Consider the following 141,489-nt stretch of genomic DNA (forward strand, 5'->3'; position numbering starts at 1 on the left):
GCTTTGTGTCAGAGCAGGCACAATTTGTCAGGTTCTTGGGGTGCGCCTACATTTTCTGAACCCTTTTTGAAGCTATTTCTGCATTTGATTTGACAGCCTAAAGCCCACAGAAGAGAAGAACGTAGCTGGTTTGTAGGCACGCAGCCCTCACGTTTAACTTGGACATCATAGCCTGCTCATAAACCCCAAGTAACAGCAGTTTTGAAAGCCCTCTGCAGTATTGATTTATAATTTTCTGCAGCATCAGCATCACTTTAAAGAACAAGGGATTTTGTAATGCAGTTGTAAATTATTCCTGTAAGTACTTTAAGTGCCTCATGGGAGGGCACGTTCGTTCACGATGCTTTGTAATTTATTTCTTCTCCTGTTTTTCAGCTGTGCAATAAAACATTTGTGAATATCCAGGAATGAGGATCCATCCAGGAACGAGGATCCTTAGAGATGGCATTGACATGTACCAGGCTTACTTGAAAACCCTTGTATGATCTGCAGGAAGGAGAAAAGGAAGGTAGGAATAAGTATGAGAGTTTCCTGAAACCTATGTGGCAAGTTACAAGCTCCTGACAAGTTATAAACATGGTCATTTTGCTTCTTGAATCCTCTCCCGGGGGTCCCCACTGGGGACTTTGTGGAATGGACTGTCTTTGCTAAGTACTGCTGGTGGTGGGACTCTTAGCTTGGGTTTTATTATGCAGTGTCATTCTCTGTGGATGCAATCAGTTGTATTTTAGAACTACACTGGTTTACCATTGGTTCTAAGAGTGGCTTTGTCCAGGTCTAACCTTGGATGTCTCAGCCAAACACAATTTATGTTATCTTCAGCAGAGCCACATTTTGACTCTCAAGAGTGTTGTTTTACCCTCTTTCTGTCTAAGTCCTTGGTAGGCTGTTTGATGTTTAGCTGGTAGCCTCAGATCCTAAAGGGTTCCAAAAGCAGCTGTCCCAAAGTGTGAAGTTTCAGGTGTAACTCAGAGAAGACTTCAATGGCCAAATGTAGGCAAGGGGTGAAAAGCCTCAGTTGGCTCTTGCTGGTGTGAGCAGAGTTATGTCATCCCAGATACTTTTTGAGTAAATAAGTGGCTTTGTTGTACATTATTTGAAAGAAGCCCAACATGAAATTTACTCTGTTGACTTCACTGACCTCAAAAACTCTCATAGCCAGTTAATCTGGCTCATTGCCCTGTTCTGTGTGGATTTGTTATGGGGATGTAGACGCTGGTTGAAATCTTACAAAGGTAAATTTTTCTCTAGTGGGAAGGTCAAGAGATTGCTGTTCAGTACATAGACGGAGAAATAGTCTTTATTTCTGGCTCCATGTTGGGATTTCCAGCTCAGTGCTCTTCCAGGCGTGCTCATGGAATGCCAGCAAATCCTTGTAGGTGAGGCAGGGCACGATGGTCCTTTGACAAAACAATCCTGAGGGGCTGAGATTCCATCAGCGTGCCCCCATCTGCTCAGATTGGCTGACACAGAACTAACAGTGGTTGTATGGCTCAGGGCATGAAGTAAATACCCGTCACGTTGATCTCTGGAGCAAAGGAATTGTTTGTGGCGTCTTGACCTGCCCTGAACTCCTGGGCAATCACAAAGGATTATTGATAGTTACAGCCCAAACGCAGTGAGCAGTACCTTTTGCTCTGTGCAAACACACTGTGCACGCTTGTGAGACCAATTAGGAGTCCCAGGAACTGCCCTAAATTCACTCTTGTTTTGCTTCTGACCTCCTGGCATGTCCTCACTCACACAAGAAGTTGTTCTGGAGCGCCTGGTCACGGGCATCAGGTGTTTGCCCCACTGTGGCCAGCTGTCCCTGCTACCCAGCCACTTGTCTGTGCTAATAAATACTTCATGCCCAAGTCCTGAAGAACGGACCAAAATGCCTTGATGAACCTGGAAAGCCCCGAAAGCGTGTGTAACCTCTGTTTTGCAAGCCCAGTCACCCCTGATGTGCGGGCCTCTTGCCTGGAACAATTATCTGCTCAGTGAAGATCTTGCAGATCGCTTGGAAGTGCCTTTTGCCCTCCCTTTCATCCATCTGGCCATTAATGGGTTGTTGGGGGCTGAAGAGGATTTAGCCTGACCAGCAGAGGTTGAAGCTGGCCTGGTGGCAGTCCTGCTGCTCCCAGCCCTGGCTCTGTGCAATAATCCACACATTCCCCTGCCTTGCTCCCTGAGCCAGCTGTGGGTGTGTCCCGATTACACCGCCGGGCTTGACATCAGCGTCCTGACTCATCACTGCAGCTTGGCTGCAAAACCAAGGGTATCTTTTTCTTCTTTAAGAGTGTGATTGAGTCCTCCTGTTTCTGTGCAAAAACCTGGAGCAGCTGCCTCCATTCTCCCCTGGCTGGACTGTGTTTCTCAGGATACAGGAGGGATGCCAACGAAGCAATGTCTCTCCTGGGAGAGAGTTGGATGGATCGTGTTAGTGGAGCTCCAGCAGAAAGCTTCACTCACGAAGGGTGTGGGGAGTAGCAGCTGATCTAGACCAAATGATGACTTAACCTTGCCTGAAAATTAAGACGTTGTTCCTTCAATTTCTGTACTGCTGGAAAACTGAAATATTTTCATGAAACCCAACTTTTTTTTCGTGAGAAAACCTTCTTTCTATCCAAAGCCTGCCTGTTGGAACGCTCCCCACCAGCTCTATTGGTGGGCTGGGGAGTTTTCCAGGACTAGCCTGAAGTTTCCATCAGGCATCATAAGGCATTGTTGGGGTTTTGTTTGTTTGTTTGTTTGTTTGCTTTTTAAGGCAGCCAAGCAACATAACTGCTGGCAAGAACTTTAGTACCTGATTCATCCTTATAAGATGCTCTGTAAAGCAAGAAGGCATGGTCCAGAGCTATCTGCAACTTGCTTTTAAAACTGAATTTTCTCTAATACCACAAGCAAGACTTAATAAATGGCTCAAGTGTTTGTCTCAATTTAGGTGCTTAATTTGTTCTCAATTTGTTTCAGATGAGGCATGTTGCATTTATCCCATGACCCTGTAAACACAATTTCTCTTGCCATCCCGTAAGTAGCCCCTCACTCCTTTCAAACCTTATTTTTGTTCACCTTCCTGGTCTCCAGTTTTAAATAAATATATTAAACTCAGAGGAGTGTGGTTCTCTGCTTCCCACTCTCCTGGTTTCCTTGAGGTCAGCAAGGGCTGCACCAATTTACGCTGATAGTTTTGATGTCAGCTCCACATTTCTTTCTGGCCTTTCATTTGAAAGCTATTCTGGGGGAGAACAAATTTTTGGCTATTTAGAGAGTGGAAAGGAGCCTCAGGGAATGTCCTTTTTCTCAGTGCCAGTAATATCATGACTGGAAAACAGTTCCTTTCTTTTTCCTTTCTGCCTTGGTGCAGCTGAAAGGTGCTGGAGAAGACCCTGGAAAGGGAAGGTCGTGCAGAGGGAGGAGAGGATGGGACATCCTTTCTGCAAAGGGAGGAGCAGGGTGGCCTCTGGCTATCCAGTACATGATGTAACTCCACCCATCAGATCCTGGAAATGACTTCAGATTGGCTTAAGGATGGAAGACCACCAAGGAATGACATTTTACTTGGATTTTTAAAGTTCTAGGCAGAGTCTCTGCCCCGGGTCTGGTCGGTAACTGAGCTCGTAACTTTGGCTTCCACTGCTTTGCTGGGGTTCATTTGTGTGCTTTGAAATGTGACTATTCATGAGGCAGTACCGGCGTTTTTTCCACCCCCTTCTCCTGAGTGACTTCCCTTCCTTGCTATTCTTGTCCTGCTTCAGGCTTAATTACACCAGTCAGGAGAGATAGAGTTGAAATAGCCACAGCTTTAAGTTGAAGACTGTTTGCTGCATTATAAAAAAGGCTTAATTCCCTCTCCATCAAGCTTAGGATATTAAACCCCATGATTCTCCCTCTTTTCTAATTAGTTTTATTGGTGTGAGCTGCCATGCTGTGCTCAGATACTGTGACTGCAATGCACTTGATACCTGAGCAAAGAAGGGGCAGGTAATGGATAAAAGACTGTGCAGGTCTTCCTCCTCACTGGGACCTCTCCTGAGTGCTAGAAAATCTCCAGGATTGCTTTTCCTCATGTTTCTTGCTGTTCTAGGCGGAAACGACTTTTAAAAAAGGAGCATTAAGATGCTCCTGAAAACACATGTCTCAGGGAAAAGAGGAGTTGAGACGGTGAGCTACTGTGATGATGGATGTTTTTTGTGAAGGGAAGATGTGCCCGTTCAAAAATACTTGTGCTTCCATGTGTATATTCCATAGACTTGCCTCGGCAGAGCAAATCCTCGCTGCACTGCAGGTTAGGTGGGAAGTGACTGGGCAACCACCTGCAAAGTCACTGTGGGGCGACTGCTCTGTGCCTCTTTTCTGTCATTCCTGATCTGCAGGAGAGAGAGTCGTGTGAAGAACTTCCCAGCACTAGAAAGTTTCTGTGAGCTGGCATTGCTTGGCTGTGAATATTCATGTGCAACTTGTTTCTGGAGCAAAAACGTGAGCAGGGCTGTGGTGCTGCGAATTGCAAGTGAAAGTGTTGATTTTCACACAGTTGTAAAAGAAATACCACTTTGTGAAGATTTTGCTTGAGTCAGAGGTGAAGTTCCTGTCAGCTTTAAAGGGTGCAGATCTGAAATGCTGAGTTTGAATATTGAGACCCTCTTAAAATACTTTGTTTCATCGGAAAGATTCCCAGGCTCTCTCAGCATGTTACTTTGTCAAACTCACCTTTTTTTCCCCGAGAGAAGTTGGAGCCTGACTTATTATTCAGCTTTCTATTGCAGCTTTGTTTAGTGGAGTTTATACATTCTTAGATCAAACATTATACAATCTGACCAGGAATCATGCAATCGCAGTGGGAGATGGGAAGGAACAGCATAATTTATTCTATAAACAAAGGCATCATCTACATTAAAGTACAAGTTGGTTAATAAAATGGGTTTTAACGCAATAGAAAAAATAAATATGCAGCTTTCCCTGAGCTGTGTTTAGAAATAGTTGCACTCAAATGAGGAATGTGGCACTCGTGTTCCCACAGAGGCTACCTTCATCTCCTGAAAGCAGCTACCCTGCTCCATCTTGTCTGGGAAGACTAGAGGGATTTGACCAGACCCCATTTGTAAAATGGAGTGGGTAATGAATGCCAGTAGAAGGACTACACTGCATTTAATATTTCCTCTGAGATGAACCAGCTGCTCTAGGCTGGGATCATGCGCAAGCTCATGCTGAGGAGAACTCTGAGGATACTGAGAATGGGCATAAAAAGGTGATGTCAAAAGGATAGTAGGTCTTCTTGTTATCTACAGCTTGTTCTGGAGGATACCTGTGTCAGACCCTTGTAGGACAGCTTTACTGGTAAAGTTGTGACTTTGGCAAAATTTCCAAATTACTGTGTTTTGGCTGCTGGGTGGACAGAGGATCCTCCCAAGTCTTTGCTGGACAACCAGAAGCTGAAAAATTTACTGAGTGAGATATGTGTTATGGGTAGAGGCTGGTGAGTCAAGCTGCTGCTTCTGGATCTCAGGAGGAGGAGAGTTGGGGGAGATTGTCCCCTTTTTTCTGAGGATGTATTGCAGTGTGGGCAGGGAGCTACCTGCACTACAGACCCGGGAAGTATCAGCTGGATTAAAACTTGCTTTATCCAAGAAATGTTATAAAAGCTCCTAGCAGAGGAGAAAGGCTAACTTCAGGGAAGGTCGTGGTACAACTCCCCTTAGCATGAGCCAGGAGAAGATTTCATCCTGGAGCTGCAGTGAGTACAACCAGCATTTCTCCTGGAGCATAAACCAGGAGTTATTGCTCACATGTGCACACAGGAGTGCTCAGAGCCTGGCCACTGAGACCTTTCCTTGGGGATCCATATAAAATACCTCTCACAAAAGCTGCCCTGTGCCTGAGCAGAGGAATTCCTGCTCGTGACGTTAAAAATGGTAAAAAAAAAAAAAGAAGGACCCACCACCCCTTTTTTCACACACACACAGTCACACACCTCTTATCTTCCTGCCAGTGTGGCGGAGATCTCAGCACGGCTAAAAGCACACACCGTATGGGACACTAAAATTGCTGCCTGGGAAGTGCTTTCAGTCCCTGCTCTGAACACTGCCAATGCAAAAAAATGTCCCCTTTGTCATGGTGGTGAATGAATTTTCTTGTTCCCCTTTCTGCTTGGATTTATGTTAACCCTGGCTTTCAGCCGAGTTTGATCTGCTCACTTTATTGTATTGCAAACAGTAGTCAATAGCTCTTCAGCTCGAGATCGCCTGGATTTATTTTCAGGTCAAGTCAGCTCTCCTTGACCCAAGTCTGAACCAAAATACATTCCCAGAAGATTCCCCCATGGGATATGGGATCCAAAGACAGAGTGACATTGTGACGAGTTCAGGGTTCGGGCTCAGTACAACAGAGCCCCTGTTGGTGCAGGGAAGGTACCGAGCAATCCTTCTTATTTCAGAGCTGGGTCCTCTCCTGGGGCAACTTACAGCAGATTTTGTCACCCATCAGTCACTTCTCTTCATGAGCAATGTCGTACCATAAAACCATGGAATGGTTTGGGTTGGAAGGGACAGTAAAGCTCATCTCACTCCACCCCCCTTCCCTGGGCAGGGACATCTTCCACCAGACCAGGTTGCTCCCGTTGCATTCCTGGTGTTTGTGGCCTGAAGGGGAGCCAGTCCTAGCTCCTTATGGATGTGTTTGCGTGGCTCTAACACGCCTGCATGGAATTTGCTACCCAGGCTTTAAGCAACTGATGAGATGGTCTGCATTTGTTTTCATTATTTTTATTTTAAGGAAAAGTGTGATCTCTTTTGGGGACTGCCTGGCACAGAGGCGGAACCAACTGATACTACATCGTGAAGTGAAAAACACAGCTTTGAGGACTTGTGGCTAAAATGGAATGAACTCATGGATTTATCCTGGATGATAAATCTTCCTTCAAAAGAAGGCAGCCTTCTGTTTGGTACAATAGACTGTTTATTTCTTCTATGGAAAAAAAAAAAAGAAAAGAAGTGGTGTAATCAGATAGAATTAGCTTTCCAGGGGCCCTGGGCAAAAGCTAAAGCTCAGACTGCCTCCTTCTTCTGCTCACATTGGATTATACGAGTAGTCTAAGACCTCTCTGCCTTCCTACAGCGTTGGGCTATGAGCTGCTGCCAGTGTGCCTTGAATATCAATCCAGTGTTAAACTTCCCAGCAACAAGGGTTTCCACAGAAATTAAGTGTCCAAGTGTTTGGCTGGTATAAACTGCTTGTTTCAGCTGGGAACCTGACCCAGGTATGGAAAAAAAAATACAGCCTTATTAGTGTTTTTTATCTCGACCAGGTATTGGATACACATGGCAAATACACAACTAAGGTACAGCTGGCTTAGTGTTGCATTAAGAGTCTGTGGGGTGTGTGCGCTGACTTTGTTGTTTGGGCTGTTCGTGGTTAATGTTTTCTCAGCCCTTTTTCATTTTATCTAGACATTTAATTCCCAGGGAATAGCCCCGTGTGCAGTTCTGTGATGCCCCAAATTTCACACCTCATTGGAGTGTTCGGGCAAGCTGTCAGCGACATAGCTGGGCAAAGGGAAGGAGGGAAGCGGGAAGTCCGCAGGAGTTTGCACGGGGACAATGCAGTTGGCGTGATAAGCAAATCCCATCTTTTCTGATGGGTCAAGTGGATTATCTGTGCCTGAGCTGGCTGAGAGGGTGATGTGGTCAAAGGGGCATGAATTGTTTTAGGGCCCAGGAGCTGCTCAGCAGTCGCTGTTATCTCGTGCAGAAACCTTAAACTGATTTTTCCCCTTGTTCCACTGGAATAAAATTCTTTGGATTGTAGTTACCACAGAGGAAGGACAAGGACATGAGCAGTTGCTGTACAGTAAGTTATGTTTGCTGAACCCCTTCCTGTAGCTGTTGTGAGAGTTTTTGTCACGATCCACAGGTTCCTCCTGAGGGAACAGGAGGCAACAGGGCTCCTCAGGGACCTGTGCTTAGGGTGAGTGTCTGGAGAATGTGCGTGGTGGGCAGGAGTCTCATCCCAGTGCCCTCTGTGCCTAGAGCCAAGCTAGAGGAGTTCAAACCTACGTCCCACGTGGGGCTGTGCTGACCACCCTGTTACAGGTACGGAGGGACAAAGGGAGGAGGCATGTGCCTGCTTCAAAGGAACACAACATTTGTGGGGTCAGGAGAGAGGTGGGAAGCCAAAGATGGAGTGGGACCAATATGTGTGGAAGGGGGCCATGAGACCAGTCCCACACTTTGACTTTATTTACTTAACATTTTCAAGGAGTTACTGCTAAATGGGGGTGACTGTCATTCTCAGCTCCCATGCTCGGGCTTAGCTCCAGGAACTCCAGTCCAGCTCTGCTGACTGTCAGCAGCTGGAACTTGGGCCCTGTGTTTAATGTCCCTTCCTCGGTGCTCATGCAGTCGGTTTTCCTTGCCAAGATTATATTTATTTTCCTTCCTAAAGGACTGCTCTAAACATCATACTTTAAAACAATATACCTTTCTCCCCCACAGAGAACAATATGATATGCCACCGTTGAATTAATATGTCCATGAAAAGTGAATATAATCTCCCCAGTAGATCCCCTTTCCAAAAGATTTATGATTTAATGAATTTTTTATTTCTTACCAGCCTGTAATATTCAGTCATTTTACACCTAGCAGGACTCTTTCCCATGGAAGCAAGGGAAGGTAGGGGGGGATCCCCTCACCCTAATTCCAACTCCTTTCTTTCCTCTCTGTCCCTGGCGTGCCACTTGTCACCAGTGCAGGTTTTCCTGCCATAGCATGGCTTCTGTCAAAACCTGCCCTTGCCACGTTAATGTCACCCTGCTAGTTTGAGACTGTGCTGTGCAAAGAGGAGAAATTTATGGATAGTGTTTATGTAAAAATCAGTGCCTCTGAAAAGTGTTCTCTGCTGGCTCCTTGGCTGCTTCAGGCAGGATTCTGGCTCAGGGTTTGGTTTCATACTCCTCATGGTCACACTCCAGCACGCCCTCTAATAAATGGCAGTAATGCCAATTATGAAGCAGCAAATAACATCCATAGGTAACACCTTTATTTAGTGGAAAGGGTAAGAGGGAAATGAACGGTGAAGGAGAGAGAGCCATCTCCAGTAGTTATTAAAACAGGGGTAATATTCCTAATTGCACCACAACTAATTTCTCTAAAAGCTCTCATCACATTGAAAATAGTAAATCAAATGCTCTGCCACCCTCTCCTCAGGGATCCTACTGGGTTGCTTGGCTTTGGGAAAGCTTACTGGGATTGACAGAAAATGCCCTACCATGCAGGTGGATAAGATCTTACACTCTTCTCCTGTTGCATCCCCCCTCCATCCCTGGAGGTGTCCAAGGAATGACTGGACATGGCACTCAGAGCTCTGGGCTGGGTGACAAGGAGGGGATCGGGCACAGGTTGGATTCGATGGTCTTGAAGGTCTTTTCCAACCTCTGTAATTCTGTGATTCTGTCTTTGGATGGAAAAAGCCAGAGAATGGTTAAAATCCTGGGTGGCCCAGCTGTCAGAGGCCACGTGAAGCTCCGTGTGCTTTGTGTTGTCTCCCTGAATCAGGGCTGTTCACCGTCACTTGTCAGCAGGCGAGTGCTGACGGCCCCGGGGTTGGGCAGTGCTGGAACACACGGATCTCTCCCCCCGGCAGCTCTTTGCAGGGCTTTCAGCGTGTGCTGCCTCAAACCACAGATGCTGGAGCCCAAAAATCTTCCCCTTCACTTTGGTCCTTATTGTTGTGGTGGAGAAGGTAAAAATGCAGCTTTGGAGCTGCAGTGTAGATGGAAACCAGCCCCCTGAGGGCTTTCTGCAGTAAAAATATCATATCTCATGAACCTTTAAACTAACAGGTGGGTGGTGAGGAGGAGGAGGAGGAGGAGGGGAAGTCCTGTACTGTGATTTCTCTTTGATTGTTTAGTTAGTGATTTAGGCTGGGATAGGGGAAGCAGGAGCCTTGCCCTAGGATGGGTCGTGGTTGCCCTGGTAGCCTCTCCCTGCACTTCTCTTCCTTTTTACTCCGCTTTTAAGAGGTCAGCTTCTTTCTGCCTCAGTTTCCCTAGCACTGGCTTTCCCACCCCCTTCCTTCAGTTTGGGGAACCTCTGGCTCTCTCCATCCTTGCCCAGAGGAGGACACTGGTGAAGCAGCCTACGAGCACAGGTCCCTTCCCTGTGCTGCCTCAAGTGCAGTGCAGGGGAGGCTGCTTCTCCCTGCTCTCTTCCCGTGGTTTCCTCATCGTGCATCTCTTCCAAACCGGATGGGCTGGAGCTGGACAGGACACCAGCCCTGTGGCTTTCCTGATGGCTGCTGACACTGCTCTAGGCATGGTCTGGCACTAAATGACTCGATTGTTCTCTGTTGGCAGGGGAAGTGGAGCTGGGCAGTACCGCAGTCGCTGTCTGCTGGAAACTTGCTGCTCGTTTCCCTTCTGCTGTGATTTCAGAGGTGACTCCTGATGCAGTCATCTATTTATTCCTTTTGTTAGCGTGGTGGCTTGTTCCTCCATCCATCATCCAACCGATGTGGTGAGGAACGTGACTGGGAGAGGACAGAGAACGAGATGTCTCGAAAGAGGGAGGAAGCAGTGCTGTGTTTTCACGCGGCGGCCCGCTGGCGCTGGCTCCAAGGACTGCAGGAAGCTCTTTTTTACCTTTGTACACTTCATGGATCACAGCCTGATTTCCTCCAGGGCTCTCCCTGGCTCTGTCAGGCGATGTGGGTGTTTGCACTCCTGGCTGGAGCGTTCTCTGCGTGAGTGCGGTGCCGCTCCCGCCTCGCTGCTGCCGCACGCAAACGCTCTCCTGTGCGATGGGGAAACCTCTCCCTTTGTCCCGTTTGGATATTTGCTGTGCGATCGAAAAGCTCCCCCACCCAACACATATGGCACTTTGCCTTATTGGCTTTTTCTCTCACCCCCCAAAAAACACATCTTTCTAGCACTCGAAGCTGCCAACTTGCATTTTTTTATTTTTTAAACTCTCTGTTGACTTGAGTAGGCAGGGCTGGGTGTCAACTTCCATCTGCCTCCCAGCTGGAAAGGGAAGCCTTAAGAGAAAATGAGGATGCTTGCAGTCTGCATTCCCAATGTCAACAGGGAGAAGCTGTGGAGATTGTGGGAAATGACTGATTTCTTTTTTCTCTCCCCCTCCCATTAGTAAAAGTTTGTGCTTTTGGAGCATAAAAGAATGTATTGCTGTAGTTCAGGCCGTTAAACAAAATATGAATGTAAAACAAAGCATTAAATAATGATCTGGCTTTCAGTGCTGTGTTTTGCCTAGCACTCAGTGCCTCCTCTCCTGCCGTACCTATCTCTGAGAGTCAGAGCTCGCTCTTAGGTGTGTTTATCTGCAGTGCTGAGCGCAGTGGAGCCTTGACCTTATGCAGGGCCCCCCATGGTCTGGGGAAAGCAGAAACTTGTTGTGGAAAGACCGCAAGACAAACCTAATGAGGTTTGTGAACATAATTAGGTTCCCTGCTGCCCTGTGAAGGTGGCCAGTCCCTCCCCATCATGTTGCCACAGACTCCTGTGTAGCAGGTGAAAGCTGCAGAACTTTGCTTTCCCTATTTCCTGAATCATAAAAAGGGTTGCGTTGGAAGGGCCCTTACAGAGATCATCTTGTTCCACCCTCTGCCATGGGCAGGGACACCTTCCACCAGCCCAGGTTGCTCCGAGCCCCGTCCAACCTGGCCTTGGACACTTCCAGGGATCCAGGGGCAGCCACAGCTTCTCTGGCAACCTGTGCCAGGGTCCCTCCACCCTCACAGGAAAAATTTCCTTCCCAATATCCCATCTAACCCTGCCCTCTGGCAGTTTGAAGCCATTCCTCCTTGTCCTAGCACTCCAGGCCCTTTAGGCACTGGAAGGGACTCTAAGGTCTCCCTGAAGCCCTTTTTTCTCCAGGCTGAACACCCCTGGCTCTCCTATTCCAGTGAGTGGTGGATCACCTGGACAGCTGCATCTACAAGAGTTGTTGGCTACAGGACTATCTGCAATCACATCTTTGGGGACACCTGCTTGGATTGGCAGCAGATCCCAATGAATCATGGCAAGACCCTCTGCTGATCTCATCTGAGGTGCCCAGCTCTGCTTGCTCTGTTCTGGGGAGGTGGTTTTGTATCATTCAGTTTTGTCATGCCTGAACACCGAGCAAAATCTGCCTGTCACAATGGAAAGGGAACAGGCCCTGGCTGTCCTGTGTGAGGAACATGCTCCCCATGAAAAGATTGCTGAAGGGAGGAACCCAGAGAGGACAGCGAGGGCTCTGCCCTTGACAAAATGCAGGTGAGGGAAGGTTGCCAGTGACTCCTGGACACCCAGCAGCTTTGTGGTTGCAGGTGCTGGCTGGTATTTTTAGAGAGCTGTGGAAGACATTGGACTACTTGGTGTTATTTTCTGGCACACCAGCTAAGGAAAAACCACTCCACTTGCTTTTTTGGCTGAGTGACTGGAGTTCTGCTGGAGTAACTTTATTTTTTTTTTTTTTCCCTAGGATTTTCAGAGCCTGATTTAGCCAAGTGCTTCAGTACAATGCTTATTTTTAAACATAATCCTGTCGTTGTCTGAACTCATCATACTTCAATCCCACCAAATCCATGGACTTGGGTGAGCGCTTGGAATTTAAGCAGATGCTGAAACACTTTGCTCACTGACAGCTGTGAAGTTTGGAGGACCTCATCCAAGAAGAATGGGGGTCAGGAAGGGAGATGAGGTACCTTACATCACACTCTCTCCATTTTGAAATGGTGGGAGACTTGTCCCTCTGTTCTCCTCGTTCCCTGGCACCCAAACCCCCGGCAGTGTGTGAGCCAGAGGATGGGATGGTCCTGGTGGCTTCTGTGGCCATGCTGCAGGGTGGCACTTGGAGCTTGTGGCAGCCCAGATCTCGGTGGGGACAGAGGCACCACCAAAGGCCCACCAGTCAGGCCTCTCCTCCGCATGTCTCTGTGCCACATGCTCCCCAGGACACCCCAGTGCAGTGCCAGCTGGGAGCTGTCGGAGGTCTCTGGGGACGCGTGGGACTGAGCTGGGAGGAGCACCAGGCATGCTTGGAGCTGCAGGAGTGCAATATCTACAGCTTAATCTTCTCTTTCCTGGCAGAAAAGCTGAAGCTGATTGTGCTGTCACTTCTGCAAGTGTAAGTGTGATGTGTTTGATTCTGTTCTTCGATGGGGGCAGAATTAAGGAATTGTGAGCTGAGAAAAAGAGTACATTTAAAATATCAATGTCTTTTTTTTCCCCCCAGAATTAAGACTGCTCTGCTTGCAGCTGGGAGTCCTTTTAACCTGCACCCTCACTCTTTTTACATGGGTCTCTTCCACCACAGAGTAAAATGTCTTGTTTTTCTGCATTCCTGACTTGGTTTAAGCTTGATAGCTTGTGCTGGACATTTTTGTGGGAAAACATGTTTTCTTTTTAAGCATGCATTTTTCAGCAGGTTTAATCATATAATCATAGGATGGTTTGGGTTGGAAGAGACCTCAAAGATCATCTGGTTTCACCCCCTGCCATGGGCAGGGACACCTTCCACCAGCCCAGGTTGCTCCAAGCCCTGTCCAACCTGGCCTTGGACACTTCCAGGGATGGGGCAGCCACAGCTTCTCTGGGCACCCTGTGCCAGGGCCTCCCCACCCTCACAGGGAAGGATTATTTTCTGATATCTAATTTAAACCTACTCTCTTTAAGTTTGAAGCCTTTCCCCTTCTCCTGTTTGTTGCCTGGGGAAATAGGATTAAGCATTTTTGGGGAAACAAAATACATGCTTTCTGGGGGTGTTGAAGCCCCCAGGTTGGAAGGGCTAAAATTTAGAATCACAGAATCATAGAATCATAGAATCGATTGGGTTGGAAAAGACCTCCGAGATCATCGAGTCCAGCCCTTGGTCCAAATCCAGTCCATTTACTAGATCATGGCACTCAGTGCCATGTCCAATCTGCAGTTAAAAATCTCCAGGGATGGTGAATCCACCACCTCTCTGGGCAGCCCATTCCAATGCCTGATTACTCTCTCTGTAAAGAATTTTCTCCTGATATCCAACTTAAATTTCCCCTGGCGGAGCTTAAGCCCGTGCCCCCTTGTCCTATTGCTGAGTGCCTGAGAGAAGAGACCAACCCCCACCTGGCTAGAACTTCCCTTCAGGTAGTTATAGACGGTGATGAGGTCACCTCTGAGCCTCCTCTTCTCCAGGCTAAACAACCCCAGCTCCCTCAGCCTCTCCCCATAGGACTTGTGCTCCAGTCCCTTCACCAGCCTCGTTGCTCTTCTCTGGACCCGCTCCAGCACCTCAATATCCTTTCTGAACTGAGGGGCCCAGAACTGAACACAATACTCAAGGTGTGGCCTCACCAGCGCTGAGTACAGGGGAAGGATCACTTCCCTGCTCCTGCTGGCCACGCTATTTTTGATACAGGACGAGATCCCATTGGCCTTCTTGGCCACCTGGGCACACTGTTGGCTCATGTTGAGCCTCCTGTCAATTAGTACCCCCAGGTCCCTCTCTGCCTGGCTGCTTTCCAGCCACTCTGTGCCCAGCCTGTAGCGCTGCAGGGGGTTGTTGTGGCCAAAGTGCAGGACCCGGCACTTGGCTTTATTGAACTTCATCCCATTGGAATCAGCCCATCTCTCCAGTCTATCCAGATCCCTCTGCAGAGCCCTCCTGCCTTCCAGCAGGTCGACACTCCCTCCCAATTTGGTGTCATCAGCAAATTTGCTGATGATGGACTCAATAATTTAGCCCTATTAACTTCCAAAAAGCAGTGGTTGAAATGTGTTAGCTAAGCTGTATCCCCTGGCTGGGCAGTGGCTCAGCAGTGCCAAGGTGATTTAGGCTCTGGGAACTCTACATGTTGGTGTGGGCTCCAGCGGCAGGGTTTGGGCAGGGTGACCCTGCTCCAGGTCACCTGGTGTTTTCAGAGCAGCCTGGAGGTACGTGCAGATCCAGGGATCAGCAGGTCGGCAGGTTGATAGTCCTCTAATCCCAGCATCTTCTCTGGGATGAAGGACAGACAGACCAACCCCCTGCTCTCCCATGGGCTGTGTTACCCCCCTGCCTTCCCTGTGTTCAGCAGCAGTGTGAAGGAAGGGATTTTCAGTTTTAGTCAGTGACTCTCTGGCCTCTTGTCACTTTTCCTTGGCATTAGTTTTCCTTGCCTTTGGGGAGGGAGCAGAGGTGAGGATCTGCTGCCTCCCCTTGCCTGGTCTGCTCAGTATTTACAGTGGCAAGGGGAAAACAAATCAAACCAGAAACCTGCTTTTCTTTTTTTTTTCTCTTACATATTTTCTCTCCACTCTGTCCTTCTCTTTTTCTCAGCTTTTTCGCTTTTTTTTTCTCTCACCCTTTCCTCTATTTTTTTCCTCCTTCTTTTCTCCCCTTCTCTCTTCATTCATCTTCCCCCTCCCCCCTTTTTAACTCTGGGTTTTTTTCCTCCTCTTCCCGCCCCCCCGCCCCTTTTCTCCCCTTCTTTCTTTTCTCCTCTTCTTCCTTTTCTCCCTTTTCTGCCCTCCTCTCTTCCATCATCTTTTCCTCTTCCATCATCTTTTCCCCTTCCCCCCTTTTTCCTCGGTATTTTGCTACTCCTTTCTCCCTCTCTTTCCCTCTCTTTCCCTCTCTTTCCCTCTCTTTCCCTCTCTTTCCCTCTCTTTCCCTCTCTTTCCCTCTCTTTCCCTCTTTTTCTTTCCTTTTCTTTTCGTGGCTTCTGTTTCTCTTTTTTTCCTCGCTTCCCTCCCTCCTTTCCTCTCTCTCTTTCCCCCTCTTCTCCCCGCCTTCTCTCCCTCCCTGTCCCGTGTCACCCCTCGCTGTCCGCACCCCTCGCTCCCGTTCCAGAGCCCCCGCACGCTCCGCGCCGCCACCCTGCCAGGGCCGGCTGTGTTCGGAGCCGGGGCCGTGCCGTGCCGTGCCGGGTGTGTTCGGAGCCGGGGCCGTGCCGTGCCGTGCCGGGTGTGTTCGGAGCCGGGGCCGTGCCGTGCCGTGCCGGGTGTGTTCGGAGCCGGGGCCGTGCCGTGCCGTGCCGGCTGTGTTCGGAGCCGGGGCCGGGTGTGTTCGGAGCCGGCGGAGCCGCCCCCGTGGGCGGGCCCCTCGGTGCGGCCATAAAGGGTGGGCGCGGGTGCCCCGCTCAGTCGCTCCGCCAGCGCTCCTCCGGCACGGGAGGTAAGAGAGGGGCGGCCCTGCCGAGCCCCGCACGGGATGCGGGAGGTGTGGGGGGGTCGCCCCGCGGGTGTCCTGGTCCCCAGCTGGTCCCCAGCCCGGCCCAGGTGTCCTGGCCGCCGCAGCCGCGCTCCCACTGTCCAAGCCCCCGCAGCCTCCCCGGCTGTGTCCCGCACCCCCCGGCTGTGTCCCGCATCCCTCGGCTCGCACTGCGTGGCGGGAGCCTCCTCTTCTCGCCCCCCACCTGGGTTCCCCGTGGCGGGAGGGTCCGGGGGACCGGCAGGAGCTCCGCTCTCCCGCTGGGTACCCCCGGGTGCCCAGGTGTGACCCCGCAGCTCCATCGGACGCTGCTTTCCCCCACCGTTAGTGTTTGTTTTTCCAGCTCGGAACTGCAGAAGAGTTTAAATGTGCTGGGCTCAGTCTTGCATAGCCCCTGGAGGGCATTGGGTGTCCTTTTGTGGAGGCCACGCAGCCTGGAGAAGGGGCTGTGCTGCCCATGCTGGAGAGCCAGGCTGGTCCTTTGACGTGGGAACGGTGAAGGTGTGTGGGTGGCAACCCGCCCAGCCATCCTGACTGTTCCTGGCATAGCTCGTTTCCTTCTCCACTCAGGAAGGGCAAAACCAAGTTTGCCTGCACCCCTGAGCAGCTGAGAAGCAGGTCTGAGTGCAGGCAGAACCAGGCTGTGGGATACTCTGGGTGGCAGACGGGGTGCTGAGAAGTTCCCTAAATTGTTGAGGGCTTGGACACTGCCACACAGTGCTGGGCTGCCCTCCTGGGCAGGGATGCTTGTGCCTGTTTCTTTTTCCCAGCCTGCAGCAAGTCCTGTGCAGGAGGTGGGATGAGGAGTGTGCTGTCCCAGGACAGCTCTGGGTGTCTGGAGCAGGATTTCATGTGTGTCTCCTTTCCTTTGTGTCATAACTCCTGCCAGCTCCAGTGGCTGGACAGAGCACTCATGCCTGCCGGGTGAAGGGTTGATGGCCTGCAAGAGTTTTGCAGTGCTGTGGACAGAAAATGCAGCCCCAACTGCCTTCACCAGCCTTTTGGATACTGTGCTGTCTGTAGAGAGCGCTGAAGGTATTTTTTTAGGAACACAGAGTGGCTTTATTGAGTTTGTCTAGTGGGTTCCCCCCTACACCTCCCAGCTAATCTGGGTGGGAGTCAGAGCTCAGGTTACAGCAGCTAATCCCAGACTACAGCCCCGCTGGTAGGGCTGTAATCTCCGGGCAGAGCCGTCCTGCCCAGCAGGGCTGGGAGCCCGGGAGGCCGGGCGGTGTCAGGTTTTTATGGCCGCACTGGGGATGCGAAGCGCGGGCGGCCCCGGACAGATGGATGCACAGACAGATGGATGCACGTGCGTGCAGCAGCCCTGCTCTTGGACAGGAGACAGGCTGGGGTTTGGGCTGAGCATCGTTTGTGTTTGGTGGGATCCCCAGTGTGGCTCTGAGTGAGCAGCTGGGCTGGTGGTGCTCCCTCTCCTTCGCTGGTGGCCGTGGTGTCCCCAGTGTGATGTAAACCCTGGCTTCAGGGGCTTTCTGCTGCCCTGTTGGTGCCTCTGTCAGAATCTGACACCCCACAGCCAAGTCTGAGTTTTTTCTCCCTGAGGGATGTGCTGGAGGCTTGGCAGTGGATGGTCACAGCTCTGTCCTGGAGGTTGTTTTGAGCTGTGGTCCTGAGATGTGGAATGAGCCTGCTCCCCTTGTTGGACCGTGTACCTTCCCAGAATAAGTTCAGGCCCATCTGTGCTACTTCTGTGGGGTGTTATGGGAGTAGCTCAGTGTTCCTCCTGCTCTGCTTGCTTTGCTGCTCCCAAATACCAGCAGGAACTGGTGATCTGTGCCATGGAACTTGGGAGTTTTCTGGCTTTTAGGGAGTTTCCTTTAGTTGCTGCAGGTTTTTGAGATACAGGGACTTGGGGATGGTGCTGCTTCTCCCTGTGTGTGAGAGGCTTGGAAAGGATTTGTGCTGGGGACACAGTGGTAGCAGTGGGACCCTGGGTGAGGTCTGGCAGGAGACCCATCCCTCTTTCCCACTGGCAGCCCTGGGATGAAGCAAGTATCCAGGAGAGCTGTGCCTGGGCAGTGCACATCCCAGCTGCCTGCACCGAAAGGATGGTACAGGCAGCTTGAGGGAGGCCTGTGTCTCTTGGGGGGGAGCATCAGCTCTTCTGCCCTGCATAAGCATGGGTTAAATGGTTCTCTGCTTTCCTGAGGTGGAGCTGGAGGATCGTCTGTCCCAGCCTAGAGAGCTACCACTGTTGCAGCTCCCTCTTTAACCAGTGTTTTAGCAAAATCCATGTTTAATTTGGTTTGAATCTCAGCTCTGTCTTTCATCAGACCAGCAGGATGAAAGCCATAGGAAAGGTCTCCTCGTGGGGCCAATTTGGGCCTGTTTGTAGAGAGATTTGATCTCCCCTGAATGTGTGCATGGCCCCCCTCATTGTTAGTGCCACCGGCTTCCCCTCTGCTGGGACAATAGTGCCTCGAGTCCTATCTCCCTCCTTATCTCTCTTCTCTTCCTAGCCTGTATCCCTGGCAGGCAGGGAGGGCGGGACCTTTGGGAAGAGCTAATTATGCAGATGGAGGAGCGAGAGGTGCTGTGTCAACCAACATCCCTTTTCTGGGAAAGGGGACAAGAAGAGGGAGCCTGTCCCAGCTCTTCCCTGCTTGCTCTCCCCTCCATGCTCCTGTAGGCCCCACCAGGAGGTGCTGTGGTGGGATCAAGGATGTTGCTCTCTGGCCCCTCAGCCATGCTGGAGCAGCATCAGTGGGTAGCTCACCTTGCTGGGGCTGCGGGTGCGGGAAGAGCAAGGTGACCATTGTTTGGGATGCTGGAAGTGTCCATGGTGGAGGCTGTGGGTGCGCTGGCTGACCTGATCCTCCACCTCAAGTGAAGTCATGAGGGATCAAGGTGGGATCCATCCTTTGTAAACCCATCTCTCCATCTTTACTTCATTGTGTTCAAAGCCAGAGCCTGCAGAAAGGACACTCCAAAGCTCGCTTGACTGGAGCATGGTGGTCACGAGCCAAGTCAGCTGGCTGTTGCTGGTGGGGGGGTACTGTGGGCCCTGTGAGGTGGGAGGGTCCCAGTGGCAGGGACAGCATTTTTTAAGCTACCCCAAAAGCACAACAGCAATTAGGAGCTCTGCTTTAGATTTTGCCTAAGCCATGAGAGTCTGCTGGGTCCCTTCCTTCTGCTGGTGAGGAAGTTAACAAGGAACCCCTTGCTTTCCACTGCAGGTAAAAGAAAGTGCAAAAAAGGCAAGGAAAGTAGATGTAGAAAAGCAAAAGGGTGGGGAAGAGGCAGTTGTGGAGCCAACTGTGATGGGGGAGTGTCTTTAAATCAAAGCACTCTTCTAAAAAGAAAACTTAAGCCCAGCAGATCTACTCAGCAGTCAAGTTCTGACTTTTTTTTCTTTTCTCAAAGCTATGTAATAATCATTAAATGCAGGGGATACTTTGTAAAATAGAACTCAAGAGAAGGGGGGAGGATGGAGCAGAATTTAAATTTAAAATAGGATAGAGATACAAAGCCCCTTAGTTTGCCATTTCGTCTTAATGCAACTGGAGCTGGGCTTGACAAGATGCTGCCCAGAGCCTGTGGTAAATGTTTTACGGTACCGTGTATCAGCCAGATCAATTCTACTATGCTTGAGGGAGTGCAGATAAAATGGCTTAAAGATTCCCCTGCTGAAAGCGATAGTATCATCATTTATGCTGCAGAAGACAGATTTAGTTGCCTGACATTTATTTGGCCGTGGTGTACTTTGCGGATTTCACACCCGGGGACGATAGCCAACCTGATGATGTCAGATATGAGCTGCAAGAAAAGGAAAAAAAGGAAAGAAAAAGACACACAAAAAAATAGTGCTGTTCCTCTTTGGTCAGCCCGGGTGAGTTTTACTCCACGGGGCTCTTCAGTGGACAAGAGTAGGATGTTACTGAAATGGTATGTCCTGTGCGTGCTTTGTGGTACGAAATGGCGGCAGAAATACCTGTTAACTGATGTGATTTCTTTCAATCCTGTCTGGCCTGTAGGTCACTCGAACTCCAAACTGAGCGAACATGAGCGCGCTTGATTTGACATCCATCCTTGATTTCCTGGAAACAGCCAACCTGACGGAGATCAACTGGACGTGCAGCAACGGCGACTGCATCACGGTGGATGCGACAACATGCCCTGGCACGCTCAACAAAAGCGCCCTGCTCTACACCTTGTCCTTCTTCTACATTTTCATCTTTGTCATAGGGCTGGTGGCCAACTCGGTTGTGGTGTGGGTCAACCTCCAAGCCAAAATGACTGGCTATGAAACCCACCTCTACATCTTCAATTTGGCCATCGCCGATCTGTGCGTCGTCATCACCCTCCCTGTGTGGGTCGTCTCCCTTGTCCAGCATAACCAGTGGCACATGGGAGAAATCACGTGCAAGATAACTCACCTTATATTTTCCATCAACTTGTACAGCAGCATCTTCTTCCTGGCTTGCATGAGTGTGGACCGCTACCTGTCTGTGGCCTATTTCACCAACTCCAGCAATCGCAAGAAGAAGATAATCCGTCGCTGCATCTGCATCCTGGTTTGGCTCCTGGCCTTCTCCGCATCTCTCCCAGACACCTATTACCTCAAGACGGTCTCTTCCAGCAATGAAACCTACTGCCGTCCCGTCTATCCGGAGGAGAGCTTCAAAGAGTGGCTGATTGGCATGGAGCTCATCTCTGTCGTGCTGGGCTTTCTTATCCCCTTTCCCATCATTGCTGTCTTTTATTTCCTCCTTGCCAAGACCATCTCTGCCTCCAGTGACCAAGAGCGGAAGAGCAACGGGAAGATCATCTTCTCCTACGTGGTGGTGTTTCTCGTCTGCTGGCTGCCCTACCACGTGGCTGTCCTGCTTGACATCTTCTACAGCCTTCATTTCATCCCCTTTAGCTGTCACATGGAGAACTTCCTGTACGCCACTCTCCACATCACTCAGTGTTTCTCTCTAGTCCATTGCTGCGTCAACCCCATCCTGTACAGCTTCATCAACCGCAACTACCGATACGAGCTCATGAAAGCCTTTATTTTCAAGTACTCTGCCAAAACAGGTCTCACTAAACTCATCGACGCTTCCAGGGTGTCGGAAGCGGAATACTCTGCTCTGGAGCAAAATGCCAAATGACTGCAACCCCATGAAGAAACCTTCCTGACTCTCTGACCTGGTGTTTCCTTGTGTGTTGTGGTTTGTTGTTTATTTTTTAACTCCCTCCTTTCCATGTGCTTGTTATGAACGGGGCATGAATTCCAGCCTACAAAAGAGAGAGCAAAGTGTAATTTAAGAGTAGAATCAGTTGCAAAGTGGAAGTGGTACCAAAATTAAAACCTTTCCTCCTCCTAGCCCAGTCTGGACTTCTCAACAACGCTATGCAAATGGAAGTGACTTCCTAGCAGACAAAGCCATTGTGTACCACAAATAACACATATTTCCAGGATAAGCTTTTCCTTCCACGTGTAGATTCCCTCTTGTCTCCTTGTATGTGTTTTTATATATAGTGTGTTGTATTTAAAAGCTCGAGACTTTATTTTCTGGCTCTTGGTGTACCTTATACAATTGTATTTGAAAGTGAAATATATTTTTATCATGTATTTGAAGTATATTGCTGATGAGTGTATCCAGAGTGCTGTAGTCTGAGTGTTAGATTGCCGTTTGGTTTCAAGAGGATGATGATAACCAGAATGGAAATGGTCTCTTAGGTGCATCCTCCCTGGCTGACACACTTTATCGACCGTAGCTTTATGTGGTGTCATACCCACATGTCTGGAGCATGAAATGTATGTAGTGTAATATAGCTACCATCATGTTAAAATTAACAGTATTGTCAGAGTCATTAACTCCTGTGCCCCTGCTTCACCAAGCTGTGTCCTGCACAGAATGAATGATCTTACTGCTGAGAGTTGTCTCTATTTGTAAGTTATTTTTGTAAAATAAAGATCTGCAAAAAAAAAAAAAGCTATGCCTGCCAGTGGTTTGACTTGCCATGCTCCTCCTCCTCAGGAAAAAAAAAAAAAAGGCAAAAAGAAGAAATCCCAAGGCCACCCTCTGTCCTTTGGTGCAGGAGCAGACAGGTCAGTCGGTGTTTTCCTGGTGTTTGTTGGCAGTGGCCAAAACCACTGATGGAGGAGTGCGAGACGGCACCGGTGTGTGGTGACTGGGGAGGGGGTGGGAGGAGCAGATCTGTGGAGGGCTGTGCTGTTGGAAAAGGTAAAACTGATGGATTTATAAGGTGAAAACCGTTGGGAGTGATGAAAAGCTGTGTTTTTCTAGCTTAGGAATAAACATGTGGAGGAAAACTAAGCAAGCGTGCAGATGGAGCAGATATTTGGACTAATCCAGGTTCAGTGCTCCGTGGGTTTTGCTTGTGATGGAATTGGGGGGTTAGTGGTCCTGACAGCACTAAATCCCTTTTAATCTCCTCTTCCATTTGTTATGGTTTGCATGGGCAGGATGCAGCCGCTGTGGGACCCGTGAAGTGGAGCTTTAGGCCAGCGAAGCACTCGAGTCGTGGCTGTCTCAGGACAAGGTATTTAATGTCAACTCGATGATGTCTCCTAGCCGTCGCTGGGGTGTGTGTTTTACAGCTCCAGCACAGCGCTAACTGTGCTTAAATTCCTGTTAAATCCAAGCATGCCCTCCTCTCTCTGTGATCCCAACTGCCAAAATATCTTGACTGTGTTTTTGTTTCTTTCTCTGTGTTCCGTTACTGCCTCCTTGAAGGTCAGGCTGTAAAAATAGATGTTTACCAGCGCTGCCAAATCTGCCATCCCCTCCTTGTACTGGTGTTGCTAAGAAAGCACTGGTCCATCTCCAGATGGGAAGAAATCCCAAAAGAGAGAGGATTTCTGATGGCAGAGAAGGGCAGCTGGTGTAGCTGTGACAACGGAATGCCAATGTAGCTTTCTGTGCTGATGCTTCTTTTAAGCAGTGGATGTTTTGAGCTTCCTGTGAGCCTTTCTTGAGGTACTGCTGAACTGCAAGGAAAGTGCTCCCTCATGCTGACAGATAAAATTGGTTAATGCTGAGAAATTAATTTCCTGCTTTAGCTGGGCATTGTTTCCCATGCCTCAGCATCGCTCTGTGTTCTCTCCAAAGGTGCTGGATACGGCTCTGGCACCCCCCCCCATCCACCTATGGGGTCTTGCTCAGTTTGGAGCAGCAGAACTATTTCAGATCAGGTTCCCTCTCAGACATTGTGTTGTTTTCACGTGGTGCTGTAGCTGGTTTGGATTGGCAGAAACTCATGGATATTTTTTTTCTCTCTGCGGTTTGGTATTCACAGCAGTGTCAGCCCTGGAGATACCCTGGGTGGTGCTGAGTGCTGGGGAGATCCTGCAGACCTGCTGCAGAGACCAGACTGATAAAGTCTCCAGGCCTCTTGGTGAGGTGGATCGTGATGGGACAGTGCCTTTTTGCAAAAGCAGGGTCAGACAGAGAGCAGGTAAAGGTCAGGACCTTGACCAACAGCTGTATCCTGCACACACAGGTCCTTTCCAGCTCCTCAGAAGGAAAGACCTGAGGCTGAGCACCCACCATGTTTCCTTGGCCCTTGAAAGGACAAGAGGAGCTGGAAGGCAGCACCCCCACACACCAGCAGCACTGGGCTGTGGAAGGGGGAACAAGGTCCTCTCCAGGGATCAGCACTGGTGGGTGGCCCCGAGGTGGCCATGGCCTGTGATAAGGGTGGTAATGGGCAGAGGGTGGGAGATGGGTGGAGTGCAGAACAGTGCAGGGGGACAGAAGGATGGAGTTTGTCGCTGTTGCATATTTCTTATTAGGACTTTGTTTTCGTGCAAAAAGTTCCCCAAAATCAAACTGTAGCAGAGGTATAATAGGAAAAAACATGTCTGTGTTCTAGGAAGCTTTCCTCATGGCTTCGTGTGATGCAATACCCCAGATGGTGTTTGTACTGAGACCAAAAAAGTGAATATGGACCCCTTGGAGTCTGATATGAGGGAATTTGTCAGCAGATAACAGGTGAGTGACAATGGGAGTTTGCAGATAGATGTACTTGGAGTGACTGATGTGATGGCAGCTGTCACCTTGTCCCAACTCTGGAAATTGGGGTGTTCAGGAAGAATTCAGGAGGAATTTCTTCATGGGAAGGGCAGTTGAGCATTGGAAGGGGCTGCCCAGGGAGGTGGTGGAGTCCCCATCCCTGGAGGTGTCCAAGGAACGACTGGACGTAGCACTTAATGCTCTGGGCTGGGTGACAAGGTGGGGATTGGGCACAGGTTGGACTTGGTGACCTTGGAGGTGCTTTCCAACCTCCATGATTCTGTGTTATGAAGGGTCCCTGCTTTTCCTGCTGTGGCTTTGTGGCTGCCTGTGCCCGGGGATCTCCTTTGTTCCTCTGGCAGCTACAGTTGTATGTGGGGGTTCAGGTCTTGCCTTTGCCAGGAGCTCAAATTCACTGTTAAGGCTTGGGTGGAAAATAAGTAAAACTCAAACATAAGCCACGTTGGAGCGAGTCCTCCTGCTTAACTCTTGGGCTTTCTGGCTGAAAGCGTCTCCACGAGCCTGAGACAGGCACTGAGCAAATAAAAATATATCTGCTCTGTGAGAAAGGGTTTATTTCTTTTCTTACATAGAAAGTGCAGACCTGCTTTATTGTTACTTAAACACAGATTTCCTTTTATGAGCCATAAACGACATTCAGGTGTAGTACAGTGACTTTAAATCAGCTCCTCTGGCAACCATCTAGGTAATGTACTGTAAGGAACACCCAACTGCCCTCTTTCTCCTTGTGCTAATTCATCGTTTCAGTGCTGCTGACTTTAGATACTTGCCTTTCATGAGTTCACTGAGCATAAAAGCCAGTTAAAGTTCCTAAGAAGCACGAAATAACTCAGCTGTGAGCAATATTGAAGCACGTGGGGGCGGTGGCGCTGCCAAAGCCAACTCTTTATTCTGTTTCAGAGAGTTTCTGGATGAGGAGAGTTGAGCTGGTACTTTAAAGGTGATGGGGTGTGGGCTGAGCAGGGCATGATGTGATGGGGGTGGGTTTTGGGAGGAAAGGATGTGTACAAGCCCAGGGTTTGCTTCAGCCTCCCTGCTCCGTTATGGTGTGTGGCTGAAGAGCATCCGAGCCAGAGTCTGCTCTGACTTACAGCCCGGATTTACAGTGGGATAATGCTGCTGATTTAAAAGGAGCTATCTGGATTTATAGGGCTTTTTATAAGTAGGATCAGGAATTTTAGCCATAATCCTGTGCAAATGTCTGGGTGTGAGTGGCGACGTGCACATCTGCATCACTAATGCAGTGTAATACCCACATCCAGCCCAAATGAAGGATGTAATAACAGCAGCACAACAGACAATAACAGTGAGTTTGCTTTCACAGAAGTACGTGCATTAAAGGGTTATAATGTGATTCAAACCAGGCTCACAAAGATCCTGGGGTGGATAATCCAGCCGTAACTCTAAAACATGTGGCTGACTTTGTAGCACCCACTGTCACCAGAAAAATCCATCTCCTTCCACTTTGGTAGTTGCTGTTTGAAAACAATTCATTTTTTTTCATGTAAGTCTCCATCTATTTGTTTTTCTGGCATCATGTGGAATACGTGCAAGGCCCTTGCTAAAGCTCTGTATCCTGGAACTGTGAAAACTTCATAGGGCCAAAGAGACACCAACATCCCAGTGATGTGAGTCCAGGGAGGCCACTCAGTCCTAAAATCTTGAGCAGGATGGCACTGGAGTGGGCATCACAGTAAGGCTTTTTTAGTTATTTACCTTACCAGGCAGGTCAATATCTTTACAGGGAAGCACTGGGAAACCAACCAGACTCTCAGCAGATGATGCTTCTTGACATCAGCTGGTTTGAAGCCAACTCTGATGATGGATGTTGCCTCTTGCCTTTAGGTTAACAGGGGAAAAATCCCAACCCCCTCTCATGTTTGCTCTCTGTACAGTGCTATTTCCAGACTAAAGAAAAAGAGTTAAATTACATTTTAACAGAACAATACCTACAACAGCAAAGGTCAGGAAACTTTTACATAAGGTCACCCTATCGATTGCAACAGTGAAAGGAGAGACATCAAATACTTTGCCATGAAAGGCTGAAAAGAAGTAAATTCAGCATGATATATTGAAACCCAAGTCTCTTTCATATGGGGCAGAGCCTCTGACATAGCAGGTTTACTGTTCAAGCTGAGATATGTTGCCTTGCCAACATATATTCTGAGTTACCCAAGCAGATTTAATGTTTTTGCAGTAGTGACTTTTCCCTTTTTTGGAGGGGACACTTTTCTTTTTCTTTAAAAAAAAAAAAATTGTTGCAGAAGATTTCAAACCTACCTAGGAAATGACCTTAATCAATTTAGTTCCACCGATGAGTATGAAAACTCAGATCTTTCTTTTTGCTTTCTCTAAACATTGTCTTGCTTGCATTGGGCAGGGTGACCGAGTCACAGCTTGAGAGAAAAGAGCATTTTGTTTGTTGTTTTGTTGTGGTTTTTTTTTTACCCATCCAAGTGGCAGCTCTGTTTTGTCCAAAAGGATTGACGTGACTGACAAGTGTTTTGAATTTCTAAGCTCTGAGGTCTCCAAATGCATGAAAAGCGAATGACACACACATAAAAATGTAAATCTTTGGAAAACAAGCACCAACTACAGACAAAAAAAATAACAATTCTGCAAAAGGGTGACAGACGCTGCATTCATTCTGGGTTTTTTTTCCCCCTCCCTTTTTCTTTTTAATAAGCCAGTGTTTCTGGGCCACCTACAGGCACATTTGCGTCTCCTGCAGCGGGGAATTGGGATGAACAATGAGCCCAAGTCATGGGCAGGGTGGGTCTCTCTGCAGCTCGGGGTCACAGCTCCCATCACCACCAGCTCTCCAAGATCTGTTCCCATCAGCTCCATGTCCGTCGGGTGGTGCCGTGGGTTTTAGTGCAGTGGGCACATGGCATCTGGAATGTCCTTGTTGTTCAGAGCTTGGGCTGTGGGAGTCCCAGGAGAGTGAAACCACTGAGCTGGGCTGTGTCTCACCTCCCAGCCCTGCTGAAGCTGGATAAAGGTGGGCTTTGAGATGGGAGAGCCCTGCTAGTCCCATCACTTTCCACAGGTTGGTGAGGGGTCCCAGACTGGATTAAGGCATCCTCTGGGATGTCCTCAAACAGGCTGCATTGGTTTAGGTCTGTGGGGTGTTGTTACCATAGATTCACATGTTGTGAATCATAGAATCTCCTGAGCTGGAAGGGACCCACAAGAATCATTGAGTCCAACTCCTGGCCCTGCCCAGGACACTCCAACAATCCCTCCCTGTCCCTGAGGGTGTTGTCCAAACGCTCCTGGAGCTCTGGCAGCCTTGGGGCCGTGCCCAATGCCCTGGGGGGCCTGTTCAGTGCCTCACCACCCTCTGGGGCAAAACTTTTTCCTGATATCCAACCTAACCCTCCCTTGACTCAGCTTCATGGTATTCCCTTGGGTCATATCCCTGGTCACCAGTGATCAGGTGTGAGAAGGAAGGAAAGGCTTCTCCCTTCCTCCAGGCATGCCATTGCAACCTTGTTGTCCCTTGCTGTCCTGGGTGACGACTGTTCAGCTCAGGATTACCCATGACAGCCCCATAAACTTCCTCTGGAGAGCATTTTAATAATTTTTGCTTCCTTTCACCAAGGGCTGGTTAAATACCTGAGACCATACCAGCTGAATGCAGGATGTGTTTTCATGGAGCAGCCCATGAGCCCCCCTGTCTCCTGGCTCTCTTTTTCCTCATGGCCTCACTCTAAAACCAAAGCAGGATGAAAGACACAGGAATCCTGTGCCGTGTGGGAGATGCTGAGCCCTTGACTATGTCAGAGCTCTTGTCTCTAACCCAGCCAACTCCTTCCAGGGCCCGGCTTCACTTTCAAGGCTGTGCCGTTGCTTTGGTGGGTGGTGGTTTTACAAAGAGGATGGTGATGGGGAGAGGGCTTTTCTTCTCATTTCCCGTCCCATCTGGGTGGTGAATGCGGGGTTTTTGGTCGAGGGGTTTGGAGGAGCGAGGGGGGCAGTCAGTCGGAAACGCCGACCGGCGCCACTTCCTCTTGGTTCAGCTCCACCAGTTCCCCATAGCTGCTTCCATGGGAAGCTGCCTGGATGAGGAGAATCCATACCTTCCCTCTGCAGTCGATCAATGAAATGCTGGAGTGTTTTGGATTCCTCTTTCCAGGAGAGAATAGTCCTCATTGTACGCCTGGAGAATAAAATAGCAAAGGGAGGGAGGGAGGGAGGCTCTTTCCTGTGCACGCTCTGACTCTCCTGGCTGAGAGGCAGCTTTGCTCACTCACATTTGAGTTTGGCAGTACTTGGGACTTTCTAAACCTTGCCTGAGTTGTGTCTGTCTGCAGAGTGCATGCCAGGTATGCTTTGCTCAATCCGATTATGGGATGAGGGTGTTGGAGGCTAGGAGATCCCTGGGAAAGGATGAGAAGTGGGTGTTTAGTGAAAGAAGCATCAGCAGCCCTGATAGTTTGCTATCATGAGCTGTTCTCTGGGCACCGTCTCAGCCCCATCACTCCTTTGCAACTGGTGATCTCTTGGTCCTGCTTCTGCAAAAGATACTTCAAGATGAAAGCCTGGATTTCAGGTTGAAAACTCTCAGACAGGTGAATATCCTGAGTGTCTGAGAGGGATGACTACTTGGCTCAGCCCCTGAATGTCTGAATGCAAACTTGAAGCACATCAAACTTTCTCCAGGCAGTGGGGGTTTCACACTTAGAAAAGCTTTCTGAGGTTTCCAGCGTTTGCTGCTTCTAGTCACGCTGGAATTCAAAAGTGCAAAGGCCCTTGGAAATGATTAATAAAGAACAAAAACCAGACTGTGAGACAGGTTCAGCTCCACAATGACCCTGAAATCATAGGCTTGCAGTAGTCTCATGCTTTGTTTAGGTAGATTTGCTCTTGTAGAGCTGGAAATTTTTCAAGCTGTATTCAAGCCCAGGTGCTGCTTGTATAAGGGTTGAGAATGTCTCCAGGTGTAAAATTCCCAGTGTCTGTTGGCATCAGTGTGTTATATTCATTTATGTGTCTGGAAAGTCTGGTCCAGGCAGTTTGGTGGAATTAAATGGGATTTGCTTGCACGGTGGGTAAGTGCTTCTGTACACGTAGCCTTCTCCCCACGGTTTGCCATAGATCTTGTTGACAACCTCTTTACCTCATGGTGGTGACAAGGTCCCAGACACCTCTCAGCCTGGATTTCTTCATACGAGGTTTCTTGACTCCCCTCTGCTCTGTGGGACCAGCAGTTCGTTGCCTGTGGTGTGTTGGACCTGGGAGGTGTCTGTGGAAGGGGAGGCTGCTTCCCATTTGCTCCAAGGAAAATCTCCACAGGCAAAGGCCCTTTTGGAGATGGTATTGGCCCAAAGAGGGATTGTTGTCACACACACTGTGAAAGGAAGCAAATGCTTAGGATGAGGAGTCAGGTTTAGCAGGTCCTTCTCTTTGGTGATGCATCTTGGGATCTGCTTCCATATGGTGAGTGTTATTCCAGCTCAGCCGTGGCTCCTGGGAATAATGGGACATCCCATGCATCAGCAACTCATTGTCCCCATCCTGCCCACTCCTGTGCCCGTGGCTGATACCCAGGGAAAGAAATTTTGGCCTGGCTGGAGCTGGTGGGGTGTCACTAATTCTGACTTGTAAGGTCAGACTGTGGGGCCTTCAAGGGGTCCATGAGCTCTCTCGAGGCTTGTCATGTCTTTATGCTGTTTGTACTATATATATGTATATGCTGTATTTATGTATATTTATGTTAATATTAAGCTGGGGGTGTATAATGTGGTAACGCACAGCACCAGAAATATTATCTGGGATCTCACAAATCCCTTCTTTCCTGGGGTAAGTGGCCAACCCTTCCCACTCTCCAAGGCATTTGATTACACCCACTGTGCTTAGGAGCTAAAGTGTCTGAGCTTGCAGGGTGATGGAAAAGGGAACTCCAAATGAACTGCAAGTGGCCAGGTTTGTGTTACACACGTAGGACCTTCCTGCAGGGAGTCTTCCGAAGCTGATTTAACCACCTTCCCCCTTCCATTGACAGCTAAAGTTGTGCATTAGAGGAAGACACTAGGACAGAATGATTACAAACAAGACTCTGAGGTAACCCATCATCCCATGCCTTGTAGGAGAAGGATGGAGACAACTGATGTGGGAAGAGCAAAGCTGTTGACTGTTTCCAGGACCTGTGATTCACAGGTAAAGAGGGTTTTTTTCCCCCTTTGCTGCACTAAGATGTAAGTTAAGATGCCATCTTAATCAGAAACGCATCCAGTTCTGATTTTGAGTCAGCTGAGGTGTTGTTGGGGCTTTTTCGTAGTGTGCAGCCTCTCTGTTTGCTCTTGTTGTTCATTTGCAAGGGCTGAACATGAGAACTTGGATTTGGGAGAGCTGAGAAGCCTATGTTGAACTGAAAGGCTGTTTTTAGCAGCATCATCTGCTTGATGACCAGCACTGTATTCATCAGGATAGATAAAACTCACCCAAGGTGTTTTGCTTGACTGTACTCTTCCTCTGCCTCCTGGGGTCTTCTTGACCTCCTCCTGCAAACCTGGAGCTGGGAAACTTGTGTTTCCACCAGTTCCAGGAGCCTTATCTCTGCCTTGCAGCCGGGAGCAGGACCCTGTCCTATCTGTGGTGCTGCAGACACGGCTCCACACGAGCTGGCACCTGAAATCCCAACAGGCAGCACCAAGTTCTCTGCTCATCTTTGCCATGTCCCTTCCTGTCGAGGATCATTTCTCTGGGCCCCTGGATGAACGTGACGAGGGATGACACTTTGTAAAAGCCATTTTGTCGCTGATAAGTGTTCCAGGGCAGCTCCCTGCCTTATTCTCTGGTGGTCCTGCTGCCTGCAGCATTCCCACAACCTCGTCGAGGTTTGTCGGAAGCAATATCTCTCGTTAGATTATCCAATAGATTTGGGAAAAAACAGGCAAGCCACTCTTCAGGCTAAAAGCATATCTGTTTTTCCCCAGTTGTGTCAGTGCTGGTTTTTCCAGCTGATAAAAGCCATGTGCTGTGCTCCCTGTGCTATCAAACGCTGTGAGACGTTGCAGGAGTTCTGGGCCCGCTGTTGGCAGCAAACCTTGTTCTGGTGGAGCCCAGTTCCTACTCCCCTCTGTCTGAAAGCCCCTTGGGAGGTGATCCCTGCTCAGGTGGGAGCTTCCCAGCTGCTTACAAAGATGTGAAGGTCTCTTCTCTTGTCTGTCATCCCTGAAAACACATTCTCCAGGCAGCTCCTGAGAGCCAGAGTTGCCCACGGCCCCCTTACAATCCATGTTTGACAGACTGAACCAGCTGGTTAAGAAACTCCTCCAAGATAACACCAGGGCTATTTGTTTTATAGTCCAATCCAGTGACATTTTATTAGCTCACCAGCAGTAGCCAGTTGTTTTTTTGCAAGTCTAATACAGGTTACTAATATATCATGTGATAAAATTATGGGTTTTTCTCTAGTGCCAGACACTTGGAAGCATCTGGTTAGATAGAGAAGTACCTGGCATGGATAAATCATTGATTAAAAAGCTTGTAATTTTTTTTTAACTACTTTTATTTTATGTTTCCTCGTGTGTGCTCCCACCTCCTGAGGCATCTCCCCAGCTGGCTGGGGAGGAGTGACTGTCACTGAAAGCCCAATCCAGAGGATGCTCTGCTGGAAAGACAAGAAAGTGGTGGGAATGCTCTGAAGTCAGTTTTATACCTCGTTTACAGGGGTCTGCCTTTAAAAGCAAAAAATAGGTTTCCTTTACTTACTTGGCAGAGGAAACATTTTGCACAGGGCTCTTGTCAGAGCATCTGTTCCCCTCATTTACAAAGCAGCTGTTTAAGCTGTGCTTTGTAAGTGTGTAGTGTGGCATATTACTCATCTAGTAATTCCCTGCTCCATCTAAGAATAGGATGGGATGTCCTCTCAGTTCCACATACCTTTGCCTGTGGGGATTGGAGTTTTCCAGCTGAGCTGTCTGCCTTGGACCAAGTTCTTCTGGAGAAGTACCAGCTCAGAGTGGGACAGTCAGTTCTGAGAATAAAACTGTGGAAAACCAAATCATTTTTCCACCTTGAAGCAAGCCTGGCTCTTGTGGAAAAGGCAAGGGGAAAAGAAGGGAAACTGTCAGAGCTTTTCAGTTAATTCCCTGAATATGCCTCTACATGGACCATGTTTTACCTTTCCAGTGTCTTCCTCTGAGCTGTCCTTGCCTTTTTGCAAGCCTGAGGGCTTTGGCCACAAAGAGATCAGTGGCCTGTCATTGGGGGAACCTTATCTCCATTTGGTGGCTTCCAGGAGGAAGTGCTGAACTGGCTGGAAGCGTGATGAGTTTGTAGTTCATGCTTTTATCATGTTTAAGGCCATTTTTTTTTCTTTTTAGAGACAGACCATATCCCAGAATGGAGGAAGTTATAGGGTTTCTAGAATATGTTAAGATCTGTATGAACTAATCCCACTGGGGTATGCCTGGGGCTCACCTAAAATCATCATGGAGTGCTGTGTCTGGTTCTGTGCACTCATGGAAGAGACACCAATGGACTGGAGCGTGTGCAGGGAAGGGAACGGAGCTGGGAAGGGGCTGGAGCAGCAGGAGCAGCTGAGGGAGCTGGGGGGGCTCAGCCTGGAGAAAAGGAGGCTCAGGGGGGACCTTCTGGCTCTGCAAGTCCCTGACAGGAGGGGGGAGCTGGGGTGGTCGGGCTCTGCTCCCAGGGAACAAGGGACAGGAGGAGAGGGAACGGCCTCAAGTTGTGCCAGGGAGGTTCATGTTGGACGTCAGGAGGAACTGTTGTGTTTTCCAGCCTCTGGGAGCAGCAGTGGGGGGATGGAAACAGCCTGGGTGCAGGGAGCTGGCATTTTACCCTCCAGGGTAGCCCTGCAAGTGAAGATATTCGAAGTTAAATGCAAAAAATAATCATGTTTACAGTGAACTGGAGCCCCAGCACTTGTCTGTTGGCTGATGGGCAATTAAACTCTCCCAACAGGTTTTCTGCCCAGACATGATAAGACAGGAGGGTGTGAGTGAGGTATTATGGACAGTTTCTGGATGCATCTTGTCCTCGGGGTTTACTCTGGGGGCTGATGCAAGGGGACATCTCCCGTGGAACACCCTTTATGTTCATTTCACAACCGATTTGCTTCGAACAAATGCAGACATGTGTGATCTGCATGAGAAAAGCTCGCGGGGGGGGGGGGGGGGGGGGACAGGCTCGGGGGTGGGCAGAGGGTGGCTGGGTGGGCTCGGGAAGGCCACCTTGGTGGCAGCCCAGCCTCCAGGGAGAGCAGCAGAGGCAGCTGACTGACTCCCAGAGCAGATTTGGTACCTGAGGGTGGAAAACTCGCTGGATGAGCAGGTCAGCAAAATCTGTCTGAGCTGTTTTCCGCAGGGCTTGGTCTCAGAATTTATGTACCTCGGAGCAAAGAACGGCCAAAGCTTGTGGAGGGCATCGTTATCACTAATCATGCAAAGCAAAACTGAGCTTCTGCAGTGCTGCCCTTCCAGGGACAAGGGCAGGGGTGGTGTTTTGGCGATGCAGAGGATGCCAGGGCTGGGAGAAAATTCCTGAGGCTTGTTGGCATAGGTGTAAGAAGGCAAAGAAAATTCCTGGGGCTTACAGAGGCACTGTAGGGAGAGATGTTTTTGACTGCTGCCTTTCAGAGGAGACAGAGAGAGGGCAGGGGCTCTGGCCGCTCTCCCCAGTTCTGCTGTTCTATCCCTTCTCATCCCAGACTGGGAGAGGTTGGTACCCCGGCTGCCATTGCCTCTGGCAACCTGTTGCCCTTGGCAACTCCCCTGCCCGGGGGCTTGTGCCCTTCTAACCAGCCTTTGGTCACAGCAGTGTAAAAGGGAGGGGTTCTGCTGGGGTTACTTCTATTTGAACTGACATTTCCCAGTTCCCTCCTCTCTTAATTAGTCCATTCCCTGCTTCTCTTCAATCCTGCTGGAAATCTTTCTGTGCAAGGGCATTACACAGCAGAGTATTTAGCCCAAGTAGATTAGGGAAAGGCAGGAAAAGCTTCTGATTGTGCTGTATCTGTAGCATAGGTGTTAAAGATGTATTTGTGAGCCAGTCAGAGAAGAATGCTGAGGAAATCCTGTTTGGGTTAATCTTGTTTAATTTTATAATAAAAAACAGATGGCTGGCCATCTGGAGCTTCTTGCAATCAAATATCTCACAATTAACAGTAATTTACTTGCCCTGAGACTTCCATGATCTTCATGTGCTTTTTTTTTCCCCCCTTCAACCTGTCTGTGTGGTCCCTTCCCAGGGTAGTGCTGAGTGTAAGCTGCCTGGGGAAAGGCATGATGGAGGGGCTCCCTGGAGGCATCTGCTTTCCTCCTGGATTTTCCACTTACACCCCCAAAACTGCAGCTTAGGCAACCGTACCTTGTGCTTTTCTGACCCTGTAGGAGCCACTCAGAGTAAGCAAAGTGAAGGACTGTACATACCTACAGATGGGTCATGGCAAGATATGTAAGGCAGCACTTAAGGGGAACATACAAATTAGATCTACTCTTTTTACCAGGCTGTGGGAATTCTTCAGAGCTCAAAATGATTCTAATCTGAAGTGGGTTTGCTCCAGCAGTTTAAGTTATTGGATGTAATTAAATGAGATGCAGGTGATCTCAGCACTAGGACAGCTTTCTGAGGGAATTATCAGCAAAATGGGATGGAGAGTGAAACCCATGGGGCACCTTTTTCTGTGCATTCTTATCTCCAGGAGGTTGAGAGACCCTCAGGATTCATTATTTCCAGAGGTGACACTGGCAATGGAGACTGGCCTCTTCAATAACTTCAGGTCTCTTTTGATTATGTCCTTCCCAACCAGCCATGTATTTGAATAGCATCAATAGTGAATGTGAATAAATGAATTCCAGATGAGGGATCTGCATGCCGGTAGGTAAGAGCTCTCCCAGGCATTCCTGGGTGATTGCTGGCTGTTTACTATCCTAATATTTTTTTGCTAGCAGATTAAGAAAAATAACTGAGCTCTTCCCCTCCTCCTCCTCCACAAAATCGCTGGCTTTGCATGCACTCAGGGAATCAGGTCATGGAGCTAAAGGATATATTCAGATACCAGGGGATGTTGGACTGCAGCTATGCTCCATCCTCCAAGTTATTTAAATGGAGAGGAGCCTTCTGAAGGGCAAGAGCTCATTTTAACAGGGTTCCCAAAGGGATGTCAGGGTATTGGTGGGATTGATGGAGCGAGCAGGGGTAGGGTTTCACGCTGCCCCAGCCACCAAATGATCAGATCTCAGAGGTGCAGCTCAAGAGTGGATCCAACATCCATCCTGAGCAGCTCACCAGCCAGCAAGTTGGAAAAAAGGGCAGTTGGAAAAACAGAGTAATTAGTGGAATGGCAGGAATATGCAGGTCAGTAAAATGATTGTTATTATTAGTGGTTATTATTACAGCAGTGGGAAGGTACTGCATATGCTGATCTGGGACCTGCGTACGTAGAATTGTTCATGAACATTTCTAGGCAAGTGCTGCTCACCTCTCAGAACACATTCTGGAACCTCTGCACCCTGTTTCCTCCCTTTTCTTTTTCCTCTTTTCCTGGTGGGAGCAGGGCAGACTCTTTTGCCCTTTGATGCTGGTTTTCCCCTGCCTGATGCAGCCTTTGTCTGCAGTGACTTTTTCAGAGAAGGATAAGAATTGATGGGGCTTGGAGCAACCTGGTCTGATGGAAGGTGTTCCTGCCCATGGCAGGGGAGTGGAACAAGAAGGTCTTTCAGGCCCCTTCCTCCCCAAGCCATTCCATGATTCTGTGATCCAGTGATTAGGACCTGTCTGTCAGGTGACCCCATGGGAATCTTTTCTGTGCTACTGGGCACGTCACTGAGGATGTGATTACAAGCTTTGCTCCAAACTCTGCCTCAATTCAGGTTTTCCCACCCACCCACCCAGTTATATGGAGTGGATGGAGGCCCTGGGGCTGAGTGGGATTGCTCCCACATGAACGTTTCCATCCTTGTTCCTGCCACTGGCATGGCACAGGCACCCCCCCATGGGTGATGCTTGGCGTGTTTGCTGCCCAAGGGGTGTGTGGACCATGAGACTCCCTCCATCCTACTCTTTCCCGTGCCCCTTGGACACTTGGAGTGGTTCACCCTGCAGGACTCATTGCTCCATTGCTGCCACCTACCAGGCTGTAGGAAGCCTGGATGCCCAGCACAGCTGTGACACTGCTCTGAAGGGTCCGTGCCATCCCTGCCGGGCAGAGGAAAACCAAGAGGCACTGGGGACAAATAGATGCTGATGAATCAGCCATGCCAAGAAGTGAACCTTGTTCTTGAGGAGAGCTGGATCTTGCCAGCACAATAGCTGGATTACAAAGCCATTTCCTCCAATTACCTTCTCTGTCAAATCTCTGTGTTGTCTGGCACTAGGAAAGCTTGGATTCAAATTCATTGTGAATTGGGGCGACGACACCAGAGATTTCTAAATTAATATCCTGCCAAGAGGAATTGAGCTTGTTTTTTCCAGTCATGTCAGTTCTGATTCCTTTGCTTGTCAGAGAAAACTTGGGCATGCCATCTGGTTTCAAGGGCACGGAGTAAGGAATCATAGGTTGCTCAGCCCAGCATGTTGAGTTTGCTGTGCAACAGCTGCAGGGAGCTTCGAGGGGGGAAAGAAAAATTAAGTAAAAGGGCTTTGTGGGCCCTTCTTGGCACCTGGCAAAGGGCAGAGGGGGAGACCAGAGGCACGGGAAAAAGAGGGCATGACCTCTTCCTTGGAACAGTGGGAATGTGCACAGCAGAGTGGACTTGAATGAATTACTGCCCTCTTCACGTCTTCCCAGTAGACAGTCACGAGCCATTCTGGATGCATTAACCATGGACTGCTTGCTCCACAGGCTGCATTAAATACATTCAACTGAGTGCCAAAGAACTCCTCGGCACCACAAAACCCGTGGACCTTAAAATTTCCAGGAAAGGAGCAGCAACTGTGCCACTGAGCTGGGGCCTAGTGTCTGTCTTACCCTAAACTCATGGTTTTACAGGTCAGTATGGCCCTGGGATGGAGGCCTCCACAGCTGAGGATGGGAATGCTGTGAGCCTGGAAGGTAAGCTGTGGAGGGGCAGGGGCAATTGGGAGGGGCTGCATGTCCTTGTCCTGTTGCAGACAGGCTGGGACAGCCTTCAGAAAAAGAGGCGTGCAGGTGGTAGGGAAGGGTTGTGCAGTGGCAGGGAACAGCTTGGTGCCTGGCGCATCTCCTTCTGTAAGGAGCAGATTTGGAGAGATGTTTTGTGTCCCTCCTTTCAGCTGTCAGTGGGCAGAGGAGCCTCCTGGGGTGCCCCAGAGCTGAGCCCCCACAGCCGGTGCCGCTGGGGCTGCACAGCTCCTTTGTCAGGGCACCAGACGTGTTCACTGGGCCCCCAGCCAGCGGGTCACCTCTCTGCAGAGGCCCCGTCAGCCCTGGGTGCCAGCATTCCCACCCAGCCCTTGGGAAGGAGCCACCTGCTTCCCCTGGGCATCCCTGCCACCAGCTGCAGCTGCCAGCCTGGGGACCGGGGCCGCGTCCCTCCCCTCCCGGCCCCTTCCAGCTGCAGGAACAGGGCTTGGGGCATGCAGTGCTGTCGGTGCCAACTGCCAGCTGGGAAGGGGGAGGCTGCTGCTGTGCCAGCAGCGAATTTGGAGATGCTTCCAGACTTCCCCCCTCCGTGAGCTGTTTGTACAAACCGTCTGCCTGAGCCGGGGTTTGTGGGGAGCGCACGGAAGGAGGAGCTGGGAAGGCACAGCAATGGGTGTATCCCTCTTCCCTTCATATTATCCCCACATCCTGCCTGTGGCTGCCTGCGCTGCTCGCAGCAGGATGGAGAGATGGGCTCTCCGGATGTGCCGGCAGCTGCAGAGGTGTTGGTGGTCAGTGCTGGGGGCTGTGTGAACACCCCATTTATCACCCCCACACACCAGCAGCCGCTCCTTATCTCTCTTCCCAGCTGGCATGGTCCATGCCAAGGCTGGAGCTGGAGAAATCGGTCTCTCTGTCACCCTCTTCTGAGCTGGTGGGTTGTGCTCTCCCTGCCACTGGTGCTGGTGCCTGCCTTGCTGTGCCCGGGCAGACGCTGGGGTGTTTTTGGGGGCTGTGCTGGGAAATGCTGCTCGTGGCTCCTTTGGCGAGGGGCTGCTGGGGGCTCTCTCAGCCACGGCTTTATAAATTCAAACAGATGTGTTTTAGAAAACCCCAGCTTTGAGACGTGCTCTCTGTTTAAGTGGTTTCGGAAGAAATTTGCACTTCAGTGGATGTGCGGAAAAATGGTGTTTTCAAAGCAAAAATGAAATGAAAACCAGCCTTCCCCCTCCCTCCCCCAGTGAAACACTATTTGCAAAGTGGGGCCTCTGTTTTGAGGTATTTGAAGCACACAGACATCCTTCTTCTTGCTTCCTCCGCTTTGCTGTTCTTTTCTTTGCTTCTATTTCCCGTATTTTCTTTATGTCCCAAGTCCATTCTCAGAGAGCTCACCCTCCCCTTGTCACTTGGAGGGTGTAGGGTGTCAGGAGAGAGCTGCTGAAGGGTTGTCTAGTGTATTAAATCCCTATATATTCCATTTTTTTTGGATAAAAAGTGCTCAGAACTGAAATTCTCTGTAGAAACTCTCTTGTTTTTACACACATCAGGCTTTATAATTTATACTTGCTTCCCTGAGGCTGTGCCTGTGAGCAGCTGCCTTGGGTCCTGCCTGTGCACAGGAAGGAGAGTGGATGGATTCCCAGGAGCTGCCGGTTTACCTGTGGATGGGGAGCCTGTTTGCACTGGCAGCTTGATAAATTCCTCACATCCTGCTGCATATCCTTCCCTCTCTGGCTGGGGGGATGACGGGGGGCCTTTTCTGGATGGAGTGACAGGACAAGGGGGATGGATTCAAAATGCCAGAGGGAAGGGTTGGATGGGATACTGGGAGGAATATTTTATGCTGAAGGTGGGGAGGCCCTGGCACAGGTTGCCCAGAGGAGCTGTGGCTGCCCCATCCCTGGAAGTGTCCAAGGCCAGGTTTGGAGCAACCCGGTCTCATGGAAGGTGTCCCTGCCCATGGAATGAACTGAGCTTTAAGGTCTCTTCCAACCCAAGCCATTCCATGGTCCTGTGCCCAGAGGGCAGATTTAAGGCAGAGAGGTTGTGTTGTGTAAACCTGTGTGTGTGTCAGCTTGGCTGTGGTGTCCTGAGCATGGAGACCTCTGAGGGGGGATCCACTGGGTGACGGAGGCTGTGGAGAGTGATGGTGTCAGTCCAGAGAGGGGCAAAGGCCCCCTGGATGCTGGTGGGGCTGGGATTTGGAGGGATGGTGCTGGATATGGGGGAGGACAGACCCGGCACTGCGGATCGGTGGCAGCGAGACCCTGAGTCTGTGCATTGTCCAAGGAGCTGCTCATGTGGTCTCAGTCGAGCCAAAATACTCTTTCAGAAAGAGAACGGGCCAGATGTCTCATTATTGCTGCTCACAATGCTGCCCTCCCAACCCAGCGATCCATCAGGGGCTCGGCACAGCCCCACAGAAAGGTCCCTGACACGTTCTTACAGCAGGGCCAGGTTCTCACCACTTGTGTGCATTTGTGCCCCTTGACAAATGGCTGCCGGGCTCCGGTTTTGTTCCGAGTGGCGCTGGTGTCAAGCACAGGGCTCCTATTCAAGTGCCCACCAACGGTGGCCCACAACTCACCGCTTCCTCTCCTTCTCTTGCTTTGTTTCCCCATGACAGTCACTCGGGAAGTTTTTTGCAGTCTCACTGGGTATTTTTAAAGGCAGTTTTCAAGGGGCAAAGGAGCGCCTCTATAGCAAGGACTGTAAAAATGCCTTGGGAGTACACGAGGTGAGGAATTCCTGCTTGCGTGGCTGCGTTGCTCACACGACATTTAATTGCCTTTTTCTTTTTTTAGGCAATTTTTCCAACAAGTTGATTTATGGAATTGGCTGGCAAAGCCTTGAATACATTGAGAAATACAACTTCTACAATGGACCAACACATCCTTAAGGAATGAATGGTTCCTCTTTAAACTGGGAACTGTGCTCCTGGCTGCTCTGAGCACCTTGGGAACGGAGGAGGATTAGGACCAGGCTGTGAACTGTGGTGTTTGTCCTGCTGTGTAAACCTGTACTGGTAAGATGTTGGCTTTAAACTGCATTCTAAGTTATGTGTGTGCCCAAAATTGCCTATAGAAAGTGCCCCAGAGGAGTCATGGTCTGTACAGAGACACAGCACAAGGATGTCCCAGCCTGCAGAAACTGGCAGTGTGAGCTCACAGGCTGCTGGTAAAACCCAGGCAGGCCAGTCCATGCAACCCTGGGTGCCAGTGTGATGTTTCTGTCCAGATCTTCTGGTTATGAAAAGTTTGGTTTTATAAATAAGGAGCCCTTTGTATTCTCCAGACAGTGACTTTCTGCCATATTTTCTCACTGCAGTTCCCCTCTGACTTCAGTGAGTATTTTGTGCGCTCAGAGAGCATTTTCCATCCCTTGAGCCTGAAAGGGAAGAGGATTTATGGAATGGGGAGCTCGAGGCACCAACTCAGCAAATACCAGAGTGTGTATGTAAGTGCTGGCAGGTTGGAGATGGAAGTACACAAGTGGTCTTGATCATCTTAAGCCACTCTGTTGCTGGGTCCAAGGGCTGAGCTGGGAGCAGGTAGCGCAGTTTGCACATTGACATTTTCAGCTGCCTTGTCTGAGGAGAGCTTTCCCTCTGCCCTGATCTTGCATCTTCTTCCAGTTAGCCTGCCTAACAGACTTACAGCTACCCGGCTCCACATCATGTTGCCAGTGCAGCAGGTTCAATTATCTTCTTATGGTCTTAATCTCCATTCTCTTCAATTTTGGCAGGTACATGATGATGTCTGTGACCCATTAGTGTTTCTCTCTCTTTCTGACCTGTTGTTGTCCCCCCTAATGCTATTGTTATGGAGGTTTTTGGTGGCTCTTCCTATGTCTTACACTTTCAGTAAAGATCAGCTTTCACTCCAGCCTTCAAAGTCGTCCCTTGCTTTTTTCTAGCCAGGTAAAGCCTGGGGGGTCCTGTGGCAGATAATGTGAGCGTCTCGACTGGTAATTATAAAGCCAGGATCTGTAATTAACTTTTCTATGAAACTCTCAACCCCAAGGTGTGCCTTTATCCCTCTATTAATTAGCACAGGGAAGGGACGCTCCTGTCTAGAGGCAGAAGACAAAAATAGGAGCAGGGGCGAAATAGAACTGGTTCCTTTGAATGATAAATATTGTTCCCTTTATGCCTTAAATGAGAGTTTGGCTAAAACTAGGGGGGGTTTAACTCTTGGAAAAACTGACTTAAACAGAATTGGAGGAAATAGTCCTGGATTAGGCACCAGAAACCTCTTCCAGCAAATTTCTCTCATTCGAAGGTAAGCTCAGCTCAGTTGATACCTGTGTATTCTTGGTAAAGGTTTGTTCAGCCTGTTTCTGGGACTGTTGAAATGTTCTGGTTTTGCAGACATGAGGCTTGGGAGGACACTTGGGTTTGTGTGTTAACCCCCGTGAGCTGTGGCTTTGGGAACAGACCACATATTGCCAGAGCTGTTAACATGTCACTATTTGCATACTATTTTTTTTTTAATATTAGCAATTTGGAAACAGTTTAAAAACTCTTCCATGGAAAAGACTGTCTGAGAATAGAGTTTTTTTCACAAACCTTCATGAGGAATTGATTATGCAGTCCTGTGTACTGGAAGGAGAACTTGATGTACCTCCATATAAATCTACAAGCAGCAGGAGTTGTTCTGCCAGATTTGAAGCAAAGAGAAGAGTCTCCCAGGGGAGAGGGTAATAGCCAACAAAAGCAGGTAGTGTCTGGCAAATCTTACTAATACTGGGGATTCAAAACTGGCCAAGCTGGAGAGCACAGCAGTAGGATACCTGTAGGATGCCTGCCTGAGGACTGTGCAGCTTTGCCAAAGAAAGTTGAACTAGGTAGTTGAAGTGTTTGTTGGTTGGCTGGACTAACTTAAAAACGAAAAAAAAACAAAACCAAAAACTATTTCAGTTGAGCCCACTGAAGGTTTTTGGGGGACTCTTGGGAGAAACACCATCTGCACAAATGATGGCAGCTGAGTGTTCCCCCTCTGATCTGCACTCATGGCCAGTAAGGGCTGCACTGTGATTGCATTTCCAAGCCTCCTATGTTTCCCAGTAGGAAGCTGACGGGAGAGCACCGTGCTGTAACACTGAGCTTCTCTGGAGGCATTGGGGTGGAAGTGTGTTAAGACATGATTTAAATTCACCACCAGGCCCAGACATTCCTTCCAGGAGGTCTAAGCGTGCCTGTGTGTCTTGGCTCTGCAGGTTCTGAGCTGCCGTGGGCCTTCTGACTCGTGGGGTTCCTGGAGGCAGGCAGCCTCCCCAATGGGGGTGATAATTGTGTTTGGGGTTTGTTTTGCTCATTGCACAATTCCTTGGAATAACTAACGCCTTTCACCTTTTCCTCTGCATCCCACTCGGTGACTCAGGACGAAGGCATCTGACTCAGAGCAGTGTGTTTGCTGGGCTGTTTTGTTCTTTTCCAGATGTGCAGGAGCTCTGGGACGATAGCTGGAATGGGGATGAGTGTTATGAGTGGTGCTGGTGCTCAGCTCCAGTTCTCCCAGGAGGTGGAAGGGAGTGAGGCTTTGGCATCATACAGAGGATCCTCATTTTCCATCCAGTTACGGCTGATGACACCCCTTTGGATCTGGGGCATGTGGGAGCTGTTTTATCTTGGCAAGTGTTTCAGGTGAAACCACCACTGAGGTGGTGTGCCCAGGTGGCCAAGAAGGCCCAGGGCACTTCAGCTGTGCCAGCCATGGTGTGTCAGAGGACCAGGGCAGTGCCCACCCCTGTGCTGGGCACAGCTGAGGCCCCTCGAGGGCTGGGCCCAGTTCTGGGCTGTCATGGAAGAGACACTGAGGGGCTGGAGCGTGTCCAGGGAAGGGAACGGAGCTGGGAAGGGGCTGGAGCAGCAGGAGCAGCTGAGGGAGCTGGGGGGGCTCAGCCTGGAGAAAAGGAGGCTCAGGGGGGACCTTCTGGCTCTGCAAGTCCCTGACAGGAGGGGGGAGCTGGGGGTGTCGGGCTCTGCTCCCAGGGAACAAGGGACAGGACAAGAAGGAAAGGCCTCGAGTTGTGCCAGAGGAAGTTTAGGTTGGATATTGGGAACAATTCCTTCATGGAAGGATTGTCCAGCCTTGGCATGGCTGCCCAGGGCAGTGGTGGAGTCCCCATCCTTGGAGGTGTTTAAAAGCCATGTGGATGTGGCACTTTGTGGCATGGTTTAGTGGTGGCCTTTGCAGTGCTGGGGGAATGGTTGACTCAAATATCTTAGAGGGCTTTTCCATCCTTAACAGTTCTATGACTGTGAAAGCAGTGGCTTCAGGGTACTCTCTACAAGATGCAGTGGTTCAGCACAGATCCTCCCTGGAGACAGCCTCACGAAATGAGGGTCCAAAACAGGGAATTGTCCAGGCCTCCCTACTTACCTCCCACCTCTACTCAATCTGGTTGATCGTGGAGCCATTAGGGTGGCTTAAAGTTCTACCTCTTCATTACCCACCATCATCCCTGTCTCCTTGCAAGGAGTGTCCAGGGTCAAGCCATGCAGATTTCCAGAGCCAAAGCAAAGCAAACCAAACTCTTAAATTCTTCTAACTCTTGAAAGGCCCTCAGATGCTGTGATATGGGGCCCAGAAATGCTTGGGTTATTAGCTGCTAATAACCATGGAGGGCTGCCAGCACTGGGAACGGCTTGTGCTGTTGTCACAGCACAGGGGACAGCTGAGCAGTGCCTTCCTGGAGGTGTTCCTGAAGAGCCTGATGGGCTCAGACCAGGGGGGTTTAGTGTTGGGAGGGACCTTGAAGTTCATCAGCTTGAGACTGTTTCCTCTTGTCCTGTCTCTTGTTCCCTGGGAGAAGAGCCTGACCCCCACCTGGCTACAACCTCATGTCAGGGGGGAAGAAACTTCTTTAGGTGACACCTCTGTATTTACCTGAAGAGAACCAAAGCATTAAGAAGTGTGAAGGGCTTCTTAGACTGGCCAGCATTTCTAGCTCATGTTATCAGTCCATCTGTACAGAAGCCCTCATCCAAGGCTAGACAAGGCTGAATGCAAATAGTGAGGATATATTTGTGTGCTGTGACATAACTACAGCACCAGGCTCTGATTCATGTGCTAAGTTGGTACTTCTCCGTGCTATAAGTTGTGCATTACATCCTTAATTAACTATTAGGAGAGCTTTAGACATTGCATACATTTAGTTCATGAACTGCTACCCCTGTTCATCACCCACAAAACTGATAATTTTGCGACCCTTGCCTTTCTTAGGACTTGGGATGTCATCAAATTATGGGGCATCCTAGACATCTCTAAAATGTGTGTCTTAATTTATTCCAGCCTTGAGGATATTCTTAGGCTGTTTTGCTGATAAACTCTTCAGAGGATGTGCATGAACCCTCATCCCCCACTCCCACCACTTCTAAACCTTGGCTTGGTCAAGGTTGCTTGTCCAACATTCCACTGTCACGAGCCTTGAGCTGAATCAATGTCCCTTATCCTTCTGTGGAGGATGGTAATGACTTTGCAGCCCATGTACTCCTAAATGTTCCTCACATGACAAACTAGCCACTGAAGTCTGGAGGGAGTCTCCTTAATGTTTGTATTTATAGGCCCAAATGAGTATGGCCCTGTGGAGATCCTTGCCTCCTGCAATGATTCCAGCTCCAGCCTGTGTGTTCCTTGTCAGTCTAGGCTTGGAAGGGATCTTAAAGCTCATCTCATTCCACCCCCTGCCATGGGCAGGGACACCTTCCACTAGCCCAGGTTGCTCTAAGCCGTGTCCAACCTGGCCTTGGACACTTCCAGGGATCCAGGGGCAGCCCCAGCTTCTCTGGGCAACCTGTGCAAGTTGAGTCAGGATCTTAGGTTTAAAGGAGGCTTAAATTTTAACTCACTCCCAGTCCAGGTTAGAGGCTTTCCTGTGTAATGGTGAATGTGGGGGAACTAAAGGCAAGATCCTGATTGCTTCATGCACGACATATAAATCTATCCTGGATAAAAGTAGTGCTCAAAATCATCTGATGAGGTTGTCAGGGCAGGTCACCAAACAAAAGGTGACACAGACTGTCTTTTGTCTCAAGTCACAGTCTCAAGGGCTTAAGCAAAGCCTTTCAGACAAGGTCAAGGACAACGATTTGAGGAATTTGCAGTGGAGGATCACACATTTGTTGCTATCTTGATTGAATTATGCTGTGTGCATGATGAACTCACATAAAATTCATGTTCTCCCCTTCCCTCAGTGCTTTATTAGGTGTTTTAACTGTTTTATAGCCTTTTCTGCACATTGTCTTAGATGTGCTTAACATCAGGAACTGTGGCTTCCTTTGTACAATAGTTGGTGGTGGGTTTTGACCAGCATAATCTTGGCAAAAGTCTTCTCCTTTGGGAAATGCATCAGCCTAGGCCGTGAATGGGCCAGAAAAAGCTGATGACATTGCTTTGCCCAGAGGCTGCTGCAGCAGAGGAAGTCTAATCAAAGGCTTTAACAGGCTTTGCATCAAGTCTCCAACAAGGCTGTCCTAAGGAGGCAGTGTCGACATACGGCTGTTTCCTGCACAATCAGCCTGACCCAGAGCAGGGATCACAAGGTTTGTCACTCAGAGGGCTCTAATCAGTCCTTCTGGCCTCTTAGCTGGGACTCAACCCATAAGCTCTTTGATTACAGTGGATACCAAAGACCCACGTAAGGCCTGGACAACTCCTTTTATTTATTTTAAGCATTGCTTTGAGTGTGAGGTTGGCCAAAGTAGTGCTGGTGGTGGAAGAGCAAAGAACTTAAGCCTCTCCACATGAAATGTTGCTTCATTTTCCAGCTACTTCCTACTCAAGGAAATATTGTTTGCAGATGGTACAGTTACAAAACAGTCATAAACCACCCCATTATTATCCAGATGGATTTATTACTGCAGAGAAATCTTTGCTATCTCATTTTGGGAATGAGGTTTGCTCTCCGCACTGACATACGGAATGATTCTGCTCAAAATCCATCCAGTGGCAAGATGTAAATACTCAACATCTGTAACCCTGACAGATGGGTTTGCTGTTGTTTTCTTTAAATCCCAACTTGGGCTAGGCAAGGTGGACAGAAATGCCTGGTCAGATATGGAGAGACTTCATTCCTTTCAGGAAAAGCAGTTGCCGTGGCAGAGAGCAGCTTTGGTGTGAGGTATGTCACCTCTGTCCCATCACACCTCTGGGAGATGGAATTTCAGAAGGAAGGGAAGGTGAGTTGCTGCACATCCCTGCCTGTGGCTTCTTTGCTCACCTGCTGGCACGAGTTGGTTCATCTGCTGCCTAGAGCAGCTGATGGAGGAAAATCCCAGAGGTAACTGAGGAATTTGGAAGAAATAATAGAGGATATGGATGTAATACCATGAGACAGACCAGAGCTACCTGGAAATCCTGGGAAAGAGCCCCTCCATCTCATAGTGTGGCCGTGCCTGAATGATGCCAGCACCTGGCTGTGGCTTCCCTTGAGGCCATCTCTGAAGACACTCATTTCTGGGCTCCCATCAGCCTGCTTCAAAAGCTGGGCTGGGTCCAAAACGTGACTCTATATTGAAGCCAGCTGGGTCATGTCTCACAGGTGAGATGAATTTCTTCCTGGCCACTGTAGTGGAGGAAACCAAAATTATCCCAGAGAACATTGACTCCAAAAGGGCAATCCACTTCTTTCCACCCAGAGCAGGGGTCAGGCAAGCAGCAGTAATACAGGATTAGAGCTCCAGGCTGGGTCCTGTGTCTCCAGCAGGTTATTTCTAAACCTCCCAGGTCTTCCTGCCCTGGTTATGCTCTCATACATTTCCAAACTTTCTCAGCTGGCAGCAGAGCATTTGAAACAGCATCCATGGAAATTATGGTCTTGCTTTGCTGCCCACACTTGGATGACAGCTGGCTCTGGCTGGAGCTTACCCATTGCTCTTTAAGTCTAGTGGCCTGCATTTAACCATATTTCGCTTATCAAAATTAGGTGAAACATAACTCTTTCCACAAACACTCACTGGTTTTGTTAAGACCTGCTCAGCGATTTCATCTTTTCCTTTAATTCAGCTTTTCAATTAATTTTTTTTTTTTTTTTTTAGAGAATACTGCCTGGTTATTTATGTGTGCACAGACCATATTTGTGTGGGTTTGGTGCTGATCAGCTGCGTGTGTGTTTACAATAGCCCTTGTGTTATCCCAGCCGGCAGCCTGAAAACACTTCCAAATTATTCCACATCAGAAGCGAAGAGGGTTTGGATAGACTCCTAGGGGAAAGTCTTGAAATGGTGCCCAAACCTCAGTCCCAGTGCTGTAAGTCAGGCACGTGGCTGATATTTTATCCACCCCAGCTTGGACTTTGACAGGCTGTTTTGTTTGTGGAGGAAACGGGAACTTGGGAGCAATTTTAATCAGAGATTTCTTGGAGATGGGCTTCCTCCTTTCCTTCATCCTGTTCTGCCCTCTCTTGACACAAGTGCCTGCACTCTGCCCGTGTTCTCTAAGAAATGATGGAAAATAAGGGCACAGAAGCCCGAGGGCCGGGCTGGACTGAAACAAACCCCTGGGTGGAGGGGGCCTGACCTGGCTCGTGCCTTTGGAGAGGTGCTGGGTTTGTGTACAAAACACTCGGGTGACTGTACGTGGATGAGCACCAGGAGTTTAGGGGCACTAGGATTTGGTGTTTGCTGCTAACCTCAAAGCAGGCTGGGAAGTTCAGACCTAAATGGTGCTGTAATAAAAACCTAGAAATAGTCCAGAAAATCCTAAACCAGTTTGGGTTTGAAGGGACCTTAAAGACCATCTCTTTCCAACCCCCTGCCAAGGGCAGGAACCACCTTCCACTAGACCAGGTTGCTCAGTGTGGAAAAAAAAGGAGTATTGTCTCAAAACCAAACTCCTACAATGTGAGTTCAGTTCTAGAATTCTTTGCTTTTTAGCTGAACTAAATATGACATTGTTTTCCAAATATATTGGCATTACTGTGGCTTGGAAACTCAATAACTGAGCCAGCTCTGGTCTTGGACCTTGAGTTACTCATATAATAGTACACTTTACTATTGGAGTAAAGATCACTTTTTAAAAATGTAATTTAAAACTGGCACGCACATTGATTTAGGAATGCAAAATGATTTTGTTATTATCTCATCTCAAAACCTTTTCCTTGATCATCTGCAACTCTGAATTGCAAAATGTATTACAGAAACACAGCTGTTGTGTCTTATAATGTGAGGTAAGACATTCCATGGCGGTTGTTTGTCTCAAATTTACAAATCCAGAGCAATGTAGCTGCCCCATCCCTGGAAGTGTCCAAGGCCAGGTTGGACGGGACTTGGAGCAACCTGGGCTATTGGAAGGTGTCCCTGCCCGTGGTAGGGGGTGGCACTGGATGGGCTTTAAGGTCCCTTCCAACCCAAACCAGTCTGGGATTCTGTGACAAGAGATGTCTCTCTCTCACAGAGTTTGGTAACTCCTTGAGTTGAACACCTTACAGAGGTTATGCTCTGAGACTGAGAGAAGGACCTAAACTTCTTCTCCTTAAGGTGGTGCAGCAGTTCAGAGATCAAAAATGCATGATGGTGATCCAAATCTTTGACTCCAGGATTTGGAGCTTTCAGCTTTCAGCTTCAGAGCTTTCCTCTGCAACTTTATAAGAGAAATTCAGGGATCTGGTAACACTGAGTGACCTTACAGAGAAGAGCAATAATCGCTCTGGAACCTGGGCCACTCCATTCCCTCATTAGGACAAGGAAGCTTTTATCTCTCCTGCAGTAATGATGCATTTTTAAAGCGTTTCACACCTACTTTCAATCTCAGTAAAGACCATGAAACTTCTTTGGCTGTGGCCACACGGTATCTGTTGTTAAACAGACTGTTAAAATTAATCAACCCAGGTTAAGCAGCCAAAATTACTACTTGCCATCTCTGGCCCGAGTCTGCTCCCTCAGAGACAGCCCCGTAAGAGGCTGAACGCTGATTAAAAGCTTCTCTGCCAAGTGCAGTCCGAAACATTTTGGCAAGAACTGCCTGTACAAAGCACAGAAAAAAATGTACAGGATGTAAAAGGCTCAGTGTGTCAGCCTGCTTGAATCCAAACCATCCCCTGCCACAAACCCCTGCGTTAGCAAACATCCCATCTGCCTGATGAAAGCTTCTGTACCCTGGCCCCAAATTTCCGTGCTCCATCCCCAGGGTTGTTATGTCGTGAGTTCATTATTGCTGCTGGCTGTAATTCACACTCCAATCCACAGTGATATCAGCAAAAGACATTTTTTAAAAAAAGTAAAAATTAGTAATAGCCTTGATTTTCCTCAGAGTACAGACTGGAGGCTTAAACTCTTCTTTGGAGGAAGTCCTGCTGCATCCAGGGCAGGAAGGAAACTCAGTCCACATGCCCTCACATGCACTTGTTGGCAGTGAAGGGCAGAAGGACGAGGAGCTTGTGAACACTGGGCTACTTAAACAGAAGCATCTGGACCACTTCTAGAAGATCTGTTGGACCCCTGGGCAGGCTGGATCCTTGAGTCAAAGGGTGCTGCCTTGTGCCAGCTGAGTGTGAGGAGGTTTAGATTGGATATTAGGGAAAATTTCTTCAGGGAAAGGGTGTTCAGGCATTGGCACAAGCTGCCCAGGGCAGTGGTGGAGTCACTGTCCCTGGAAGTGTTGAAAAAGTGTGTGGGTGTGGCAGTTGAGAACATGGTGGTGGTGCTGGGTTGATGTTGGACCTGATGATCACAAAGGTCTTTCCCAGCCTTAACAATTCCATGATTCTATGCACAGTCTCTTTCCTCCTCTCCTTTCTCCTCATCTTCCCTCTCCCACTCTCTGAAAACACGTCAGCAAGTCTGAAGGCAGCAGTCACGCTCATCCACAGTGATGGAATTTAATCTCCTGGTAATTAGGGATGGAAAATCACAACATTGGCAACGTTTTCACTTGAACAGAAGGGCATTCCTGCCAAGACTTGGTTTGTCTTGGAGTAAGAAAAGTGCAGTCAGGATCATAGGATGCTGAGCTGGGAATCTGGGGGGCCAGATCCCATGGTTGGAGAAGGTGGTTACAGTGCCACTGACTTCAGCAGAGCTCTGGTTAGTGTCAGCTGGGATCCTGAGGAGCTCTGCTGGGCAGAGACTTGCCTTTCAAAACACAGCAGATGATGTCTAAAACCTGTTTAATATCATGTACAGTTCCCCTGCGCTGGCTCTGGGTAGTCTGGCCCCTCAGCCCAAATGATGTCTGGTGTCAGCAGTTGCTTTTGACTGTTTTGTGGTTTTCTTAAAGGCAAATAACTTCCATGCAGGGCTAATGGAGGAGCTCCCATCTCAGCTGCTGGATGTGTGCCGAAGAAATAGAGTGAAACACGGAAGTGGTCACAGACTATAGACCTGCACCTATACAAGACTTGGAATTTTGCATCTGTAGTGATTTTCTTCTTTTTTTCCAAAGAATCACAGAATCAGCTGGGTTGGAAAAGACCTCTGAGATCATCAAGTCCAACCCCCCGTGGTTCCCAGCCCATGGCACTGATGCCACATCCAGTCTCACCTTAAACACCTCCAGGGACGGTGACTCCACCCCTCCCTGGGCAGCCCATTCCAAGGTCTGATCGCTCTCTCCATAAAAAATTTCTTCCTGATATCCAACCTAAACTTCCCCTGCAGAGCTTAAGACTGAGCCCTCTTGTCCTTTTTTTTCCCCCACAGTAAGAACTTGTCCAGAGGCTGGACTGAGAGGGCTGTGAAGCCACCAGCCCTGGCTGCTCCTGCCACCAGCTCTGCCCGGCCCCAGCGCTCTCACCAGCTCACCCAGCAGAGGGGATCGAAGGGACCCAACGCCAAAACCCAGGAGAGTTCTTCACTGGGACCTGCCCTGGAGTAATTTATGTGGGTAGGTGATGATTTGTGCTGCAAACACTGCATTGGAATAGGGCCCGCGAGCGACGGTGCCCCTGGGGCGCTGTGGCTGGAGAGGTGCAGGGCTTGCTCTGCTTTGGGCTGTGTCCCCTTGTTTAGCTGCATCTGGGCAACTTGTGGGCCAGTTTTGCAATTTGGAGTTGCCCCTGACCTGAGAACTTATCTGTTTGCCTGGGTTTGTCTGTCAGCTCCAGTAACCACTGGGAAGGGCGCTGCAGATGTGCAGCAACCCTCTGGCTCTCCAAGGGGAGTCTCCATCCTTTGACTGGAATTCTTTGGCTTGGAAAACTAATTTGAAAAATCCATTCGAGTGCATTGTGTGGAGTCATCCTAAATAAAATGGGGCTGGCTTGGCGTGAAGGTGAGAGATGAGTTTCACATGGGGCTTTGCCTCCTTTCCACTGCTCTGGTGTTGCTGTCCTGGCTGTGAAGCTGCTGTGGTTGTGGGGGAAAGGCTTTAAGGAAAAGTGAGGGAAAAAACCAGGGGGGAAAAAAAGGAAAAGGATGGAAGCTGTTCTTCTGTACGTGTCACCTGGTAGAAGAGCGTGGAAAACCTTTCCCCTGACAGCCAGTATGGACCCCACTTTCAGAAAAATATCTCTCTGTTCAGCAAATTTGGACAAGGGCCTGGAGTGACAGGATAAGGAGGAATGGCTTTCCACTGCCAGGGGGCAGGATTAGATGGGATATTGGGAAGAAATCCTTCCCTGTGAGGGTAGGGAGGCCCTGGCACAGGTTACCCAGAGAAGCTGTGGCTACCCCATCTCTCGAAGTGTCCAAGGCCAGGTTGGACGGGGCTTGGAGCAACCTGGGCTAGTGGAAGGTGTCCCTGCCCATGGCAGGGTTTTGGAACAAGATAAGCTTTAAGTTCCCTTCCAACCCAGGCTGTTCGGGGATTCTAAACTCCCTGAGAGCCTATTCTAACTTGTCTGATCTGTTTGATCTCAGGACATCTGAAGGCTCAGTTTTTCCCTACCATCATCTTTTGGCAGGAAAAAGCAGTGTTGGAGCCCAAGGAGACCTCTCTGTGGTGGGGCCATCCAGCAGGTCCCTGCAGCTGGAGCCAGGGCAGCATTTGGTTCTCTGACCACTTGGCATTGCCCTCCCCAAACCCAGGGCTCATTGTTGGCTGTGCAGGGGGACTGGGGGACTCCCAGAGCCCGCATGCCAACCCAGAGGGCCTGGCCAGCAATTCCTGGCAGTCTCCAAGGCTGATTTCCATTTCTTTTGGTCCCACCAGCCCACCTTAACGAGCAGTTCTGCCTCGCCTTTGATTTCTTTCCAGGATGCCCGATTTTGGGAGGTTGCAAAGAGACAGAAAGTCTGTAAAGTTTACTAAAGAGGAAAACATTGAATAAAAACCCAAACCAGTGCATTTTCTTTGGTGCTCTGGAAATGCTCCCAGTGTTCCCTGGTGAGAACAAGCGAGGGTGGGTTCACAAACCCTGTGGCACCTGATGCCATGTTCCCTTCTAACTCCTGATTTTACTAACACAACTTCAGTCCAGGCTGAATATCCCAGCAGAGCTATTGCCTTATAAATAGAGAGGTAATTCATATGTTCCAGCTCTCTGCAGCTGAATTTAGGGAATTATTGAGCAGAGGCTCTGCTCTGCAGTCCCACGGCACGGCTGTGACCCACACTTGGGTAACTCCCAAAGGAGGAAGAGGTAAATAGAGACAGAACAGGTGCTTGGTAACAGATATCCTGATTTTCCAGATAAATGCCAGTCCTCTCTTTGTCTTCCAAGTTCTGTCTCACTATTTTATATACTTCAGAGCTCACTTTGCTGGTTGCATGTCATTACATCTATTTTATGGTGTTGTTTTTATCTGTTAAAAATAGGGGGTTTTAAAAGCAAATTTTCCTTTGCTCAACTTCACCTTATAAAAGAACTTGTTGCCAAGTGTTTGAAACTTTGTGTCAATCACCAGTATTTTCTACATATGAAATGGAGAATAATTTGAATTCAAATGTGGCTTCAAAACTTAGAGTTTGGGGTTTTTCCACCAGGGTTTGAAATAGATATAATTTTAAGAGTCTCTTTTGTATGTATCAACGTCAAAATTAATTTTAACTACAGTTATTTTTTTCTTTAAGTAGAAAGTTGAAATTATTGATAATGAGACTTTTGGACAACTTGACTTGAAAAGCCGATGCTTTGAAAGCTGTGAAATAATTGAGAAATGCTGTCAATTTTTTTTCAGATGCTTAGTTAAAAAATAATCGTGATTCTGGAAGGAGCTTATTTATCCGTACTTCACATCATTTTTTTCCACTAGAGCATTGTATTGCCAGTGGTGATGGAAACCCATCCCAGAGCTCTTTTCCTGGACCTTGTTCCATACAGGACTTGCTTCTGGAAGTACTGTCACATGTAAGCAAAGCCCATGGCTCTTATAACTCACTTGGCATGAGCCAGCCTTGCATTTCCTAAGCAGGCTTATCCCATACTAGTTTCAAAGCTGAAAGGCAAACAAAGAGGATTAGACCAAACTAGTTCCAGAGCACATGTTGTACATACTAATGTCTTGTTGAAACAGGAGAAGGCTGAAAAAAAGACTGCCCCTGCTTTAATGAGGATGCAGGCTTGCTTCCTGAATCCCTGCCTGCTGTGCCAATCAGATAGAGGGGATTCTGCATCACTAAAGGAGCCAAGCTAATGAGATTAGGGTTTATCACTTCAAAAAATAAAACTGTACCACTGGAAGAATAAGATTTTACAGGAATTGTGCTAAAGCCTCAGTATGGTGGCTGGGCTCTCCTCCTGAGGTCGTTTAGGGGAAAGCACTGAGCCTTGCAAGTGTTTCCACATAGATGGCTCTGCATCTCCACGCAAAAAAAGCCTTGAGGCACTTTATTTCCTGAGTTTCATCTCAGCTAAGCAGTAGCCTGAGCAAAGTTGGTCACATTTCAAATGTGCCATGTCACAGCTCTGGTTTTGACCCAGCTGCCTTCGCTGTGCCTGCTGTGCGACAGGAAATGGACAATCCTTGGGATTGTCCCCTAATGCTGCCACCTCAGTGTGCTGCCAGACGTGGGGCAGCAGGAACAGGCCTGCTGCAAGCAGAGGAGAAAACCTCTGGAGCAGCAGAGGGAAGAAAACCTTCCCAGTGTTCATCTTTCAGAGGAAAACCTCTCCAGAAGTGCTCCTGACTGAGGAGCTGTAAGAGCAGCTGTGGCATCCCCACCTCTGTACCTCTGTCATCTCCCACCCTCCAGGCAGGGGCTGCCCCACTGTGTGGCAGCAGCACTGGGACCCCGGGCTGGTTTAAGGGATAGGAAGTGCTTTTCCAGCTTTGTGTCTGTTTTCTGGTGGGTTTTAAAAGTAGTTTTACAGTGGTGGCACTTCTATCTTTGTCCCTTGTAAAATCCCTTGCTATGCAGAGCAAACAGTGCTGCTGGAGAGAGAGAGGTATCCTGGAATCATGGAATATCCTGAACTAGAAGGGACCCACAGGGACCATCAAGTCCAACTCCTGGCCCTGCCCAGGACACCCCAACACTCTCACTCTGTCCCTGAGGGTGTTGTCCAAACCCTCCTGGAGCTCTGGCAGCCTTGGGGCCGTGACCAAACCCTGGGGAGCCTGGTCAGTGCCAACCACCCTCTGGGGGAAGAACCTGATATCCAGCCTAAATCCCCCCTGACCCAGCTCCAGGCATTCCCTCGGGTCCTGTCACTGCTCACAGAGAGCAGAGGTCAGTGCTGCTCCTCGTGAGGTAGCAGAGGGGCTGCCTCAGCAGCCCTGAAACTCCTGTCCCAGTGGGGAACAGCACGTGTCAGCCTGAGGAGCCTCCATACTGGGCTTCATGTGGGAGGATATAGCCCTCTGGGCTTGGTTTCCCTGTTGGCAGGCTAAAGGTCTGGCTTATGGGTTGGGGTTACAGCAGGAAGCTGAACTTAACCTTTTGCACCTTTCAGCCCTTCTCTCCCTTGTTATGCTTTTCACCAGCAGGAAAAACATTTGCAAGAGGGCATCGGGCAAAAGGTGGATTGTCTGAGCTCTGACTCAGGCCATGGAAACTAGGCTGGCTCTCAGGACCACCAAAGTCAGGAGTCCCACCCTCTCCCCTGGCTCTGCTGCGCTGGCTCCTCGCTGGGCCTCAAGGACATGTGGGTTGCAGTGAAGTTCCTGACATTTATGGACTTTTGACTCAGTTAGTTTTGGAAAAAGTCAGCTATGCCTTGGCATCCTGCCTAATCACTGCCCCTGGAGCATGGGTAATTCACTCTCTTTGGGGAATTCAGGGGCTTCCCCCTCATCCAATTTTTCCCTGCAGAGCTAATGGTGGTGCCAGTTTTCCATTAGGAAGCCAATAGTAATCCCCCCTTCTTGCTTTGTCCAAACAAACATGGTGTGCCACATTCCTCCTGTCTGCTGTTCTGGTGGAGAAGTCCCAGGAAAGCCGAAGTGTGACGTGAAAAGAAGCAAGACAGGAGAGAGGGGAAAGGCTGGAGGGTCTTGTGCTTGGGGAAGAGCATGATGGTTCTGGGGCAAATACCTTGTGGTGTCAGTCCTGCTGCTCCCTAGGGTGGCACTTTGAGTGCAAATGCTCTAGAGAAGCCCTTGGAAATTCCTTTTGGGGTTCAGCATTACTTCAAATAATTTTATTTAATTTGCAGTGTGCTAAGCTGAGCCATGAAGCCCCAGGAGTCAGCTTCCTCTTGGGGGACTACCCTGGTCTCCCCACCCCTAGGGCACAACTAGTGTTTAAAATCCCAGAATTTTAAATATGAATGTGTGGAGGTTCTTCCTTTTCAGTTCACAGATTTTAAAGAGGCAGTTTCAGAAGACTTATTCCGTCCTTCTTTAACAGAGGAAACCAGGCTTCTCACCCACAACACAGGAACAGAAGGTTTTAAGGCACAGGTATCAAAGCAGAATTTTGAATTAAGGGATTTTGCTCTCAGCTTTGCTCTCACTCTCCTCCCCCTCTCTCCCCTCCTCATTAGGATGCTCAGATGTTGTATTTGGGATTTCTCAGCTCTCCATGCTTTATCCTCGCTAGCCTTACCACGAGTACCGTCATCCTGCTTGAGCTCTGCTGGCTTTTAGATCCCTGGGATCTGTGAGATGGGAATGCGATTTGAGGTGATTAAACAGCAGGAGCTGCTAACAGCAAGTATCAGCCAATGGAAAGCAGACTGGGCTGGAGCATCTTCCCATCTGACCCACAGGCACCTGCAGCAGTTGGACCATCTATGAAACCCCCATCCTGAGGGCTGACGTTGACCTCCAACCCTTCCATCCCTCCATCCCAAGGAAGGGGAGGTGGCAGGGGGCCTGTCAGGGCAGGATTTGCCTGTCAGCATCAGTAACTCCTCTGATGGCCTATTTACACTTTCATCTCCCAACTGCTCCTGCTGATTTATGGGATTTGCGGCGCTGGGCGATGCGGCAGCCGCAGGGAGGAGGAGATGAGAACCAGGAACCTCCCCAGCTTCCTCGGAGACATCTTCTCCAGTAATAAATCTGGGATGGGGGAAAACCACCTCTGATCCTCTGTGTGAGCCCCGGTGTGCCGGGAAGGGACCAAACACCTGGACAAGGCTCTCCAAAAGCAGATGTTGCCTCTTTGTTGCTTTCCTCCGTGTTTTTTTGGGATGCTGGAGCCTAACGGCCACATTGCCTTGGAACACACCATTGACTCCGGGATCTCTGAGCACACTCAGCTGTCAGCAGCTTTCCCCAGATACCATCCTCCCTCCTTCATGCATAAGCACTTGCATGTAGAGCTCCCCAGGCACAGGCTGGAGCCCAAGGGGATTACAAAAGGAACAGGGATTACAAGGAAACGTGGTGTCTGTCAGAGCAGAGCCCTGTGCTCCAGTCAGTGATTTGTGCTTGGGGCCGTACAAACTGCTACTGATGGAAATGATCTGTGCCCACAGATCTCCTGGTGCTCAGGGAGATGTTCTGTGCCCCACAGATCTCCTGGTGCTCAGGGAGATGTTCTGTGCCCCGCAGATCTCCTGGTGCTCGGCTGTTCATCTCACCCTGAGGGCTCCAAGTCACTCCTGCCACCGCTGTCAAGTGCGGGAGGTGTTTGCTGAGTTGTTCCATGGTGGGAATGGTGGGCAGGAGGAATTTAGGGCAGACTGGCTGGTGTGTGCTGTTGTCACTTGAGGGGGATTGGCAAGGCGGAGGGATGGAGAACACCTCGCCCTCTCCTCCTACAGCGTGAAAGGGGATGAGGTGCCTCTCCTGACAGCTCATCTATTTTAATTATGTAAATGAAGCAGGAAAACAGCAATAATGGCCTGTAATGGAGACACACACTGACAGAGCAGGGCAGAGCTAATACCAAACAAATCGACTGTCCCTGGGACAATTCCCAGTCCATTTTATCTGAAATACCTATCAGGCACCCCCTAAATTTGCCTGCATGCTGAAATAGCCAAGGAATGAACCTTCTTTTGCAAGGAAGTGCTTTTTTTTCCTCTAATTTGGAAGGCCTTCTCCCGTTTATGGCTTTCTCCATCAGATTACCAATTTGGTTTCCCAAAGGAATTGCAAGCTGTGTAGCAAAATCTCTACTTAGGGCAGCAGATAAACAAATGAAATATGCAAGTTATTTGAATTTGCAATGGGTTATACTATACTGCAGTAAAAAAACCAAAAAAAAACAAAAAAGGATTTTTGGGTTTGTTTTTTGTTGATTTGGTTTTGTTAGGGTTGGTTTGATTTTTGTTGTTGTTTTGGGGTTTTTTGGGGGGACAGGGTGGGGGGTATTTGAAACTTTTTACTGAGGGTGCAATCTGCTTTCTGGCATTTAAACTGCAATGTAAAAGGTTTGCTTTCCCTTCTTTCCAGTGTTGTAGGTCTCTAATCATCCAGGGTGTGAGGCTCAGCTCCTCACCCTATTTCCTGACACTTCCTCATGTTTTTTTCCAGTTCTTTTGTACAAGTGATGAGACTATTTTTTTGCGTGGAAAAGCACTTTTGCCCAAATGTCAGGTGGATGTTTCAAGGAGGACCACTCTGATGAGGTTCATGGGGAGGGTTTACTCTCCTCCAACAAGAAATTGCAGTGGTGTTGATGACAAGAGGTTTGGTTTCATCTGAAACCACCTGGGGAAGTATCCTGGAACTGGCATACGGGGTTCTATAGGGTCCAGGCCTGTGCTTGGCAGTTTTGGTGAAGGGCTTGAACCAGGTGGGGCACCTGTGTGGATGTCTGTGAAGGGGGTGGAGATGGTCAGCACAGCGTGTGGTGAAAAGCAGAAGGTGTTCATTAGCACCTAATCCCTCCCTCCTGCTCAGGACTGTGTCGCTCTCACACTTTAGATGTGGTTGCTCGTGGTCTGTTCTGCAAACCTTTCCCACAGTCTGAGCAGGGCTGAAGACCTTGAGGACACCCCACAGAGGTGGAGGTCGTCCTCCAGGGTACAGATTGGGCAAAAGGAGGAGGATGCGTCTCCTGCCTCCTGCACAGGTGCTATGGTTGGGCAGTAGGTCGATAACATGTTAAGCTGTGGGCACTCTCTGCTTTTCTTGAGCCAACAGCTGGTGTGACTTCAGGGCGTAAAGTTGAAGTTCGGAGTGAAGCAACCAACTGCTGATTTCTAGTTCCCGAGTGCCTGCAGTCTATTAATTTCTGGGGAAAAAAGAGGTGATTTGCAATGAAAAGTGGTGTGATCTCACCCGAGCCCCGCCCGGGGAGCCGTGTCCCATCTCTTCATGTGATGCCATGAGGCAGACACAGCCCATCCATCACTCTGAGCTATGTGTCCAAGCCTTCTAATTAGGGAATATAACCGGAGGTTTGGAGCTGAAACTGGTTCTGACCTGTATTTTTTAATTAAGGCATTTTTTAATATAACCCTTGCTTCAGGTCATCTGGTAATGCTAATCTGGACATAATGCCTAACCTTGTTAACCCTAGATTGTTACTGCTGCATTTTAACTGCCAGTCTTAAAGAAACATTGCCCCAAAATTAGGCACCAGGTAGTCACAGAATCACAGAGTGGTTTGGGTTGGAAGGAACCTTAAAACTCATCTCATCCCACCACCTGCCATGGGTAGGGACACCTTCCACTAGACTAGGCTGCTCCAAGCCCTGTCCTACCTGGCCTTGAAGTATCTCCAGATACTCTTTGGGATCATGGTTTTCAGCTGGGTGATGGCCACTGAGTCCCCTTGGATCTTGCAGAGCAGAGATTTTTGATAACCATAAGAGCTCTGTGGAGGAGAGGCTTGTTGCTCTCAGCAGGTGGAACAACTGATGAAGTCAAGGCATTAAAGCATGAAAACCAAGCACTGTGCAATTTTATAAGACCATTTTTATGGGTTTTTGCTTATCCTGTGTTGTTCTGACATAGCAATATTACACTGAGAATCACAGGGAGAAATGCTAATTCAGTGTTTTTATATAGAGGGAAACAGCCTGCTAAGTGCATTCCTTCACTCAGTGCAGAAACAGAATTCATCAAAAGCACATGTAATGCCCTGTAAAGCTTGGCTCTTTTATCTGGGATTGTTCAAATATTTTCAGGAGAGGAAGAAATGTTGCTGGGTGCTTCGTTTGTCTGTTTCTAGATAAAGACCTTCTGAAGGTGGGAAAACACCCACCTTCCATCTGTCAGGCAGCAAGGTGCTCTGCAGTGGAGCCCTTGGGCATGGTTTGAGCTGGGATTTCCTTGTGGAGCCATCCTGGGGCCAGTGGCTATACATATACATATATATATATATATACACATATATGTATGTATCTTCACAGGTTTTTCCTTGTTTACCCCTTATGCACCAGGAGAGTAAGGCAGAGAAAAATCTTTCTCAGCATCTCAAATGCGCTGAAAAGAAATCGAGGAACGGAAAGAACAAACAGTTTGACTGAAAGAGGCTCAAACCCCCAGATCATTCCCAGCAGTTCTCCCAAGTACAGCGTTTCAAGCATTCCTGGCTCAATTTACCACCTATTTGATGGGGGGAGTGTTTACGGCACATTCTCTGCATTCCTTTACCAGAAGGGCTGTAAAATTAGGGTATTTTTTTCCCCTGTATGTGATGCAGAGAGTGACTCACATCTGGAAAATGTACCTTGAACTCTTACAGCAACTTACCTGAAGGGGAAATCCAATGTGACCCCATGTGCATGCTGCCCTGGGTGCGCCAGTTTGTGTCCTTGGGGTTAGTTTGAGTCATGGTTATAGCAGAAATGCAGAGATACGGGCTTAGCTGGGGGATCCATAGGCTCTGGTGGAGGAGAACTGAGCAAATCAACATGATGTTGTTCCAAGGGGTGTGTTTCCCATGGACATCTGTGCTCAGCATGGCAAGAGTGGGAAGGAAAAACTTGATGTAGAGATGTCCTCAAAACATCCCCATCCCTGGAAGTGTCCAAGGCCAGGTTGGACTTGGCTTAGAGCAACCTGGTCTGGTGGAAGGTGTCCCTGCCCATGGCAGGGGGTTGGAACAGGATGAGCTTTAAGGTCCCTTCCCATCCAAACCATTCTGGAGTTCCGTGAGCTGAGCAGGAGCAGACCCAGCCAGGAAGGTGACTGTAAACTGAGGTCAGGAAATGGGCATTAGATTAAAACTTTCTGAAGATAAGAAGGGTTTAACCATTGGAATAGATGTCCAAAGGATCTTACACATTTTGCTCAGCTCTATCTCGAGTTTATATCCGTCGCACAGTGGCAGATTCCTCCTTAGCACCCTGGGTTTTTGGGCTTGGTGGAGGAATTTCTGGGAGCAAAGCACAGCCTGCTCTAACACAGGAGGCCAGGCTCTGTGTTTTTAATTATTTCTTCCTGCTTTCAAAGCTTCTGCTTAAATCTCTGTCTTTTCCCACAAGCTGGAAGCCAAGCCCAGAGGGTGAAATTCCATATGATTCACCGATTAATTCCACCTTCATTCCAGCATACCTCCTGGCTGTGAGGTAGTAATTGGTGCAGAAAGGGGAATTTCTCCTTTCCCAAATACCTTCGAGACAGTAGCCCCAGCTGCCCATCAAACCTGCTTCTACAACAAACTGCTGCTCTTTCCATCTCGCATGGAGTTGCTTCCTAATGATATATGAGGGTGTCAGGACTCGTTCTGTCATGTCAGATGATGCACTGGGATAAAAGAACTAATGGGATGTGGCAGTAGTTGTTTGGAAATGGAAGAAAAAAAGGTTCTCTGTGCACCAGAGAACACATCTGGTTTGTGGCATAATTCAAATTAACTTGGGGGAATTCACTGCATCTCGTGTGTCTTCTGTGGTGACACACACCATTGAAATGAAGGCTTGGAAAGCTTTTGTGAAAGCTCAGCAGTCAGAGTGGTTTTAAATTGCCCTTTTTTTTTTTATTAAGAAAAAAAAGGGGAAATTCTGATGGCAATTTCCTACTCTTGACTGATTCTACCTAATTTGTGCTTGCACTGATAGCAGTTTTATAAACAGGAACTCCAGGGCTGTGTATCTCTCTACAAAGGAGGATGTATCCAGCTTTTCACTTTTCTCCTGGATAAAATGTGAATTGCCTGTGTTTGATCCCTAAGGATGCAGCAGAGAGATTTTTCCAGGGAGAGGAAGCATGAGGTAGCTGCTATTGTGTTGCAGTGTCATCTACAAACCTGGTCCAGGTGACAGCCCATGCTTGCAAAGCTCAGCATCCTCCTCTCTAAGACAAAGGTGGATGGAATAAGGGTCTGGGGGGTTTAAGGAGAGGGTTTCACCCTCCAAATATATGTCCTGGGGCCAGCTGGACACACTGGGACAGTGCTAGCAAGGACTTTCCTGTGCTGGGGGGGGAGGCCCTGGCACAGGTTGCCCAGAGAAACTGTGGCTGCCCCATCCCTGGAAGTGTCCAAGGCCAGGTTGGATGGGGCTTGGAGCAACCTGGGCTAGTGGAAGGTGTCCCTGCCCATGGCAGGGGGTGGGACTGGATGGGCTTTAACCCAAACCATTCTGGGATTCTAAGTAGCAATGGAAAGCAAACCTCCACGGCTCAGGAGACAGGCAAAGAACCCCAACAGAGTGGGGGTCACCCCATTATTGCCCAGCCCATGGTGTGTCTGATCACCTGCACTTGGGAAGGTCTGTGTGTGGGTGCAAGGCGAGCCTGACCCTGGTGTGGAGACCAGGGATATTGCTGTGCTGGGAACTGGGGACCTTTTAGAAAGGAGAACCTGTACTGTCCTAAAACCCCCAAGGAAAGAGGCCTTTGGGGATTGGGTGCTGGCAGTGACCATGATTTAGCTCAGGAGGATTTGCTCCAAGAGATGCTTGGTAGTAGCACATGCAGTGGACCCCAGGTGTTGGGACTAGGGGTTTTGAGAGCTGTGGGGAGCACCAGATGGGGGCCCTTTTGCCAATAAATAGAGCTGTGGGTGACTGCACCAGGAGGGCTCCCCTCCTCCCAAGGATGAAAAAGAGCAGGAAAATCAGCAGGGAACAAACAGGGTTTGTTTTCCTGAGGGCCTTTCCTGGATGGAGTATTTCAGCTTCACCTTCCTCCTGATGGCTGTGGAAAGTGAGTTCAGCAGTCTCCCAGGGCTTGGCTATTCAAGTTTTCCAAGAGAAAAACTTTGCTTTTTCAGGACTACTTTCCTCCTTAAACAAAAGGGATATTGTCCAGGGAAGGATTTTGATTTTATGCTTCTTAAGTCGGACAACTTCTTCCTGCAGAGGCTTTCTATCTGGGTTTCACAGCCAGTTTGCTGTGCCCACCTCTCTGGGGCTGCTTGGCAGTGTCCCTGAGCACAGATCCCTGCAGGGAGCTACACCCTGGTCCTTCGTGTTAGTCTGGCTCACTTATGAGAGCAAACAGACTGCAGAATCCACCCTGCCCCTGGTGCATAGATTTGATACCAAGAACTCATGGCACATCCCAGTGTGTCATGGGATTATTTATCTGGGCTTTCTGGGCTCTTATGAAGATCCATCCAAAGGTGCTGGACAACAACCAGCCTTGGAGACAGAATGGTTGTGACAGCAATGACCACGTTTGTCCAGTTCATCGTGTGCTCTGTGCTGTTTTACTGGACAACCCAATGTGACTTCCTTGTGATGGATCTCTGGGGCTAAAAACAAGATGGGCTGAGGCTGGGATCAGGAGTAAGCTGGAAAAAAAGGAGTATTATAAGTAGATATAGTGTTGTGAGGATAAAAAAACCCCCAAACTACATCTTTGTCCCATCATATGCCTCCAACCAGCCTGGAACAGCAAGACAAACCCAAACTCCCCTCAAAGGGCTAATGGAAGGAAGGAGACCTCTTTTCCTTTATTCCTAGGAAAATGGCAGGCATTTGTCATTCTGCAGAAGCCCTGTATGAGTTAGGCTGCCAGAGATTTATGAGAGGAATTTGCTAGGCATGTTTGATTCCTGCTTGGGATTGTAGGGATTTTGGAGCAGCCATGCTGGAGGCTGTCCCACGTGGCTTGGTGTGAAGGAAGGGTGTGCTTCCATGTGGCTTGGCATCACCTTCCCAAAGGAATATCCCAGAGCAAGGGAAGATGGTTGATATCAATCTTTTTGTGCTGCTGCGGGTTAGGCTTGAAGTCAGGTTGTCACAGCTTTCCCTTCTTAGGGTGCAGCATGTACCCCCTTTTGCTAATCTCTGCCTCTGGTGGCAGCCCTCTCCCTCTGGCTGGTGGCCACCCACTTGTCCTGTCCTGCAGCACCGGAAGCCACCAGCTGTTGGGGTGTTGCAGACTGTTGGTGCCCCTGGGAGAATCTCCCGTGTGGATGGCCATGTCCGTGAGGGATGTGGGGGCAGCACTGTTTGCAGGGGGAAAGGCTGAGCCTGGGCCATGGAGACCCTCTCCATGTTCTCCCTCCTGGAGCCCTTTCAGAAAGCGTTTCAGCCTAGTTCTGCTGTTCAAACAGTTGGTTTCCCCCTGCCTGCTCCTGGAGGGATGCTGTCCTGGCACTTGGCTGCAATATCACTTGGGACCCTGCACGTTTCAGTCTTTCCCTGCTCTCAGCAGTGTCTTGTGCTAGCAGGGCTCCTTTGCTGTAATACAACTTTGCTTCCTCCCCCTTCTGGGATTTTATTTGTGTGCGTATTTATCCTTTTTCTGCCCTCCTCTGCTTTTCTAAACATTTTGAGCTGCATTAAGTTTGATGATCCCAGATTCCCTCCATAAGAGTATTAAAAAAACAGATTAAAGGAGTGAGGAATCTCCACTCATACTCAGATACGGTTGTGAGATGGTGAGGATGGAGGGAGAGAGATGCAGTGTCAGTGATTAACCTTACGCCTGGCCAGTTTTATCCTCCCCAACCCTTTACATCAACGTGGCAAAGGAGCAGCACCCTGCCAGAGCTTTGCGGCCCCATCAGGCAGAAGCTGCAGGGGATGAGCACAGTCAGTGCTCCTCATCCATCCAAAATCAAGTGACTGCCCTGCCAAAGTGTGACCTCTCTGCACAGTGTTGGTTTTGCACTAGTGACCCCTTTGGCTTCTCTGGAAGGCAATGGGGGACAGATGTTTGAGATCTCGTCCTGGGGGGAGGAAGGGGGAAGCTGTACTCTAAACAAAATCCTCCCTCGTGTCCTGCAGCTTCCTAAAGCTGCTTATTTGTGACCTGCAGATATTTATCTCCTCCTGCCTATGTGTTTGCACATTTATAAATGTATAGATACATATATATTATTGTTACCAGTGTGTTTGTGTTGTTTCAACAGTAACTGGGGCCAGACAATGCATCATTATGAGAGCTCAGCTCTACAAGTATTATAATTTTTTGATGTCAAAACATTGTTGGCTTCTCTTGTGTCTTGTAAGGACATTTGATGCAAACCATCCTTATTGCCTCATGGGTACGCAGGCCAGTTATCAAATTAATGTACTTTGATTTCGTGCCTTTCAGGCCTTTGAACAGAAGCTACAGGCCTGATTCCATTAGAATCACCGGGTGATTTTTGCAGGTCCTGAAGGCTGGGCCAGCAGCTGGGTGGGAGAAGGTAGACAACAGCTTAGTAACCTGGCTTTGGTGACTCTTGGGACCAGGCCACAGTCCTGTGGGGCAGCAAACACGAGGTGGAGCAGAGCAAGACCCAGCAGGGAGGCAGGAGAAGCAGCAAGGAAAGGGAACTTGGAACTACAGACCACAGAATACTTTGAGTTGGAAGGGACCTTGAAGCCCATCTTGTTCCAACTCCCTGCCATGGGCAGGGACACCTTCCACTAGCCCAGGTTGCTCCAAGCCCCATCCAAGCTGGCCTTGGTGAGCTGGTGAGAAGCCAGGAAACCCTCTGTGTGTCTGTGGGTGTACGATCTGTGACACCCCAGCCCTGCTCCTTCAGCAGAGAAAATGTGAGGGCTGGCTCAGGGGTGTCAAAGCAGCTGCCAAATGAAGATGTTGCCAAGGAAATTTTTCAGGTGTGAGCAGCCTCCCTTCTCACTTGGGAAGACGAGGGTATCTTTCCCTGACTTTCCCTCTGGATCTCAAGTTTGCTGTAGTGGGTATTGAGGCAAGTGTGTTGATTACAAATAATCTAAATATTGTTGTTTGTGTATTCAAATCTATATGCAAATGAGAGTTGCTTGCCTCATCTATTTTTTTTCTCCTGCAAACAATTTGCCTGTTTGTTTCAGTGTAAATCAGGAGTATGTTCTTCAATGTTGATAAATTCTGGGCTCATATAACTCTGGTGGGGGAAGAGTTGGGCTCTATCTGTTTATAAACAGTGAGAGAAAATATATATCTCTGCAGACAGAGTTTACATTCCATGTGGGTTCTCTTGCCAGGGTGTCCAATAAAAGAAAAATATGTATTTCTTGTCAAAAGGCGCTGGAAACATCTGGCTGGGTGGCACCATCCCCGAATTCCATGAGTGGGATCCAAAGGACGTCAAGCACAATGCAATATGGGGGGCTTGCTTGGGACTAACAAGATCTGTGATTAAGTAAAATCAATCAAAAGCAGGAAAACTGGGCCCTGGGGCTCTTGGCAGAAGACTTTGTGGTGGTTGAACTCAGTAATTAATTTGGAAGGTGTTTTGAGGCCTTTTTGTCATACACAGTTGTCATCCCGTGCGATTCTTAACTCACTTGGAAGAATTTTTGGGAGGTTCCAAATAGTCTGAGGTTCAGAAAAATTATTTTAGTCATTAAATATTGCAGTTACCTGCTCTCCTGTGCCAGTATTTTACTGTTCTTTTACCAGGTGGCAGGGCAGGGCAGTGATTAGAAACTGGCTGGAGGAGGGGAAAGAGAACTGTCTTGTCTATGAAAAGGAGGAGAGAAACAAGAAGTGTGAGGAGTTGATGTATAGATCAGCTTTTGCATCTTAGGCCAATGTTTCTGCAAGACCTTGCTGTGTTTCTCGTGTGACATGTCTTTTTTTTTATGTAACATAAAGGTTGTGCCCACACTGCGCTGTAAAATGAGCCAGGTAACATCTGATTAGACTTGGAGAGTGAAAGGCAGCCAGACAAATCCAGTTCTGTACATAAAGCACAAAGTTCTCTGTAGTCCGGTGTTGAAGTGCTCTTTTCAGCAAGAACAGGTATGGGACCGTGTAACAGGCTTTCCTGAATTATTTTGAGGGCAAGTATTGGAAAGGTTTGGAGCACGAACATATCATTTAAGCCCTAGAAGGGATTTTTAGCACTTGGTGGTTGTGGTGAGACAAAATTCTCCAGCCTGTTTTTCCTTCCATTGCATTTCTGCAAAGTAAAAAATATTTGAAGGACGTGTGTGTGTGTGTGTGTGTGTGTGTGTGTGTGTGTGTGTATTCATTTCACCTCCATGGAGTATTGTTCTCTGTGATCCATAACTTGGCTCTTGCCTTTTCATGGCTCTTCATTATACAACACACTCTTCACTTGGCACATGTGGACCCGTCCTCGGAGATGCTTGGTGGAAATCTGTTTGACAAGTGAATGAGGTGATTCTTCCTCCTTTCTCTAATATCCTCAGGTTGGTTTGTTCTTAATAACAAATGGGCTGGAGGGAAAGATGATGCTGCAGTTGGTGCAGCCTTCCTGTCCCCAGTTCCCCTGGAACAGCTTTGATAAACGAGCCTGGGTGCCGGTTGCCTGTCATTCTGCCGGGATCACTGACCTGACCATGCTCTCCCTTTGAGGAATGAGGGCAATAGTGAGATTTAGGGGAACTCACCAGTCTCATCATTCTTCCCACGTTTCCCCCATAGCTGTTAAGTGTGCGTGGGGCGTGCTGTCGGTCATGAACCCTGAGGGCTGGTCCTTGGCTGCAGAACTCCCTGAAGGAGGAATTTTCCCACTGCTAATCTTCCTGGCAAGGAGCGGAGCCTCACTTAATGCAATTGTTATTTTTATTCGTCGCTGAATGCTCTGCAGCTCCAGCTGGGTGGTCTTTGAGCCCAATTCATGTGGGCTGAGTTGGGGAGCAGAGAGGGTTTTGTGATAATCAGAGAGGAACGTGCGGGTGTGGGACCGGCAGAGTCCCTCCAGCGCTGCTGGGATGGTGCTGATGGGGAGCTGCAGCCACTCCTCACAAGGTTCAGCAGAGGTGAGCTGCAAGGGACTGTCTTCTTCAGAGTTCTGTATCTACCCATGGCCATCTCTTCAAGGAATAGCTACACAGAGCTGTCATTCCCATCAGGATTGTTCCAGGTCAGCAGATCTCATTGGAATGGTCTTGTCAGGAATGGTACGACCTCTAAAACCATCTGAGGAGTGCTGACTAAACCCACCTGTCAAGGGCAGAGCTGACCCAAGAGGTCTTCTGGACCTGAAGCCAACCAAGGGAAGGCTGAGTGGGTCAAATTCAGAGTGTGGTCTCTGATTCAAACCATCTCTGTGGTTGCTGAGATCCCACCAAGGGCCCTCCCGGTGGCTCTTTGCCTGCAGCATTGTGTGTGGTCAGAACAGTGACCCTGTGGTCTGGTGACCATTGGGGAGGGCCGGCAGCAATGGCATTGCCGGATTAAGTTTGGGAGCCTTCTGTAGGAGAGAGCCTAGAGCTGTCATCACCTGGATACACTTTGAGGGCTTCCACTTCCCCAGGCATTTATTTAAAAGAAAATCAAGAGGGTGATGGGGTGGAAATTATCTTCAGCAAGGGATTGCTCTTCCCCCAGCCTTTTTTCCCTGCTAGTGAAAGCATTTCACAAACAACTGATTAAGTTTTGCATCATCCCATGGCAGCTGTAAATGGTAATAGATCACTGCTTTATTTCCTTCTTCAGTTTGGAAACCTCAGCTAGTCTTCAGCAAATCAGGAGGTGCAGGCAGTTAATGGAATATGTAATTGAAAAAGAAGGGAAAAATAAAATCTCCATGTGCATGGGGAGTTACAGAATTCCCTGTACGCTGAGACAGTGGCAACAGGTTGGAAAAATCCCTCTGGTCGTTCAGTGGTGTCTCAGGGATGGATGCAGCAGCTAACAGTGGCTTGGCCTAAGAGCCATGGGCAGCAGAAGCCCATTTGCTGGTGATTTCATCTTAGGGGTGTTGCCTTGTCTGAGGTGGGACAGCCCACCCTGCTGACATGCTCGAGTTTGACTCGACTGAGTCTCACATCCCATCTTGGGATGAAGGCCATTTGGATGTTACATTAGAATTTAAGTTGGACTAGTTAGATCCTGCTTGTTCTTGGACTCGGTCCTTAGTTTCTTTTGTGTGGTCTTCTCATGGGAAGGTCTGTTACCCCTTGGAGAAGATCAGCAGTTTGTCACAGGAACAGCTCATGCTGTGGGCGACCGTGCAGTGCCAAACCAGCACTGGGCTCCTCTTGCCCTTCCTCAGGGATGGCAAGGGCTGGTGCGCATTTCCCGCCTCCGTGTGTTCTCCCGTGCAGCGGACACTGCTGGGACATTCAGCAGCTGCCGTCAGTCTGGAATGGAGGGTCTCCAAGTTGGATGTTTGCCCGTGGTTGGATGGAGACCACCAGCTTGCTTGCTGTGGAGCAATGAGCTGTGAGAGGCTTGCAGCCATCCCAGTTTCCACAAGGCAGCGTTTGTCTTTGGAGGCATCCAATTCCCTCTTTCCTCCCATTCTCCCATCCACAGCCTCTGCCTTTTCTGTGGTGCTGCAGGAAAGCCCAAAGGCTGCAGCATGAGCAAACATCCGGATCACTGCCAGGTGAGAGGCTTAGGGGGTGAGGTGAGATATGGAAATTCAGCTCTTTTGGATTAAGCTGGGGTGAGTTTTCTAGTTCTTCATGCAGAAAAATTATTATTCTAAACAATCCTTTTTCCTCCCACTTCCCATATAATTTTCCATCTCTGTACCAAAAAAAGGGGGAAAAAGGATTTGTGAGAAAAGCAAAATGATTTTGCTTTTGATTTAATTTCATTCCTTAAAAAACCGGTTTGCTTTCTTGGTGGCAAACCAGGTAAAATTAGTGTGGAAGTGGGAAATATTCTCCCTAGCTATAGGGATGCTGCATGGCAAAATGCTTTTGATGGAGCAGCTGCCAGGGACTGAAGGGTTGCCAAACCCATCCTTTTCCTGAAACTGAAGTCCCCGAATGTCCCTGTGTGCCAGGAGCTGTCAGACCTCATGGCTGCTGCCAAGTGCATTGGTGCTGTGTTGTTCACCTTCCAGAGGTAACATTTTCAATTTCAGCTGTAGACCATTAATAAAGAGAGCCAAAATGGGGACACTGGGATATTTGCTATCTATGGCACAGGATGTAGTGGTGGTAATTTCCCTATCATCCTTTAAACCACAAAATGATCATTCCAGAGGCAGGTTTGACTCTGTCACCTCTTCTTCCCATGGCAGAAATTTCCAGCTTTACGCTGTCCTGAAATGGTTTGTACCATCAGCCCTGGTAGTGGTTATTCCCAGACGCTCCATCTCCCACTCCAGGAGGTGTTTGAGAAGTTAGGGATTGGAGAGCACCCCTGAATGACATCCTACAATTGACAGGAGCACTGTCACCTTGGGGAGCATTCCTGTGCCCAAACCAGATGGAAATGTGACTGGAGCAGAGCCAGCAAAGGGAGGCAGAAAGGATGAGGAGCTTGGAAAGTCTTCCATGGGAGGAGGGGGTTAAACAGGTTAGGGTTGTTTAATTTACTGAAGAGCACAGTGCGGGTGGGTTTTTGAAACAGTGAGTGATGCAGAGAAGGTCAGGAAACCACTGCTGTCTATCAGCTCCTGTATTTTACAGGACACGTGATGCTACTTGAAGGAGGAGTGAAATATTAAACAATGCTTCTATTAATATATAATATTAAATGTTTAAAGTAGGAAATAAAAGAGGGTTTTCAAACCTATGTCAGTGTTCCAGCTGTTTTTGAGTGATGATGTTGGGATGGATGGTGCCCAGGCCTTGAGAGGAGCACTTGATGGTCCAAGAGGGATTGCAGAATAATCTTCTCCCTGTCCCACAAGGTAGCTGAAAAAATTCCTTATGGATATGGAAATTCTGCCACTACTCGATGAGGTTTTTAGCATTTAAGCCTGTCCTAAGGCTGAACTTTTAAAAGAAGGTTTAGATGGTTTCCATGCCAATCTGGTAGTGTTGGAATGTGGTGAACAACCCATTGGAAAAAGGACTGGCTGAGATTATGGAGACATGGTTTGCTATATAGGGTATGTAGCATAGTTGTTGTGTGAGGCTGGTGTTCCAAAGAGACAAATGAGGTTAGGACAAGCTGAGTCACCAGATCAGAAGTAACCCTGTGGTTCCACTGACACATAAAACTCACACTGATCTACCCTGCTGAAAATATTTGCTGTGTTGGGATGTTGGATGGAAGGGATTTGCTTTGCTGGAATGTTGCAGCAGAGTGGTGATGGGCTTGTACTGGAATGTTGCAGCAGAGTGGTGATGGGCTTGTGCTGGATGCCATAGGGGCTGCCACTGTGGTCATGATCCTGCAGCTCTGGGATGGAACTGAGACCCCCATGGGTTCCTCTTGGAGGGAATGGAAGGAGGGAGAGGGGCTTCCCAGCATGGATCACCCGGCTTTGGATGTGGGAGCTGGTGTGTGGTACCTTGCTCTGCTGATGATGCTGCTTTGACCTCTTCCTGTTCTCCTGCTGCCACTGGGGACCCTCTGCCATTCTCCTGGCTTTGTTTTGATCTCCAGTAATAACAAAAGGAAACAAACTGATGGTTTGTGCTCACCCACTTTCCGAAGATACTTGTTAGACTGGGGATGAGACGGATTTTCTCCAGCCTGTCTCAAATGCCCACAGAGGCTTTGGTGGGTGTTGCTCTAAGATTCCTGTCTAAGGAGCACTCCCAGGGGAGGGGTATTTAAAAGGAGTAACCAGGAGCTCGTTTGGGCAGTGGGTTGCAGCAGCTGGGCTGGGAGAGGAGCACGGGTGGAAGGCTGGGAACTGCTTGGGGAAAGCAGCTGCTGGGCTGTGCTGTCTCAGGTCTGTGCTGAGCAGCCACTGTGCCATCGCTGCCTGTCACAGCACTGTGGTGGCATCAGTACTGATGATAAAAAATTCTTCGTCCCAAGTCCCTCTCCAGCTCTCTTGGAGCCCCTTTAGGCACTGGAAGGTCTCCCTGGAGCCTTCCTTTCTCCAGGCTCAACACCCCCAGCTCTCCCAACCTGTCTTGCCCCATCACCTCAGGCCACCCAGCAAAGCACAGCCCTTAACAGGATGGTAAATCACACAGCTGAGAGGGTTTCTTTTGCAGGGAAACACTGAAGGACCCTTCCCAAACCCACGGTCAGTGGGATTGCCCACGGGTTTTAGATGAGCTGTGAGGTGGGGAATCCCTCTTCTGTGAGGCTGGGATGCTCAGGCCACATTCCTCTCCTTAGAAAGGGCAAGGCAGCAGCAATATCAAAGGGTTTGGGTGACCATTTTTCAAGTGTAGAACAGCTGCGAAAGCTTAGGCCAGGAAAGTTGATCAGAAAGTTGGGGGGCTGCTCCCTCCTGTTCTGCTGCTCAGCTGGGGGCTGGCTGAGATCACTGCCCTCCCCTGCAGCTGGCAGGGGAGGTGGTGCCTTGCTCCCAGAGGGAGTTGTGGTTTGTATCAGGTTTGTGTGCATTTGCTAAGATACAAATGAGTGCAGCACGCAGCCGACTCGAGCAAAAGAAAAATCATATTTATGTGTAAACTACAGTGCTAAGACCATCCAGGTCGAGTTAGACTGAGCATGGTACAGCCTGTCATAGTGTATCTTCTTACAAAAGCCAGACATAAATCATTTTGGTGAAGGTATTTCACCCACCTGGTCCCATCATTCCCATGGAGTGGTTAATCTAAAACTGGCAGTACATAATTCAGCCGTGTTTTCTCTCCACCCATCAGAAAGTTTGCCTCTCTCCATCCTCCCCATCGAGTTTTATCAGGAGCACAGGTAAAACAACAGGTTTGTCCATGTTGACTGACCAGCAGTTGGTTGTAGAATCATAAATTCTGCATTTAGGCACAACATGTTTGATGGGGATTTCCTTTTTTCCTACTTTATTACCCAGAAAGGCTTGTCTTTGCTCAGATGATGCTCAGAGCAAGGGATGGGTCTGGAGCAACCTGGTCTCAGAGGAGGTGTCCCTGCCCATGGCAGGGGGTTGGAACTGGGTGGTCTTTAAGGTCCTTTCCATCCTAAACCATTCTCTGATGGTTCTATACACAGACCCAAGCCAGTCCTCTCAACAGTGCTCAGGATTTATTGTGGGGCAAGTGTTGGCTTTTGGTTTCTCTGTCAGTATCCTTCCCTCTTTAATATTAAATTGGATGAAAATATTGCTCCTTCTCATAGTGGCCCATGTTCTGTTCAAAAACAAGGAGCATATGCAAAGTGGTACTTGTTAGGGTGAAACTTAAAAAAACCCAAACAAACAAAAAAAAGAAAGAAATGTAACCAAGCCTTTGAAACCTCAAAGAAGTTGTGGGAATGTTTTTGGCAGGAAATGAAAAAATTTCCTTTTCCTTGATATTCTTCTCTTTCCTTTTTATTTTTTTTAATTATTATTATTTTTCATAAGATGATGTAATTTCCTGACTCTCCCTAATCTGAGCTGTATAATCAAAAGGAAGGGAAGACAAACTGGGATAGCTCCTTCCTGTAAGGAAATGATTTCCAATCTTTATTTGAATGCACCAGAGCTTTGCATGCCTTATCCTCCAGATATGACTAGAAGTGTTATTTGGCAAAGGTCCTTGTTGCAGAGATAGGGGCTGGGCATGGAGGGAGGGGAGGTTATGTGCAGGCAGGGTATGTAAAAAAGACCCAAAATTGGAGAGAAAGCTCCCAAGTGAATTTTCCTGGGTTTTACAGTATATTCCTCTCATCCAAATAGTGCTTTAGGTTTATTTTTTGCCATTGTGCTCTGGCTTGTGTATTTGGGAGTACAGAACTGAGATCAATTACCCTCATTATCTGATTAATATGAATCCCAGAATGGTTTGAGTTGGAAGGGACCTTAAACTCATCTTGTTCCACCCCCTGCCATGGGCAGTGACACCTTCCACTAGCCCAGGTTGCTCCAAGCCCCGTCCAACATGGCCTGGGAAGTGCCCCAACACTTCCAGGGATGGGGCAGCCACAGCTTCTCTGGGCAACCTGTGCCAGGGCCTCCCCACCCTCACAGGGAAGAATTTTTCCCTCATATCTAATTTAAGCTGACACTCTTTCAGTTTGCCTTCATGGTTGGCTCTTCCCTTCCAGGCAAAATTCTGGGAGTAATTAAAACTTGCTCAGTCTGCAAATGGGAATGTTTTGCAGCTTGCAGACCAGCCTGGAACAGTCACAGCAGTCAGTGGAAGGGGAGCCAAGAGAAGGCAGGAAACTCCCCCAAAAGCAGCTTTCCAAAAGGGTGCAGAACTGTGTGCTTGAACTAGCCTCCCAAAAAGCTATGGAAAACTGCCATGGTGTAGTCTGGTTGGGAATTGGGTTTCAGAAAGGCTCATGACTGCATTGCAAAATGGTCCTAGACTTGAAGCTGACAGATTTTGCTGGCAGTGCTCTTGCTTCTTGGCTCAAACAAGGACCTGCAGCCATTTTGCAAGCAGGAAAACATTGGGAAATCTGTCACTTGCAGGAGTTTTTCAGCCACATCTGAAGCAGTGCTGTGAAATGGGTCTGCTTTGGGTTCTGCATCAAATGGGAGTCAGCTGATCCAGACTCAGGGCGTCTCATCCAAACCGCAGCACGGTTTTAAGGGGGGTTGGATTTCCAGCTCTGGTTTCAGTGCACTTATAATGGGAAAATGGCTTTTTTCTTTTGGATGATCCCCAGGAATTTCTCTATCTTGCGAACTGCTGATTCCCAGATTTGTGCATAGCATAGAGCATGGGCTTGGAAACCTGACATCCTTTCAGTTCCTATGCACGTTCTGCATAATCCAGTTGTTTCTGCCTTTGGCCAAGTCGAACTTAGTGCGAGACAAAAGTGGGAAAAATTATATTGTCTTTGAAAATGCAAAGAAACTTGCATAGGAACAAAGCCTTCCTGCCCTGTCCCCGTTCAAGGCCAGGTTGGACAGGCCTTGGAGAAACATGGGATCGTGGAAGGTGTCCCTGCCCATGGCAGGGGGTGGAACAAGATGAGCTTTAAGGTCCCTTCCAACCCAAACAATTCTGGGATTCTGTGACAGCCCATTTCTTATGAATTCTGTAAAAAGCCCTCTGCTCCCAAGCAGCATCCACAGCATCCACCCAAGGGCATGAGGACCTTTTAGTCAAACCCTGGTCTTCATTATCCTTTCTGGCCACAGAAATTTCCCCCTGCTGCGAGAGTTATGGTCTGATCAAAAGAAAAGAAAGTGTAATACTCATGGAACTTCTTAACAACATGGTTTTTCGGGTCATTTACTGTGTGTTCTATAGTATATAAAAAAGAGCAAATGCTCAAGAAATATTTGCTTTAATGCCCTTATATTACCATGCTCCTGTCCCTGGAAAAAGCCAGCAGAAAATAACATGTGGACTCGATGATCTTGGAGGTCTTTTCCAGTCTTACTGATTCCCTGATTCTGTGTTGCTCATTTAAGGGTATGGGTTGGATTATTTAAGCAGCATGTTCATTATCAGTAGATACTGCAGAAATACGGTATTTCAGACTAAAATGGTTTGACTTGTAAAACTTCCAGGGAATGCTGAAAACTGTTCTGGGGTTTGCTAGGGGGAAATATAGGCTTTGAGCAGGTACTGGGATTTTTTTCCCCTTGTTTCTACAACAAATGGCAGCTTCTAATGAAAATATTTGAGACTCTTTGATATTTATCGTGGTCTTATTGAAGGATCATTTTCAGGTCCTTTGAAAAAGCAGGGAAAAAAGGTTTCTGATTTAAATAATAGAATTGTTTAGGTGTAAAAAGCCCTCTAAGACTATTGAGTCCAACCATTCCCCCAGCACTGCCAAGGCCACCACTAAACCACGTCCCCAAGTGCCACATCCACATGGCTTTTAAACACCTCCAAGGATGGGGACTCCACCACCTCCCTGGGCAGCCCCTGCCAAGGCCTGACCACCCTTTCCATGGAGAAATTTTTCCTGATATCCCGCCCGACTCTCCCCTGGCACAGCCTGAGGCCGTTCCCTCTCCTCCCGTCCCTTGTTCCCTGGGAGCAGAGCCCAACCCCCCTGGCTCCCCCCTCCTGTCAGGGAGTTGCAGAGCCAGAAGGTCCCCCCTGAGCCTCCTTTTCTCCAGGCTGAGCCCCCCCAGCTCCCTCAGCCCCTCCTGCTGCTCCAGCCCCTTCCCCAGCTCTGTTCCCTTCCCTGGATGTGCTCCAACCCCTCAATATCTCTCTTGTTGTGAGGGCCCAGAACTGGACACAGGCTGTGGAAGGAAGTGAGTGGTGTTTTGTAATATATTCCAATTCCATTATTATTTTTTTTCACTATTTTTCAGTATCCAATCTCTCCTCTACTCCCTGTCCAGCCTCTTTCCCACATGAGTCTCCCTATACACCAGTTTGTCCCTTCACGAAGAACTGGCACATCCTTCCATCCATCCATCCCATTTTGGCGCTGGAAAACAGGAGATTGGTGAGATCTCTGCCCTTGCAAAGGGCAGTAGCTGGGCTGTGGCATCCCCATCCCACCAGAAGTATCTCACAGGACAGCAAGCACCTGGGATTCGAGACATCCATAGAAGCTGCTCCCTCCATGGGGAGGGCTGAGAGCCTTCTCCAAGCCAGGGTCCATGGAGAACTGGGGGATGAGGTAAAATGTTTTCAAAATGTGAGTGCAGCTGGCTCCTGAGTCAGCTGCCCTGAGGGCTGGAGGCTGCTCCATCACTTGAGATCACTTGCCTCTCTGCTTGATGTGCTCTTCTAGACCTTATCACTGCCTCAGGGCTGGTCCTTTGGGATTTGCTCTGTGTGTTTGCATGGCAGGAAGGATTAATTTTCTCTGCTGCAGGGGTCTCTGGATGGGGCCAGGCAGCAGGTCTCCCAAGGAACAGGGTTCAGAAAGACTCAGGGACATTAGACACCCACCTCCAACATGAAAGCCAAAAGAAAAATAAGTGCTTTATCCCCCAGACTGCCACAAAAATTCCAATTTACAGAAATACATGGATGCCTTTTGGCCTTGCAATGAACAGATGTACGATCTCACCGAAGGAAAATACTCCTTGAAGTGGCTGTTCTGTGTACCAGTGTATCCTGTCCAAGGGTGTTTCAGTCCCAGCAGACAAGGATTTACTCTTAGGAGGCTGTTGGCCCTAATTCAGCCAAGCACCAGGTTGTGCTCATGGCTTGCTCCCTCCTTAATACTAAAGTGAGCCTTGGTTCCTTGGGAGGCCAATGTTTGGGGCAAGGAGACAAGCTGGTTTTGTTCCTACTCATTTTGCTTACCATCCAAATTAATAGTAGGTTAAAGATGTCCTACTGATTAGCTGTAACATCCTGAAAGCATTATTTGTTCTGTCACTGCAAAATAAGTGAATTGAGTTAAAGGGGTTTGGAGTTAAAGAAGGAAGTGCACAAAGGCTGATGGTGGGTTTGAAACTAAGGGGAGGCATCTCCAGGCACCGCCTTCCCACAGGAGGACAGACTTTGCTGGCCAGAGAGCAGCACCAGCTCTGGTTTTTGGGCAGCAGGGCACAAGCTAGATCACAAAGTGTTTGTGTCTTGCCCATCACCAAGACCTGAGCTCTGTGTGCAGGTTAGAAAGTTCACATAAGGAAAAAAAGTTCACATAAATGTATCTATCATTTCACATTGGTTATTTTTTCCAGCCTGAAAAAGAAGGCTTCAGGGTGACCTAATTGTGGCCTTCCAGGACCTGAAAGATGGAGAGAGACTATTTACAAGGCCCTGGAGTGACAGGACAAGGGGGAATGACTTCAAGCTGAAGAAGGGTAGATTTAGATGGGACATTGGGAAGAAATCCTTCCGTGGGAGAGGTGAGGCCCTGGCACAGGCTGCCTACAGGAGCTGTGGCTGCCCCATCCCTGGAAGTGCTCAAGGCCAGGTTGGATGGGGCTTGGACCAACCTGGGCTAGTGGAAGGTGTCCCTGCCCATGGCAGGGGGTGGCACTGGATGGAGTTTAAGGTCCCTTCAAACCCAAACCATTCTAGGATCTGCTTTCTGTCCTGGGCCCTTCCCTGCCAAACTCAGGGATATTCTGAGTCCCTCTCTGCTCCCCAGCCTCTAACCATCCAGCAACACACAGGAAACAGCATCCCTGCTCCACAGTGAATCAGTGCTGCCCAGGGATCTGCAGCTGGCCAGGTGGGATCTTTGAGCTTCAGAAAAGAAAATATAGAAAGCTCTTTCTTGCCCAGTCTCTCTCTCTCTGTATATTTACACACGTATCTATAATGGTTGTGCCTCTGTATCTATAACATACCTCTAAAGAAGCTTGTCTAGAACCACAACATGCAGCTTTTCTCTGTCAGTAGCCTTTCCCTGAGGCTGGGCTTACACATGGGGACCAGATGTGCCCATCCCAAAAGGTCTGTTCTCTTCTTTTTTGGGTTGTTTTTTTTTTTTTTTTTTTTTGGTTTGTTGGGGTTTTTTTGTTTAGTTTTTTTTTGTTTCTTTGTTTATTTTTGTTGGTTTTGGTTGGTTGGTTGATTTTTTCTATCCTACTTAAGTACAGCATGAGATATATGGGCCAACCATCCATCTGAGGCTGAGCAGAAACCAAGAGTGATTGCTTATAATGCCATAAATAGCTAAATAGCTGTTTTCAACAGTAAATAGGGATATGTGAATTAGGAATTAACTCTCCCAGCAGTTTGTAGACATTCCAGTTCCCTGTTTTAATATCTTCATGTGGCTTTTTACCCTCTCTTCTTCACTTTTCTTGGTGGGAGGTGACACATATTACAATGCTTTCCATGAGCGAGAGGCCCACTCTGGTTATCTAAAGCAGAATGAAAAACAACCAACAAAAAGGGCTGGGACTCTTCAAAAGGGAGTCTACCAGAATTAGAGACCTCAGGCATTTTGGGAACTGTATATTTAGTTCTTTGAGGGGACCCTGAAAAATCCCATCCTCACAATATTGGCAGTGGATGCAAGGACTGAGGGACGTGCTGCTAGCTTCCAGCCTTTGGATACACTTCCAAAGCTTTGAGGAGCTGTCTCAGCCAGCCACCCTTCTTGACAGCAATGAAAGCTGTCCAGAAGGTCAAATTCCTGTCACATGGAATGAAATTTCCTGATGGTTTTCTATTTGCTTTTGTTCCAGATCAGGGAGAAAAGTCCAAGTTTTTACACTGACTGGAAGTTCTTGTGAAATGTTAAGTCAGAAACATGGGAGAGACCTGACCCAAGTGGACCATTTATTCTAAATGGCAGGTAAAGTCATACAAATCATAGGCATCAGAATGGAAGGAAAGGGTGGAATAACCTATATGAAAAGGATGAAATGAAGCTTTTGGGTTTGAACATAAAACTTTCTGAGGTTTTCCTGTCCAACACCTTCAAAATCAAAGTCCTCCCACGGGTTCAGCGAATTGGGCTGAATGAGAATTTCCTGTTAAAAATTTCTGTGGGAATTTTCATGGTTTGTCCCAAACACAACTTGGTCTCACATTTGTGCTCATCTTTGTAATACAGAGTTTATTACCACATGGAAAATTTGGGATCCAGCTCTGAATCTGGCCCTGTTTTGAGTATGAGGTTGGACTAAAACCCACCCAAGGTGCCATCTGACTTTGGTGATGCCCACAGTCTTTGCTGTGGAAAATAGTAACTTTGCTAGAAGATAATGGGAGAGGAGGGAAGGCAAGAGGGGAGAAAAAAAGCAAGACAAGAGAAGAAAAATAGAGGTAGAGGAACATGCTTCTCAAAACCATGCCTAGAAGGGGAAAAGCAGGAAGAGGACTAGTACCTTTTCCAGGGTGGAATTTTAAAATTCCTTTCCTCTTTTCTTCTGAAGTATCCCCAAAGTAATTACAGAATAGTTTGGGTTGGAAGGGACTTTTAAAAGTCATCTAGTCCAACCCCCAGAGTAATCTCCTGCAGCCACCCTACAGACCTGATCTACAGTTCAGCAGTGGAGGAGGGATTTTCCCAGGCACACGGTATCTTTGGGAAGGTGACATCTCTGACTGGGGGTGCATCCATTACTGGGGAAGGCACAGGACTAGTTAAGCAACGGGACTGCCATTAACTGTACCCACTTTGCTTTATAGAGAGGGAGAAAAAAGCAAGCAGAATTCCCAAATCATATGGAGGAGCCACTGCATGAATCCAGAGGGGGAAGTGGTCCTGGTCGCTGAGGCTCATCACCCCGTGGCAGAGGGAGCTCTCAGCAGATTGAGAGGTTTAGTAAGGTAAGAAGAAGCCCTTTGATTATTCAGTACTGATTTTTTCTCTGCAAGTCTCAGAGCTGCATAAAGTCACGGGGTGATTCTTGCTTGTGCTGGTCTTCAGAGAATCTCAGAATGGGTTGGGTTGGAAGGGACCTTAGAGACCATCTTGTTCCACCCCTGTGCCACAGGCAGGGACACTTCCACTAGCCCAGGTTGCTCCAAGCCCCGTCCAACCTGACCTTGGACACTTCCAAGGAAATCAGAGGCTGCAGGCACCCGGCTTGGTGGATGGGGTGTAATTCTGGCACTGCTGCAGTGGGGAGTTGACAGTGTGAGTGCTGCTGTGGAGGAGCTGCCGCTGCCTGTGAGCCCTGGGCGGGCTCCATTAATAGGTTGGACATTTGGTGTCGTAATTCCAACAGTGCTCGGCATCGGCTCAGCTCCGCTTTATTCCAAGCCAGCGGGAAGCACTGCTGCCGAGCCAGCACGGCTCTCACAATCCCTTTCTCTCCCTAATTACTTCTGGCTGCCGTAGAAGCCCCGAGGACTTCAAAGGGATGATGCTGGATTTGCACGAGGCTGTCTCTGCGGATCTTCCATCCCAGTTTCCCAACCCGTGGTGGTCCATAAGGCTTCAGAAGAGGGCTCACTAAACAACTGCAGAAAACATTAAAATATATCAGTCGTTCCCACAAATGCACATTCTCACACAGACAAAGGCAAGGAAAATGGAGAGAAATCAAAGCGCCAAATGAACAATGGAAATGGAATGCTTTTTTCCCCCTCTTTTTGGCTGTAAATGGAAAAGTGTGTGTGGAAGATGGAGCTGGCTTCTCCAAAAGGAGAAATGGTACTTCTCTGGGCACCACCCTTAGGGTAGGTTCAGGTAGGACATTAGAAAGAAATCCTTCCCTGTGAGGATGGTGAGGCCCTGGCACAGGCTGGGTGTCCAAGCCCCGTCCAACCTGGCCTTGGACACTTCCAGGCATGAGGCAGCCACAGCTTCTCTGGGCAACCTGTGCCAGGGCCTCAGCACCCAGGGCTGGATTAACCCTGTCCAGTGTGGAGATGCTTTATAAGGAGTTTTGATAAAATAGGGAAGTTTTAGAATTAGTTAAGGAGCTGATGGAACAGCTCGAGGTGGAGCAAACAAATAGCATCATCAGACAAATTTAAGTGATTTTGGACAACATCAGGTTGGCTCTGTTTGCTCCATTCCTGATTTTCACCGGTTTCAATGAAGGCAGAAACAGAAGTTTCCTCTAAACCACAAAGAAAATGGTGATTTCAGCCCAGCCAGGCAGATCTGACTGTGCTCATTTGAACAGGCTTTTAGTAACCTTCAGAGACTGGCAATTGGGGTGGTAAACCCACTTTATGATCTGTTATTAACTGTGCTCTGCTCAGAGGCAGCAAAACTCATTATGGGCGTAAATGGCTGTGGTGCTCCCGCGTCCCCATGTAGAGAACCTTTAATGTTCTCCCTTTTCCGGCTCCTCAGCGATAAAATCACATTATTGGTAACAAACAAAAGGCACTGAGGTTTTCTTAGCATTCAGGCTTCTGTGCCCGAGGTTTGATTTCGCTGCTGACGTCCCGTGGATGGCTGTAGAACAGGCACTCAGTTTTTAGGAAGTTGGTCAGTATGGTGCCCTTTCTGGTTTTTATTTAACTGCACATTAAATGTTCCCCTTTGCCCCAAGTTTTATTAAGGAGAAATTAAAGAGAGCCTTGTTAAGCTGGAAGCATGAAAGGAGAACAGGCCATCCTGCTGGGCTGAGGAAACAACCTTAGGATCAACACTACAATTAGCCCAGTTCTCCAGACCTGCTATAATTATGAGTACTGTAGTCTGCCAAGGGCACGAGAACTGCAGGCATTCCTCTCATAGAAAACTGGGGAGAAACAAAGGCTGAAAGGGACTTCAGAGTTCATCAGAACTCACAGCACATGGATGTCAGTGCAAGCTGGTTGTGTTGGAGATCCCTCAGCATCCCTGTGCAGCCTCTCCCTGTTATTGCAAGTTGCCTGTAAAACAGGACACATTTAATATATTTGGCAAGCAGAAATACCCAAGTCCTCTGGTGTCTCAGCCAGCTCTCATAGCTGTGAGTTACCACTCCAGAGAAGCTCAAAAGAGTGGTCCCATGGAGGGGGCCTCCAAGAAACGGTGCATCAGGGGGGTTCCAGTGAGCTCCACACCCAGGCACAACAATCAGGACTATATTAGGGCTGGAAGGTGTATGGCAGAGCCCCTAACCCACCATCGCCTCCAGATGCTTCAAAAACCCATTTCTGGTTCTTGGGCCATGTCACGCCTGGGGTGAGGCCACACCACCCACGTGGAACTCTAGGAAAGCACAGAAATCTGTTGCTCTTGGTGGTGTTTCTCCACACCCCACCTGTGCTGGAGTGTCGCAGTGGAATGACAAGGCACAAATTAACTCGGCATTAACTAATACCGAGAGCACCATCTGGTGGGCTCTGGGGCTGGAAAATGTGGGCAGTCAGAGCCAAGGATGGGCTTGGGCCCAAGAGCATCCCATAAAGGCATCTGGTTGGGGCCATCAAGTGGTCGTGGTTCACCTCACCTGGCTTCTCACAGCCTCCAGTTGACAACCTCAGGGAAAAAGTGGAAATAGTCCCCATGGATAATCCCCAGACATCCCCCAATTCTTTCTGCCTTTGGATGGACAGAGCTTGATGTGCTCCTTGAAGTGTGGAGAAAACCCTAGGTGGGATGACTAAGCACCTACCATAAGTATCCATCCTTTCTTTCCTTTCTGGACTCCATCATCCTTCTGGGTCCCTTCCACCTTAGGATATTCTATGATTCCTTGGATATGGATAAAATTTTAAAATCAGTGATATTGTGGCAATGGGTTCCACGAGTCCATGAGTGTATATATATATATGTATGTAAGTATATATTTATCTTTCAGATATATATATAAATAGAAATTCATTTTAAGTCAGCTGATATTCCATGTTCTGATCTGTAGCCTTTCCCTGTGAGAGAGGGATTTAGCAGTGCCTGAGTTCCTTGGATCATCCATGCTATTGCTGATCCTCATGGATTTACCTGGAGCCCTGTGATAACCTGTTAACCTCTACACAGACCTCCAGGTGCTGTGCTGAACAGAACCTGGGAATGCTGACCTTCAAAAAGCAGATGAATCCCATGAAAATCATGCATCAGTTTGAAAACCTCAATCTCTTCATTGACCTTTCAGCATAACCCCAGAGCTCTGTGTGCTCTGGGGTGGGAAACATCCTCCCAGGATGTTATTTGGTTTTTGCCAGGCAGCTGATCCTCCTTCTACTTGTATGAAAAAGATGCTCCTTAGTGTTGGAACTCCTTCCCCTGTCCCATTCACTGCTGGCCATGGGTCTGACCAAGTGGTCCCTCCCTTAGTGCATCCAACTTAATGAGGGATAAACTATCCCAGGACATTTTTTTATGCTATTTTCGTATAAATTTTGATCCATCAAAGCATTTCCTATATGTGAGCTCTCAGGGAACATGTCTTTCTGTGTGCATGAGCAGGGCTGCAGTATGAAGAGTACAATAGTAATAAAGATCTTTTGAGGTCTCAAACTGTTGCCAGCCTTGGGGGAAGGGGGGGGGGGAGGAAGAAACCCTTCTCTGAGCTGATCTCCTATGCCCAGACTCAGCCCACCTGATTTCCATTAAAATATCCTCTGAGCACAGGTGAGAACCATCAGGCTTATTAAGCAATTTTAGCCCAGCCTCAGCTTTCTGCTTCCCTTGCCCATGGGGTGCCTTGTTGGGCTGGCAGCCATGGTTGTTCTTAGAAAATAAAGAAAGATTTTTGCTGTGGTCTGCTCTGCACCTGCAGGAGGTGAGGGAGATGTCAGCAGAGGTTTGACTGGAGAGGTAGGTGAGCAAAACCCACAAATGTGTTGTACCTCAGCTGGATGGCATTGCTGAGTGTGTACTGTGACAGTCTTGGGGGCTCTGCAGAACAAGTCGGGTGCTGTTCCATAACATGCTTACGGGGAATTTTATTGTCATTACTTGTTGTGCTGCTACACAGCCATTACATACTTCATAGAGAAATAATTTGTGTGAATTATTCAATAACGGCTCATGATATTTTATCCTCAGAGTTGTTTTTTGTTGAAATCAGCTTAGATCGAGCATAAAGAGAAAAATTAGTCCCAAGGAAATTGGCAGCCCTGCCTCTCTGGGATGCTTTTCCCTCAGTTCTCTGTTCTGGTCGGTTCCCAGGGCTCGCTGTTCCATCCTCCACTCGTGTCCTCCTCTGTGCTTGCCCTCCGTACACTCCCCTCTTGGCTGAGGCAGCATGGGACTGGTTCCCACGTTTTTCTCAGAAGGAAAAATTTCATAAGAAAACACATGACATTTTTCTCATAGTTTTCATAGCATAGCAGGTGGAAACATGCAAGCTGTGTGGAAAAAAATCCAGCTGGGTGGACCCAGCTCTGTTGTCAAAGTGTAAAAAGCTGGTAAATAGAAGTCGCTCATGAGTGAACACTCCCAGGGGCTCTGCTGCCAACAGCAAACAAGTCACGCTCGAGAAACACTTGTTAGCAGGAGCCTTGGGCAGGTTTCCCAACCAGAAGGTAGATGTGGGCTTTCCATTTGGACTGAGGGTCAGGGGAAGTTCTAGAAGTGCCTCATGGAGATTTTCACGTTTCTCGCAAGAGAGGACTTGGTGGGATCCAACCCCTTGCACGACCCACTCCTTGGGTTGCTTTGCCAACTGTACAGACTTTTCCTTGGAGGTGAACCAAGGTACTTAAGGAGGCCAGGGGCAAATCTCTCCCTCTGCCCCCTTTTCCCAGAGCCAAGCCAGCGTGCTTGGGCTGCTACTACTGTCACTGTCACTCTGTCCTTCAGGGCCATGTGAAAGCTCCATGTGCCAGCACTGTCTTTTCCCAGTGTTGGGACCCTGTTGAGGTAAACCACCTCTTTGCAGCTGTGCTGCTGCAGGTACTGCTCAGCAGTGTTCAGGTGGGTTGGGTGTTGACCCTGCTGATTTTTTGAATCAATGGAAAAGCTGGAGTTGTGCTACACATGAGGATCTCTGCCACAACCCTTTATTTTCTTCCATGTCAATAGCTTTGCATTCTCAGAGATCACAGAAGGACGTAGGCCATAGAATATCCTGGATTGGAAGGGACACACAAGGATCAGCAAGTCCCACAGATAAATTCAGGGCAGGAAGAAGCCCTGCACAGAACAACCCCAAAATCTCCTCCTGTACCCAAGAGCATTGTCCAAATGCTCCTTGAGCTCTGGCAGCCTTGGGGTCGTGACCACTGCCCTGGGAGATGTATGTGGGAAAATAGATGCTTTGTTTAAAATTGCTGGCTCTTGATGCCAACCTGTTGCAGCAGGTTTTGACTTCTGGTATGTGCCCATGTGATGCTTCTCCAGCAGCTTCTTACCACCCTCCCAGAGGACCCAACACTTCTGCAATGCAATTTAACAAGCCAAAATAGTAAAAATGCCTCATGCAAATGAGTTGTTCCCTGTGATGTCTCCCTCCCTCCTTTTGGGCGGACTCTGAGTCACAGCACCTGCTTGCTTCAGCTGCTCTGATTAAAACTGGAGAAGAAAACGATCAGTGAAGCTTGCTTTCTTCTCCCCAAACAATGCCCCAAACCTTCCCAAACTGGCATGCTCTGTATAAAACCTCTGCATTAATAAGCCCGCCTTTGGACCCTCAGAAATGTCTTTTGTGTGGGGTTGTCCCTGCATTTTAATAAGCTCAGCTTTTACAAAGACCCCCAAAAAGGACAGAAACAGACATGTACAAAGACAAATTTCATTAGGCTCTAATCTCCTGTCTGACAAATACACTCCTGCCGATCTCTAAGCCCTTTCAGTCCAGGAAAGCTTTTGATTTTATATATAATCTTGTTGTTGTTTTGTTCCTCACCAAAATAAAACTTGTCCCTGGTGCAAAACACCGGGTACCAGTATGGATAACATCATTTCCCCCCCCCTTAGAGGTGTGAAGTTGTTAATGAGGTGTCTCACGCAGTAGAAAACCTGGCAAATCCTTTAATTAAAACCAGTCCAAGTGGCAGAGGCTGGATTATTTGTACTTTGGTCCCTTTGAGGGGTGGTAGTGACAGTGGCTGTGGGGAGAGGAGGGAAAGATGAGGAGTAACATACTCTGGGCAGAAGGTTTGCTTAATTTGGCAGAGCAGCTTAAGATAATGTCAAGAAAAGGGAGGGGTTGTTAAATGGCATCAGCGCTTGATACTGTATAAATAAAGATGCTGGCAGCGTTTTTGGAGGAGGGGAACTTTTAATGGAAGATCTTAGGTCGGCATTACGGCAGCAAGACTGTGCTGTGCTCTGGCAGGAGGGAGGGAGATGAGGGTGTTAATCCTCACATCTGTAAATCCCTGGAGAGGTACCTCCTCCCTCCCTGCGGGGGCAGAAGTGCAGCCAGGGCTGGGACACACATGGTGCTGTTATGGGGATGATGTAAACTCCATCAGGAAAGGGATCCTAATGGCACTCGGGGTCCCATCTTTGAGCTCAGATTCTCAGAGCTGAGGGTTTGTTTTTCTGTTGGCATCTTCACTTTCAGTTAGGTCCCCAAATCCCATGCTTTCCCAACGACCACACCAATGAGCTAAGGAGGGCTGAGCTTTCCCTTGCTCTCTGCTTTGCATCTAGTCCCCTGCACAGTCCAAGCTCTTTACCTCTGTTTTATTCTCCCTTGGATCTCTGGGAATATCGGGCAGTCATGTCTTGTGCTGCGTTGCCCCCTTCCCACTGCAGGTCAGGCTGCAGGGAGGGCATGGAGGGGTCGGGGGGGGGGGGGTGGATGCACCGACTCCTCCAGCACTGGGTTGTGGCTCTGGGTCCCTTTGGCTCCATCCCCAGCGGCTCAGCTGCACGTGGATACATGGCAGGGAAAGTCTGTCACTTCAGCCCTCTCTGGAGCCCAGCCATCCAAAAACACAGCCCCCAGGCCAGGGGAGAACAGGAAACATCACAGCTCCAGCCCCCCCCCCAGCAGGGCTGGCCCCTGTGGGCCCCGGGGCATTGACTTATTTCCATTAAAAAAAAAAAGAAAATGAAAAAGCCAACCAGGACTGTGAGATTCCCCTGTCCTTGGAGGACAGGTTTGGAGCAAAAGCATGAGGTCCTGTTCCTTTTTGTGCATCCCAATCCATAGCCAGCAGATGCTTCTGGACATTTGGCAAAAGAGGAACACAACTATGGCCCTGAGAGATCTTCCCAGAGGAAACTTTTTGGCCACCTATGCAGAGAAAAATTGGGAACAAGTCTGATAATTTCAAGTATTTTAGAGTGGGAATATTGGGGGGGGGAGTTTCATGGATGTACCAAATATTTGGTCAACTCAGAGACAACTGCACATCGTTTGTCTTCTGATTGAATGCTCTGACTTTATTCTGTAGCTGTTAGTGCATGCAGCCAGTTCCTCTTTCTGGGTCAAAAAGAAGTAAAACCAGCCATGCACCTTAATATTTCCAAGCCTGCTTAGAGGTGGGATAAATCAGGGGATGCAGCGAGTGAGGAGATCTTAAAATTTGCCACATTCTTCGAGCAGAGACTCCTTTAAATGTGAGAACCCACCTCTAGCAAAAATCCTGGCTGATCACTTAGTGTAAAGCTTGAAGGGGAAAAAATAAACCTCAACCAAGCACAATGTTTGGGCGAACAGTCAGACACAAGACTTGCAGAAGGATTTTTGTGTCTGAAAGCTCATCTGGTTATTTTACTCAGTGACATCGTTTGGGGTAATGAGAGATGTAAACACTCAGTGCTCAGCTTTTCAGGCTGTAGTAACCCTGCTTTAAATGTGGAAGGTAGCAAAGGCTGCCAAGGAGATCATAGTGAATGTGTTTGAAGACTTACCCACTGCTTACAAATCCCTCAAAAATTTCTTGAGAAGCAGAAAGCTGTGAGATTTCTTCTTCCCCTCCCTGCATCCCAACAACATGCTCTTCTTCCTGTTGTATGGGGCAACAACAAACCTGTAAAATGCAAGTTAAACATCAGAGATATTTTGGGAGAAAAACCCCAGCCCCAGACACCTGGTCCTGGCTTTCCTGAGGCCAGAAGGGATAGGTCAGGCTGAGCTGGACTGCAAGTGCCTTTTGCATCCAGCAGCTCCACGCAGCTCTGCACAAGCTCAGCTTTGAGCCAGGCTGTGCTCTCAGAATTAAACACAGGCAGGAGCTCTGCCAGGATCTGTGAGCGTGGGTTTGAGCTTAAGAAAGTGACAGGTTCTGGACCAGATCTTGAAAAATGAATAAATAAGTTTCTGCTTGGATGTTTGCCTTTATACTGGGAATGAAGGCATGTACAGAAATGACCCGTTACTGTGCACAACCTTTGCTACCAGGAGAAAATAAGTACATGTCCTTCCCCAGTTAGCAGGCTTGGTGTTAGGGCAAAGAGTCCCCGTTGGAGAGCTTATTATGGGAGAAATCAGAGCAGCTCCAAATGAGCAACCTTTTTTCCATTAGCCAGGGCACAGCAGAGATGCCTCACTTGAGAGGTGTGTATGGAGATCTGTTGTGGGGACAGAGTTAAAAAAAAAACAAAACAAAAAAAAGGGTTTCTGGCTAGATTGAAGGGAATGATTTACAGGAAAATGGGCAGTGGATGTAAACTTCTTTCCCGTTCACCCGGTACGTAAGTGATTTTTCACATGCTCATCTTTGGGAAGGTTTTAGGAGACTATATCACAGCCTGGGTTTTTCTCCCAAGTGTTTTGCTGCAGGGATGTTCAGCATCCTTCCCTCCACAAGAAGTTGGGTGGGGGGAAGAGGAACAAAATGTCCTTGGTCTGTGGAGGAACCAGGGTGGTGCAGCACCTTGGTCCCAGCCCTGCAGCATCGCTGGTGTTGGGAGCCCCTTTTTGGGGGGAGCAAGGGCAGACTGGGGGTCCTAGATAGGGCACCATCCTCAAGTGTATAGATGCCTTTATCTTAGGGTGAATTATCCACTTTAAAGGGTCATTTGGGCTGTGATTCAGGATTTTCTCCATCTCTGCCTGACTGATAGCTGGCAATAAAACTGCTGCTGCGAGAATGCATTTTGCTTTACACAGGACTGATGTGGTCTGGGAGCCACAAAACCAGTCACTGCTACCAAGGGGTGCTGGTTTCCCTGGGAAATTTGAGGCTATGCTGTGGTCCTTGGGAAATGTAACCTAAATTGGAAGAGGAATAAACTGGAAGAACAATAAAAGCGAGGGAATGGAGCGAAGGGTAAACAGAGCAAAATTGTGCGTAATGTTTCCCTGAATCTGGGTCTGAAAGACATCTAAATATAACAAATACTGAAAGCTTTAATCCCATCCAGTATAAACAACAACAAAGTACTGTGGGGTTTTTTTTCCCTGCCTGGCAGAGAAATAGGAAAAAATTGCTTTTGGATCCCGCAGGGAAATTGAGGACAGGACGAAGCCCTGCCCCACGTGGTGGCACGGCCCTCCTCAACCTTTCAGGCTGCTCAGGGCAGAGGCTGGACCTGTTCCCCATCGAGCCCAGCCTCCCAGTTCACACTGGTCTATCTGGGATGTAACTGGCAATATCTGTGTGTCTGCAGAGCTGCTCTTGCCAGCACGACCTTGAAGGAGCACAAAACCACCCCCACCCTATATGTTTAGCAGACCTTCTGTGGCTGAAGCTCAAGACAGAGTTTTCCCCATACGGAAGGAGCACAGGGCTGAGGAAATGAGAAGCAATAACATCTGGCTGCTCTGACCAGCTGCAGGATTTTTAACTGTGTGTGGTTGTCTGTGAGAACTGGAAAGACCCTGCCCCAAACTGTGTCAGCTTGGAGTTGTAATGAGGTGGATTTTATTGTTATTTTTTGGGAAATAGAACAGGTGCCAGGAGGGGCAGTCAAAAGCACTTCCAGAACAGGTTGGAAACACTGGGAGTGCTCAAGCTGGAGAAGATGATGGAGGTCTGTGAAATCACGGCGTCAGTGGGAAAAGCAAATAGGGGAATATTGCTTCCTTGATGGATATAGGAAGGAGCTGGGGCTGTCAGAGGCAGCAGAGGGCAAGGGCAGCAGAGAGAAGTGGGGCTCATGGGCCACCCAAAGCAGCATCTCCTGTTGCCACGGGAGACTGAGTGCTGGGCTAGGTGGGTGTTAAGTCCTCAAGCCTGAGATGGCCTCTACCTTTTTGAATGCTGAAAATCTGAGATCTTAGCACTCACTTTCCAAACTGTGCTGGTTCTTCCTGTTTTAAAAGCCTCACCATGAATCCCTGCAAAGTATTCACAGTACCATGATGTGGCCAGTTATCTCCTGGTATTGTGTATGAGGAGACAAGACAGAGGCTTCCTCAGGGACTGATTCCTCTGAACAAAGCCTGTGTCTGAGTGACCTGGCTCAGTAATTTTAGTAGGGTATTGGCTGGCAAAATGCCTCTCAGCCTTCATCCTATTCCTCATCCCACTACCCTGAGCCATTGAGCTGTGGAGTAGGAGCTCCTTAGCTGGTAAAAATGGGGTGGAGTAGTAAGTATTTACACCCCAAATCTTTTTCTCCTCTCAGCTCAAACATTTTGGCTTTTGCAGTAGCTTTGCTCCTCTCAGGTCAAGGGTATGTGAAAGAAGGAGCTGCCAGCAGAAGCCTGTGACCTGCTGTGGACTCAGCTGGGTGAAGAGATCCCTCAAACATGCAGGAATTCAAGGGTCTTTTTGTGTCATCTATTTCTGATGTCCCGGAGCTGATGGTGGGAATTCTACCTTGATGTTTCTGGCATATGTGGAGTGGGGAGGAAAGTCTTTAGGAACAGATGAACTGTAAAGTGCAGTCACGAATGAGTCACGTTTGGGGGAATGCAGATGTTGGTGCATTAGCAACGTTGGAAGAAATTGATAATGTGTGTAAACTCCTCATTCCAGTGGGATGAATTCAGGCTTGGATCAAATTACCAGGTAGAGATAAAGCACTGAGAGCCAAATGTAGGCTGATCTTGGCTGTGCAATGCCTGATTAGGCTGGAGATTTGTCCTGTGGTGGGCTGCGTTTCAGCAGGTCAGGCGCTTAAAATAGATTTGGCTCCTCTGTAGGAGAGAAATTCCTGCTTGCAGGCAAAAACTAATAGTAAGATCCTAGGTAGAAATCCTTCTGGAAGGGTGGAGCAAGTCAGTTGCTCCCAAAAGCACACATCCCTTAGGTGTGGGTCAGCAGGAGCTGCTGCTGGTGATGGTTAGAGGCAAGGACTTGGCAGTGGTATGTTTCTGGGGGAAAAAAGAGGCGGTAGATGGCTGGCAAAGTGGGAGTTGTTCCACATATGTGGCCAAGGAATTAAGGATAAACAGTGTTAACAAAGAAATGAATAAACAAAGGATGTTAAAATGACCTGATTTCTCTCAGTATTTGCCAGTATCAGGTCAGCTCCCTGACGTGTGGCCGTGGTTTCCTGTTTATACACCACTCACAGAAGGGATAGTCACAGCAAAAACTGCAGCAAATAGTGCCTGGAATTTATCTTATTGCTCGAGCTTAAACCAGTCCTGGTTTCTGCTGACATGCTGCAGCACTGGAGCTCTTGCTGTCTGCTGTGATTGAACATGGGTGATCAGACACCAGCTCTGATTCCCAGGTCCTGTCATCCGACCGCGCCTCGTTAGGATCTGAGATCATTCTGTTACTCTAAACAAGGGAGAAAGTGTCAGATGCTCGCAAGAAAAAAAGACAAGGAATTAGTTCTCTGTGATTTCTGTTGCTTCTTGTTTGACATCCGATGACAGGCATCTCTGGAGTCAATCTTAGGAACATATGTACAAAGCTGTTTAAGGGGAAATTCTGCCTTATCATCTGTAATAATTTATACTCCCAAGGCTGCTTATCTTGTGCTGACTGGTGGGACCCCTGTGTGCAAGCTGAGCTTCTGTAATTAACCTTCTTCCAGAAGGCGGATACTTTCAGTACCTCCTTTGGTGCTCTTGATGGAAGAAACGCAGATCAATCAATCATTGCTCCCCTCTCCTGGTATGACATGAGGGAATCTGTAGGTCTTCGAATTTCCCTGCTGAAAGACACTGGAAACCTTGCATAGTTTTGGCAAAGGAGACCTAAAAGAAAGAGGAGAGTCTCTGTGGGACTGGGGTGGTGTGAGGTCCCTCAGAAACACCCAGCCCTGGGCCAAGCTGCCCTGCTGAGCTTGGTAGGACTGGTACAGATGGCCATACAGGGGTGATGTTGCTTTTAAGTCATTATCCTGCAAAAACTACTGCTCTGGGTCTGGTAGTTGCTCTGCATTTCCTAACCCTCAGAGGAGTCCTCATTTCATGAACCTGTGCAGACCTCACAGCGTGACCCCTGTGCATTGGAAATGTTTAGTGACGGGACGGGGGGAGTTACACACTCCCCAAGTCCCTCCCAGCTTGGCAGCTGCTCTATCTCCTCCATCTGCTCATGAGCTGTTGTGCAATCCCTCCTGGTCACACCTTCCCAGGGCAGGAATCATCCGAAGAGCATTACGTGCTTGCAATTCCTTGTTTTACCATAGAATCATGAGTTGGTTTGGGTTGGAAGGGACCTTAAAGCCCATCCAGTCCCACCCCTGCCATGGGCAGGGACACCTTCCACTAGCCCAGGTTGCTCCAAGCTCTGTCCAACCTGGCCTTGGACACTTCCAGGGATGGGGCAGCCACAGCTTCTCTGGGCAACCTGTGCCAGGGCCTTTTTTTCTGATTTTATGGTCTGGAAACTGAAGGACACAGGTGATGAACCAAAAATGTTGTCGAATGGGAGCGGTCACAAAACTTGTTTTTAAAAAAAAAAATGAGGACATTGTCATATGGGTCCCTTTCTTGAAAACAAGAACTGCCCCAAAGTTTGGGAAAGCTTTCCTTGGAACAACAATGGGCAAAATTAGGAAAGATAAATCAATATTACTTTAAAAAAAGAGTTATTTGGTGAGATTTGCAGTAATTCTAATTGTTTTTCCATAGTCCATCTTTGTTTACCTTTGTGTCAATCTACTGAGGATTTTGTCTCTATTTTAGTGTCACATAAAGAATTTCCCATTTGTTTGTTTTTTAAGGCACTTGATTAGTGTTTCCACATAAAGAAAGAGGTCTGAAAGAGAGGGTTTATCCCAAGAAGGGGAAGGGTTTCCATTTTCCAGGATGCCCTAGGATGATGCTGTGCACTCAGCCACAGAGATGTCAGCTTTTAGATGGGGCCCTGAGCAGCCTGGGCTAGTGGAAGGTGCCCTGCCCATGGCAGGGGGTGGAACGAGATGGGCTTTAAGGTCCCTTCCTTCCCAAACCATTCTGTGGTGGCCCGATGTGGATGTAGGGCAAGTGCTGCTCTTTCTGCTCGAGCATCCACGCTGCTGTTCACCTGCACACGAGCCAAACCCTATCCCTGCCAAGTGGCTTTGATATGGTCCCATCAATCTGCAGCACAGACAGTCTGTGGCATCACGGGGCATAGCCTGGACAGTGTCATTTAGGAAAGTCTAAACCCAGGCAGAGGAAAGCAGAAGAGCTGTCAAACCAGCCCAGTTCCTGTTTATTTCACAAGAGCCCCAAGGTTATGGCTTGAACAATGGATTAACTAATATGTTACAGACACAGAAAAAGGAGGGAGGAAGAGGTTTCCCTTCCACCTTAAGAATACATGAGGTGGGGCTGCTGGGCAAAAGGTGGGCAAAAGTCACCTTTGACAAGGAAGGCTTTAAAAAATGAAGAAGAGGTTTTATGAAGGCTCAAAGAGAGAAAAGAAGAGCTGGAGGGATCCTTGGCCTCGGCTGCTTTGGGAGTCACTGGTCCATGCAGTCAGTAGGTCAAAACAAGTTCAGCAGTTAATGCCTGAACTCTCCCCAGAGCAACTCCTTGTTCCTGTGCACACGTTGGCTGGCGGGAGTCGCTTCAGTTTGGTTTTACACACCATTATTACATTGCTCTGTGCAAACACTCCTGAAACGAGTGCAAACAGTGCTGGAGTTCAGGCCTTGCTGAGCAGGAGCTTCTGAATCATCCTGACAATCCCGAACCCCAAGAGATGTGGGTAGATTTTGAGGCTCGCTCTGCTTTTGTTCCTGGGTGAGGATAACACGTCCATCCCTGCTCCTGGCCCCCCAGCCAACATCACTGCTCCGTTCCACCCCCCCCCAGGCCAGATGCAATGGTGAGGGCCAGCCTAAAAGCCAGAGCACCACTCTGGGTGAGGCTTGGGCTCAGCATCCTCGCAGCCACAGGGGCTGGAGTTCGAAGTTCTCCTCCTTTATTTGGTGTGTGCTGAGTTAATTTGTCAGGTTTTATCTATTTCTGCTACCCTGGCAGCTGCACTGTGTGTAAAATACTCCCTGTATTATATATAAAATGCTCTGCCAGCCTTGGGCTGGAAAAGCAACAAAAGCAGAGGTCCATTTTCATGTAAATGTTTGTTCGGGGCATAATTGTCTCACAAATCCAACTGAAGGCACTTAAATTGGTTTAAAGGTTTGCAGTTATATGCCTTTGACAGCTCCAGCCATAACCAGCTTGTTCTAGCATTCCTGTGCTTGTCACATGGATTTTTACTCTCAAATTGAGCTTTTTTTTATCGCTTAACATCAGTTAATGGGCACTTAAGATGAAGTAATTTCCTTTTTATTTTCTTACTCAGTCTCTGCTGATCAATGCGGGATGAGATCACCTGAATTTCATTTGAGGGGGGTCAAAGGAAAAATTGGCAACATATACCTAGGGCTTATTTTGTTTTTATTTTCCCCTACTCCTTTGAACAGGGTGGGATTTCTGTAGAACAATTAACATTCATTTGCTAAGTGGTTTTGCAAGCATGTTTACAAGAAATGCAAATATGCCAGGACTATGGTGGGTTGTTTTCTACCTTTCACCTAAATTTAGCCCCTGATCTGCAGGTTTTCTCTACATGTTGAGCTCTTTTTGAAGGCATTTGAAAGCTTGTAGGCCTGAATCTGAGCGTATCTGCAAACCTCTCTGAAGTTGAGGTGCTAAGATCTAAGAGATCTTGAGCTTCTTGAGAATGCTGTTGTAGTACAGTTTAAAAATTAAGGCTGTTTAGACCTCTGAAGGTGTCATGAAAGAGAATTTCAGTTGGAGGCAAGGAGTTTGAAAATCCCTCCATGTCAGCGGATAAAGAGATCTCTGATGTTCCCCCTCCACCTAGATAACCCAGGGAGGCTGACACCTCCAGGCCTGCCGTGTTTCACGTCAGACCATCTGCTGGCAGGGCAGGGGCGATGGCAGGGCTGTTGATTTATGAAGTGGTGGCTGAGCTCCCAGCCAGGAGCACCACGGACGGTTTGTGTTTGAAACGGGACGTCTCAGAGGTGCCCGCTCTGCCCGGGGTCCCGAGCTGTGTGTTGGGTTTCTCAGGCCTGGTGAGAGTCACCCACTGATTTGGGCATGTCACATGTATTTCTCCTGCCCCTGCCCACCCAGCTGCCTGCTCTCCATGTAAGTTGTAGGCCCGGGGAGGCAACATGACCTCACTCCTTCTGCTGGGTGTTGCGAGAAGTTGGCTGATCCGCTCAGGATTACGGGAGGACAGGCAAATCCCTGTATGCCTTCCCGAGGAAATGAATCTAAACATGGAATTACTCCTTCCCAACCAATTAATGGACTTCAAAGAACCAACCCATCCAAGGACTTGGGATGGGGAAAAGATTGGCGAAGGACAGTGAGAAGGGATAAATTTAGCAGGATGGGACAAACCAACCTGAAGACCCTCCCCCACATTACAAATACAGTCCCTCGAGGGCATTCAGTGGGAAAGTCTCTGTTTAATTGCAGCCTAATTGCTGCTCTGGCTGCAGTTCTCATGCCTTTTGAAGATGTCTTGAGACTGGCCAGTGGAAAACTGCTCTAAAACATGTTTTTTTAAGATATAGGGCCAAGCCAAAGGAAATATGCCAGGGAGACATGGGTGTGGTTGGAGCCTATCAAAATGCAGGGATGAGAAAAGGCATATCTTGTTCCCTCAAGTGGGAAGAATTAACTGCATGTGAACAAGGGTATTGAGAGTCCTGGAAATAGTCATGGGGGGACAGCAGCAGCAAACACAGATGTAATTTAACCCTAATTCCCCTTTTTCCTTCAAACTTCAGAGCAAAGGGACTTCTGCTGCAGGGGTCCTCAAGTCGGAGGCATGATACTGGGGTGGGTTAGGAATGACCTTTCATAACACTAAAAAATTATTGCTTGGACATTAAATATTAGAAGGTGGTGCAGAAATTAGGACTTAATGCAGAGTTTTAAATTGTGATGGAAGTTAAAAACTCATCCAAAGGGCCTGGAGGATATGACAGCTGATAAGGGTTCCGGTGGATGACTGCTTTAGTGAATCAGCGTGTTCGAGGGAGGTGAGTGAAAGCTGCTTTAATCTGGGGCTGACTGCCTGGCTTGTGGAAAAAGAGGTTCCAGGGGGAGGAAAGGACCTCCCAGGGGCAGGGGCAAGAGGATCCTACCATGACTCTGGAGTCCCCATCCCTGGAGGTGTCCAAGGAATGACTGGCCGTGGCACTCAGTGCTCTGGGCTGGGTGATAAGGTGGGGAGCAGTCGTAGGTTGGACTTGATGACCTTGGAGGGCTTTTCCAACCATAGCAGTCCCAGCCAGGACCAAGGATGCTGCAGCTGCCACATGCAAGGCTCCACCTTGGGCTCCAAAGTCAGTACATGAATAAAATCACCCTTGTTCAAGGTTACGGTGTGAGTTGATTGCTTCTTATTAGGGATTTGTATTCAGTTGTGACATCCTGCAATTTTTATTACCTTTATGGTAATAATTGCAAATAATAAAATGACAAACTATTGTAATTAAATTTTAATTAATTACAAATCCATTACTTTTAAGTTTATTCATGGTAAGGACAATGATAGTGAAAACAATTCATTAAAGCACTTGATATGTAAATTATGAAGTCAAGCATTAATCTCAGGCAGCTCGTGTATTCACTTTCTGCATAGCAGTAGGGAATTTGTTTAAGGAAAAGCAGCTTCCCTGGATGATTTTAACTGCTTACTTTAGGGAGCAGGGAAATACCGGATACTCTGGAGCTAAAACGATTCCCAAAGCCAGGTTCTGTATCCTCTGAAGGAAAACGCTAAGCAAGCAAAAAGAGATCCCTGCCTGGCCTGGCTGCTGTGTGTGGTTAATCACTTTAACAGCACAGGAGATGTGGCAATCCGGCAGGGATGTGGGGAGAAGGGCATTCTCATCTCTCAGTCCGTGTGTTTTTACTCCTGGTGGGTAACCCTGCGTGGGCACTGCTCAGGGAGAGGGTCAGCATTGCTCCTGTGACACCAGGCAAGCAACGTGCCCTGGGCTTTGGCTGCAAACACCCACTCACCTCCCCGAAAACACAGAATTCTACCCTGGTACTTCTCTGGCAGGCCAGCAAACCTCCTACCCCAGCTCTCTACACCGAAATAATCTCATTTGTGATGGTCTATTTGTTGCCAGCTTTTGCTGATTTAATTTACTGTAACAAGCTGTGCTGGACTCTCACCTCCCCCCAGAGAGCCAGAGCGTGGGTCGCTGCACATCACTGCGGGAAGGATGGTCCGTGTCGGGCACAGGGTGCTGAGCCTGGCACAGCTGTGTCGTGGCACTCACGCTCAGAAAACCTCATCCTTGGCCCTTGACAAGCATCTTCTGCAACAAAGGTGCCTGCTGCAACAAAGGCCAGGTTGGATGGGGCTTGGAGCGACCTGGGATAGTGGAAGGCGTCCCTGCCACTGGCAGGGGGTGGCACTGGATGAGCTTTAAGGTCCCTTCCAACCCAAACCAGTCTGTGGTTCTGTGATCTCCCCAGTGGCTCCTTATCCCCAGGCAGTGGGGATGAGTCGTTGCTGTTTGACCACCTGCCTGAGGCACTCTGACCTGAAGGAGGTCAGCACAAAACTTTTTAATTTTATTTTTAACTCTAACGCTATTTTCAGGTGGAGGGATCCACGTTGGGAAGCACAAGGTTATATTTGCCTTTTGCCAAAGGGAGCTGGCATTTTACTGCATCACTCTCTGCTCCCAGTTGTCTGCAACCCATGTGTAATTCTATCTAACTTGGAGTTTTTCTGTCGAGGGGAGGGCACGAATGAAGGGGGGACGTGATCAGACAGAAAGGCACCTCCAGCTCGGACAAGGAGAGCCTAAAGCAGGGAGGCACACCCAAGGTTAATAACATCTTGCTCCACCAGCTTCTATCTAATCTTGGAAAACGTCCTCTGCTGCTAAGAAAAATGGGAAAGTGATTATGTGACTTGAAATAAGGTCTTGCTCTACTGTCTAGACAGCTTTAAAAAACATCAAGCTGGGGTGTTCCTATTTATGACAAATGCAGCTGTAGCGCTGCCTCCCGCAAGCGAGGGAAGGGAGCGGAGCACTCGAGGTCATTTGGCTGCAGCGCTCACCAAGCCCGTCCATGGGAATTTATTCCTCTCTCTTTCTTTCTTTATTTGCTTTATTCCTTGTGCTTCCAACCTGCCATCTCCAGCCCTGTCGACTGCTGGGCTCTGTCCCTGGGGGACTGAGAGGGGCTGTTGGCACTGGGACAGCCTGCGGAACAGCCATCCCTGCGTGGGTCCTGAGTGGCTTCTGAGTGCTAACCCGGGCTTTTTCTTCCCAGAATATTGCTTTAGGGATGACTGCCTGGAGCAAAACCACAGACAGCCTTAACAGAGTCTCTCATAGACTCTCTTTTAAACTGGAAGAATTTCATTTGCTCTAAATGCAACCTCAGCAATTCCCATCTGCCTATTTTTTTTTTCCCCATGGTATGGTTTGACCTTTTTTTCTGGTGGGATTTGGGCAGGTGGAACCTGATGACCAAACTGACTGGGCAGGATTTTCAGCAAGAGCCACACTGCTCAGCATCCTCTGCTAATGGGACCCAGCACCATATCCCTACTAAGGCTCAACCTTGGATGGTCTGAAAAAACCCACCCCAATCCTATTGATCATGGGGCTGTGTCCTACAAAAGGGGGAAATGGGTCAGCAAATATGTTAATCCCAGCTTGATCTAAAGTCTTCGGGACAGGTGGCAACCTTCATTTAATGGAACAATGAGATCATTAGGAATTGTAATGAACTGTAGTGCAGGCATGAAAGTAGGTCACCCTTACCCCAGGAACACTTCAGAACGAGTCTGTCCCCATTCATGTGCAGCAGTAGAGATGGCCAGGGGCAGAGTGACAGCTCTGTCCTGGGATTTGCAAACCAGACAATTTTGGGAACACAACGGGGCAAATGCTACGGATGTAAAATGAGTTCTATTATCCCAAGTAATAAGATAACTTAAAAATGGGCTGATTCAGTTTTAGGTGTTGAGTCCCACTGGCCACAAGCTGCAGCCCTGCTGTCCTTGATGAGTGAGGAGGGTGGTCAGTTTTGGAAGAACCTGGGTCTCGGAAAATATTTTGCTAAAGATGCAATAAGCAGTAGTGGGGTTTGGAGGGTTATTTCATTTTACTTTAAAAAAAAAAAAGATATTCAAAGCAAGCATTTTGTAAATATTTATACACAAGAAACTGTGCTAAAATAACACTTGGGGGTCGGTTTGAAGTCCTTCAGGAAACTGAGGTGGTGCCTGGTCACCATGTGGATCTCGTGAGCTGTCACTGAGGATCCTCCTGCTGCACTGCCTTTCCAGGGCCAGGGTTCAGCTGTTGTCCACATTAACTGCAGCTTTTGCTCTGCACCCCCACGGTGGTGTGATGCCGGCTGGGGGTGGTGGAGTGACCAGTCTGCCCTGGCTCTGCCCCCTGGGCTGCCCCCCCAGCCTGCCCAGCCTGGCAGTGCTCCCCAGCACGGAGCTTTGGGCAGGGCTCTGTGCACCGTGCTGGGACTCCCTGAAAATGCTGCAAAGCTCCCCCTTCTCTGTGCACACCAGCACTGCCAGCTCACATCCAGCCCTGGGGCAGAGCGGGGACAGGGGCTGCAAAGAACAGCTCTAGAGTATGACCTTGGGAAAGAAAGAATGTGAAGGTCCTGGTGGAGTTTGGTGAGGAGGCAAGGAGCAGGATTGAACTGCTCCATGGGTAGCACACTTGGTGTGGTCAGCTGAGTTCCCCCAGCTCACTTGAGCTGGCTTTGCAGGCAGAACTGGCACTGGCTGTCGAAATGTTTTGGGAAAACACATGGGGATGAAAAGGAAAATCAGCTTGGGAACTGTTAAAGGGAGAGGGATACTATTCCCCTCATTAGAACAGCTGATTTCTTTGCAATACCCAGGGAGGGGCAGCCTGGATAGGTTTCCAGTGCAGCCATGTGTGACTGAGCTACTAAAAAATATGTTTTTCTTCTTTTGAGGAAGACTAGAGAGGGTCCTCTGTGCGTGTGCCCTTGGCTGTGACCAGGAAGACTGTCCTGTGATAATGCCAATCCCTTGGCCCCAGTCCTTCCTCTCTGCTCTCACACTTTGGAGGACGTAAATAAAGTGTAATATCCATCTTGCTACGTAATGCAAACATTACAGTGTGCCAGGCAGCTGATAAGAAATCACTTCTTAGTTTTAATGAGGAGGCTTGACATAACCTAAAGAGTGTACAGGAAAAAGGAAAACATTTCAAGAGGTGCCTGCAATGGAACATTTCTGGCACTTAAAAAAGCACAAAGCAAGTATGGTTCATGTCCGTAAATATTTCCAGCTTCCTTTTAATAAAAATGTAATAACTATAAAATTTCAACTAAAAGACAAAAATTTTCTATAAAGGTACAATGACTCAAAGAGAAGTTTGGTCTCAAAAATTTTTCCCATGCTCTACGTGTGAAGCAACCCCACATGGGTAAGTTGTGGGGTTTGTTTTCATTTTCCCCTCGTGGTTCAGCTTTAAATACTCTGAGTGATTAAAAGCAGCAAGAACTCAGTAGTGTCTCACCTGGTCCAAGCAGAGCCAGTGACATTGCAGTGGTTCTTTGAGGTCCAGCCAGAAATGCAGGTTTGCTGGCTTTGAGCTGGGCACTGGAAATGCTTCAGGAAACTCTTGTGTTCTTAGATTTTTTCCCACTGTTCTCAGCAAACTGTGTGCCCAGATGGAAGGATGATGGTGTTGGATTATTTAGGGATCTCACTTTCAAGTTCTGATGTCTAAATGGAGATTAAATATAGATGGAGAGAGATTTTTTGCAAGAGCATGTGACAGGACAAGGGGGAATGGCTTTCCACTGCCAGAGGGCAGGGTTAGAGGGATACCAGAAAGAAATTCTTCCCTGGGAGGGTGGGGAGGCCCTGGCACAGGTTGCCCAGAGAAGCTGTGGCTGCCCCATCCCTGGAAGTGTCCAAGGCCAGGTTGGACAGAGCTTGGAGCAACCTGGGCTAGTGGAAGGTGTCCCTGCCCATGGCAGGGGTGGGATGAGATGAACTTTAATGTCCCTTCCAACCCAAACCATTCTATGATTTTATGGAAAGGAGAGAATTAAAACACCAGCTTGGCATTGGAGTGCCATGGTTTCATGGAAGCTCTCCAAAGTCAGCCTGGAGCAACAGTGCTATTCTTGCCTTTAAAATGCTTTGTTTAAAAAGGAGATAAAGCTGGGGGGTATTTTTACAAATATGACGAATATGCAGCATCGATTCTATTTCCAGAGCACAAATACATGAGGGCAACTCTAGTTGTTTATCTCATGAAATTGGCAGGTTCTTAATATTGTTGCTGAAGTGTGTTTCCCCTTTGCATGTGCGTAAAGACTTTGAGCGATGATACTGTACCTTCTTTTGCATCCTGGCAGTTCTCCTGCTAAGTCAGCCCCTTTAAAAAGATAAAATTTGGCAGCAGACTCCAACAGCTTGTACGATGCTGTGGTAGGAGTGGGAGTTTGGGGCTGCATTTTCTTATCTCTCTTTGATTGCCTCCAAGTTAGTCTGTAATCACTTAGACTCTGTGACTGGAGAGGGTGTTGGGTTATGCCCGTGCTCCTTGGTTTAAATGGTTTTCTGTCATTCCTCGTTTATTCTAATGTTCATCATGAGTAAAACTCCCTCTGGATGGGGAAAACTGTAGATGCTGGCAGAGCTGGAGTTGCCATGAAGAGAGGAATGTGATGGGCTACCCGGGTAGGTGGCCAAGATAAACTGGAAATTCCTTCGTGTCTTCGCAAAAAAAAAGGAGAAAGACAAAAATCTTTCCTTGAAGTAAGTCACTCAAAACTTTCTGTGCAACCTGGAATAGACCATTTCCTTTTGATCTTAGTTAGTCCTCTTGAGTTTTATTTTATAGTATGTCAGTTAGGGAAGAAAAAGGCCTTTTGGAAAAAAAACAAAGTGTTTCCACTTCCTCAGGAATGTCTTTCCCTTTTTAACAAATAACTGGTCGACAATTTCAACTCAAAGGCATAAATAGATTCCATCTCCCAAACAGAACCTTCTGGCAAAGGTACCATTTTCTGGAAATAGCTTGTTTTACGCCTGTTTTTTTGAATATGCTTTGAATTTCAGAACCCAGCTTCTCCGGTAGTCCCTCAATATCGTCAGATATCGAGCAGTGGAACCTGGTCATCTTTCCACAGATAGCAGTGAAATTTAATATATGGGATATAAAAATGACAGGTATTTAAAACTGATAGAAATTTAAAACTGATAGAGATTTAAAACTTACAGGACAGACCTGGGACATTTTGCAGTTCCTCACTCTTGACATCCGTGCGAATTCTTCCTGCATGGGCATTCTGAGTGAAAATCTTAAAGCAGTAACGAAAAATGTATTTTAAAATGTTTATATCTGGGGACATAAAGTCAAATCGAACTGAGATGTGCATTATATTAACCAGATGGTAACGTCTTATTTACATTTCCCGTATAAAACCATCTGTGCTTGAACTGGGGAGATGCTGTCTCCTGCTCCAGTTGGGAGTTTGGCTGCAGGGGGTGTAGCATGGCTTTTGTTAGCATCCAATTTTCCTCTCTCAGCAGAGCTGAATATGTTACACTCCTTTTATTTAACCTTGTTTTAATTAGGGGGTTAAAAGTGTACTTGGCTCTTCCATGCAATCAGCTGGCACTCTGGATTTTGCTACCTGTAGACAAAACTGGAATTTCTTGCCTTGTTTTCCCTCGATACTGAACTTACAGCCCGCTTCCTCTGTTTTTCCCCTGGTTCCCTCATCCTTCTCCACCACTAAATCCCTCATTCTCCTCAGTGTGAAATCCTGGCTCTGCTGAAGTCAATGAAAGTCTTGACATCAGCTTCAACAGGGTCAGGATTTCTCCCTGGGTGTTTGTTTTCTTTAAGCACTCCCAGCCTGTTACTCTGTCCAACTTTTCCTTAAGCCAAGTTCAACACTTCCCTCTTCACCATCACTGTCACTCTTCTGTGAACTCCCTCCAAATTATAATGTTGGATGCCCAGAATGTTCCGTGCTATTTCAGGTGTTGTCTAACCAGTAACCTCATGGAAATACTATTTTTTTTTGGTATCAGCTTCACTAGGTTGTTTGTTTTTCCCTTTTCCCCTTGTTTTATTGGCATATCGCGTTGCATTTTCATGTCATTAATAGAGATGGACAAAAAGACCAGACCTAACATTGACCTCCCAATGGAATCCACCAGCTCTGCCAACACTATACTCTGTTGGTTGCCTTTTTTCTTTTTCTCCCATCTAGTTCTTATCCTTCATGGGCTGTTCCCATCCAGGCCAATTTGAGTTCATCTTATGTGATCTGAAGAGACACCATACTGAAGGCTTCACCGTGGTAAAAATCCGATACATGTGGGAACCAGATGCTGTCATCTATGGAAATGTTCATGATTTGAAGAGGAATTTGAAGGAAAATTTGTTTCCCTTCTATGTCAAAATGAACTATGAAATTTGCCCACAAAGTGATATTTTTTTCAATGAGGAAGAAACCATTCACTGATAAAAACTGTCTGAATGACATTTTTTATGTTAATTTGAATTACCTAAGCTTGTGCAAAACTGAAATGGAAAAGACAGAATAGCTGGATAAAATCAAGCCTGTAAACTAATAAAATCAAGGTGTACTGACAGAATGCTCTTAAAAATCAAGGTAGCTCCACAGAACGTCACTTCCCAGTAGAAAACTTCCTGATGAGACCAGTTGTGACCAACAACAGTAGCCTACGTTATGTGATTTCTTCTCCCAGCCCCCTGTGTGCTTCTTATTTCCTGGGAAAACCACACATTTTCAGAGTTGTGTAGTATTTTGCCTCTTAAGGATTTTTTTCTTTTCAGATCTGCCACAGAAAATATGAGTCTATTCAGGAAGAAGGGGGTACAAACCAGGCTACAACTGTCCAACACTCAGCATGGAGCATCCTTTCTTGGGCTTTCCCATCCCTGGAAGTGTCCAAGGCCAGGTTGGACGGGGCTTGGAGCAACCTGGGCTAGTGGAAGATGTCCCTGCCCATGGCGGGGAGTGGGACTGGATGAGCTTTAAGGTGCCTTCCAACCCAAACCATTCGGGGGTTCTGTGAACATAATTCACTTGGAAGTGGCAAAAAACCACCTCGGTGTTACATTGTGGATAACCTCTGTTACTTGGAACTGGAGGACACCTTCAGTGCTTGGAGGTGTGTGCTCAGAAAGCTTTTCTGCCTCAAGAAATGCTGCTCAGCATTTGAAGAAGTCCCCTCAATTTTTTTAACTTAAGACGTGTCATTCATATTGTACCCTTCACAGATGGTAGCAGTGGGTTCCTCGGGGTATCAGTGCTTGTCCCCTCATTGCTAAGTCAAGAGACTCAGGAAAAGGCTCTTCCAGCACTCCTCCCTACCATGGGCAATGAGTTATGCTTCTCCAGCCCAAATCTTAGCTCTTGCCCACATGTCCTAGCTCTTAATCTCACGGCCTTTATCAGCATTTTGGGATCATTCCAGATTGGCCATGCCTTGCTGGAGGAAGGTCGTGCTGGGAATGCGAGCCGGGGTCCGAGAGCCCGTTTGCTTTGGCCAGGGCGTTGCGAGTGCGGTCGGAAGACAGCTGGGCAGCGCCTTCGCCCCGTGTGTGGAGGGTCCTGGCCATTTACCTTGGCACAGGGCCAGCAGTTCCTGCCACACTCGTGTTACAGGGCTGTTTGAACTCCCCTCTGTCATCCCGAGCAGCCAGATGTGACAGATCCGTACAGGCACCATGCTACAGAAGCTGTATGTTGGCTGCAGCTGGGATAAATATTATTTCTATATCATGATGAGGATGAAATAATATCTCCAGAGGATTTGGAAGAGAGACGGAGGAGACTCAGTTTGTCGTGGTCTGCCCTTGGGCTCCTTTTCTTTTCTCCTCCTGTTTTCAGGAAGGAACAAACCCAGCCTGCTATGAAGGGGATTTCAACTCTCCCTCAGACCCTGGTCAGGAAAACAGAGCACATTGTTTGTGATGGGAGTGTCCACCAAAATGGCTCAGGGGCCAAATTAAGGCTGAGCAGGAAATTCATCCTCTCCAAAGATAAAAGGTCTGCATTGCTTTCTTCCCTTGCCTCTGCTGGTTCCCATGCATGCCTCCCTCTGCTTGAGGGATGAAGAATGAGAACCATGGAATCATGGAACATCCTGAGTTGGAAGAGACCCAAAAGGATCATCCAGTCCAACTCCTGGCCCTGCCCAGGACACCCCAACCATCCCACCCAGTCCCTAAGAGCTCTGGCAGCCTTGGGGCTGTGACTAGTGCCCTGGGGAGCCTGTTCAGTGCCCAGCCACCCTCTGGGGGAAGAGCCTTTCCCTGAGATCCAGCCTAACCCTGCCCTGACACAGCTCCATGCCATTCTCTCAGGTCCTGTTTTGGCACCTGAGGAGGTGGTGGGATCCCTTGGGAAGATATGGGACTACAGGTACTTCAGGGAAGGGCAAGTAACTACTTGTGTGCTGCATCTCCTTGACTCCTACCCATTTGTTAATCCCTCCGGCCTCCAAACCAGGACAACATTCCCCTTCTCTCACTCTTTACTTGCCTTTGCTATCAGGATGTTTCCTGTCTCCCCACCTCTGAAGCAGAGCCTGACATCAGCAGTCATCAGCCTGGAGGAGAGAGCAGGAAAATAGAGACTAATTTAATTGGTAAAAGCCTTTCTACGAATTGAAAGTTCAGGCTCTCATCTCATATTTTTAACCTCTAAGTGAATCTGGTTGCTCTGTTAAAGGCTCTTCAGGAGATCAAAACGTGATTCTGGGAGATGATGTGTTGTCGTGTGGGTGGTGGGGGATTGACAGGCAGTGTAGTGACAATGTGCTGGCAGGGCCCTTTCCACTCCCCTTCCTTTGTATACATGTGACATCCCATGCCAGGTTTGTAAATTGGGTTTTTCTGTAAAAGAGAGGGAGGTTTGCCATGCAGGAAAGGCAGCCAGGGTGGGGGTTTGGTGATTACCCCAGACAGATGTGCTCTTGTCTTTCCAGTGCGTCCCCTCTGGGTTCAGTTACCCAGGGTGAGTAATCTGTCTTTGAAAGAGGAGGAAATAAACCAACAAACAAAAAACCAAACCAAACCAAACCAAACAAAAACCCTCGAAACAAAACAAAACCCAACCAATCAACCAAACAAAAAACAACCAGCCAAACAAACAAAACCTTTCTGGGCTGCCCCTGGACACACTTGCCCTTTAAATAAAGTGGAAGTAAGTGACATCTGGAGCCCCTCTGCTCTGGAGCCAGGCTGGGAGAGCTGGGGGGGTTCCCCTGGAGAAGAGAAGGCTCCAGGGACACCTTCAAGCCCCTTCCAGGGCCTAAAGGAACTCCAGGAGAGCTGGAGAGGGACTTGGGACAAGGGATGGAAGGACAGGACAAGGGGGAATGGCTTCCCAGTGCCAGAGGGCAGGGTTAGATGGGATATTGGGAAGGAATCCTTGCCTGGGAGGGTGGGGAGGCACTAGCACGGATTTCCCAGGGAAGCACCGTTTTCCAGGTGTGGCAGCTTTGTGTGCTGGGAAGGAAGCATTTATTTGGAGACTTTCCCTTCCAGACAGATGATGGTTTTGTGATGAGCTGGCAAATCTCAAAGTGCTCTGTACTCATGTAGGTGGGTAAGCAATGCTCAGTGGGACCCTCTCCCACCCCCTCTTCCTTGGTGGCTTGATGTACATATTTTATTTGAAAATACTCTCTTTGGGGGAACTTTCCAATTATTTGTTTTTTTGAAGGCTTGCACAAGTTTTGAAACAGCTCAAAAATCAGATTCAAAACTGAGCTGCAAAACCCTTTTTGGGGCAGATTGGGTTCCTGGCTTGTTTACTAGAGTTAATAATATATTCCTAAAATCTCAGACAATTTGAGATACCTTGTTTCAGCATGAACCCAAACTGGCAACCAAAGTAGCCAGGCACTTCTCATTGAAGTGATTGCTGCTGGAATAATTTCACTGCCATCATTTTCTGCCTGTAAATGTTGTTTTATGCTTTTTAGGTCCTATTCTCCTTTCTGTTTCTACAGGGGTTGGTGGTACAGTATCATCCTTGAAGTGAACATCTCAGGGGCTGGAAGGCTGGAAATCCCTTCCCTGAACTGTAAGGGCATCCTACATAGCTTGGATATTGCTCACAGGCAAAGCCATTTTCACTGTCCTTTGGTTGACACTGAAAATCAAAGGCAGAGAAGATGTAAGACAGCAACAGGCAGAAATCAACTAAAATCCAGCACCCTTCAATCTGGGTTTGATTCTGTGCCTGCCAGGCTCTTGTGACTGTGGGTTTTATGTCCTTGGGGGACTGCCACCACATCCTGCCCTGGGCAAACCAGCAGAGCTGCCCCGTCAGGTCCCCTCAACTCTGAGATCATCTGTTTTGCTGCTGTCCAGAGCTGACTCACTGCTAACACGTGCTGCTTCTTGGCCTTATTTATTGCTGTGACATGACATCCAAAATAAACAACGCCTGAGGTCCTTCTACCCCTTCCCCTGCACGGGGCTCCAGATGGGAGCGGTGCCTGTGCCAGGGATTTTACACTCCCCAGACAGTGATGGATCAGCTGGTGTGGTGATGGCTGTCAGCCAAGCCCCAACCTGTTTAGTCTAATGGGCAAAGCGAGCTCAAAGGAAGGGCTGGCTGGCAGCTCTGCTTTAAACAGCGGGACTGAGGTGTGTCCCGTCCTCCTCTGCAGATCAGTCACAATTCAAAGAAGCTGGTGCTGCCTCAGATGGGATATTTGACCGTGGGCTGCTGTGCTTCCAGCCCTCGCCCCTCACGAAGCACAGAAGAGGAGCAGAGATGCCCTCAGAAATGAGTCTCAGTTGGGGTGGGTGTAAGGTAGGGCTTAAGGGGCCCTGTGGGTGCAGGGCGATGGAGGAGGCAGGAATAGGGAAAATAATGGGATCACAACTCCAGTTTGCTGTTCTTTAAGTGGCAAATCTATCCCAAAGGGCAGCTTGATGGATTTCATTCATGGCTGTTCCTACCCTACGTCATCTCAGAGAAGTGCCACTTTGGGTTTGTATATCTTTCACTGACATGTATATTTAGCACTCATTAACCACTTACCTTGGGCTAATTATTCAACTTTTGTTCCAAACTCCAAATTTCCTTGTTTCCATGAGTTCTTGAAGCCAAAGAGACCACTCCTGACAGATTCATTTCAACTTTGTCTGAGGGCTTGCTATAGACTTTTAGCTTGTTTGAATGATATTTTCCATGCTGGTTTTTAAAATTATTAGTCAGAGTGAAACCATCTCACTCTTTTAAACCTGCAAACGATTCTTACCCATTTCAGGTAAAAGCGAATTCAGAACTTCTGTTGCTTTTTACAAGAAAAAAAATTAATTCATTACATCTTGGTGCTTCAGCCAAGCTGGTTGCAATTAACTTTGCTGTTTCTGTCCACATTTTTCCTGCTCTAGTTTCTAGGTGCTTTTCACTGTGTTGTTCCGTCTTCAATGGCCTGATGGTTTGTTTTCCATCTATTTAACCTTTGTCAGCACACAAACTTCCAGGAATGACAGGTCCTGGAGTGCTTAGTCCGTGCACAGTGTCTTCTTTGGTTGGTGTTTTAACTCGAGTGCACTTAAGCACACGCTTAAACCTGACTTCAGCACAATCTAAGTCTCTGTCAGATAAATGCAGGCAGGGTTGGGGCTGTTTCCTGTAAAAGCACCTGAGACAGGAGGGCTTGTGAGCCTGGTGCAGGTGTGGTGGGGAATACCCAGCTCTGCTTTGCCGTGATTTCCTGTCTACACAGCAACTGAAAATGGTGCACTGAGTCAAATCAGAGACCCAACCGCTGGGGTTTTCCCCCTCGAACGGAAACTGAGCTCAAAGAGGACCAGGTCGGCAACTGAACCAAACCAGAACAAACCTTTGAGGCACAGAACTTAAAAAAAAGAGTTTAAATGGCTTTGCAGTGCCCAGATCTGGGGCAGTCCCTCCTGGGGTGGGGATGCACCGAGCTCATGACATGAGGGGCCCCCGGGAGGGGAGTTGGCATCTCCCCTTCTTGGCTGCTGGGCAGAAACCTGCCTGGGCCATCAAAGTTTCATCATCCCACCCTGGGGGAGTGTTTCGATTTCATCAGATCAGCAGATTTCTCCAAGAAGTGCTCTGCCTTTGGGTTTAGCAGTTGGGGTTTTTTTATTATTATTGTTATTTCCTCTGCTCAGCTGTGGAACGTGTTGCACATGTACAAGAAATCCTCCATGGACTGCAGGAAAGCAATAAACAGCCCAAGCTGAGTAGGAAGTGGATGGAAACCCAACCCAGAAAAATGAGAAGTGGAACTTTCAGCCTTGGCTTGACTCTGTGCCCAGTGATGCTGATGCTGTGCTGTCACTGAGTGCAGCAGGCTTAGGCCAGTCCTGGGAGCTTTGGAGAAACCCAGTTCTAGAGCAATGCAGGGCTTATTCAAGCCCTTTCTCAATTTTTTTTTTGTTATGCCCCATTTTTTCCAGGTAAATTCCACTCATATGTCACATAACTCCCATTTCGAATAGCCATGCCGGTGCCTCCGACCAAGGGCTTCTCATTCAGTCCAAAGGCATTGTGCTGCTTTCCCAGGAGCTCAGTGGCAGGCCAGAACATCCAAAAGGCATCCTCAGATTCAGGAAAAATAAAAACATTGATTTAATTTTTTTGACTTGGAACAAAACACGGTGAAGGAGGCAGGAAGATTTCTCCCTCTGGTTTTGCTTATTTCCTTGGGCAGAGCTGGCATAGGGGTGGGGAAAAGCTGGAAGCAAAACTCCAGCTCTGGGACTGGAGAAATCAGCCTGCTGGGTTGCTCTGCTCCAGATTCCAGACTCTGCTACAGAGCTTCCCCTCAGGGCTGCACAAATATCACTGCCACAAGGATCCGTCTGCAGGGCCTGTTTTCAAGTAGTTTAGTGCTACTTTGTGGTTTTCAGGAAAAAGTGTTGGAAAAGAGAGTAGCAGCAAGAATCCAAGCCAAACTTGCTAATTTTGGCTGGTTGTTCTTTTTCTGATTTCCGATTGTTGCTACGTTTTCGCTATTTTTAGTTAAAAACACAGAAAGAAGAAAAAACTGAGTTACGTTATGAAGATTTCCATTCACTGTTCTGACTGAATAGAACTCAGCTTTGTATGACTCTGCAAGGGCAGGATATTCCCCTCCTCCTTATTGTTTTGCTGATGCTGAATCATATTTCATAGTGATACTGAATTGGAAAAATTGAGCCTGACTCTTAGACACCTCAAAATGTGAGTTTAGTCAAATTAAACTGAAGACCAGTTTCACATTTTGTGGCCTTCCAGTACCTAAAGGGGCTCCAAGAGAGCTCAAGAGGGACTTTTGACAAGGGCCTGGAGGGACAGGACAAGGGGGAATGGCATCCCACTGCCATGGGACAGGGTTAGATGGCATATTGGGAAGGAATCCTTCCCTGGGAGGGTGGGGAGGCCCTGGCACAGGTTCCCCAGAGCAGCTGTGGCTGCCCCATCCCTGAAAGTGTCCAAGGCCAGGCTGGAGGGGTCTTGGTGCCGTGGAACATGTCCTTGCCCATGGCAGGGGGCAGAATGGGATGATCTTTAATGTTCCTTCTAACCCAAACCATTCTGGGATTCTCTGACTGTTTATGACTTTTGGTGCTGATACAACACCATACAACAGCCATCCTCATAAGCTTTGAGGTGTTTATGAGAGCTGGGGAGCTTGTGCTTCACCCATCTTATCTTTCTCTATAAATTACTGATTTTGGTGCAGACTCAGATGCAAAGTTCCCCTTGTCTGGAGCATGGACTGCTGGCTGGATGTCCTGGGTGGTGGCTGGAGGTGCCTGAGACACAAGTTCTGCTGTAAAACACAGCAGGTGAGCCTGGTGTCTGCTGGACTCGAGGCCAAGGCCACATCTGCTCATTGAGAACAGATTGAAGAAGCAGGCAAAGGATGCAGCGAGATGACGGGAATATCAAATCTGTTTGCTCATGGAAGGGTCATTTTCTGTAACACCTGCTTGTTACTGTCTTCTGCTCAGCATGGAGTCCTCTGACAACCTTGTGTTGAGGGACCTCGTCTGGGCTGCCAAAAATCCAGAGGGAGTCACTCTTTTATGAGCCATTCCTTCCTCCCTTTTACGTTGTTAGGAATTTCCCCGTGTGTCTCACAAATTCCTTTGGATTACGTTGCATCCGCGTGAAAGTAATTCAGCCCAATTTGGCTTCTCTAACCAAAGGGAGCACTCATTCTCCTCCTTTTTTCCCGGGTCTTTTCTTAGTGTTTCCAGTACCTCAGCCCAGTGGCCTGCAGAACAGAAGTGATCTCAGGCGAGGCCCAATTATCACCACTGCCCACTGTGGCTGGGAGGAGATGTTTGCCTAGAATTCCAGTTAGTCGTGGGGTTTCCATGAGGAAACAGCAGCATGGAAAGGTGGGTGACTCGTTGCTGCTCCCAGCCGAGGTTACAGCCCCTCTTCATGGCTGGGGCAGTGAGCCAAGGGGGGAGATAAGGGGTCAACACACCAGTGACTTGGAATTATAATCCTGGCATCTCCACACTGTGCTCCTGCTGCCTCTGAAACACGGTAAACACGGATCTGAGGAAAACAAGAAGTGCTTGAACGCTCTCCAAGGGAATGATTATTGCTTTTTTTCTTTTCTACCCCTGCGGTAAACTCCCCTTTGTCAAAATGAAAACTTTCCAGGAGAAAAAAAAAAGAGCTTGAAAAGATTCTGGTCGAGTCTTTCATTTGTTTGTTTCCAAATGTCATTTTAATGAAGTCCAAGAGCTGTATCAGATTTTGTAAAAGTCAGAATGAAAACAAGATGTATCCATTTCACCATTAAAAACAGAGCTGGAAAGGAAGATTAGACAATTCCCCTGCCTTTACATGGGAGTGACTGTTTTCAGGATACAGATAAAATGCCAGGACCCTTTTGCTTTGCTTTCATCCCCTTCCCCAAAATGCAGTCTCCCTTTTCACTTGGTGAAAAGTGCTACCACACCTTGAACACTCCATGCTCCCTCTGGATTGAGGCTGACCTCAATTAGGAATGCACAATTAGAAATCTTGATTAGAGTATCCCATCCCAGAGCACATCCCCTTGCATGAGATGCCAGGCTCCTGCCCTGCTCCAGCCTTCATCCCACACAAAATCTTGCCACAACCTTTCCATGGATCTTTGTCACCTCCTTTCTATCCAGGGTTTTATCGATTGTCCTAGGAATTAATTTACACCAATGCTGGAGAAACTCCTTTATATCTGTAAGACCCTTAAGCCAAACCCACACTGCTGCTACTATTGGATCCATTTAATGAAATCCAAACATTCTGGAAGAATGTATCAATTTCACCTACAGTTTCAACAGGAAATTATGGAAACATTTCCATCCTGTATAGTAATTTTTTTTCCTGCATTGCCTGTTTTTCTACCATAACTGTAACATGCAGAGTAGTTATGTTCAGATTTCTGTCTGAGTTTTTAGCGTAAAAGTCAAACCAAACCAAACATTTCAGCTTCATTGGTAATTTGCTTTCATTTGTGTTTGGAAAAAGTAGAAAATCACACATTTGTATGCTCGCTTCCCTCAAGACAAATGCTTTGGAGAGCGCTTTTCCCTGACTTTTGTGCTCAAAAGTGTCAAGGAAATCTGAGTCACTTGTCTGCTTTGAATTGCAAAGAGTAAATGGGGTTCTCAACCCCTTGGGCTGTGTTGGAATCTCAGCCAGAGGCCTCTATTAATAACCCAGCAAGTTCTTGTGTGACACTTTCTTATCCTCATGGCACAGATGGGAATGTGGCACAGTGGTGGTTCTCCAAGGTCACCCAACAGCCAGAGCCCAAGTCCTCTCCTGCTGCCCATTGACCTACTTGAACCGGATAAAATGCATCATCCTCTTACACAACAGCTCCTCCACTAATGCACACCAGAAACCCAGGGATATTTTCACAGGCATTTCCATGGGAAACTCTCACTTTCCTCATCAGGGAAATTCTGTCTTGGGAAATTCTGCTTTTATCTCTAGGGAAGATTCGAAATGCCAACAAGGGAGGTTTGCCTTCAAGTTCTCTTCCCCAATACATTGCCCAGCTGGAGAGGAGATCTGTACCGGCAGAGCCAACCATGTAGCTGCAGCAGTTTGCTAAGAGACGGTTCCTGCAAATCCATGAGCCAGGACTCATCCACACGCTGGCAGCACAGCCTGATGCCCGCTGTGCCAAGAGAGTGAAGCGCTGGGAAAACCTTCAGGCCACACCCAGTTATGGTGTGTTGGTGCAGATGCTGTGACACAGAATGCCGGAATGGTTTGGGTTGGAAGGGATCTCTAAAGATCATCCAGTGCCACCCTCTGCCACGGGCTGGGACACCTTGCACTAGCCCGGGTTGTTCCAAGCCCCATCCAACCTGGCCTTGAATGTTTTGAGGGGTGGGGCATCTATCACCTCTCTGAGCACCCTGTTCCAGTCTTTTACCACCCTCACAGTAAAGAACTTCTTCCTTGTATCTAATCTAAATTTCCAGGGACATCCTTGCTTCACCGCTCCAGCTGACTAGTCTCTTAGAGGCCAAAACACAGTATCCAAAGCACCAAAAAGACATGTGGACCTGCTGGAGTGAGCCCAGAGAAGGCCACAGAGATGCTCCAAGGGTTGGAGCCCCTCTGCTCTGGGGCCAGACTGGGAGAGCTGGGGAGGTTCATCTGCAGAGGAAAAGGCTCCAGAGAGACCTGAGAGCCCCTTGCAGGGCCTAAAGGGGCTCCAGGAGAGCTGGAGAGGGGCCTGGGACAAGGGCCTGGATGGACAGGACACAGGGAATGGCTTCCCACTGCCAGAGGGCAGGGTTAGGGGGATATCAGAAAGAAATTATTCCCTGTGAGGGTGGTGAGGCCCTGGCACAGGTTGCCCAGAGAAGCTGTGGCTGCCCCATCCCTGGAAGTGTCCAAGGCCAGGTTGGACGGAGCTTGGAGCAACCTGGGACAGTGGAAGGTGTCCTGCCCATGGCAGGGGGTAGCACTGGGTGAGCTTTAACCCAAACCATTCTGGGATTCTAAGTAGCAATGGAAAGCAAACCTCCACGGCTCAGGAGACAGGTAAAGAACCCCAACAGAGTGGGGGTCACCCCGTTATTGCCCAGCCCATGGTGTGTCTGATCACCTGCACTTGGGAAGGTCTGTGTGTGGGTGCAAGGTGAGCCTGACCCTGGTGTGGAGACCAGGGATATTGCTGTGCTGGGAACTGGGGACCTTTTAGAAAGGAGAACCTGTACTGTCCTAAAACCCCCGAGGAAAGAGGCCTTTGGGGATTGGGTGCTGGCAGTGGCCATGATTTAGCTCAGGAGGATTTGCTCCAAGAGATGCTTGGTAGTAGCACATGCAGTGGACCCCAGGTGTTGGGACTAGGGGTTTTGAGAGCTGTGGGGAGCACCAGATGGGGGCTCTTTTGCCAATAAATAGAGCTGTGGTGCTCCCGAGGTCTGAGCACTGAGGGCTCTTCTTGCCTCTGAGGAGGTGTGTGGTGGAGGTAGGTGCAGGTAGAAGGGTGGAAGGCAGGCAGTTAGAGACTGGAAATGTTGGATTTGCTTGACGTGGAGAAGGGAGGAGGATCTGCAGAATCACAGAGGGAGTTTGTAAATGAAACACAGCTGTGGGCCTGCCCTTCAGCAACCCCTGGTAGAGATAAGTGGATGTACCTGGTGCCAGAGGAGCTAGGAGGGGGACAGAGCCTGCTCCATCTGCTCCCTTTTCTGCTTTATTTTTGAGGTTATTTCACCTTTTCTCAATTGTTCCTATTTTGCCTCTCTTTTGTTCCACCTACCCCAAATGCCACTGCTGCTGCTTTGAATACAGCTGAGCAACTGTTGTTCATGGGAAGAAGCACTTCAAGAGAGCCTCTTGTCTACAGCCCCCTGGAGAAGACTTAATTTGTCTATCACACATGCAGATGCCAGGACCTAGAAGAGGAGTAACTGTTGGATTCCTTGTTCCCTCCTTGGCCCAGGAGACTGTGCAAGACCAGCTGTGTGGTGATCCTCAGGTATCAGCTCTCTGTCACATGAGTAGTGCCCGGGGATGTTTCAAGAGGGTTTCCTCTGTTCTCTTTCTGAGGGTCAACCTGAAAAATGCAAAGAGCCTTCCACTTTCTGCTTTTGGCTGGCTGCTTTTTTTTCCTCCCACAAGCAGAGTTCGGGGCTGGAATTTGGATTTTGAAGCCAAATGCAATGGTTCCTGACAGCCCCTTTTTGTTGAGGGAATGGGTTATGTCTTCTAGCTGGTTTTATGAAGCTCTCAGGCTGCCCAACCCAGAACTTGCTTCTTGGACAGGTTGTGTTTTGCTCTTTCTTTTCCTTCTTAATCTTTGCATTTACTGGCTGGTGGTTTTGGTAGCAACTGGCTGTTCTTGCCATCCTGGCTCCCAGGACTTGGGTTTGGGATGGCAGCTGGAAGCGATCTATCAATGCAATTAAAAAAAAAAAGGAGGTTTCCCCTTTTTATCATCCTTGCTCTAATCCTGCACTCCCTGCTTATCTAGTGCTGGCTTCAGCACTTGTCAGAGCCTGATTGAATTCACTAACCTGGCAAAAAAGGGAGCCAACAAAAACACCAAATGATTTTATTTCTTTCTGCTGGGTTGGTGAGTTAAAACAGCTCTGTGTGTCTCGATGGGAAGCCCATTTCTGGAGTCTGCTGCTGTTTGTGGGGTTGGCAAAAGTCCTGCTGGCTTCCGAAGGGCAAGGACCCAGGGCAGGACCTGTGGTGTGTGTCCTTGGGCTGTCCCAGGGTGACAGTGGGTGTCACTGAGCCCTGGGCCATTTGCTGAGTAGGAGCTTTGTGGGGCAAATCCTTCGGGGTTCTCTTGCTCTGCTCCCCACCTCCCATGGCACCCACTCTTCTGGTCCTGACTTTTGGGGATAACGGGCTGAGGGGTCTGTCTTGTTCTGGAATCCTGTTTAGCCCCAGGGTGTTTGTGATGTGCAGATGAGGGATGTGTGTTAGCAGCATGCAGGTGGTGCTCAGCTCCATAAAAATCCAGGTTCTTCCCCCACAGTCTCTGCTTTAACTGGGACATCTCCAGCTCCACCTTGAGCTGGTCTGGAAAGAGATTTTGTTTATTCATTTAATTATTTATTTTCAGCTAACATGCTTGGGTGGTGTAATTCACTTACTCCCATGGAAAAATATCCCCAAATCTTGCATCTAGTTCTCAAAATGTGGGCTTATCTTCATGGGTACCTGGATGCTCTGCAGCTCCTGACCCACACCCCCCTCCCCAAGGGCTTTTCTTGGGCACAAAGGAGCTCATCCCATTGTTCTGGCTCTTTTCCCTTTTCCTGTGCTGTTCACAGGGTTTGACTGAGGAGGGTTATGTTAAATAAACTAGGAAAGGTTGGTGTGCTGGGCCTGTGGTTTCTGTTGAGTGGCTGGACCAGAGGAAAGGTGTCTGTGGGACACACGGGGCTAAGCAGGGCTGGATGGCTGCAGCAGGGAACGTCAGCAGGGAAAGGGTGTGGAACTTGGTGGCAAGTGGAGCTGAGCAGAAAAGGGCCCCTGCTCCCCATGTGGGTGACTGCACCAGGAGGGTTCCCCTCCTCCCAAGGAAAAAAAAAAAGAGCAGGAAAATCAGCAGGGAACAAACAGGGTTTGTTTTCCTGAGGGCCTTTCCTGGATGGAGTATTTCAGCTTCACCTTCCTCCTGATGGCTGTGGAAAGTGAGTTCAGCAGTCTCCCAGGGCTTGGCTATTCAAGTTTTCCAAGAGAAAAACTTTGCTTTTTCAGGACTACTTTCCTCCTTAAACAAAAGGGATATTGTCCAGGGAAGGATTTTGATTTTATGCTTCTGAAGTCGAGCAACTTCTTCCTGCAGAGGCTTTCTAGCTGGGTTTCACAGCCAGTTTGCTGTGCCCACCTCTCTGGGGCTGCTTGGCAGTGTCCCTGAGCACAGATCCCTGCAGGGAGCTACACCCTGGTCCTTCGTGTTAGTCTGGCTCACTTATGAGAGCAAACAGACTGCAGAATAAATCTCTGCTCTGCAAGATTCAAGTGGAATCAGTGGCCATCATCCAGTTGAAGACAATGACCCCAAAGAGTATCCTGGTGATACTTCAAGGCCAGGTAGGATGGGGCTTGGAGCAACCTGGGCTAGTGAAAGGTGTTGGGATGAGATGAGCTTTGGTCCCTTCCAACCCAAACCCTTCTGGGATTCTTTGACAGTTATGAGTGTACTTGAGTATAAGCCCCTGGTAACTGGCAATACGTGTCCTGTGGAACCACTGCCATGAGCAGGCTCTTGGGTGGCTTCCTGGCTCAGCAACCCCTGGAAAAGCAGGAAGGGAAGAGGTCCTGCTCCTCACCCAGGTGCTCTGCATGAAGTCAGGGCTGGGCAGAGGCAAATAGGCAGCTGCAGCCTCCTATGAGAGCCTGGCTGGGCAGGCAGGTTGGCTGGGGGGTAAGGAAGCAAGGATACACAGACAGACAGACAGATAGATGTAAGTAGATGTGTTGTTTGTGCTCAGAGCAGTAATTTTCTACTGGATTTTCTCCCCAGTGCTAGACAGGGTGCTGTCCCAAGCTGAGGCTTGACCAGGTGAGGTTAGTTTTCCAGTAGCAGAGCTTTTTGGGGACCGTCCAGCCCATGCTCAGGGCAATGGGGGTGGTTGGTGGGTATTTTCTGTAACTGCTGTTTTATCAGGCTTCAGCAAATGGTATTGATGGAGCAGAGCTCCAAAGAGCATGAAGGGCTCCTGCCTCCTGCATTTGGGACATAAACTGGGAGGGAGAGCACTTTTTCTGTGTTTTAGGGAGTTAAACGTGAGTAACTGATAGGTCAGGTGCTGGCCTGAGCTTGGTTTTACAGAGGATGATGGGGAAATGAGGGGCAATTAGAATAGGTAAGTTCCCTTATATTTTGCTTATATTTGCACCCAGGGGTGCTCCCTGAGCTGTGAAACAGGATAGCATGTTTTCCTTCCCAAAAGTAGACATCTCTTCTCTGTTCTGCTGTAGCTAATCCAGACAGTCCTATGAATGGAGTCCCAGAGCAGAATACTCATTACAGGATAGGAATAGAGATTTCTTTTCATCTCCTCCAAACTGAGATCATCTGCATTAAAACAGGGGTTTGTATACCAGGATGAAGGTGTCTGCGTGGGAGGTTGTTCCAGTACATCCAGATGACCAAGAATTCATGTCCAGCATCCACTGAGCTCATCCATCCTAGCTAGAACTAGGTGACCTTGAAGCTCCCTTTAAGGATCTTAAGGGGCACCTTCCCTTGGAGCAACCAGGTTGCTCCAAGCCCCGCCCAACCTGGCTTTGAACACTCCCAGGGATGGGGCAGCCACAGTTCCTCTATATCCTTCCATATCATTTAGCATTTAGGGAATCGGGCATCTCGGGTTTAAGGGACTCCTTTGTATCCCCAGGCTCTACCAGACTAGGGTTGGCAAACATGACTAAAGATCCCCTATACCTTAAATTCCTGGGGTATGCTGTGTTTCTCCTGATTCCCAAGGACTCCAGGTAAACCGGGCTGTGGAAATTATCATGAGAAATGAACCCAGCCTGACTAACAGCTCACAAATGGCACCACAGCAACATTTTTGCAGATTCTGGTTAGTGCAAAATGGAAGAAATTTAGGATCTCAGCTCAGCTTCACAAACGGCAGGGGTTTTATTCCAAAGAAACTGAACTGAAATGAAATATTGCTTGGCTTGTGAGAGGTTTTTTTGTTGTTTGCTCCCAAGGGAAAATGGCTTCTCAAACATTTTCCTGCAGAAAACTCAGAGTTTTCAGAAATTGCATTTGCCTCACCAAAGGAGTTACTCTGGGGGAGAACTCCCATCCAGCTCTGAAGGTCAGTTATTTAGGGATGAACCTATGGAGATATGTCAGTGATGCAGCCGAGGATCAGCTAAGTTATCTGCAGAACTTGATCTCTTGCGTGTTTCTCTTAAATAACCACAAAGTCTGGCCATGGCTCTGTTTCTATTTATGTTTTGGATAACTCCATGCTCTTGTTTTGGGGAAACTGTCATTGTTCTTTTATGCCCAGAGAATGATTACTTTAGTGCAATAGTTTCTCCATCTGATAACTACCATGAAATAAGAACTCAAGGGGTAGAATCACAGAATCACTGAGGTTGGAAAACATCTCCCAGACCATCAAGTCCAACCTGTGCCCAATCCCCACCTTGTCCCCCAGTCCAGAGCTCTGAGTGCCACATCCAGTCCTTCCTTGGACACCTCCAGGGGTGGAGATTCTACCACCTCCCTGGGCAGCCCCTGCCAATGGCTGACAACCCTCTCAGTGAAGTAGTTTTTTGCAATATCCAACCTGACCCTCCCCTGGCACAGCCTGAGGCCGTTCCCTCTCCTCCTGTCCCTTGTTCCCTGGGAGCAGAGCCCGACCCCCCCCAGCTCCCCCCTCCTGTCAGGGGGTTGCAGAGCCAGAAGGTCCCCCCTGAGCCTCCTTTTCTCCAGGCTGAGCCCCCCCAGCTCCCTCAGCCTCTCCTGTTGCTCCAGCCCCTTCTCCAGCTCCGTTCCCTCCCCTGGATGTGTTCCAGTCCCTCGATATCCAAAGTTGAACCCAGGATTTGAGGTGCAGCCTCACCAGTGCCAAGTACACAGGGATGACCCCTGGTCCTGTGGCCTCACTATTGCTGATATAAGCCGGGTGCCATTGCCCCTCCTGCCCACCTGGGCACAGCTGGGCTCATACTCAGCCAGCTGTTGACCAGCAGAAGCCATATCCCTGCCCTACAAGCCCTCTCCTTGCTGTTGGGCACAGCGTGGGGCAGCACGTGGGCACCCACCAGTGTGGTCCAGGCTGCTCTCCTGCCTCCCCCAGCCCCTGTCCCGAATTCCCTGGCAATGCCCTTACTGCAGCTATTTCCAGGCCTGTAAATCACCTTGCCTGTGCAAGGCAATGCTCTTAATTATGGCACGCGAAGACAAATTTACAGCGTGGAGCAACAGTAAAAAATAATCCTGCTTGAAATGCTGTGAGATCTACACTCTGTGGGCTCTCTGTAAATCACAGCCAGCTCTGTGCACCAGGCTGATGGGCTGTTCCCACCCACTGGCAGAGGTTGTCATTATTGGTGCTGACAGGCCCAAAGAAGTGAGTGCTCAGAGCCTGAAAAATAACCTGCATCACTTCAAGTGGGTGAAAAAAGCCTGTTTGTCGGTGTCCAAGTGTCGGGCACCTGATTTTCTGTGTTGGTGGTGAAGAAAACTAATCTACTAGCAATGAAAATCTTACTTTTACGGGAGGAGCCCAAGATGTGTTGGCTGAGGGTGGAACAATGATATAGGTGCTCAGTGGTCTCTGGTGCACTATCCATGTCCCTCTGCACCTCCAGATGCTCATGTGCCTTTAGCTATCCCTTGTCTGGAAAGGACCAGGAGAAGTGATGGTGCTGTGGCTTGGACACTGCAGGGGTCACCCCTTTTGGAGGTGACTAGTAGCCCAGAGAAGCTGTGGCTGCCCCATCCCTGGAAGTGTCCAAGGCAGGTTGGACAGGGCTTGGAGCACCCTGGGCTAGTGGAAGATGTCCCTGCCCATGGCAGGGGGTGGCACTGGATGAGATTTAAGGTCCCTTCCAACCCAAACCGTTCTGGCATTCTGTGACCTGGAAAGCTCAAAGGGGAAATGGGAGATGTGGTGACAGCATTTGCCTGAAGGAGCCAGCAGCCATGGGCAGATCTGTAATTTCTCCAAGATCAAAGGCACAGATGAAAGCAGTTCTATAACACCAAACCAGATATTTCAGCATGCATTTCCCACACCAGACCCACTTGTTTCCTCAGAGAAGGCAGGCTGACCTGACATATCCCTAGGGCACCCTCAGAGCTGGGCGGGATGATCACTGCCCTCAGCTAATGGCTTTCCCCTCCCTGCTCCTGTCACTGTTGATCCCTGCAGTTCAGGTAGAAGACAAGCCAAATCACAGCTTCCAGCCCAATAGCTGGGCTACTCTTGCCTCCCCAGGAAAGAAATCCAAGTTCAGCTGTCCAGGAGCTTCCTGTGTCTAAGGGATACTCAGTATGGGCTCCCATGTTAAAATTCGGGAACATCTTCAGCCCTTTCTGTAAAAATCTTCTGCAGGAAGCAGTAAGTCTGTGTTGGGTGCCAGGGAAGTGCTAAAGGAAAACCAACAGTTCATCAATCATTGCTTTAAACAGCCAATTAGTGTAATGCCCACCTTGGCACACAGTCATTTTTTCCATTTCCTGGCTTCCAAGGCTGTTCCTGTGTAAATCCACTGAGTAAACATCTCATGCGACCACCCACTTGCTCACTGCATGGTGTCCCTGAGTCTGGACATTCATCCAGGTGCCTCTGTCTCCCTGTCAGGTCTAGCTCCTGGCTGACCCACCTATATGGGCTTTTGGTGCAAAGTAAGCACCCCTCACAAAAATTTCGGGCAGTTCATCTCTTGGCTGTATTTGGTGTTGCCCAAAGTTTTCCTTGCAATAGGAAAGAACATCCATGACACCTGCAGGCAGCACACACCAGTGGGCTAAGGCATGAGTGACAAGACAAGGTGAAATGGTTTCAAACTGCACCAGGGGAGGTTCACATTTTATATTAGAAAAAGTTTCTTCACTAAAAGAGTGGTTAAGCATTGGAACAGGCTGCCCAGAAAATTGGTGGAATCACCATCCCTGGAAGTGTTCAAAAAACTGAGTAGACATGGCACTTGCTGGAATGGTTTAGTGGACATGGTGGCGTTCGGTTGAAGGCTGGACTTGATGGTCTTGGAGGTGTTTTCCAACATTACTGATTCTATTCAATGATTCCTTGGGACACTTCTTGGTGGAAACCTCTGCCTTTGGAGGGCTCCCATGGCTTCCCTGAGGCAGGGCAGGTTTGGAGAGGTGAATGGCTGGAGCCACGCTCTGTGCTTTTATGGCACTGCTGAACGTGCAGGCTCCAAACCCTCTGGGTGCTGAGGGCATCCCTTCTTTGCCATGGACACACATCAGGTGGTCCCACAGGGGGTGGGAAGGGAGGATGTGGCGTGTCCCAAGTCCTCAGGACATGGCATGTCCAGAATTGGAGCTGCCTGACATCAGGGTGCCCGTGGTGGGCTTGTGTGACTGTCACCCTTCTTGTGCTCCTTCGCGTGCCAACGAGACAGTCCCTGGTAAAATATCCCTCCTTAAATGCCTTGCTGATTTTATTTTTTGACACTGCATATGGAAGGCAGCTGTCAATTAGCAGCTGAAAAAATAGCCTGCAGTGCTAATGAGAGCAGATCTAATAGAGACCTCTTCTAAATTATTTCCATCCATTTTTCAGGGCTTTTAATTGCTGTCATATTAGAAGCAGGACGCCAGAGGGAAAACACAGGGGGAAAAGCCCCATTTGGAGGTAGATTCCTCTCTGCCAGGCCTGACTCAGAGGCAGCCTTATGCCCTGAATTTTATTTACAGGAGTTTCTCAAGTTGTTTCTGAAGTTGCATTTGGAGCTGGGCCCTGGCCAGCTCCTGCAATCCCTTTTCCCCCCAGGACTGGCACGTTCTATCAGCAACCACAGCCAGATCAAGGCCTGGGGGCAGATGTTGTTCTCCCACCCACCTGCAGTGCTTGATTCTGACCTTTCTTTTAAGGAATGAAGTCAAAAAAGAAATAACAGGTACTGAAACAGCAGTGATAAAACGCTTCATATTTCTAAATTCTTGGTGAAGAAAGGCTTCCTAATTATTGTGTGGGTAAGGGCCATGATGGAGCCCCATTGCATGAGGAAAACAAGGGAATGAATGAAATATGGAGAGGGTAGCAAGAACAAGAAAAGAAGATGGTTTATGAAACTATTCTATGTGTAGAATATATATATTCTATATAGACAGAAGAGACTTGCCTTTAATCCCTACATATATTCACATGTATCATCGAATGGCCTGGGCTGGAAGGGACCTTAAAGCTCACCTCATTCCAGCCCTGTGCCATGGGCAGGGACACCTCCCATAGACCAGGCTGCTCCAAGCCCTGTTTAACCTGGCCTTGTATCCATTTCTGGCAGGGGCAGAGCATTCCATTTACCTGAGGGGCTTTTCTTGTGCTCAGCTTTTGAAATGAGGGGGAAATAGCTACTGTCTCACGGCTAGAGATGTGGTTTTGTGCAGTGGAATTGGTGCTCTGGGAGTGTTGTGGAGAGCCTAGGATGTTTTTATGTCACCTGACATTCCTTTTCTTCCTCTCCAAAGCTTGTGGCTCAGTAAATATGATCTATCTGCTTGTCTGTCTGCATCACCATCCTGGTTCAAAGGAATCCATCCCCTGAGGATCTGTTCCCCTGGTGTCTGTAAGTGTACCTTACTCAGTTAATAAGGTACCCAAGGGTTTGTAGAAGCATATTTGAGGAGAGAACCAAGGGTTTCTCTGGATGAAGGCAGCATCAGTCCTACACACAGGGTTTATAAATCTGTAATATAAAAATATACATAAATTAAATCCTGACTTTAATTAAATCTTAATTTTAATTCAAGGCCAGGTTGGATGGGGCTTGGAGGAACTTGATCTAGTGGAAGGTGTGCCTGCCCACGGCAGTGGGATTGGAATGAGATGGCCTTTAAGGTCCTTCAAGCCCCAACTATTCTGGGATTCTATGAAATACAATAAAATCTTGAAGCAAAAAGGTAGATTTTGCAAAAGGTTGGGCTCAAGGTGAGCCAGTCCTGCCAGCCCTGCATGCCCCAACACAGCCATTAAAAGCACATGAAGAGTGACCTGGGAGGGTCGGGATGGCAGCCGTGGCACTGGGAGCTCCCTGAGCAGATAAGGAAGCCCCAGGCAAACAAATTGATCTCCTCGATGGTGTCATGAGTGCAGTGGCTCTGCAAGGTCTCAGCTACCCCCAGGGTCAGCTGTGAGCTCCAGGGATGTTGCAGCCACTAAAGGGCTTTCCCAGGGTGGGGCTGGTTTTGCTCAGCCCCACTGTAAATGACTCAGGGGAAGGGAATGGGAAGGGAGGGGATGCTGCTTCCCGATGCACCGGAGCCTGCTGGCATCAAGTTACATTAATGAAATCCCCATTTTAATCCACAGGCCAGTGCAGGCTGGTGCCAGGGACTGAAATCCCACCTAGGGAGGCTACCCCATCCTAGGGATGGGTGGGCTGCCCCTGGCCAGGGGGTCAGGGCCAAGCCATCCATGGCTGGCTGTTCAGGGTGCTGGATCGTGCCAGTGGCAGGGATGTGGGGGATGCAGCAGCCCTTGGGGCAATGGGGCAGCACAATTTCTGAGGCTCACCAACCAAAAAAATGCATTTCCTCCTGGATTTGATGTGATGCTTGGTCTGTCCCAAGTTTTACCAGTATGGCTAAAATAGGGGCTAATGCACCAAATGTGCCTTTAATAACTTTGGGACAGTAGCAGCTTAGCAAAATAAACTTTCCCCAGCTGCACCGGTCTGGAAACAATCCCACTCAGCTGCTTCCCATGCTGGCCCCTCTTTCTGGGTCTGCTTCATGATTCTGGGCCAGACTGGGAGAAACTGGGGATGACCCTGACTGGGGGAACATGCTGCTCAGGGAATATTGAGTCCTGCCTCCCAGGGCCTGGCAGGGACCACAGCGAGAGTGTAGGGTCAGTGGTTTTGTCCTACACACCTGCCCTGAGCCAGCCTGGAGAGCTGCTCAGCACAGCCAAGGGTCAGGCTGGGAAGCCCTGGCCATCTGGCCCGAGGATGGAGCTGTGCTCAGCTGCACTTGCTCCAGGAGAACAAGCCCAAGAGCGAAGGGAGAGCAGAGGAGGAAACGAGAGGAGGTCCCGCTCCATGAACCCGATATTCTCTGCAACCCCATGAGTACCTTCACCTCCTCCTCTGCCCTCTCTGGAGACTCCTCCAGTGCTTGGACACTGACTCAGTGCAGGTGTAAAACATCCCAGCTGAAGCTCTTGCCGTCCCATAAAATGAAGCTGCAGCGTGGTGGTGGCTGGATGCTTCCCCTGTAAGTCCTTGTGAGATGAAACCCTTTTTTCCCCCCAGATTCATGGAGCACTAAATGCTTGGGCACCACATGCAAGGCAGGGAGGGCCTGGAGCCTTTACCCCATCCCTCCCTCCCTCTCTCCATCCATCCATCCATCCTTCCATCCATCTCTCCTTTCCTCCCTCCCTACTGTTCCCCCCAACCATGTTTACCCAGACCATCTGCGAGGTCATGAACCCACAATGCTGCTGCAGGCCCACGTGTGAGGGGGGACAGAGGGATCTGAGGACAGAGCCAGCCATCTGTTCCATGGAATGCCACGTGTGCTCTCAGTTTTTAAAAGGAACAAGGCAAAACAAGCCCTCGTGAGATAACGGCTTGCAAAGTCCTAAGGAGTCAGATCCTTCACTGCTGTGTCTGGCTGGGGCTGAAAGTCAGCTCTGCATGGAAAAGGAGAGCTGGGTGTACAAAAAAAGGGGACTCTGTTTGCCTTTCCAGTACAGGGCGAGAAGGGAAACAGCGGGAGAGGACTCCAGGCTTTATTTATGTTCATTAAATGCTGAGGAGAAGGAGGGAAAAGAAACCCAGGAGTGGGGTAGGCAGCGCTTGGGGGCAGGGAGGGGAGACTCAGGTGAACCTCAGGAGGCACCTTGGAGTGGGCTGCCTTGAAATCAATGAATTTTGCCAGTTTACACCCTCAGAGGAGGCAAGGGAGATGATGATGATAAGGGCAGGTTTGGATTGGATATTAGGAGGAAATTCTTCTCTGGGAGGGTGGGGAGGCCCTGGCCCAGGTTGCCCAGAGAAGCTGTGGCTGTCCCATCCTGGGAAGTGTTCCAGACCACCTTGGACAGGGCTTGGAGCAACCTGGAATAGTGGAAGGTGTCCCTGCCTATGTCAGGGGGTGGGACTGGATGATCTTTTAAGTCCCTTCCAACCCAAACCATTCTGTGATCCTATGATCTCCTGTTATCTGAGAGACCTTTCTCTGCCTTATAAGATTATTCTCCAAAGAGCAATGCTCAGTGTCAGCCTCAGGTAGTTTCAGAGGAGATGGAGAAATCAGTAACAAGACCTGCCCATGCCTTAAGCCCATGGCAAAAATTATGATGTGTTGGAGAGATGCCTGCACAGGGAGCAGGACTTGTTGGGAGATGGCTGTGCCGTGGTATCAGGCACACTCCATCCTCCCCTCCACCCAGGAATGGCACAAGGTGTTCATCCCCCCACCCGTCCTCCAGGCTGAAACCTCTGCAGGTGTTAAAGACATCAGCTGACCACCCTCCTCCTGGTGTTTTTCCATCCGCCTGCACTCAACAGCTTATATTTTTCAAGCTGTAGGATGGGTGTGAAGAGTAACAGGGCATTGCTGAGGCACTCAGAGACCTGAAAACACACCTTTCCGGTGGACCTGGTTCAGAGACTGCACAGCTCTGGAATCTTCCAAGGCACAGGCTTGGAAGGGACAACTCCAGTGATGTTCAGTGGGGGAAAATATGCAGCAAGTCCTTCAGGCTTATGTTAGTAGAGCAGCAGAGCAATAGTGATTTCTTCCAAGAAACCACCCTTAAGCCTCCAGCCCAAAAGAAACCACCCTTAAGCCTTCAGTCCAAAATACTTTCTATGCCTGTGTGGCTCAACAGCAGACCAGTGTTCTTTGGGGGAACTGGTTTTCTTCCCAAAGAAACGCAGAGGTTTCCCAGGGGAGGGAGAGGTGTGGACGACAGCCAGGTTTTGGGGGTGTTTGCTAGCAGGCAAACATCCCTTCTGCTTCATTAAGAGTTGGCATGTGGTTAAAGCCAGGTGATGTTCACCTCCTGCTGTGCCCTTTCCCTGCAGGAGAAGGCTCCTTGTGCCAGTGAAGTCCTTCTGGAAACCTGCTGGGGTTATGTCACAGAATCACAGACTGCTTTGTGCTGGGAGGATCCTTAAGCTCATCTCATTTCAACGCCCTGCCATGAGCAGGGACACCTTCCTCTAGATCAGATGGCTCCAAGCCCTGTCCAAGCTGGCCTTGGACACTTCCAGGGATGGGGAAAAGAGCAGAATGCAATGCCAATAATCAATATATATTCCCTTCAAGGGCTTTCAAAAGCTGTCAGTGCTCTCCGGCCCTCCGAGGGCATTCTCCAGCCCTGTGGAGGAAAGCTGGAGCACACACAAGGGTTTTAAAAACCCAGCTCTAGAAATATGCTTCATCTGGACAAAGGAAACCTTAATTAGGGCCAGCTGGACAAGTTTCTTCTCTGCAAAACTCCTCTTGTGCAAAACAGATCTTTCATCAGAATGGGAGTATTATCAGGAATTTAAGAAATGAGGCGGATGCTGTCATCTAAAATGTGTTCTTGAAAAAAATGCTCCTTTGGGGGCTTTGAAGTGATTCAGTCATTTATTCATTTGACTGTCAATGAAACATTTTTTTACAGAGAACTGCTCTAGGAATGGAGCCTTTCCAGGTGTGGTGGAGTGGTGTATGGATGTTTTGTATGAAAATCAGTTAAAATTTGGAGATAAATTTAACTTGCAGACCTCAGTTGCTGGCACAGCAGTTGATCAGTTCACCCTCGTGCTTTCAACTCAGCAACCTCCAATAACCTAATCAAGATATATTTTAAATAGATATTGCTGCTTCTATGCAATTTAGCAAATATATTCCTCCTGCTCCTTTGCCTTCCTTTCCACAGACAACGTCTTAACAGCTTGAGTGATGTTGCTGTTAAGATGCACAAGTCATTTTACCAAACAGCAGGATAAAAGTTTGTTCAGGCAGGAATTTCATTAACTTCAGAGTCCTTGCTACACTTAGTGGCGTCAGGCTTGGCATGTGGGAATAATGGGTTCCAGAGCCTGGAATTTCTATCGTTTTCCACGCAGTTTATTTAAAAATCACTGAATGGATTATAAAAGGCTGCAAAACAATGAATGTACTCTTGTTTCTTAATATTTGTTGCTGCACTCAGATGTTTGGTGTTTCAGGTTCCCTAGGAGAGCTTTGGGGTGCCACAGAGGGAAATGCATCCTGTAAAACAATTCCTAAATCTTACTTTTCTCCTTAGAGAACAGAAGATGAGTATTTGGGAATGGGATGAAAGAGTAGCAAGTTTCTGATGGAGTTGATGGTGTTGGTGAACGTTGGCATCATGTCTTTTTGTCTACCAGGCTCTGTGCAAAGTAGGAGCATCTGGCTTTGCAGGGGGGAAAGTGAGGCATGGCAAGGAAACCTGACATCCCACAGTGCCAAACTGACCCAGATGTGGGATCAACCCTTTTTTTCCATCCCAAAGCCAATGTTTCCCATGTGCCTTCCACCACATCCCTCCTGAGGGATGCCCATTACGCAGAGGTACCTGCACTTCTTCGTCCCCAGCTTTGCACACCCTGTGGGGACAAAATGATGAGGACTAGTGGTGTGGAGTCCTTGGCTCTGTGCTTCCCAATGGGCTCCCACCTGTGGAATGTACATTAAAAAGAGACCCATCTAAATCAGATTTGCTTCCAAATCAAATCCAGAGCACGTGTTTATGGGGGGTGATGCACAAGACTTTATAATGGCTGCGTTGTTAGAGCCCACGGGCTGGCTCTGCTCCACTCACCACCCTTTTTAGGGATCCCTGCTCCCTGGTTAGTGTAAATTGGACCAGGGTCCAAAATAAATAGGCTTGTCCTATGGTCTCCAGCAGTTCATGCATGTGGGGAATGCCTCCTACTGTAAATAAATGACTAATAAAAGCACGGTGTTCCTACAGGATAAACAGCTCCGTGACTTAAATTAAATAGTGATGTGAAATATGGAGACATTGGGTGCATCCCCAAATGTCCCCCTAGAGAAGAGCTCCCAGAGGGGACTCTCTAAGCAGTGGATCTGGTCCTCTCTGCTGTGTCCCCCCACCCCAGCTTTCTGGGAAGGATGGATGTGCTCCTAGGGCAGTTTCAACTTAGTTTTGGGCAGCTTTTGATGAAAAAAAACCCTGGTCAGTGCCAGTAACTGTGAAGGCGAAGGATGTGAGGAGGGAGGAGAGTGGGATGGGGATTCATCGTGGTGGTGGCTTCAATGCCAGCTCCAGACAGTCTTCCTCAGAATTAAGGTGCAATGGGTATGGCAGTGTGAGACTGAACCACAGCAGAGTGGCAAAACAGAGGCTGACACAAGAGAAGCCTTTCCCAGCTGTAGTGACACCCAAAGAAGCTGGGAATCTGGGGATTCAGCAATAATCAATCAAAGAATTAACATTCTTCATGCTGTTTCTGTCACACACTTCCTTTATTTCTGGAGTGTGCATGGCTCTTTTTTTGGAAGATTATTTCAGTACCAATAGCCTGGGGTGTGCCTGCCTGTGCCATGAAATATTTTTTCCTATGGAAATATGCTTGATTGCTTTTCCAAGTTGTTTTTCCCCACCTCTTGTTTTATATCCATCTCTCTTCCTTTTCAGACCCACCTTATTCCAGGAATTATGAGAAAAGTGTGGCTAAAGTCTGGAAAGGTTTCTTAACTTTGTTTTAAGAAGCGCTTCCCCTCCAGAGATGGGGACTCCACCACCCCCCTGGGCAGCCCCTTCCAGTGCTTGACAATCCTTTCCATGAAGAAATTCTTCCCGATGTCCAACCTGAACCTCCCCTGGCACAACCTGAGGCCGTTTCATCGTGTTCTGTTGCTGGTTGCCTGGGAGAAGAGGCTGACCCTCACCTTGCTGTGATCCTCCATCTCTTCTGGGCCAGGATCCTTGTGTGGGATGCAGGGGTTCTTCACGCCGTGCAGGACGGGAAGTGTCCCTTCCTTGGAGTCCCCAGGGATGTGCACAGGGGGTCCCGTGTCCCGGCTGCTTCCCCGTTCCCTCGCCTGCATCCCTGCATGGCTGGATGGAGAACCCAGCTGCTGGCAGGCCGTGCTGGGGGAACAAAGAGCCCTTTGGGACGGGGACTTTGAGTAATGGAGAGCAAAGCCCGGCAGCTCTTTGCAGGCGTCGGAGCCGTGAAATCCGATTCGCGCCCCTCTGCCGGCAGGCCCCGGGAGGGGACCCCGGCGGGCGCGCTGGGGCGGTACGGAAGGACAGGTGGCCGCGGGCTGGGAAGAAGGACCGTAACGAGGCGCCGTGGACACAGGATCTTCTTTGTAAGGATGTTACTGAAGTAGAAGAGCGGCTGCGGGAGAGGTCTCGGCACAGCTGCCTGAACTCCTTCACCTCCTGGAGATCAAAGCCCGCCTCCTAATTGGGGCTTTTATTGCACTCCCCCAACCGCTTGCGCGGTGTCCCGGTGGCTGTGGCGGGGAACAGGTGTTCTTTAACACGCGTGCGATTACGGGACATGAGCAGATTTACCAGCGAGCCCCGCGAGATGCAGCAGTGCCTCGTGCTCCCTCAGGAGGGATGCTGAGCCAGGCAGGAGGGTTCTGCAGGAGCATCTCCCTCCCTGGCACAGGAAGCTCACCCCACCTTGCTTGCCGTGGGGCAGCTCAGGGCACAGATGTGGCCCCAGCCAGCCCCAGCACAAACTGGGAGGCCAAAGGAGGAAGCCCTTGGCCTTACTCCCAGCGTGCATCCCTTCCTGTTGATAAGGGCATCGACTGGATGCTCCATCCCTCAAATGCCCCAACCGGAGAAGTGATCATTCACTCTATCCCCCAAATGCTCCCTACTGCACTAGGGAAACCCCAGTTCATACCCTCCAACACCCATGTTGGACCAGGGACCTGCCTGCCCCATCCCCCAAATGCCCTGGCTGGACCAGACCTCCACTCTATCCCTCAAACATCCCGAGATTCACCTGGGATCCTCCCACTCCATCCCCACAAATATTCCCTGCTGGATGCTTGATCTCCCAAACACCTTACAATGGACCAGGAATCCCCACCCTCTCTGTATCCCCCCAGATTTGGTGGATTTCAAGGATTTTCAAGGAAAAGAGCAGTGTGGTGAGGATGCAGCCAAGAGAAGAGCTGATACATTGCCCAAAACTACCAAAGGTCTTTGCCATAGAGGATTAAAATATGTGGAAAGCAAGAACTGCTGGCCCAGGAGCCAGGGAGGGGACAGAAACTTGGCTGAGGATCCCAGAGAACAAAGCAAAACCAGGAAAATGCACAGACAAGCCTAGAGAGTCATAAAAACAAAGCTTAGGTTAAATACACACTGAGTCTCTTATCCCCTTGGCAGGTTAAGAAAGGGCAGCCTTTGCCTCCAGATCCTCTGGCAGAAACCATCACTCCTACTTACTCCTGGGGAAGACAAGAGGAAGGGCAAAAAAGGTGTTCAGGGTGGACAGAAGAGACCCCCAAATCTCAGCTCAGGAGATTTGCTCTGGAGCAGCAGCAGAAAGACACAGAGTGCCATGGACAAGGACAGGTGGGTGGACAGTCCTCAGCCCCTCGTGCCACTCTGGTCACTTCGTGGGCTCCTACACATCCTGCAAACTCCTCAGCCCCCCTGAGTCAGGGATTTTTCCTTTAATTCATAGAATCCCAGAACGGTTTGGGTTGGAAGGGACCTTAAAGCCCATCCAGTGCCACCCCCTGCCATGGGCAGGGACACCTTCCACTAGCCCAGGTTGCTCCAAGCCCTGTCCAACCTGGCCTTGGACACTTCCAGAGAAGGGGCAGCCACAGCTTCTCTGGGCAGCCTGTGCCAGTTAATTGCAGCAAAGTGATGTACTATAAACCTGGATAACCGAGAACTCAGTGGGGAGCTGATGAAACAAGAATGAGGAAAGCAAAAAATGTAATACCCCAAATATCCCAAAGAGCTTCTTGTTTATTGCAGTTTAAACCAACGCCCCTATGAAAATGCAATAGATTAAAAAAACTTGTTTGGGGAACAAGCAATGATCATTTCCCAGCGGCCACTCGCTGTTTCCTTTCATGGACACAGCTCCTAAAAACCGAGGCGTTTTCCCCTTTGATGTCATGGAAGGAAATAACGTATTTGGATCCAGCCTTTGCTCAGAGCAGCCCAGACAATATCAATCAGGGTGTTGGGGGGATGGGAAGGATGTAGAGAGGTTCAACCTGACCCTTTAGCACCGTTTTCTTTAACTTGCACATTAAATTAACTGTCCTATTGTTCTATATCGCTCCATTGCATCTTAATTTCCCCATCATGATTCTTTTGTTCCACCACAAAGCTTTTGAAGCAGATAAGAAAGGGAAACCACTTGCAATCATCTTTCCAGAGGGCACCTCCAGATCGCAGGCAGCACATGGAAATGACTGGGAAAATAAAGGCCTGTCACGAAATCTCTGCTAATTTTCCTTGGAAATGTGTTGGGATTGCTTTGAAAGCTACTTGGGACTGTCCAGGATGGCAGAACTGGGATCCATTTCCATCTCCATACTAAAATTCACGCAAGGCACAGATGAGTTGCTAAGATTTTCCTGCCATCGTCACCAGGAGCTGAATAAAAATCACATTAAATTTAGTTTACACTTCTGCAGCAGCTGGTGGCCACCTCTTAAAGTGCTTTTCAAGCCTTTGGGCTGAAGACAAATCAGGATCCTGTCAAGTCAAGAAGCCTTCCTGTTAATTTAACGTGGTCAGTTTTGCCCGTGGAATAGACTCTCCAACGTGCTCAGCTGTTTTATGAGTCTTGGAGGTGAGGACGTGGTCCAGAATCACAGGGACATGTACCCTAGGGTGTTAAAGGAAGGCAAGAGGAGAGGAATGGAGGGAAGAATATAAAAGAGAAAGAGATACAGCTTTTCTGGCTGTCCCCATGCCAAGGAATGGCTTCCAGAGAGGGGTTCAGCTAAGCACACTGGGAAGCAACCCTTTCTTTGTTGTTCCAAAAACATAATGAAAAGCAAAAAGAAACATAAAAAAAAGCCCTGCTGCCTTGAAATGGAAAGAGTTTCTTGCATGAAAGGGACAGTAGGATGTATGAATGTCCAGTTTCCTTGGATTTTTAGGCAGTTTCCCTTGCAGCTACTGCCCTCTCGAGGAAGCCTCTCATCTGTTCCATTTTTACTGTTTTTTTTACCCAAAAATGAAATGATTTCCCGGCAGAGAGAAGGAGCAGGGACAAAGGCTGTGGTTCTGCCCAGGCCTAACATGGCCAGCAGTGCCAGGGACTGCCAGTGCCACATGGAACCACTGGGAAGGGGGATGGCATCGGGATGTGGGGTTGCAGCCCCAGGCCATCGCACCACGAGATGAATCCTTCCCCAGTCCTGTTCCACGGTGGCACTCCAGGGTGCTCTGACCCCAGCCCTGCTGGTGCTGAGGGAAGGTCTCCTACAGGCATCACCACAAGCTTCTGCCCTCCTGAAAACACGAGATAATTGGGAATGGGAGCAAATGGTGAGGACGGCGTTCCTCTCAGATGTCTGAACGTCAAAGCGATGCTAGCACGGAGCCGGCGGCAACAAAGAGCCGTCGGGATCGATGCGGCCGTGGGGACGGAGCGGGATGCGAGGGGGTTTGCTGGGAAAAGCGAGGCCTGAGCCGGCAGAGCAGCAGTGCCATTGCCTGGAGCCCTCCTCCGAGATGCTCTCCCTTGGGCACATCCCAAAGCGTACACAAACACCCCTTAGTTTTATTGTTTCCATAGCCAAGACCTCTCCCGGATGGCGGAGACCCTGCGGCAAAGGGCTCGGGATTTACACCGCTCTTCCTTTATGCCGGAGCATCGAGAGGCTGAGCACCCCTATTCCTTCCTTGTTTCAACCCAGAAGTGTGGGGAGCGCCTCTGGACAACCCTGGCACACTTGGAACAGGCTTGCACCGGGCATCCTAACTTTAGAGTCAGGTGGTGCAGCTCTGGAGCACAGCTTGGGGAAACTCTCCACAAGAGGAATAAATGGTTCAGGGAATGGTGTTTGGGGCAGTGCTGGGGATGGGAGGTGGAGAGAAGTGGTGGGGTCAGGCCTTGTGACCTGGGGTGGGGATGTTCGTGGAAAGCAAATTCGTCATATCAGAAAGCAAAGGTTTGCAGAAAATGAGCCTCCTCATTAGGGGTAATTTTACCCTAAAACTGTGAGTTTATATCTGTGGCCCCGGTACTTGCAAAGATCTGGTGACAATCTTGCCATTTTCCATCAATTCCTTTGCCTCAAACCAGGCTGCAAACATGTTCAACCCTCCTCCAGTCAGAAATATGGCTCATGAACCTGCTTTTGGGGACAGTTGGGCAGGACTGGGGGTCCCGGTGCTGACCCCAGGTGAGGTGCAGAGGGCTCAGTGCTCAGAACAGCCCCCTGGTCTCACTGGGATTGGGAACTGGAGCCACAGAAAGGCCACGGCAGAGGGGCGGTTCCACCTCTAAAGTAGCACCTGTGCTGTTAAATGACATTTGAGCACATTATGGGCTATTTCATAGGATATAGGCAGAGATACAGATGATCTCTTGTATATATATTGAATCCTATATTGTGTATATAGTGAATGCTATATTGTATAGATATTGCAGCTGCGTCAGGGGAGGGTTAGGCTGGATATCAGGGAAAGGTTCTTCCCCCAGAGGGTGAACAGGCTCCCCAGGGCAGTGGGCACGGCACCAAGGCTGCCAGAGCTCAAGGAGCGTTTGGACAATGCTGTCACGGACAGGGTGGGATTGTTGGGGTGTCCTGGGCAGGGCCGGGAATTGGACTGGATGGTCCTTGTGGGTCCCTTCCCATTCAGGACATTCCAGGATTCTGTGGTATCTCTCTGGCCACACAGTTTGCTCTGCGTAACAGAGGATTTTATAGGGAACAAGGATAAAGAACCGCTACAGTAAAACTACTTTTAAAACCCATTATAAACAGGCACGAAGCTGGGACAGCACTTTCTCTCCCTGAAGTACATCCCTGACGTGCATGTCATGTGCAATACGGGATGGGGGCGTGTATCTCATACAACCCGCGACAGACGACGTACACAGACAGCAAACCGGAGAGAATTCTGTTTGTGACACAGGAATTCTGCTTATTTCGCAGAAATACGGCGGTTTAAAAAGGATTCATCTGCGCGACCCCGACAGGCCGCGGCCCTGCGACGCGCGCCGCGCGTACCCCTCACGGTACTATGGCCCCGCCCTCGCCATGGCCACGCCCCCTCTTTGGCCACGCCCCGCCCGGGCGCCCCCCGTCCCCGCGCACTGAGAGCCGGGCGGAAGTCTTTGGGGGCTGGCGACGGAAGTGACGTCAGAGCTCGTGCTGCGTGAGGGACGATGGCGGAGGCGGTGGAGAGCGGAGCGAGACTCGCTCGGGAGCTGGAGGTGTGGGGGCACGGGGATGGGGCGGGCAGGGCCCGGGGTTCCCTCTGTGTGTGTGAGGTGCGCAGGGCTCAGTGTTCAGAATCGCCCCCTGGGCTCGCCAGAAAGCCCTCGAGAAACTCTCCAGTTTCACGCAAATTAGTACATTTCGGTATAATTCTCTTGCCCGAGCAGTGCCCAAGTGCTGCGGGCACTGTCGGGGCTCCAGGCAGCAGCCGGGGCTGCGGAAGTGGCACCACGGGCACGGCACAGGCTCTTCCCGCGTGGCATCCACAGAGATTTATCCTTGGGTAGAGTTCCCAGTGTTTGTCTAAACGTGGAGCTCGCGCATCCCGCTGCAGTGAACTGAAGGATTTTGCTCTCTGTGAGCTCTTGCGATCCTGAGTTTAGATGTGGCTGCCTCAGCAAGTGGAGGGAAGCAGGTGGTCCTGTGTGTGATCCCGGGCACCAGCAGAACTTTGGTGTTGGGCCTGTAGCTGGGCAGTGGAAAATTCCCTCCTGCAATGGAAGGGGTCCCTGGTTCCAGGGGAGCAGCATCCAGCTCCAGCTGCTGTTCCTGTGCTGAGCGCAGGTCCCTCTCGTGTGCCCAGCGTGTTGCTGCAGCCTCCTCGTAGCCCTGAGTTCTGTGGGGGGTGCTGTGGAGCTGGAGGGAATTGTGCTGGAAGCGGGAGCTGCTGCTGCCTCAGGTGATGGCCACCAGGGCCCAGAGGAGGAGGAGAGTGCCTTGTGGGGGTGGGAGAGTTGAGTGTGGGAACTGCGAAGGTGCATTCCCGTCCTTTGGAGGAGCACAGAGTACAGCTGTTCCCGGCCGGCTGTGCCGAGGGCAGTGTGGCACTGGCTGTGCTCCCAACACTCCCCGATAGGGAGGGCTGCTTCTGACTCCCCACATTCCCGTCAGTTGCCTTGCCTTTTGTCCCATTGCCATTCCCAAGCTCAGAGCAGTGGCTGGTGCATGGTTTGGGCAGCCTGAAGCTTTGTTGGAAGATACAACTGCATTGATATAAAAAAAAGTTGCCCAGACCTATGATGGGATGTGGAAAAAACTTCCATCGGTTGTCTTGGAGTGTTCAGTTTTCGTAATACTTGGCTTCCTGCTGTGTTCTGTATCCTACTGCTCTTAAAATGTGTAACCAAATGACTTGTGTTTGTTTTTAGGCCCTTGGAGGGACTGCAGCAGCCCTTGTTTATGGCCAGCTTCTGGCTTTGTACCTGCTGCACAACGACTTGTGAGTGGCTTCTCTCCACCTGTGCCTTCAGACCCGGGGTTTGTCACCAGCAGCTCGAGCTGCAGCCGCCAGACTGTGAGGAATTGGTTGTGTGAGTAACAAAATGCCAGTGGGCAATGCTGTGTTTGAAAGGAGAGAGTGATATTCATGGGATTAAGGCTCTTTCAACCCTCCATCTGAACAAACAATCATTCTCTTTTGTGTGCTCCCCCCCCCCTTGGAACTGTTGGGAAATTTAGGAATAAAGTTCCTTATATAGTGAAGTTGGCTGCTTTTGGGCAGTGTCAGACATTTCAGTGTTTTGATTTGTAGCTGTTCAAGGCTGCATTTGTTTTGAGTAGGGTTACAGGCTGCTCCTTGTGTCTCAGTTCCAGCAGGATAACTCTGGACTGTCTGTGTTAAAAATGAGGGATGCTGTTGGCTTGAAGGAGGTGAACCTGCAGGAAGCAGAAATCCCCTGAGTTCTGACTCGAGTCACTGCACTTGGGGTTTGAATGAGAAGTTGATGATTATTTATTCAGGCCAAATGAATGTCACTGCCACATCTGAGTACCAAGCCCCAAAGGAAGCACTGGTGTGGGGAATTCCAAGATTTGACTGTTTTCCTGGATTGTAGGTGTATATTCTTCCAGGGCAAATTCCCTGAAGGCTGATACTGAATATTTAATGCAGATGACCTTGGTTCAGATGAATTTGAAGTTTTGCAACTGTGGATTTTTAGAATTGTGCTTTAATGAAAAGCGGTGAGACTTTTTCACTATTTTACACTTTACACCTTGGAACTTGTAATAGTTTCAGTTTGGCTTCTGAGCTCTAAAGGTCAATAACTAAATGTTAATGAGCTGTTTGCTCTGCTACCTCAGTACCCTTGTCTGCTGGAGAGTGAAACAAGGATTGAACCCAACACCAACATTTTATCAATGCTAGGCAGCCATCCTTTAATGACAGTAATGGGGTGCACTGGGGATAAATCCGTCCATAATAAGTGCTCCAGCAATATTACAAACACAAAACCCTTCTGTGTTCTAAAGTCATGACACTTTCTTCTTAAATCCTGCCTAGTTCATGCCCACACTGTACAAGTCTGCTGTAATTATTTCACAGTCTTTGCTGCCATCCAGCGTCCTTTTGTGACAATTGCAGTCTCTAAAACAGTTTTAGTCCATAAATGGGTTTTAGTCCATATGGGTTTTAGTCCATAAATGAATCCTTTCTTGTGCTGTAGTCTTTTGTTTTGCAGCCTTGAATGCTGATTGTTTGCTTGTCAGTTTGAAGATATTTTCTATCTGTTTGCAAAATTTATGTTCCTTTCCCACTCCCCTTCCTTTAAAAGTTATAAAATTCTCAGCAAGTTGAGCAATGTATGTTGTTTGCCACATACATAACTTGAGCATAAAAAAATTCTACATTAATTCTTTATTAACTATTTCTATTTAAGTGTTAGTAGAAAAATTATAAAACCCTTACTCATACTGTATATGATTTAACAAACAATGTTTAACAGCCCCCTTTCAGTTGTCCCATTTCCAAGTCTTGAAACTGGTTCTTCTTTGTTCTTGGATGGCTAATTTCTGTTTAATTTCTCCTTTTAAGCAATACAAAAACATACATCCTTTCCATCTGCAAACTGTGTGTCTTATCTTTAAGGTTATAGGATTCTCAGGCAGGTTTCTCAAGCAAGCAAAAGTATTAACAACATTATTCTCAGGCAAGTTTTTTTCAGACAAGCAAAAATTTTAGAGCATCAATCCCAGGCAGGCCTCTCAGGTAAACCAAGCAAAACTATTTAACAGTATTAACAACTTCTTCAAGAGTAGCTTTGCTTTTGCACTGCAGTGTAAAATATTCCTGCCTGGAAGGACTGTTTCAAAGCACTGAGACTGTTCAGGACACACCTTTTGGTGTCTCCTTTCAGCAAGCATTTGGTGACTGACAAGTATTTCGAACTTCATTTTTTTTAGGAATAACACGCGGTATCTCTGGAAAAGAATCGCTCCTGCCATCAGATCTGTAAGTACTGGGTTTACAGCTGTGACCACTGCAGAGAAGACATTCTTCTGGATGAACATTTGGGAGGGTTTTTGGTCACAACAGGCAAATGCTGAACGTGGTGCAGTTTGGTCAGTGGGACAGACTTGGAAGCACTCAGAGGTCCAAAGTGACCTTGTGTGGGCAGCAGGGAATTGCCTGAAATGATTCCTGTGTGCTCAAACACTAATTATGAGAAATGAGAACTGTTGCCAAATTTGTGTAGGTTTTCCTGAAAGGATTTTAGGTATCGGGTGTAAATAAGAACCTCATGACAAAACCTTGTAATAACAAACTAAGTTGTTTGTAGTAGGGTTGTGTCTGTGATTGTGTATTCTACATACTGGAATTTCATAAACCACATGGTTTGTTCTGTAACAGCAAAACAGACCATTAGTTACCCAGTTTTGTCAGACTTCTGAGCAGTAATTTAGGGAAATAGAATAATAGCAAAATTTAAAAATACAACCACATTTAAAAATACAACAAAAAAATGCATTAAACCTGAAAATAAATTGTGAAATCCTCATCTTGGCTGCAGAAACAATGTCTGAAGTTCCTGAAGCAGCAAAAGCAGCGACAGCAGGAGCCTGGATTGATCCACAGGCAGGACAGTCTTGTCCCGGGCCAGGATTTCACTGGAGTGTCATCAGCTCCTTGGGAATTGCTTGAAGGTGAGATGGAACTTTATTCTGCATTTGCTGTCCCTTTCCCACTGGAGCCGAAGTGTTGGCTCTGTGTCGTGCAGGACTTGAGCTGCTAAGGACAAGCTCTGAGGGTGTTTGGGAATTAAAGTGGGAGAACTTCCTCTGAAAGTGTTTGATTTGATTTTACATCTCTCAGAATTTCCATGATATTTGGTATGGAATCCCTCAGAGGGGTTTATCTCCACATAAGCCCTGAATATCCCAGTAGGTTTCAGCTGGGAAAAGGGACCTTCTGGTTCTACTTTTTTCCATCTGATGTGTCATGGGCTGGTTTAAAGTTTAGCTAAAATCTCAGCCAGCTGTTCCCTGAAGTCAGATGAAAGGAAGATTGCCACACCCAGCTCACTTCTGCAGCACTTTATCAGGAAGGCCGGCGAGCCACGGGATTTCAGCTACCTTAGGCTTGGGAACAAGTCCCTGTTTTAGAAGCTTTCAGGAACCTACTCAAAGGGAGTTCTCCTGAGATCCAGCCTGTCCGTGGCAGCTTCCCATCCATCCTGGGAAACTGGTCAGGGACCTCAGTGAATCCCCTCTGCACTGGGCACTGGGCACCTTTCCCCAGAGAGGTGCTGCAGCAGCACTTGGAAGTGAGTGTTGGGTGGGGTTAGTTGGTAGGAATCCAGGATCACTGCCAGGCTCTTTGCAGCCCTGAATTCCCAGTAATGGGAGATGAGCCTCTGGAATTACCCTTTCCAGCACAGCAGCTGGTTTGTCCTAGTCTGTGTGACCTGGGATTGATCCTGATTTATTTGACTCTGGAGTCACTGAAGTGCTGGATCATGGAAAACAGACACTATGGATAAACCCCTCGTGTCACCTGGTGATTTTTGGACAGGGCTCAGGAATTTGCAGGGGGGGCACTCTGGATATTCCTGGGACAGGATATTCCCGCACCTGCTTTTTAGTTAAGGAATCCCAAAGCCAGTAAGTCAGTGCCATCCCATCTGTGCCAGTGGTGGGGTGTGAGGGGGAACACGCACTGCTCTTTGAGACACTCCCAACTGAAATTGGGACTGAGGGAGCACTGAAACCACAAGGTCAGCGTGGAATGGCACCCCCAGGGAATGCCGAGGCTTGCCATCCCCAGGGAATGCCGAGGCTTGCCGTGCCGTGGCACTTGGCAGCACATCCCTGATGTGCCAGAAAGAGGAGGGGAGAAGTTCTGGGTTAGGGGAGGACATTTCTGGGAGGGACTTGGAAGAGGTGCTGATCATGGAATCACAGGCTGGTTTGGGTTGGAAGGGACCATGAAGACAATCAGGACTCTGGCATCCAAATTCACAGCAAAGAGCACGTCCAGAAGTGCCTCCTCACCCTCCTGCATGTCATGAGTGTCTTCCACGGCACCACCTGGCCTCTTTGGGAACGGGTACGGCTGCTGGGAGCTCTGGCAGCAGCACCTGGAGAGCAGGTAAAAAGAGCCATGGGATTGGTTTGGCTGCTGCTGGATCTGGTTTTCTCTCTTCCAGATGTCCCTCTGATTGGTCTATTTCACAGTGGGTTCCTAGGGCACATTGGTGGGTGATTCCAAGAATTGGAAAATAGTGGGAAAGCAGTGGGACAACATGTGAACTTGATCCATTTCTAGTAATTCCAACCTTTTCCCGCAGCATGGTTCTGGGGGAAACCTGGTTAAAGAGTAAGGATGCAGAGGAACAAGTGATCTAAAACCCCCTGACTCTCTGTCAGAGCAAACCTGGTCATTCCAGTGGATCTCCCTTCAAAACTGTGGGATCATAGGGTTTTCCAGGAAACAATAACAAGGACAGAGGTGAGGCCATACGCTTCCAATTCTAATGATTTGGTGGACATAGGAATGATTCTTGTATGTTTTACACTTGCTCCCCTTTTTTTTCCTGGAATAATTTTAAAATGATTCCTTTAACAAACCATGTGAATGTGGGAATTTAAATTGAAAAGTAAACGGTGGCAAATGAATGGCAGGGAGAGCTCACAGAATCCTCATGGAATACTGGAGTGGTTTGGGTTGGAGGGGCCCTTAAGGATCATCTTGTTCAGGGATACCTGCCACTGTGCCAGGTGGCTCCAAGCCCCATCCAGCCTAGCCTTGAATGCTTCCAGGGATGGGGCAGCCACAGCTCCTCCGGGCAACCTGTGCCAGGGCCTCCCCACCCTCACAGGGAAGGATTTTCTCCTAAGATCCAATCTTTGCTGTTTTTCCACAGGAAGTGGGCTGTGACAGAGGAATTGTCTCCAAGGCTTCCAGGATCGGGGCGGGCTCTGCGGCAGGGACGATGCCGCTGCCGGCCGGGAAAGGCACCTTCCCCCCCACTGCCAAAAAGCTGGGAGGGGATAACCTCTGCCTGCAGCTGCCTGGATTTGCTGTTGGCCCTGGGCTTTCTGTGCCCCTCGTGGCCACGGGCTGATGGCAGGATCGCTCCAGCCTTGGGACAGACGGCCTGAAGGCGAGCCTGGGGTCTGTGCAGGGCAGGGCTGCCCCTCGGGCCCTGAGCGCGGGGGGTGTGGAGGGAATGGACCGGCCAGGCTT

The 141,489-nt window shown here is 48.6% G+C and overlaps 1 protein-coding gene and 2 long non-coding RNA genes across 5 annotated transcripts in view; all 3 read left to right on the plus strand.

The window, feature by feature from the left end:
- Positions 1-12,544: 12,544 nt before the first annotated feature.
- ACKR3 (atypical chemokine receptor 3) lies at positions 12,545-21,323 on the plus strand. 3 transcript variants are annotated; one of them, XM_051791118.1, is made up of 2 exons: positions 12,545-12,568; positions 20,141-21,323. In XM_051791118.1, the coding sequence occupies exon 2, from the start codon at positions 20,168-20,170 to the stop codon at positions 21,260-21,262; it is 1,095 nt and encodes a 364-aa protein (XP_051647078.1). In that variant the 5' UTR covers positions 12,545-12,568; positions 20,141-20,167; the 3' UTR covers positions 21,263-21,323. The 3 variants fall into 3 exon arrangements, with proteins under 3 accessions (XP_051647078.1, XP_051647075.1, XP_051647077.1); XM_051791115.1 differs by lacking the exon at positions 12,545-12,568 and adding an exon at positions 16,037-16,109; XM_051791117.1 differs by lacking the exon at positions 12,545-12,568 and adding an exon at positions 19,235-19,342.
- Positions 21,324-22,327: 1,004 nt separating this feature from the next.
- Positions 22,328-79,819, plus strand: LOC127472619 (uncharacterized). Its single transcript, XR_007905084.1, has 8 exons — positions 22,328-22,661; positions 23,418-24,112; positions 37,116-37,178; positions 39,992-40,212; positions 50,570-50,723; positions 50,827-51,010; positions 78,527-78,636; positions 79,476-79,819. It is a non-coding gene; the product is annotated as an uncharacterized LOC127472619 (long non-coding RNA).
- A 55,007-nt stretch (positions 79,820-134,826) lies between these two features.
- Positions 134,827-141,489, plus strand: part of LOC127472618 (uncharacterized) — a 15,647-nt gene continuing 8,984 nt past the window's right edge. The window contains exons 1-4 of the long non-coding RNA XR_007905083.1: positions 134,827-135,022; positions 136,175-136,336; positions 138,207-138,255; positions 138,815-141,417. This is a non-coding gene — a long non-coding RNA (uncharacterized LOC127472618). The remainder of the gene's footprint in view (positions 135,023-136,174; positions 136,337-138,206; positions 138,256-138,814; positions 141,418-141,489) is intronic.

Source organism: Manacus candei, unplaced genomic scaffold (genome assembly GCF_025592945.1).
Source record: "Manacus candei isolate 608988 ecotype Guabito, Panama unplaced genomic scaffold, ASM2559294v1 h1tg000029l, whole genome shotgun sequence".
NCBI lineage: Eukaryota > Metazoa > Chordata > Aves > Passeriformes > Pipridae > Manacus > Manacus candei.

What these genes read in the sequence shown, in the direction of transcription:
- ACKR3 (XM_051791118.1), top strand. Translation starts at nt 20,168, where the DNA reads ATGAGCGCGCTTGATTTGACATCCATCCTTGATTTCCTGGAAACAGCC.